Genomic DNA, 126,664 nt, shown 5'->3' on the forward strand with positions numbered 1-126,664 from the left:
CAGTGGAACAGACACTCACAAGAGGTGATGGACTCTCCTTCCTTGGAGATTTTTCAGCTGAGATTCCTGCATTGCAGGGGGTTAGACTACATGACCCGTGGGGTCCCTTCTAACACTAAGATTCTAGGATTCTATGAATTGAAACTTTGGAAAAATCATCTTTAAAATGATACAGAACGTTAACTACATATGAAAATGAAAAATCTGTCTGCATATTGACATTTTCATGGAACGAACCAGTCTACTTTTTCAGGGTTTCTGTAAGTGGCATTGAAATAGTGCACATGTAGTGTTCTGAAAATTGTGCATTCAGAAACCACAGCTCATACATATAAGCAAAGACACAGAGCAGACCCAAGCCTTGCATTTAAAGCCCATCCAAAGCACATTTAAAACAAATGACTCCCACCTCTGGGATAATATTTGGAACTGTAGTTTGTTAAGTGTGCTGAGCTTTGTATTTCTGTTCCCAGGATTGTTAGGGAAAAGACTTGCTTTTTTGTTGTTGTTTTTAAAAGTACTTTGGATGTGTTGCAAATGTATGGGGTGAAACTGGCTCCTTAGATTGTCACATAGAGGAGGGAGAAAGGCTGTTTTCTGCTGCTCTAGAGAAGCGGACACGGAGCAATGGATCCAAACTACAAGAAAGAAGATTCCACCTAAACATTAGGAAGAACTTCCTGACAGTAAGAGCTGTTCGACAGTGGAATTTGCTGCCAAGGAGTGTGGTGGAGTCTCCTTCTTTGGAGGTCTTTAAGCAGAGGCTTGACAACCATATGTCAGGAGTGCTCTGATGGTGTTTCCTGCTTGGCAGGGGGTTGGACTCGATGGCCCTTGTGGTCTCTTCCAACTCTATGATTCTATGATTCTATGATTCTATGATTCTATGATTTTAAGTAGTTAAGGGAGGGGGGGGGGGTCAGTCGGCCGTGATATCTCCTGTTCCTTCAGATGTAGCAGTTGGAGGGCATCCCTCTGTGATGTTCTGTGTTCCAGCGTTTTAAATATAGTCATTGCCCCTGCAGCCTAGCTCATCTAGTGATGACTCAGAAGTGTCTTTGAATGCAGAGATATCCTTGCTTGACAGGGGACCAGGCTGAAGAGAGGGATGATGGATGAATGGATAATCTGTTTTTCCCATTTAATCCATCACAAATAAGACTGAAATACTGTAAGAGGCTTGGCTATATTTGGACAACAAACACACAAAGATGTTCTCCTGCACACGCTCCCTTGAAACGAAACCCCATTTCATCACGACAGCACTTTGCAGGAGACCCTCCCAGTACACTGTGCCATATGTATACCATAAACAAAAACCCCGTTTTCAGGCAGGGGAGGGGAAACATGCCTGGAGTAATGGAATAAACCAAGAGGGGTAAATCCAAGGTGAATAATTATTTTTTCCATCTCATTAGCCTGCCAGCTGTAGCCCTTTCATACGGGCACAGAGCGATGCCCAAAGTTCTAATTTCTTCAGTCATGAAGCTCATAGCCTTAAAATGAAAGGAGGAGCAGACAGGAGGAAGCAAAAGTTCCTCTTTTTTGGCTGACCTCTTCTTGAAAAGTCAGCCACGATTCCATTTTATTAGCCTAGATTTTTAAATGCATAGCCCCCCGTCCTGCTGAAAGGCTTGCAATGACAATAGAGCATTTCATAAGCCGTAGAATTTGACATCTAATGTATTTGGCATAACCCTTGCTACAAGTGGCCAAACCTCAGTGTCCATATTTGGAAAAGCAGTTAATGGCTACAGATGAGCAGGGTTATGCTACTGGGCCAAGTTCAAGGTGCTTGTGCTGATATATAAAGCCATGAAGGACCACCTGAGTTCTTATATAACCAAGAAGAGGAAAACCAAGATGCTCAAGGGTCTGGAAACCAAACCTTATGAGGAACAGTTGAAAGAGCTGGGCATGTTTAGCCTGGAAAAACGGAGATATGATAGCCATCTTCAAATATCTAAAGGACTGCCATATGGAAGATGAAGCAAGTTTGTTTTTTCCTGCTCTGGAGAGTAGGACTTGAACCAATGGCACCTAATTTCCAGAATTAGAACTCTATAATATACTGATTAGGGTTGTTCTTGTTCTTGTTTTTATTATACATTTTGTGTTATTATTTTGTGAGTTTATGTTGTATTAGGTATAGGGCAGTATGCAAATTTAATAATTGTTATAATAATAATAAAGTCACAAGAAAGGAGATTCTGATTCAGCATCAGTAAGAATCTTCTGACAGTAAGACGTGTCAGACAGTGGAATGGGCTCCCTCAGGAAGTTGTGGGCTCTCCTTCACTGGAGGTTTTTAAGCAGAGGTTGGATGGCCATCTGTCATGGATGCTTGAGATTCCTGCATTGCAGGGGGTTGGACTAGATGACCCACAGGGTCCCTCCCAACTCTACAATTCTATGATTCTATTATTCTATCCCAGCTTGATCACTTAGATCACCTGGAAGTGTGCTGCTAGTTGTCCCCCATGTCACAGATGCTCAACTGACCAGCACTAAAAACCATGCAATTAGTGTTGCTGTTCCCTTGCTGTGGAGCCCTCTTCCAGCAAAGATTCAGCAGGCATCTCCACTTTTGACTTTCAGGTGTCCAGTCCAGTGGAGACTGGTCCATTAGGACCACTTGGGCACTGCCCCACCAACTTCAGCGTGCCCTCCACCTACCTTCTTACTTGCATCCAGTCCAGGGGTAGCACTGTATGCTAGTTTCTTCTTCCTTAGTCTGCCCCATGGGTGAACGAAGGCGTTGTGACACCTGGGGCGGGGTGGTAGCAATGCCGCACATGCGCTGTACATAGCAGTTAGCTGCCGCCGGCGCTCCAGCACCATACAGATGGTGCCTGGATCCTCTGTTCACGGCTGCAGCCGTGATCCTCTACATGTGGCGCCGTGATCCTCTACATGCAGCTGTAGCGGCGTCAGAGGGATCCCACCACCATCAGTACAGCGCTCGAGCGGCGCTGGTGGCAAACCGCTATGTGCACCACTGCACATGTGCAGTGTCGTTATGTACAGCGCATGTGTGTGATGCCACACATGCGCTGTACATAGCGGTTTGCCACTGGCATTGGGATCCTCTGCTGGCGGCTGCAGCTGCAAACAGAGGATCCTCCACATGTGGCGACGGCAGTGCGATGGCTGCTCACACCACTGTGGCAGGGCGAGCCCCCACAGGGTGCCTTCTTGTCACCCCCCCCCCCGACATGGCGCCTGGGGCACACTGCCCCCCCCATTGCGACGCCACTGGTCTGCCCTTGTAGAACTCAGCAAGGAAGAGGATCGGAGGAAAACTTGAATGAACTGTCTCTGCCTGTCATTTCCTCTGACTCCACCTACAGTTGGCCTCTCTGTTCCCAATGGGCACCAGCCACCGCTTCAAGCATCTCTTGAAAACCCTTTTATGCTGACAGGCCCATACAGCCTTGGTCAAAGGCAATTATGTTTCTGAATACCAGTTGTGGGACATTGTGGGAGGAGAGGGTGCTTTTGCGCTCAGCTCCTGCTTGTGGGCTTCCCAGAGGTGGCTGCTGTGAAAACCAGATGTTGGACTAGATGAGCAATTGTTCTTATCTAGCAGGCTCTTCTTATGTTCAGCTCTTTAAAAACACTGATTGGAAAGTCATTTTAATAATTATTTTGTAGTGCCTCAAATGGTGTTTGATTATTATTGTGTACATATTGTTCTACACCACCATGATGTTTTCTGAGATTGAAGTATATAACACTTTTAAAAATAAATAAATAAATAAATTCTTATTTTAATAAATAAATAAATAATACTATGAAGTTGGGGGGGCAACATTCCAGTTGTCAGTTTTTCGGCGGGGAGCCATTTCAAATCAGCAACCCGTCATAATATTTCTGTTTCATTTGTCTGTGAGGGTTTAAAGGCTAGAAGTTATTGACTGCAAACAGCACTGCTTTATTTATTTATTTTTTAAAAAATAAAGTACTAGGAAATATTTCCATTCACAAAATGAAAACCTTACCCCCAATTTAGCTTGATTACACACTTGCTTTCCCAGTCAGTTCTTTTAACAAACTGGCATTGTGTTGAGAATCAGATTGGCTTCTTCCCTTAAAACCCAATATTGTCTAAAAAATCTGCCATCCAAGAAATTTATGTATTCTTGACCCGTCAGAGTTTGGAAATGCAGCTCAAAATAAATGAGTCTCTATGCCATTGACTCTGGAGTTAATATTAAACTGTTTGGCATTGAGGAAATTGCTTTTCATAAACATCCTGGGTTCTCTCTCTTTCTCTTTTTAAATGTCTGATACACAGAGAATTGTCATTAATCTGTATGAATCCACAAACTGCATCACTAATGAGACAGGAGGAAAATCTATCATTTCTGGATATTGAAATATTGGGAGTAGAGACTGAGACTAAAGAAGGAACTCCCATTTAGCAGATTGCAGTTTTCAGAGGTGTCGAATCCTGATACAATTACTTACTTTATTTAAAACATTTGCATGCGATCCTACATTCACATTTTATGGTGAATAACAAGTATAAATAATGAATTATACATATCATAAAACACTAAAATATACAATAAAACCAAATATATGAGGTGGCAGCAGAAAACCTGCAGTCTTCCGAATGTTGATGGATTCCAACTCCCACCAGTCCAGCAAAGATAGTCGGTGGCAACATTTGGAGAGTCAAAGGATCCCAACTTAAAATGCCTGGCAAAATAGAAATAGCTTAACCTCTTTTAAGGTAGGATTCCACCAATATGAGAAACTCAAGAAAGATACGGTTTCTCTCTGTGTGTGGGTTTAAAGTGGGGGGAAACAGCATAATGACCTTGTCTGGTTAGCTTAACCCTAGCAATCATGCTCATGCAGAAAGATTTTACACGGTTTTCATGAATCGCCTTTGGAAATACAACAATTGCTATGTTTGGGGATGATCAGACTAACATGAGACTGTCTTGTGCAGAGGTGGCACATGCCGTTTTGCTTCCTGAGACAAAAAGGGGTGGTGATGCTGTGTTGCCACACCACCACAGCCTCCCTTACCTGGGTTGAGTGGTGGTGGCACTGGCTGAGTAGTGACAGCTGCTTCTAGCGAGATCTCGCCCAAGGCAGTTGTCTCACCTAGCCTCATGGGTTGGGTGGGCCAGCCCTGGTGCTAAACACGGTCAGTAAATCCACTTGCACAATCAAGGTGAAGTAAGTTTCATAGACAGCATCTTAAAAAGTAGAGACATCGCCTTGCCAACAAAGGTCCGTATAGTAAAAGCTATGGTTTTCCCAGTAGTGATGTATGGAAGTGAAAGCTGGACCATAAAGAAGGCTGATCACCAAAGAATTGATGCTTTTGAATTATGGTGCTGGAGGAGACTCTTGAGAGTCCCATGGACTGCAAGAAGATCAAACCTATCCATTCTGAAGGAAATCAGCCCTGAATGCTCAGTGGAAAGACAGATCCTGAAGCTAAGACTCCAATACTTTGGCCACCTCATGGCCAAAGACTCCCTGGGAAAGACCCTGATGCTGGGAAAGATGGAGGGCACAAGGAAAAGGGGACGACAGAGGATGAGATGGTTGGATAGTGTTCTCGAAGCTACCAGCATGAGTTTGACCAAACTGCGGGAGGCAGTGGAAGACAGAAGTGCCTGGCGTGCTCTGGTCCATGGGGTCATGAAGAGTCGGACACGACTAAATGACTAAACAACAACAACAACCAAGTTCCAGAAATACCATCTTCTTTCTGTAGAAAGCGGGGAGCAGGAAGATTTGGCTCCAGCCTAGCTTAGATCTGGGTGGAAGGGCATAGCCTACCATTGCAGGGGTGCCAACTTGAATAAAATGTGGGGGGTGGAATGGTTAAGCCCCACCCTGCATAATCGATCACAAGATGTGGCACACACACAAACAATTTGAATGGCAATGCCCATCAACTTTGGAAGGGGGGATGAGCCCCTCAAATATTTTATGGGGGGGTCAAAGGGACGTTGGCTCCTATGTGTCCCTGCCTCCCCTTGGACATGTGGGGTGAGGGAACAGGGGTTTACTATGATTCTGCTCCTGCCAAATGCAGAGCCAAATCAAACCCCAAGCTTCAGCCAAATTTTTGGACTGAGAAGAAATGGGGTTCACCCTCTCTCCTATAGAGCTCCAGAGTTTGGAATAAGCTTATCTCACTTGCCAGAACCTTGCTTCCTCCTTCACTATAGTAAGGGGAGTGAATGAGATTGTCAGGCCCTGGCTATAGGTGTAAATGCCGCCTGAGCAAGAAAAATAAAATCCACTGGCCAGCTGCTGCCTCAGGAGCACAACAAACCAATTTTGACAATGACTCATGCAAGCCTGAAGGGCAGTTATGAAAGGAGACAGAAATGACAGGCGTGAAACATTGGGAAAATGTTGCAAAGGGCTAGAAAAGCATTTCATCCATGTCCATTAAGGAGCCCCAGGTATCTTATTTTATTTATTATTATTTATTGAATTTATATACCACCCTATACCCATAGGTCCCAGGGCAGTTCACAGAAGTGGCCTTTTAGAACTCTATGGTTGCGTTGTGTTTGCTGCATTTTCCTTTAAGTCTGTCTTTTTTTTCTATCTTGGAAACCACCCAGAAAGCTTCTGTAAATAGTATAAACACCAAGGGCTGCGTGTTTGAATACCAGTTGCTGGAAACTACAGGAAGGGGAGATTGCCCATACACTCGGGTCTTGCATGTGCGCTTCCCATAGACATCTGATTGGCCACCATGAGAACAGGATGTTAGGTTAGATGGACCATTGGCTGGATCTGATGATCAAGAAAGCTAAGGAGGGGGAAAAGAAGAGATCAATAGTTAGATTTTGGACAGCAGACTGAACCGGCACACAGGTCACCTGCTGACAATCTTCTCCATTATAGTGAGATATACTGCATCCATCCATATACAGTGGTACCTCTGGTTAAGAACTTAATTCATTCTGGAAGTCCGTTCTTAACCTGAAACTGTTCTTAACCTGAAGCACCACTTTAACTAATGGGGCCTCCTGCTGCCGCCGCGCCAGTGGCGTAGTGTGGGTGGTGCGGGGGGGGGGCCCGGCCGCACCGGGCACAACATCTGGGGGGGCACGCTCGCACTCGCAGCTCTCTGGATAAAGAGGTTGCCTCAGTTTCTCCTCCCAACCTCAAAACGCCCCTTCAGTCGTCGGAGACGGAGATTTGGCTGAAGATGGGCAGCCGTCGGCCCAGCGGGCCCAGCCCCGGGGATTCTGACCCGCTGCTGCCCCCCGAAGTCCCGGAGTCTTCCTGGTCGGAGAGGGAGTTGGCAGAAAGGCTCTTCTGCAGCGTCAGTAGAGCCGGGAAGGCGAAGGGGCAGGGGAAGGACCCCCGAGCGGCTCTGGCGGCACGGAGGGGGCAGGCGAGAGTAGGCTGGCTCAGGGCGCTGCAAGGGAAGGAGGTCTCCGGAAGGCGGGGGCCCGCAGGCAGGGGGTCGGTGGTGGGGCAGTGGCGGGCCAGCAAGGGTGCCCGCGGGGGCGGCACGCGGCGCTCCTCTGCGTTGTGGATGAAGTGGCAGCGTGCGCCGTAAGGGCAGATGCCCGAGGTGTGGAAGGTGCGGCACAGCTCCGTCTTGTAGCGGGACAAGGGCAGCTTGGCGTCACCATGGCAGCAGCCCTCGATCAGGCTGGTCGAGCGGTCCGCCCGGAAGGGGATGTGCTGGAGGGATGTGGGCGGGCCGCTAATTAAAAGCAGGCGAATTTAAATTAATCTGTATATACAGATTGATATCTTGCACTTCTATTAAAGAATTACAATTAGAGGTACAGGATTGAGGAAGTTGGCTCCATCTAGCCCAGTCTTGGATCATCTCCAGGGTATGGTTCCATTTTGATGTTTAGTTTTTGTTCTTGATATTTTTTTTCGGTTACGATGGTTGTGAGACGACATATAATAGCATGGCCCATGCTAGGTTACTACATTTGTAGATTTGTATTCATAGACCTGCTGAAAATGTGGAGAATGTGTAATGCATGTTCGCACTAAATAAAGTGTTTGAAAATAAACTTGTATTTAGATGCATTTTACTTTAATTACATCAGTATTTTCATAACAAACAATACATGTGCTTAGGGGGTTTCTTTAACTAATCTAATGGAAGAGACTCGAGTGCTAAAATCCACAGGTTAGGGGGCGCAAATTACTTGCCTTGCCCCGGGTGCTGACAACCCATGCTACGCCACTGCGCCGCGCCACTGCTGTGCGATTTCTGTTCTCATCCTGAAGCAAAGTTCTTAACCCGAGGTACTATTTCTGGGTTAGCGGAGTCTGTAACCTGAAGCGTCTGTAACCTGAAGAGTCTGTAACCCAAGGTACCACTGTACATATAAAATAGCACATGCCCTTTATCCATCCTCTTTCATTGGCAAAGTAGCTAGTATATTGCAAGTTCCAAGGAGCCAAATTCCATGTTTTGCCAGGGTGAGAAACTGAGTCAAGTTGGTAGTGTGGTAAGTGATAAGTTTATTATCACAAATAAATGGCTATGGGATATTGCATATGCCATGGACCTGGTTTCTGAAAGCAGCTTAAAGGTTCTGCACCGACGCTGGAAACACAAATATTTAGAAACAAGCAGTCTATTTGTGGCAGTTTTGTGATTTAAAAATAGTAATTCAATCAGATTGCACAACAGGAATCCCCTAGCCCTACCTTCCCAACGTGTCTGAAGGGAATGACACAGATTCTAGCAGGAAGAGAGCCAGTCAGTAAGCACGTCAAGTCATAAGATTAAAAATAGCATCAAAGAGTCCAAAACAGACCTGGGGGTAGGCTGGTGTGCATTGAAGACTTGAACTGTTGTAAGAAAAAACCAAGGGTTCTTGGCATAAACTGGTTTTTGGTTTTCTATAAAAACCTATCAATATGTAGCTAGGAATAAATTCTCATTTGCATTGCAGCTAAATTGAAGAAAATTATGAGTATTTCCCCCCTCACCCGTTCCTCCCAGAAAACTGGAGATGTAGACCAATCTGGGTTGCTAGGCAACTGAGGCCTGCACATGGCTGATAACACTCAAGGCATTATTTGCCCGCCTGACTGCACTGAGTCAGAACAAAGGCCAGCTAATGAAGCTTTCAAATGCTGTTGGCTCTTGCCTTTGACGGTTCAACACAGGTTCTCCCCACATGTATGCGACAGTTACAGCAGCCATGCGACATCCCCTCCAAAACACAAATGCCTCCTGAGCTTGGACAGGAAAAGCCCAATGGAAAGTGACAGACGGACAAGATAGAGTATGAGCAGCAAAATGTCTGACAGATATGCAGCCGCTAGTTTCCAAAATGGAGGACAGCCGGGAAGAGAAAGAGAAGTTAATAACAAACAGAAACCAACAAACAAGCAAACATATACACACCAATTGCAGACCCGATGAATGCTTTAAATCCAAAACTGTGTACATTTAATTTTCAACAGAGAATAGAATTCTGTTCTCCAAGACTGAAGTCAATGATTCGCCTGATGCCAGAGCACAGAAGAAATGTGGTCCAACAATAGTACCAACTTATAAAAGATGAATATTTTATTTTCCTGGATTAGTTCATTTATATATCCCTTGATAAAGAGCCTGGATATTTTTATTTGCAACTCTGTTCTGTAAGATGCAACCTATAATCTGGTAGTGCTCTAAAAATTAGGCCTTCAGCAGACTTCATTCAATCTACTTGGTAATGTACCGTTTGTCAGCTGTTCAGAGGGAAGCAGCTGAAAGGAAAGAGGGCCTTGATGTTGCACAAAGCATGCAATTGCAGCTCCTTCCTCTGCCTGAAGATCTGCTGCAAGAGCAAAACATAAGAGAAAACGTCTCAGAGAGGTAGCCTTGCATTCCTGGCAAATATGCAATTTTGCAATTGCATGCATGCATACAATTTTCAGGATGCAATTGCATTGAAATATTATGCTTTAGATAGTTCTAAGGCCCTTGGCATGCTATCCAACATTTTCTATATTCTGTATAATTTTTCCAAGAATGTTGTTTCTTACATATGCAAATCAAGATTTTTGTTATTGTATTTTCTCTTTTAAAAAAATAATTAAAAAGTTATTTACACAACAAAAATAGCTGCAAGGCAGGCCTTGCAATCCAGCTGTGCCCAGTGATGCTGTTTGTGTTCTGCTTTGAGCAAATGCCTCAGCAGTATCTGGGCAAGGCTTCCAGGGTACCATGGACAGCTCTGCTCAAAGCCTAAGGCTTAAATACTGTAGTGTAGATGTTTCAGCACTACCTCAGATGCTAGCTCTGCCTCCAGTGATAGAACCGCTTTATTTAAAAAAGGCCCAGCCTGCTTTGGCAGTTGTTGACTCTGACAGAGTGAAAGCTGTAATTCCACTAGGGCTTGTGAGCTGAAGTCCTTTGAGCCAGAGAAGGGGAACTTTACACAGTAAAAGGATTATAGAAAGTTTTGCTGCTTTTTCTTTAGATAGGAGTGCAGAGCATTCTGATCCTCCATGGAGACAAAGCATTAATACAGAATGCATTTAACCTTAATTTATATTATTGCTGTATGAAGTAAGAAGGGCCTGTCAGCAACTGTTACTCATGACATCTAAATGGAAATGCAATCTTCAGAGAGATTGGTGGGTGTTAGATAACAGGGGCCAACAATAAGAGATGACTATCATTACCTTCATGCTGTGAGATCTTCCAGATAAAAGGGGGCTACATTTTATGAAGACACACTTCTCTACAGGATGTTTCAAACAACACATGATTATTACTCAGAAATACTCCCCTCTCATTGATGATTATGAACTATAATAAATATTTCAAAAAAAGTAAAAGAATTTGCTATTTAAACTTGAATATATCCAGGACCTTGTCTCCCCACCCCACCCCCACAAAAAAGCCCCAGGGTATTTTGAGTTATTTTGGCAACAAAATGTCTTGGGCTGCATACACACCATGCATTTAAACAACATCTCCCAGACCCCAAAAAAGTATCCCAAGAACTATTATTTACCCCTAAAGTTCCCAGGATTTGAGAAAGGGAAAATGTGTTTTAAATATACAGTGGGAACACAGTCTTGGCCTGATCTGGCTTGTAAAACAGTTCACTAACCCATGGAAACATTACAAAATGTGCTTTCGGACATCTTCAGTGAATTTGTTCTTTTCCCTGATTATCCCTTTCTGTACCAGTTTCTGAGAGTGAATGCAATGCGCTCTGGCTGCAGACAGAATGGCCCAAGAAGAAAGAGTTGCAGAGATTTCCATTCTGGGTTGTTACTGGGAAGCTTAAGATGCAATCCACTTTTGCTACTCCTATAATTTGCAGCCCTCCTTCCCTGCCTTGATGCCGCTAAAGCTGCTCTCGTTTTTGTCGCCCCTTTATTCTGTCCCGAGCAAGTCAAACAGCTACCGGGATTGATCAGTTCGTTAATTGCAGTAATTTTACCTTAAATGCAGGCAGCTGAGTGATCATCAAGTCACAAATTTCGCTGTTGAGTAAGACCTCCCCCAAGCAAAATAATTAGGGGATAATAACAAGTGGATCATAATAAATGCAACACACAACAAATGTGCTCTAAGGACATGAAGCAGAGTCAGAAGGGCTATTAGAGAACCCCTGCGACTTTGCTCCCTTTTTTTGAAGAGGGGGGAGAAAAGAAAAACAATGCAATATCCTTAATTGTCTCTTGTAAAGGGGAATCCAGCTCATCAACCAGCTCTGTTGGTTTGTTATAAATAAGACCCAATTATTCCCCTTTTGGCAGCCTCTTGTGTCCAGAGAACAGCTTCCCAGTGTCATCAGCACAGATGAGAACTGCCACCTCAATTTACACCCATGCATAAAAAGCTGTAATGGAAGGCAGTAGGAGATACGCACTTAAGTTAATTACAGTATTCTCAGACCTGCACCTGACAGAAACCAATTTGCCACAGCTCCCCTAAGTCTTGCACAGCTATTTCAGCCTCTGTTCCCTACCGGCTCACCAACAGCTCCAAAGGTGTGGGTTCAGGTGCTCTGGGACCCACATGCAAAGCCTGCCCACCACGCCATCAAATTATGTTGGGGCTTCTACTCTCATCCACTTGAATGTCCAGTCAGCGTCCCACTCTATAAGCACAATTAGGAAAGGGCTGGAAATGACCTGAAGATGGCTTCGGCTGCAAGTGTCTTAAAGACCATCTCCTCCCTGACATGATCATCCTCTGCTGCCCTTCTTAGAGTCTTCCCACCTTCTGGATGGTCAGGCAGTAATTAGAGAGCTTTGTTGGCTGTGGCATCCAGTGGGTCAATGGTGGAGGACCATTTCCAGCCCGAAGGCAACCTTCTGGGGCCCATGTGTCAATAGCAAATGGGGAATTGGATGGGATTATTTCCTTTATGCAACCATGCAGTGCTCATATACTGTACACACGCACACACATACATCTAGGCAAGCAGGAAGCATTATCACAGTTCAAGGATGTGCCCCTGGGCAAGGGGGCATAGTCTGGGCAAAGTGCCAAGGTCCAGAGGAGGAGAGCTTGACGATTGCTTTCAGCCCCAAGTCAGATGTTCCCCATCCCTGACACGTGAATGTCACTACCCAGGAAGGCTTGCCTGGTACAAAATTTCTCAGCAGCAAGGGGAGATATTTTTCTTTGGGGTCTGGGGGATATTATTTATTACAGAATGTCATCTGTTTGAAATCACAGTATTTTATTGTCACTGCTAATCTGATTCATTTTTTTAAATTGCTCTGGAGTCATTGTTTTGTTTATTCTTATTGACAATGGCACAATGGCTCTCTGTGTGTGGTGGAACAGAATCTCCCTCCCAACTCCAGCATTGTTGTTTCTTACCTGGACCAGGCTGGGCAAGAGGTTAAGAGACTGGCCAATCCAGCAATTCCTCTGGTGCAACTGCTTGGCCTCAACTACTTGCAACCAGGTAAACAGCAGTGACACTAGATGATGGTTCTGCACCACCACTGCTTATTGGTGATTTGTCAATCTGGAAGTTGAATTGAGAGCCAAAACCCCTTTTCATGTTAGAACAAAACTGAATGTTTTCTGGACCGTACTTCTAAGGCCACTGGTTGAGAGACCAACAAAGGGTTTGAAAACCATGTCTCAATCCCACATTGTATCTCTTTAGGGTCTTTGCTTACTCGCCTTCTTAGCTATTGAAGTGTGTTTTCATATTGTTTACATAGCCTAATACAAAACCATTTCTTTCCCCGTTTTTTTTTTTAGTTCACAGAACCTCTCTCATCAACAAAAACAAATCCAACAACTGATTACAAAATTAAATTACAAAACAGAAAAGAAGACATTTTGGAAACGTATCTAGTTCTTTATTGATTAAATACAGCATTAAAAATAATATAAACCATCGTTTTTTTAAAAAAATACACACACGCACACACACAAGTGAGCTTTACCATTTTACGCCTTGCCACTTTAACTGCCATCAATAAAATTTCTAGAGACACAAAAAGACAGTGAAAGTGATGACAGACCATCAATATTATGGACAGATTTGGGCCTACACCATCTATCCCCCTCAAATGTTAGTTTCTCTCGGGTTTTGCTCCTGCACACATAGCTTTTCGCAATACTCATTTCACATTACTCTTGTTAGCATTTGAGGAATCCAAGTCATTTTCTTTCATCCCCCAAGCTATTCATTCAAATTGGCCCCAAGTACAAAACTTAATTTTCATATCTTGGAAGCAGAGATTGGCCTCTCTTCTACCTTGACCTTTTCGGAGTTACCAAAATTGCCACCTTGCACCCTTTATCATACAGGATCAAAGCATACTCTCTGCTTGGCAAGCCTGCTACGCTCTTAAAGTTCTACACAGCCTTCCCCAAGCTTTCGACTACAACTCTCAACACTCCTGGAAAATTCCCCATGCTAGCTGGGTGGGAGTATGCAGAGGACACCAGGTTGGGGAAGACTGTTCTGTACTGACTAGTTCCATGCATTGGCATGAAACAATTTTGCACAGTGGATGTAGAGTGCACAATACCTATTAAAAAAACACTCAAGGGATTTTGTAGGCAATTCTGTATTCTTTTAAGGCTGTGCTGTGCCATGTAGATACTTTCCTAAACACATCTGAGTCATCCAGCCTGTGTTGCTCAGTACATCTGTTAGTACTTTTCCAGAAAATTCTAATGGATTTCTGCACCTATCCTTTCTCTGGTAAAAGTCTACAAAGGATGAGAAATGTAAAGTTGGAAATGTTTATGCTGAGCAAGACATGACTCCTGCAGTCTGGTCAGAATGAAACGACACAGCTTTAGAAGAAAACAGCTTCCACATGAACTATTCCCTGCCCCCATCTGTATGGTTAAATAAAACTTGCTTTGTGTTGTGATGTCACCATGATTCCCTACTTCCTTGCCCCCAGCACTGACTGTCAGTGAGGTTGGGGAAAGAAAACACTGGCAGTAATGATACCAAGACATGGGGCTAGGTTCGACTCAACCTTACACAGGGGGAAGGAAGGGGAGATTTACATGCTGTTGCCATTTTTAGCAGGAGACACCTCTTCATGCAATTTCTCATTCTGACCTCCAATAAAGCTCCAAGGGATTCGTGAACTACCCATGCATCACCTCTCAACGTCGCCCATTTACACTGGAGGGTAAGCAGTCAGATGATACTATAAATGGGGCTAAGGAAGGAAAGTACAGGGCAAGTGGAAAGTAACTTCCCAGGTTAATTTGCTTTCTTCCTATCCAAATGGCAACTCATTCACCAGATGTTACATGCAACAGCCCTTGATCCTCTCTTCAAAAAAATGACAGCCTTAGGAGGGCATAATTGACAGCTGAGCAGCAGGGAGGGGCATTAACCATTTCCCTACTAGTGTAGGCAGCTTCTCCCCTCCCTGCTGCAAAAGAAGAAATGGGGTTTCAGATACATGCTTCCTTCCTTCCTTCCTTCGCTGCTTTTCTAGAGATCAGATGTGTAATGCATGTTTGTATTAAAGGTGGACTCCCTGCCCTACTCATCCACCCTCAAGCACAAATTCCTTTCTTATGCTGACAAAATGCCTCCTTCTAAACCCTTTTATGTCCAAATGAGGCAATCTTCTGGCATATTTGTTCATATTTTGCTCTTCTGACAACATCAGCTGTGGTGTTTGGACTAAGAAAGGGTTTAGCTTTCTCACGTCCACTAGTTTGGAAGTGGATAACATGAAATAACCATTTAAATGTCTCTGTTAGTTGACATTTTCAAAATAAATAGGCCCTCTTTAAGTCACAAGTGCAAAATACAGATATTCAAAACTACCAATTTTGAGAAACCCTCTACACATTTAGGTGGATATTTTGGCCTTTTAAAAAATGTGAGCAAACAAGGAAAGGAGGATCTTTAAATACAGATCATCGCTTTCTCCAGAACAACCTAGATCATTTCAACAGGCTTTTGGTAAATATACCTACAAACACAACATTTTAAAAATGCAACACCAAAGAAACAATGAAGACATGAAGACTAAGAACATTATATGGCTCAGGTGTTTCTGGATTGTCTTGGTCATAACAAAAGGACTTGTTAGGACCCAGTATAGGAAGACAAGTCTCTGCTGGGGAGTTTCTCTAAAGAAAAAATTATTACAACCAGACAGGGATGTGAAATCCAATCTGAATATTAAAAAGGTTGAATTAAACAGTAATACTGAGATGGTTTACTCTAATCAAATAGCAACATGTATGTGGAACTGTGTGTGCACACACAAATACATGTTTGTGCACTGAACTGCAATGTCAAGGCTGCATCCCAGAAGACATTGCACACCTACACTTGTGCATAGTTAATATGTCACCAACACTGTGCTTGGGACATTAGCATTTTGAGGGCAGAACTTCTCCTCTACCTTCCGGGCAATTTGGTTGCCTATTAAGCCCTTCAGAAACAAAATGAAGCAAAATGTAGATAACCCCAGCTTCTATCCGAGGAGCCTTACTTCTTTAGAAAGTGTGCAGGCTTTACATGACAGCACATTTGTTCACTGGGGTGTCTTTCCCCTAACGTGAGAACCTGAAGCTTGCGCATTAAAAGAATCAAATCCAGACGATCTCCATCAATTTCTTCAAGGACAAGACTGTCTCTTTTTAAAACTTTCTTTCCAGTAGTCCTTTACTACAGGCATTCACATCCTATAGAAGCTCTGCTACCCCAATGTAACCCTTCAATTAGCCACAAGTTCATGTGAACAGTTAAAGGGAATTGCTTCTTTTTTCACAGCCTCCCATTAAAATAAAAATAAAAATCCAGGAATAAAAAAATCATCCCCACCCCGGCCCCATTTGACTATTTGTTTAACATAATTTCCAGCTAGGTCATTTCCCTCTCGCCAGTCTTCCTAGAGTGTCCTTGGAAAAGATGGGTTTTGTCTTATAACCCATTCTGCATGAGGATTCACATGGTACAGGTCTAAGAGGTATGTGTCTGGGTCCAAGCAATGTTCACCTGTTGGGATAGAGAGAAAAAAATTATTTTAAAGAAACCATTCCAAAAAAATATAGATCTCACTATTCCTCCTGTGCCTGGTAACTTTGGGTAACTTAGTTGCAGATTATTTAATAAACTCCCTAACAGTGTCAGGACTTTGGAGAATATTATCTCCTATCACTTTCTGGATTACAAGTATTGTGAGTTGTGGGGTAGGTGGGTTGCCTATAAGCATGAGTCCCTTCTTGTTCCTGAATCCACCAAGGATTCAATTGCTGGAATAGCCAGGCCAGCTTCTTGGTGAGCTAAAGGCCACTCTAAATATAGGTTATTAGGGTAACAAAGAAAGTGGCTTCGTGCCAGAGGTCAAATGGGTGTGCCACCGCCCTCTACACCTGGGTGTTGATGAGAAGGACAAGGGCCAGAGGTGTGTAAGAGCTGGGCTGGAAGAAGACTGCCAGCAGAAGCCATGCTTGATTTCTGCTTGAATCCAAGGCTGTGGCTATGGGAGAAGCAAGACAGTATAGAGCTACAGGAACTCATGAGCCAACTTGTTATAAGGCAGTTTCCTATGTTCCTAATCAAGGCTAAAAAAGAGATAGAGGCATAATCATTAACCACATCATGGGAGAAGTGTTTTCAGGAGGACTAAGTGAAACTGTGAAGCTCTCTTCTTATTTTTGCTTTTGGATACTGCTTGTCATTTAGGTAATGTTGTTATATTTATAGCACTGAAATGTGGGTTTTGTACATTATTATATCTGCTATTGTTTTGTTATTATAATTATTAGGAAATTGCTATTATGAAATTGTTTCTGTACTCTTTGTTTGAAATGCATTTCTGTTTTCTTTGTTCAAAGCCACTTCGAGCATTTTTTTAAAACCAGCTTACTTGGTTATTTGCTTGATTATTAAGGAAATGCCTTTAAGCAACCCTATGTGGCCCAGCAAGGCTTAAGCCTGCTAATTCCTAGTGGTTCCCCATTTTGATTCATTCCTAGGACAACTGTTTGCTTCAGCTGCCCACCTCTTAACCCACTAACTCACATTCCCCACCATGAAAAATAAAATGACAACAGTTCAAATTTACATACTTATGTTGCCGCCGACTTCATAGAAGAGCAGGTTCATCGTATCTACCGAACCATTACTGCAAAATTTAAAAAAACCACACTAATTATAACCATTTCCAAGACAAAGAGACTAATATATATATATATTGGAATTGCTCTAAATGAGAGTTCTCCAACATGGTGTGCCTTCCAGCTATAGCTCAGAACTATATTTCCCATCATCCCTGACTATCAGCCATGGAAGGCATTAGGTTGGGGAAAGCTGTTCTAGACCTGAGGATGGCCAGCTCATGTTAAAACGGTATAAAAGGTAAAGGTACCCCTGCCCATACGGGCCAGTCTTGACAGACTCTGGGGTTGTGCGCCCATCTCACTCAAGAGGCCGGGGGCCAGCGCTGTCCGAAGACACTTCCGGTTCATGTGGCCAGCGTGACAAGCTGCATCTGGCGAGCCAGCGCAGCACACGGAACGTCGTTTACCTTCCCGCTGGTAAGCGGTCCCTATTTATCTACTTGCACCCGGGGGTGCTTTCGAACTGCTAGGTTGGCAGGCGCTGGGACCGAGCAGCAGCAGCGCACCCCGCCGCGGGGATTCGAACCGCCGACCTTTCAATCGGCAAGCCCTAGGCGCTGAGGCTTTTACCCACAGCGCCACCCGCCTTAAAAGGGTATAGTGGATTTGAAATATCCCGACAAGCACCCTTTAAAGTTGCCTTTAAAAAAATATGAACATTAATTGTAATGGATCATTTTAAGTAATTTGGACGCGGGTGGCGCAGTGATCTAAACCACTGAGCCTAGGGCCGGAGGTTCGAATCCCTGCGACGGGGTGAGCTCCCGTTGCTCGGTCCCAGCTCCTGCCAACCTAGCAGTTTGAAAGCACGTCAAAGTGCAAGTAGATAAATAGGTACCACTCCGGCAGGAAGGTAAACAGCGTTTCCGTGTGCTGCTCTGGTTTCGCCAGAAGCGACTTAGTCATGCTGGCCACATGACCCAGAAAAACTGTTTGCAGACAAACGTCGGCTCCCTTGGCCAGTAAAGCGAGATGAGCACCGCAACCCCAGAGTCGTCCGCGACTGGACTTAACTGTCAGGGGTCCATTACCTTTACCTATTAAGTCATATATATGTATTCTGGTCTTTTTATTTTGTACACCGCCTCGAAAAGTTTTATGTAACAGGTTGTATCTGGGTATTTTTGAAATAAGTAAAGCAAATAAAAAAACTCAATAAGGTTTTCCCAAATGCTTCATTGCTCTCTTCTCTCCCCACTCCCCCACCGCTGGCATTTTTAAACAGCGAAACTTGTTCCAGAGTATCAACTGTTTGAGTCACAGGTGTCAGCGGGTTCACTCTAGTCTCTTTCTTCTTCCTCAAGGCGGGATCAGTCCTTTGGTTGCCATAGATACCACATATCTGAACGGATCTATGCACAAAATCAGCATTCACATTCCACTTGTAGAAGAAGACTATGATTTTATTACATGCCCAATCAAGCCTTTAAAACTACCAGTCAATGTGTTCAGGAAGGTTACCGTGGTTTCTATAACCCCTTAATTTCATAAAGTTGTTGAACAATTTCCTCTGCATAATGCGCTCTCTCACAGAAAGTTTTAGTTTTGCATTTCACTCCCTTCCTCTTACCACTTCCCCAAAGAACACTGGGAACTGTAGTTCAGAAGCCGAAAAGCTTGTTAGCAATCCCAAGCCTTCCCCCTTTTCACAGAATTACAGTCCTGGAGTTCGCTGGGGGAAAGGAATGGCTATCGAAGGAAATGCTCTTAGGGCATACGAAGACTTGAGTGGGTTTGAGGTTCTGATATGTATACATGGACCTTGGAAGTCGAACAGAATCCATTGTGGAAGTCAGCTCGACTTTCAAAACGTTCGAAAACCAAAGTGTGGCTTCTGATTAGCTGCAGGAAGCTCCTGTAGCCAATCGGAAGCCCCGTCGGACGTTCAGCTTCCAAAACAAAGTTCGAAAAGCAGAACAGTCACTTCTGGGTTTCAATTGTTCGGGAGTTCGTTTGGGAGCCAAAACGTTCGAGAACTAGGCTGTTCAACTTCCTAGTTACAACTGTATTCTCTTACCCATTACATTCAAGTTACAGGGAACCAGGCAAAGGGCCTTCTCGGTAGTGGCACCCAGCCTATGGAACGCCCTCCCACCAGATGTCAAAGAGAACAACTACCAGACTTTTGGAAGACATCTGAAGGCAGCCCTGTTAGGGAAGCTTTTAATGTTTGATGGATTACTGTATTTTAATATTTTGTTAGAAGCTGCCCAGAGTGACTGAGGAAGCCCAGCCAGATGGGTGGGGTATAAATAAATTATTATTATTATTATTATTATTATTATTATTATTATTATTATTAATACCTGGGCTGTGGACTGGTGTTTCATACTCACATAAACCCTTTTAGCTTCTCCTCCCAATAGCAGTTTCACCCCCAACCCGAAAAAAGCTTTCCTTTTAAGTTAGGGGCTCTCAAGAGCAGCACCCAAACCTGACCTAAGGAGTTGCCAGCAGTGGTTTAAAAAGACCACAACCACTGGATGGTCTCCCCCTGTATCCAGAAACATTTGCATACTGTGCATGGAACACACAGTTCCCAGCTATCAACTACTGTGCCCCATCAGTGCACAATGGGGCTTTCTGCCCCTCCGCATGCACGCATCCTATGCACTCCCCAGATCTGCTCCAGACCATTGGGAGAGGGGGAACCCTAAAAGACATTTAGCGGGTGTGTGGGGATAATTATATTAATAATTTGTTATTACTTATATGCCGCCCATCCAGGGCCGGATTTAGGTTTGATGAGGTCCTAAGATACTGAAGGTAATGGGGCCCTTTATATGTCCAGCTGTCCTTTGTCAACAACAAATTGTCACTGTTTTTTGTGTTGAATATATGCTATATGGTAATTTATGGACGTAACAGGTATCTAAAGCCATTTGCACATAACAAATTTTATCAAATTTGTTTGTTTTTTATCTTATTTTGGAAATGTACATCCAGGTTTTTTTTCCTTTAATTTTTTTTTTGGGGGGGGGGGGCAAGAGAGAGGGTCCCTAAGCTATAGCTTGTTTAGCTTATAATGTAAATCCGGAACTGCGCCCATCTGACTGGGTTACCCCAGCCACTCTGGGAGGCTTCCAACAAATTAGAACACAATACGACATCAAACATTAAAAACTTCCCTAAACAGGGCTGCCTTCAGATGTCTTCTAAAAGTCAGATAGTTGTTTATTTCCTTGACATCTGGTGGGAGGGCGTTCCACAGGGCGGGCGCCACTACCAAGAAGGCCCTCTGCCTGGTTCCCTGAAACCTCTCAGTGAGGGAACTGCCAGAAGGCCCTCGGAGCTGGACCTCAGTGTAAAATCTGAGAGGGAGAGAACGTTCCCTTTGACACAGAGAAATTCTTGCACTGACAGACCGCTGGCCGTAGCTCTACTCATGCTCATCTCAACAGACATTTAAAAAAAGCCTCCTGCCTAATCACGAAGGAATGGAGCATGTGTAGACAAGCTACATTTCCTTCTAAGCTAAAGAGGGATGGGAGGAGGTGCTTTTACCATTTGATAAGTTTAACTGTGTTGACAATATTCCAGCCGTTTTGGCAGAGGTTCTTCTGGAACTGCCTCAGGACATCTGCAGCTTTGGTTCCACTGGTTAAGCGAACTTCCAGGGAATCCTTTAGGAACGGGGAAGCCTGGACTTTCACTATTTTGGATGGCTGGAAGATGAAGGAGGGAGCATTAGGTGGGCGGGGAGAGGGAGGAGGAAACTGAAGAGGTAAGAAAATCCAAAGCATGTGCACAAAAGATGAAGCCATAATCAAACACTCTGTTTGAAAATGCTTGTTGTCCTCCAAGTAAAATGGTTATGTATGCACTTCTCCAAAAGCAGGCAAAAGGCAGGATGGATGCAAAGCAATAAAGATTAAATTTGATTCTGTCACACCGCGTGAGAAGCAGTAGTATTGGACTAGCGTTAATAAAGTAAGCATGAGTGCCCCCTGGTGTTTACACAAGGCAAAGTGTTTGTTTCAAGCAGAAAATTTCACCATCAGCCAGTTGACCATGCAAATAATTTCTCTCTCTCCATTGAGCAAATCTCATATACAGCAATTAAAAAAACCAAAAACCTGCATGCCAGGCATCTCAGAGTTTGGTTGCCTCCAAGAACCAAAAGGTCCACACAAAACAGATTTCTGGGGAATCATTTGATTTAAAAAAGCAAACAAGAAATATCAGATGGGCCCAGGTCACTTCCAGATAACCTGTTTACTGGACTGTCATCCTGGTTTTTTTGCACAAGGTTTGCAAGGTGGTTATAAACATATGTTGGCTGTTCACTGAACATTCATTTCAATTTAGTCTGCAGGGAGGTTATACAATGTTGTCTCAAGCAATTCTGGGTTTCTTAAGGCGCTATGCCATACCAGAATGCCAGTCCCTTTTTAATTGCACAACGTGAATCTGTAAGAACATGGTTGGCTCCCACCTACAAAGCCTAGAAGTGCCCTCAGACTAGAAGAGTTTCTTTTTTTTTTAAAGTACAGATCTAAGAGGCATCAAACCACAGGATCCCCTGCTCTGATGCTCAACCTATCCTACAACTGCTGCTGTTGCCTCTCTGAGAACCACCACTCACTTGGGGCCTATCGACTCAGCCAACGGCCAAACATGGTAGTGGCCCACTAATTCCTTGAAAGTTCTATCTGTAGCTCTCCCAACTTATTCTGCTAAATCACTCACACTTGCAAATCCAATCTAATTCTGAGTCAACATGGGAAAACTTATCCTATAGTCTGCATGTGCCAAAAGACAATTGCAAGTGGGCCTGGCTGGCCACAGTTCCATCTTCTAATGCAGCCTTCAGCAACCTGGAATCCTCCAGATATTTTGGACTACAACTCCCAGCTCCCATCAGCTCCAGCCAGCATGGCTGTGGAGGCAGCAATACTTCTGGATATGTGTTTCTGGAAACCGCAGGGGAGAGTGCTCTTTTGACTGGGTCTTGTTTGAGCCCCTACAGGGATCAAAGCGGCCTCTGAGAGAACAGGATGCTAGACTTCACGGGCCAGATTCAGCAGGCTCTTCTTAAGTTCTTATGGAATTGTAGGCCTAGATACCTAGAGGACACCAGCCTGGTGAAGGATGCTCTTAACACATCAACAATGCATTAACAATGCAGTGGGCAATGAGGATTTCACTCACTTCGCCATGGTTTTTCTCTGTCTTCTCCTTGTCCAGATTAATCTTCCTTAACAGGTTTTTGATCCTCCTGTCACAGAACTGGTACCTCCTGCTGCTGCTCTCATTCAGTTTTCTCACTTGAGAAACCAAGAAAGATGCAACCTAGGAGGGAATGCAAAAAAAGAAAGAGGTGTGAGGCTGTTGTCATTCTGAAAGTATCTCCTGAAGAGAGGAGAAACAGAAGGTATGTAGAGAGGGGTAGATGGGAGGGAAACCTTTCTGGCACAGCAGGCCAAACCTTCTTTTTAGGATCTTTTATTCCCAAACTCTGTACCTACAGGAAGACAGGCAGACAGGAAGACGGAGGCCAAGAGGGAAGAAATTATTTTCGTTGTCAAAAATAAGCTGCATTCAGAATGGAGGGGGAGGGAAGTCAATTTGTCTGCAGGCAATTTGAGCTGGGAATACATCATGGCTCTCGGGCCACCGCGATGTACTGCCAGCTCAAAAACCAGTATCATGATCTGATACTGTTTCAGACAATTTTCCCAGCTCTAGTTACAATCAGGTCCTGCTTCTGGGCTTCCCATAGGCATCTGGTTGGCTACTGTAAGATCAGGATAGCTGGACGAGCGGAAAACAATAATAAATTGACAATGCTGGACATTGCGGCCAAAAAGATTGAAAATATTACCCATCTAACAGAGCTCCAAGAATTTTGGATGAATGATAACCTCATTGAGTGTTGGAACGACTTGGATGAGCTGAAAGGAGCCAAGAACTTGGAAACAGTCTACCTGGAGCGAAACCCACTGCAAAAAGATCCCCAGTACTGACGCAAAATCATGCTGGCCCTTCCATCTGTCTGGCAGATTGATGCCACCTTTGTCCGGTTCTGAACCCTCTCCAGTCCCTTACCTTCTTCCTTCCTCCTTCCTTCCTTCCTTCCTTCCTTCCTTCCTTCCTTCCTTCCTTCCTCCCTCCCTCCCTCCCTCCCTCCCTCCCTCCCTCCCTCCCTCCCTCCCTCTCAGAGTGTCACAGATGGGATTTTCATCCATACTGCATCCTCTGTCTTCAGCCCTCTGACACTTAAAGAGCAAACGGCTAACCAAGAGCACTGATAACAGACCTTGCGTATAATGCACACACTTTTTGTTTTTTGATTATTATTATTATAGCTGGACGAGATGGGCCACTAGCCCCACCCAAGAGGCTCTTATGTTCTATGTAGCTGCCATTTTAAATACCAAAAAGTTATTTAAAAAATCAATATAGAGTTTTATCAATGGAAATTCAAGGATGACTCGGAAAATATGGCCCCAACTTACAGTCCAGAGTAAATCCTGATAATGGATCATCATCCGCACCACGTCCGCCGCACCCTCGGCCAGCTGTTTCTCCTTCCCTTCCGGGATCTTGTTCGGCAGCCCCTTGTGCATGAAGAGATTTGGAGCAATGACTGTGGAAACGTTCCAAAGATTCATCTTGTTTTTCCGCTCCCTGGTAACCACCAGCCTCAGAAACTCCAGCAAAGCCTGAAAGAGGGGAGGAAAATTATTTTCTGTTATCAAACATCAGCTGTAGGCAGCAGGGAGAGAAGTCAAATTGTCTCTGGGTTCTGAGATGATGAATATGAGAGAGTGCTTGCAGACAACATATTTGCAACATTGTGATGTAAGAATGTTGTCCGTACAGGAATACCACAGTTCTAAAAGGATGAGTTTGTATATCATTTTGCACTCTGCAGTCAGGGCACTACGATGCCCAGGAGGTGGCGATATTACCTTCAGGGTGTTTCGGTTGGGTTCTGGCAAAATCAGTATAAGCAGATTGAGAGCCTGCAGCCTCTGCTTCAGATCTGGGATATCTATAATGGAAGGAACAATTGACATCCAAAATTACTGGGAAGAAGAAAATACTGGCCTAGAAGCTCTGCCTCTTTAAAATTGCATTTTATAGACAGTCAAACCACGGTTGTAGAACGTAATCCGTTCCGGAAGACCATTCGACTTCCGAAACATTCGACAACAAAGGAGCAGCCGCGTCAGATGTTCTGGTTCCGAAAAACGTTCTGAAACCAAAACACTTACTTCCAGGTTTTTGGCGTTTGGGAGCCGAAACGTTTCAAAATGGAGGCATTCGGGAACTGAGGTTTGACTATACCAGTAGAAGACTGTTTTACATATCAGGGCCACACTATTTCATACTCACTCTTTGCCTCTCGTACGCAGTAACTAGCATGTAATACCTAGGCAGTTTCTTAAGTAGCATGCATGGCTTAGCATGAGATGAAGACAATTCCCATAGCCTTAGAAATGTGGATTACTCCAACAGTTAATGCACACAGACAACACTATGCACCTTTAAGAGGATGGCATACCTGCCGTTGTTCCTATTCAATCACCTGACAATACCCACCCCTTACTGTGTGGAAGGACAACCTGTTGCTGTTGGGCTACAACTACAGTCATCCTTGGGGTGATGGGAGTTGACCATCTGGCAACATCTTGAGGGCAACAGGTTCCCATTCCTGGCTCACAGCCATCCGTCACTTGTATCACACTCTCCCCCCCAAGAAGCTCTGGAAAATTTAGGCTTAGCTTTACAGAGCATGACTTTGCCCAAGGTTTCTTGAGCGAGAGCTTTACGGCTGAGTAAGAAATTGACCTTGGTTATCTGACGTCCAACAACGTATCTGCTATACAACGGCCACCTAATACACTCAACAAGGAAGAAGACAGAAATCAGTGCTTAAGGTGGCAGGGCCTGATCTCTTTGGCCAAGGCCTAACTCACTTTGCACAGCTGCAAAGGCAGGTAAGTATTCTGCCGTCAGCAGAGGGGTGGGCAGTTCCCGGATGAACCTCTTCAGCAAGCCAGAGACATCATTCTGATGGACCTCATCCCACTGGAAAAAACCAGTATAGAACTCACTTTCTAGCTTTTGTTCCAGGCTCTGTGGGGGGAAAGGGAAAGAGGGGAAAGTCACATACTGAAGGTAGAAAGATTTGGAAAAAGTAAACATGAGAAGGGGTGGGGAGAAATGACTGCAATGTTTCAATAGAATAGCAATAAAAAGCAGATATGAATATTAATAATAAACCAGAGTTTGGGGTGCAGGATAAGGGAATAAGTGGGATTTCTTTCCCTGGTGACAAAGTACTGCATTTTTAAGAACTGGGAAGACTGAGATGTCTCAGCAGGGGAAACATTTCCATGAGGAAAGTCACCTAGGATTCCAGTGTAACATGCAAGTAAAACCTATGATTTATTGCACCTTTGGGGGCGGAGAATCCACCACTGTAATTAAGACAGACCATGATATCTTTCATGCCAGCCTTCCCCAAACTGCTGCCCTTCAAATGCAATGAACTTCATATCCCATCATCCCTGACTATTGACCATGCTGGTGGGGGCTGATGGGAGCTGTAGTTCAAAAAATGCAGCAGGCTTGTAGGAAGGTTACGCTATGGGCTTGGAGTTCAGCAAAAGAGGACTATTTCTGTTTGCAGACCTTCTGGTCTGACCAGAAATACAGGCTATCACATTTTTAAAGAAGTTATTCACAGTGAAACTTCCACAAGCAACGGCAAGCACAGGAAGACATACTAAACCTTTCGCTTCCATCAACGCACGACACCATTTGGGTAGTTTTCAAATATCTACCCCCAGGGAACACTTTCCACACCAACCTGTCGGATGACGAATCTCTTAAGACTCCTGCATACTACAGAAGGTTCCAGAGCATGACTTTCAACACCACACTTTGCTCAGGCACTGTGGGGTTTTCTCCGTTGACTAACCTCACATGAACTGAGTGTCTGCTTGAAAGCAGCGGTGGGTTGACCTATGTGACCTACTTCTTCTTCGGTCTGCCAGTCCACTTTACAATTACAAAGGGATAAAGGGCACCCTCGGGATCTCGGAACTCATATGTGTCAAGTGATTCCCATTATGCACACTTGGACATGAAAAGAAGGGCAGCCACCGCAATGCTTGTTTTGGGGCATGAAGACCTAACTGCATCAGACCTCTATCCACCATCAACCTTTGCCCACGATTACCCAGGTGGTTGAGTTGCCTTCCAGCTGTGAGGATGAGCAGGTTAAGCTGTAGGTCTCTGCCCTTTAAGTGCAGGCACAATCACCTTGCTAGTCCAAGGTTGTTTTTTTACAGGAATCTCAGCAACCAGAAGGTGTTAGGTTGTCCACAATAAATTAGTAATCCAGAGGTAGGCCATGGTATCCTTTTTTTATCCACCTTAGTCTGGATCATACCCAGCACTCTCCTCTGTCTGTATATCACAGGGGAATGTAGATACTGTAGCTGTAGATCATGGGTAGGCAAACTAAGGCCCGGGGGCTGGATCCGGCCCAATCGCCTTCTAAATCCAGCTCACTGATGGTCTGGGAATCAGCGTGTTTTTACATAAGTAGAATGTATCCTTTTATTTAAAATGCATCTCTGGGTTATTTGTGGGGCATAGGAATTCGTTCATTTTCCCCCCTCCAAAATATAGTCCAGCCCCCCACAAGGTCTGAGGGACAGTGGACTGGCTCCCTGCTGAAAAAGTTTGCTGACCCCTGATGTAGATCAAAATCTATGTGGGAAGTGTGACCTTCTCATGAGGAACACCTAAGTTTCCAAGTAACTGCAGGACATTTCATAGGATATCAATTTGACCATTGAATTCTACCTTAATGCGGCTCTGTGATCCTGAAACTCTTAGGATTCCTTCCGTGTCCAGACCTTTCTTTTCTAAACACGACAGCAACTATAAAAGAAGACAGCAAAACATCATCACCAAAAGGCAACAAGGAACTTGGAATGAAGCTCAAAGCAAAGAATAGACAATGATTTTTTTGTGGGGGGGGGGGGGAAACCAGGAGAAAAACAAATGAAGTTGTGAAATAAACTTACTGCTTGCAGAATCAATGGAACCCTGGTATTTGGGAAGAGCTTTTCGTCATTTTCTAACAAAGTGCCAAGTGAAACCCCAAAAAGCTTGCGCTCTGCAATGGAAGACACTGTGTTATAAGCGTTTAAAAAAATACTTCATCTATAAATAAATAAATATTTCTGTTTCCTCAAATAATAAGTAAGGGCACACAGCCATCCACAGAAATCCAGGAAGTGACATCACAAAGGGCCAATTATCACGATACCTGCTACATTCACACAATACTGTTATAATCAAAATACTAGCGTATATCCCCAACCCCATCAGGTTTGCCCTTATCAAGGAAAATTCAGCAAGATTTTGGTAGGGTTTTTTGTTTTTTACAAGAAAACAAAATGCTGTTGCCAATGACCCATCTGCAATACCCCAAAATACTAAGCACCCGTGTAGAACTGCCCAAAGTGCAGTTAGCCAATGCTAGTCCACACTAGTCTCTCTCCCTTTTTCTTACAGGGATAGCAGGGGAACCCGTGCCGATTCAGTTCAAGGCACACATGTCTCAGATCAGGCATGGAGAAGCCATGGTGGTGCTCCAGGCATTATTGGACTTCACCTGTCCAGCTAGCATGGCCAATGGTCAGGGATGCGGCGAACGGGAGTTCGACAATACCTGCAAGACCCACATCCTTGCCGTACACCAAATCTGCTGAATAAAACATCTGCAAGCTCTCCCAAAAGGAGACCGCTTGCAGATAAGCCCTTTTACTCAGATAGCTGAGAACTACCAATGGTTTTCCTTCCCTAATTTTAGTCAGTGACAAGAACCACAAGATGTCAAATTCATGCTAAGAAGCAGTAGGAAAACAGGTACCTGCAGCCTTCCGCTTTACTGCTTTGTTTCTCTTCAGCTCCAAGCCAACGACGTCGCAGAGAGCAGTTAGCTCAATGAGTGCCAGCGTGGGAATCTTTTTCATATCCTGCAGAGATAAGTCTCCGATCCTGGTCACTCCCAGTCTTCCCTTGGGAATCTTAAATTTCTAAAGCAAAAAGAGCAGGGGGATAGAAATTAGAGTGACATATCAGAATCAGTGCAAATTATTATGTCGCTATTATTAGTTATGACCTGTTCATCTTGTGTGCCCTGCTCGGCGTAGTTCATAGCTTCTCTGAGTTCTTCAAGCCCCTTCGCCACGGCAAGGCAGTGATCCATGAAGGGCACACAAGATGAACAGGTCATAGTGGAGAGTTTTGCCCAAATGTGATCCACCTGGAGGAGGAACCGGCAAGCCACTCCAGTATCCCTGCCAAGAAAACTCCATGGACAAAGACAACAGGCATATAAAAGTTATGACGCTGGAAGATGAGCCCCTCAGGTCGGAAGGCGTCCAACATGCTACTGGGGAAGAGCGGAGGGCAAGTACATGTAGATCCAGAGCTGATGAAGCGGCTGGGCCAAAGCCGAAAGGACGCTCAGTTGCGGATATGCCTGGAAGCGAAAGGAAAGTCCAATGCTGTAAAGAAAAATATTGCATAGGAACCTGGAATGTAAGAACCATGAACCTGGGTAAGTTGGAGGTGGTCAAAAATGAGATGGCAAGAATAAATATTGACATCCTGGGCATCAGTGAACTAAAATGGATGGGAATGGGCGAATTCAGTTCAGATGACCATCACATCTACTACTGTGGGCAAGAAACCCGTAAAAGAAATGGAGTGGCCCTCATAGTCAACAAAAGAGTGGCGAAAGCTGTACTGGGATGCAATCTCAAAAATGATAGAATGATCTCGATACGAATCCAAGGCAGACCTTTTAACATCACAGTAATCCAAGTTTATGCACCAACTACTGGTGCTGAAGAAACTGAAATTGACCAATTCTATGAAGACTTACAACACCTTATAGAAGTGACACCAAAGAAGGATGTTCTTCTCATTATAGGGGACTGGAATGCTAAAGTAGGGAGGCAAGAGATAAAAGGAACAACTGGCAAGTTTGGCCTTGGAGATCAAAACGAAGCAGGGCAAAGGCTAATAGAGTTCTGTCAAGAGAACAAGCTGGTCATCACAAACACGCTTTTCCAACAACACAAGAGACGACTCTACACATGGACATCACCAGATGGGCAGCATCGAAATCAGATTGATTATATTCTCTGCAGCCAAAGATGGAGAAGCTCTATACAGTCAGCAAAAACAAGACCTGGAGCTGACTGTGGCTCAGATCATCAGCTTCTTATAGCAAAATTCAAGCTTAAACTGAAGAAAGTAGGAAAAATCACTGGGCCGGTAAGATACAATCTAAGTCAAATCCCTTATGAATACACAGTGGAAGTGAGGAACAGGTTTAAGGATTTAGATTTGGTGGACAGAGTGCCTGAAGAACTATGGATGGAGGCTCGTAACATTGTACAGGAGGCAGCAACGAAAATCATCCCAATGAAAAGGAAATGCAAGAAAGCAAAGTGGCTGTCCAATGAGGCCTTACAAATAGCGGGGGAGAGAAGGCAAGCAAAATGTGAGGGAGATAGTGAAAGATACAGGAAATTGAATGCAGATTTCCAAAGAATAGCAAGGAGAGACAAGAAGGCCTTCTTAAATGAGCAATGCAAAGAAATAGAGGAAAACAACAGATTGGGAAGAACCAGAGATCTGTTCAAGAAAATTGGAGATATGAAAGGAACATTTCGTACAAAGATTACCATAATAAAGGACAAAAGTGGTAAGGACCTAACAGAAGCAGAAGACATCAAGAAGAGGTGGCAAGAATACACAGAGGAATTATACCAGAAAGATATGGATGTCTCGTACACCCCAGGTAGTGTGGTTGCTGACCTTGAGCCAGACATCCTGGAAAGTGAAGTCAAATGGGCCTTAGAAAGCACTGCAAATAACAAGGCCAGTGGAAGTGATGGTATTCCAGCTGAACTATTTAAAATTTTAAAAGATGATGCTGTTAAGGTGCTACACTCAATATGCCAGCAAATTTGGAAAACTCAGCAGTGGCCAGAAGATTGGAGAAGATCAGTCTACATCCCAATCCCAAAGAAGGGCAGTGCCAAAGAATGTTCCAACTACCGCACAATTGCACTCATTTCACACGCTAGCAAGGTTATGCTTAAAATTCTACAAGGAAGGCTCAAGCAGTATGTGGATCGAGAACTCCCAGAAGTGCAAGCTGGATTTAGAAGAGGCAGAGGAACCAGAGACCAAATTGCAAACATGCGCTGGATTATGGAGAAAGCTAGAGAGTTCCAGAAAGACATCTACTTCTGCTTCATTGACTATGCAAAAGCCTTTGACTGTGTCGACCACAGCAAACTATGGCAAGTTCTTAAAGAAATGGGAGTGCCTGATCACCTCATCTGTCTCCTGAGAAATCTCTATGTGGGACAAGAAGCTACAGTTAGAACTGGATATGGAACAACTGATTGGTTCAAAATTGGGAAAGGAGTACGACAAGGCTATATTTTGTCTCCCTGCTTATTTAATTTATATGCAGAATACATCATGCGAAAGGCTGGGCTGGATGAATCCCAAGCTGGAATTAAGATTGCTGGAAGAAATATCAACAACCTCAGATATGCAGATGACACAACCTTGATGGCAGAAAGTGAGGAGGAATTAAAGAACCTTTTAATGAGGGTGAAAGAGGAGAGCGCAAAATATGGTCTGAAGCTCAACATCAAAAAAACGAAGATCATGGCCACTGGTCCCATCACCTCCTGGCAAATAGAAGGGGAAGAAATGGAGGCAGTGAGAGATTTTACTTTCTTGGGCTCCATGATCACTGCAGATGGTAACAGCAGCCACGAAATTAAAAGACGCCTGCTTCTTGGGAGAAGGGCAATGACAGGCCTAGACAGCATCTTGAGAAGTAGAGACGTCACCTTGCCAACAAAGGTCCGTATAGTTAAAGCCATGGTTTTCCCAGTAGTCATGTATGGAAGTGAGAGCTGGACCATAAAGAAGGCTGATCGCCGAAGAATTGATGCTTTTGAATTATGGTGCTGGAGAAGACTCTTGAGAGTCCCATGGACTGCAAGAAGATCAAATGCATCCATTCTTAAGGAAAACAGCCCTGAGTGCTCACTGGAAGGACAGATCGTGAAGCTGAGGCTCCAGTACTTTGGCCACCTCATAAGAAGAGAAGACTCCCTGGAGAAGACACTGATGCTGGGAAAGATGGAGGGCACAAGGAGAAGGGGGCGACAGAGGACGAGATGGTTGGATAGTGTTTTCGAGGTTACCAGCATGAGTTTGACCAAACTGTGGGAGGTAGTGGAGGACAGAGGTGCCTGGCGTGCTCTGGTCCATGGGGTCACGAAGAGTCGGACACGACTAAATGACTAAACAACAACAACAACAACAACAATTATTAGTTATTATTATCATAATTGTCGAATCACAACCACAGGAATCTGCTAGGATATAGCAAAGTCTTGCACTTACAGGTAAACAACTCTCATCCTTTATCCTCCTGGATTCCCTTGGGAAAGATCCTTTGAGCAGGATGGCTGCCTGCTCAGAATAAGCAATTTCTGTGCTGAATAGCTCCTCTCTTGAAGAGCCTCTCAGTGGCGATGGGAAGTCCTGGGTTTCCGTTGGATCTGCTGGGGGGGGGGAAGGGGGATGCAAAGCTACATTCAAGATTTGCAACACAAGATAGACCTGAACTTAAATGCATAATTATAACAGACACCTGAAGTGCATGGCCGCCTTCATATTTAGACTGAGCACTGACCACATTCTGGTCCATTTGAAGAGCTTATACCAGCCTACTCTAACCTGGAGAATTTCAGATGTTTTGGACTACAACTCCCATCAGCACAGCCATGCTTGATGGGACTGACAGGAGTTGTAGTTCAAAAACATCTGGAATGTGTCATATTGCGGAAGGCAGGCTTATGCTAAGATATAAAGCTGAGCACGCAAGGCAACTGAGAAGTTAAAAATCACCTGAGTTTATATCCTGAAATACAACTAATCCATTGCTAGTAAAAATCAAGTCTTTTTACCCAAATAGGCAATTTTTTGTAAGCGAAAAAGCTACAACTAGGTCTTTTGATTTGCAAATCTAGCTGCTTTTGAAATGATGTTACAATGCAGGCTATTCCCATGTTTTAGGTCTGGTCTGATCAATCAAGGCAGCTTGGTGAGTTTCACTTTTTAACCTGCTTTAGGTCACTTTTACTTGCAAACTGACACCACAATTCCCACAAAATTTCCATTAAATTCCATTAAAATTCCATATCCCACACTCCTATTTCTATAATATATCAAAGGTTCACATGGAGCTTCACCTATCCTAAGCACGTTGAATGAATGAATGATTGCCCTCTGTGACAATGGGAAAGCAAGAATTAACTAAACTTGCATTGCAAAATGCTGTATAACATTAAGCCTACCTACTCCTGTTCCTGTATATGCCTACTCAAAATTAAGCCCCATTCAGTTCAATGGGACATTCAGTTCAATGGGACATTATTCCCTGCATGTACGGGACTGCAGTTTTGTTTTTTTAAAATCATTACAAGTTCCTTTGCATACTCACTCTACGGTTAAGGAAGGAAGACTTATGCAGCTTTTAGTCTCACGTTGGAATTCTAGACTTAAGATTTTTAAATGATCTATTCCCTTCTCTCTACCCATGACAATACAACTACTGTCTTACTTTTCTGGATGTTGTTTGACGATGCAGACTTGTGGTGTGATCTGTCCATTTCCAAATTTGTCTCTGGCTCAGTCTCCTACATGCAGAACAAAGAACATAAATGAAGCCACATTCCATGAAATCTATGAACAGAATACCAGGCGTACTATACCCTAGACACGGGGAACATACAGCAAAACAGAAAGGTGGGAAGTTGCCTTATGACAAGTCTGACAAAACCAGTCCACCCAGATCAGTGCTGTCTAAACTGAATTGGTAGCTTGTCTGATTCGGAGACCCCAGAGACTGAACCTGGGAGCTTCTACACTCAAAACACTTCCTCTACCAACACAGCTACAGCCCTTCCTCCCAAAATAAAGAAGGATGCCTCACTGGTTAAGGAGAAGAGGAAGCTGGGAATAAAAGGAACTTGTTGTCCAGAATAAGTATTAGAATCTTGACATGCTCCAAACTCTCACTGCTGGTCAGTGGCATAATCCCATGAAGAATATGCTATCGTTGGTAGGTATATGCACGTAAGTACAGCTTTTTAATGCAGAACTTCTACCAGCTTTTTGAGTAAAACTCAAAATGAATAGGCAACTGCAACACATGAAGAATGAATCCCCTTTCTTGAGCACATCCACGTACGGGATATATATATTTCCAATGCCTAATGCTTATGAACAACTAGATCCAACCTCCATGTTTAGGCAGGATTCCTGTCAATATGGAATAATTTCAGCCAGTTCTTTTTCCCAAATTCAAAACTGCTTCCAACTATTCATTATTATAATTGCCACGCAGTGGTTCATATTTTCTAAGGGAGGTACACTAGATCTTATAGTACAGCAGCATCAAGGTATAGTTTCAAAGAGAGGGACCGAGAACCCATCCCACCTGAAAGCCTTGTCTTCCCACCTGGAAATTATGAGCTCTAATTTCTATGCTTAAAAGGAAAGGGCATTCTTCACGTAGCTGGGTGGTGTCATGATTCCTGCATTTGCTTCAGTGCTTCACCTGGGAATTAAGGTTCTTTGCTAAGCTCTATTTCAAATTGAACACTGATGTCATACAGCCATAGATCAAAGCGCAAAAAGCGGATCAGTGCTAATGCAAATCAAGTGAGACAACCTGAGTCAGAGAAGTTTCACTGTTCTCTTTTTCCTTCAACAAGACCTGCAGACGTCCCAGGAACACAGTAGCTATGGGTCAGTGCACAGAAGGCACGCTACGTGATGCTGAAATGCTCCAAATTTTTAGAGAGTCACTGAACAATCTGGGTGTGTGGCACTCAGCCACCAGGTTGTTTTGTCAACCAAAAATAGATTACTCAAGGTGGGGTGCAAAAGTTCTAAAATTAAATCAAAGCTGCTAGGGGCAAAGGGAACAATTCTTGGTATTTAACCAACAGAGAGAAATTCAGACAAGTCTTGATGTCCTGTAACTGGCAGCTCATGGTTACAGTTTAGAGCCCAGGAGTTGTTTTATCAGCAAATTTTTCACACACACAAAACAAATCTACTGTGGAATTTAAGTCCATTTCTCCCCCAGGGCACTGTTAAATTTGCTTAATATTAGGACTGTAAGCTCTACAGTTGTTTTAAAACTGGGTTGCTCCATCAGATGATCACCCACTGAGTGGGGCTGCAACTTAAGGGCACACTTGTCTGTTGTTGTTTTTTTTAAAGCACTTTCACTTCAGGTGTGATAGTATAACAGAAAAGCAGGTTGAATCAGGATACCTCTGTGACTGTACAGTAGTTCCATGATTGTATTTCAACTCCATTCTATTAATGGAGGAACAAGAGCTGGAAAAGTGGGGTCGGGGGCCTATCGCAGAGCAAAGCATGTGAAGTAAACACACCGCAGAGCCAACCACTCCAAAGATGTCTCGGACATCACGGACAGGCTGCTTGTTCTTCTTTCTCCGAGAGCGGGTGTAAGTGTCAAGCCGTCGCTGCACAGCTGCAGCCTGAGTCTTGGTCAGCGTGGAAAGCAGGACACTGTTGCCATTCTCTGCGGCGTGGTCCCCAATTAGATCTGAAAGCCCTGCGTCTTGGAGCCATTCGGCTTCTGCTTCCCCTTCTGAAAGACAAGGAAGAAGGAGGAAGGCAAGGTCAAAAAATGAGAAGAGCCACAGAGTTGGTAGATCCTGGTAGGCTAGACCAGTGTTTCCCAACCTTGGGCCTCCAGCTGTTTTGGGACTACAACTCCCATCATCCCTAGCTAGCAAGACCAGTGGTCAGGGATGATGGGAATTGTAGTTCAAAAACAGCTGGAGGCCCAAGGTTGGGAAACACTGGGCTAGACTGCCCAGCTCCCAGCCTTCTGGCAGGTTACTATGTTTATCCTAGCTAGGTTCAGTTGTCACCTCCCCAAAACCTGGCCAAGATGATGTTTTTAACAGATGCATGACAGGCATAATTTCAGCATGTTGAGCTTTTCCAAACACAGAGCTAGGGAGTTATGGAAGTGTGTTGAATTTCTTCCTGTCATTCAGCTCTTAAAGGTGCATAGCAGATAAAGTCTTGGGCTAGACTAGTGGTCCATCTGGTGCAAACAGACTATGCCAGGGGGTGGGGTGGTTCTTCACTGTTTCAGGCAGAGGGGTATTTGCCAGTCCTCTCTTACTGCAAAGGGGACTGAACCTCCCATAAGCAAGATAAATGTTATGTGGTCCCTCCTTCTCATGAAGAAAAGGAGGCAAGCCAAGGCATTTCCATCAAACTACCTGAAACCACATACCTAGGTGGCCTTCCTTTGAGGTTTCCAAAAGCAGTTACACAGCATCTATCATGGGCAGTTCAACAGCTGGAATACAAAAAACGCCCAAAGAATACCCACAAAATAATGATGAGTCTATGAACTATCACTGATGTAGAGTTCTGTAGCTGGACTAAGGAGGCCTCAATCAAGACGGGACAGTTGTGCTCCTAAATCAGGCGACAGAAGAGGGATTTAGCCTGATTTGGATGGGGGCGACTCCCCTTGAAGAATCAGGTTTGCAGTTTAGGACTGCTCCTGGGTGCAGCTTTACGTCTGAAGAGCCAGGTGGCAGCAGTGGCTAAATGTGCCTCTGCTCAGTTTAGTCTAGTGCACCAGCTGTGATTCTTCCTGGGGAAATATTATCTAGCTAAGGAAGCATATGCTTTAGTTGCAATAGATTACTGCAATAGCTCCACATCTGAGGTTGCCAGCCTGGGCCCCACAGTCACCAGACTCTGAGCTTTCATTGTTTTTTAAAACAAAATCTTAAGCTCTCCTCTAAAGCAAGCTATGCAGTAAAATATACAGGTACCATTCTAAGCAATTTCTGTAAAATGAGCAAGACTGGCTGATCCCACCTGCCAGTTCTTTTAGCCAATGAGTGAAGTCAGTCAGAACTCTGGCTGGTGAGTTGTCTGAACACCAGGGTAATAGGAACCCTCAGGGTCCTAAAGACCTGCTGTTTCCCCTTCCCTTTTAATGCACTTTTCCTGCGTCTGTTTTATTTTCTGGGCAAACACTTCAACAGGTAAAGCCTTTTCTCATCTGGAAATACAATTGTGCAAAAAAAACAAACCTTCACCATGACTGTAATTTCTCCAATTTTGTGTTGAATATATGTTATGGATATATTTGGTTCTGTCTGTCTGTATGCTCTAGCATTTTATCCATGGATAAACAATGGTTTTCTGCTGAGAATAAAATTCAATTTCTCTTAAAATGAGGATAATATCCCCAACTATTTTCTTTGTGCGGCTGTTCATCTATGCAGGACGTGACACTTCCTCCCATGCTCAAATTTATGATTGCTCTGGAAAACCTCTAATACATTTAAAAAGGCTACTGGATAATGGACTACCTGCAGCACTCCCCAGTGGTCCCAAACAATTAGGCCCTGTGTAGGACCAACTAAGATGCTTACACACAGAGAAACAGGCTATTGGAAAATAGATTATTTGTAGCACCACCTAGTGGGTCCAAACTATTAGGTTTGTGTAGCATCAGCATTTACTGTGAAACTAAGGTGCGTACATACACACACAGACATAGAGTCATACCTTGGTTCTTGAACACCTTGTGACTCAAACGTTTTGGCTCCTGAACGCCACAAACCCAGAAGTAAGTGTTCCGGTTTACTAACGTTTTTTGGAAGCCAAATGTCCGACGCGGCTTCTGCTGCTTCCAATTGAGTGCAGGAAGCTCCTGCAGCCAGTCGGAAGCAGCGCTTTGGTTTTCAAACGTTTTCGGAAGTTGAATGGACTTCCAGAACAGATTCCGTTCAAGAACCAAGGTACGACTGTATTAACACGAAAAGCAGCATACCACCTTCTGTTGTATAGTTGTTTTCTTCTGACAAGCTTTGGTCACAAGCAAGAAATTCCAAGCAAGCAATGATTATTACTCAGTTCCTCTTAAAGGCAGAGGTAGTTGTTTCCCCATGGGAGTTTTCATTTCCTCTCCCCTTAAGTCTAGCCAGACATGCAACATGCCCCTTGGGGGATGGAACCACAAAACTCAGCATCCATTTATAGCCCAATTCTTCTTGGTGAAGGAGAAAGGTGTGCGCACAACCGATTATTAATATGTCTGGGTTTGTTTGTTTTTAAGAATCTTATTTTAAAAAATGGGGAGTGCCGAATTAAGGGTACTTTCAAGCATTATTTTCAAAACAAATTCCATGCCCCAAGTTTCACAACAATGAACCCAAACGCCATACCCCTAAAAACACAGAACACAAAAGAGCCCGCAAGATCAGTGCAATGGCTCATCTGTCCAGCATCCTGTTCTCACAGTTGCTGACCAGACAGATGCCTCTAAGAAACCTGCAAGCAGGATACGAGCACAAGAGCACTCTCCCCTCCTGCGGTTTCCAGAAACTGGTTTTCAGAATTTCAGTTCATCATCTGGGAAGCAGTCACATGTCTACAGGGACTTCTTCTGCCCCTCAAACAGAAGGATTTCAGACTCACAGAGTTGGAAGGGACCCTGTTCCAAACCCCTGCAATGAAGGAATATGCAGCTGTCCTTTAAGGGGATTGAACCTGCAACTTTGGCCCAACCTACCTCACAGGGGAATTAAATGAGGGAGGGGGGGAACCATATATGAAACCTTAAGACTCAAGAAGGATGTGAAGTTATTTAGGTATGCAGTGACAGCAGCTAGAATTTTGATGGCCCAGAAATGGAAACAGGAAGAAATGCCAGCGAGGGAAGAATGGAGAATGAAACTGATGGAATATGCAGAAATGGACAAATTAACGGGGAAAATTCGGAACCAACACGATCAGAGATTCACCAAGGACTGGAATAAATTTACAGAGTATATAAAAAATGTATGTGAGGAGCAATTAACACTTGTTGGCTTTCAAGAAGCTCTGTGAAAATGATTGATAGAAATGTTGCTTAAAAGATATGATAAGATTAAGATTGTTAAAGCGCAATATAAATTTAAGAAATGTGAGTAATTGTGATAATATGGAAAATTGTCAGATAGGCTGAGGGAAGTCTAAAAGATGTATATGTTAGAAGTGGATGTTAAATATGGATGGAATGTATATTGGAAATTGAATAAAAATTAATTGTTTTTTTAAAAAAAGAAACCTTAAGACTCCTTGGAGGAAAGGGGGGGGTCTAAATGCAGCACAAAAATAAATAATAAAATATGCCTCCCCCCCCCCCTTTAAGCATCTTACTCAACTGATGACTCCAGTAAACAGGCACTTTTGCAAATTACAGTGGTACCTCTAGATACGAACGGGATCCGTTCTGGAGCCCCGTTCGCATCTAGAAGTAAACGTAAGTAGCGATGGCACATCTGCGCACACACGCGTCGCTTTTCACCGCTTCTGCGCATGCAAGTGACGTCATTTTGAGCGTCTGTGCATGGGCAAGCGGCGAAACCTGGAAGTAATGCGCTCCATTACTTCCGGGTTGCCAAGGAGCGCAATTCGAACGTGCTCTACTCGAAGTATATTCAACCCAAGGTATGACTGTATTCTTCGTTCCCACAACTCAAGTGGAGCTACAGAAGCTTTTTACCTTCTGGGGGCTTGGCATCCGTAAGGTTGCATTCGTCCGGCTCACATTCGGTACTCTCTTTGATGCTCTCCACCTCTAGCCAAAAAGTATCCATTGCTAAGTTGCTCGAGGAATCTGCCCTGGAATGCCTGCATTCTGACTGCAGCAGCTCCGAGGAACTTTTCCGAGGAAAGCGGCTCATTCTGCAAGCGCAATTTCTAATGAGGAGGGAAAAGGAAAGCAAATGTTTCAGAGACTGAACGATATCTGCTTGGCATTCATGCTTACTGCGTGCACACACACACACAAAAACCCCCATCATTCTCCCAACAAAGATGACATCCAGAAAAAAGATAAAATTCCAAAGTGTCTTATTTTTCTGTTTTTGTTTAGCGATAATGTGGGCTGAAGGAGAAAACCGAGCCCAGCCTTTTGACGTGAGTGGAGCTGCAACAATGCAAACTTCCTTGAACTGTCCTGTACATGACCTAGAAGGGAACACTCTGCGGAGATTGCAAAGGAAGCACCAGAGCTTCTGGTTCTTGAAAAAGATTCAGGGCTGATTTAAGCCTGTGAGAGTCAAAGCTTCCAAAACTTGAAGAGGAAAATCATTGCAATCCCAGGAACATGAGAGTCTGACCTGGAAGCCTTTTAAGTATGGCATGAGCACAGAGGGGCTTCATTTCATTGCTCTCTGTGTGTGCCTACAGTGGTACCTCAGGTTACATACACTTCAGGTTACATACACTTCAGGTTACAGACTCCACTAACCCAGAAATATTGCTTCAGGTTAAGATCTTTGCTTCAGAACAGAAATCGTGCTCCGGCGGCGCGGCAGCAGCAGGATGCCCCATTAGCTAAAGTGGTGCTTCAGATTAAGAACAGTTTCAGGTTAAGTACAGACCTCCAGAATGAATTAAGTACTTAACCCGAGGTACCACTGTATTTGGGTGCAGGGTGATGGGAGAGAACTAAGAATTGGTAACACGTGGAGCCCACATAAAACTGAGGTGGGAGCTGAATATATGCTGTAGGCCTTTGACCTTGAAAAAGGCTATTGTTTTCATCTCCTTTCACTTTAAGCCACATACAACCCACTAAAAGCACCCTGCCAAACTCAACTATTGGCTAGCACAGGGGTTGGGTAAACTTTTTCAGCCCAAGGATCACATTGCCCCTTTTGCAAAACCCCCAGGGCTGCAGGCATGCAGTGGGCATTGTTACTTCTTAACTTCACACATGCACACACATACAGTAATACCTCCGCGAACGTCCGCCCCGTCGACTGTCCATTTCAGCGAACGTCAGCGGCAAACCTGGAAGTACCAGAACAGGTTACTTCTGGTTTGCCGCTCAATCATGTGCAGAAGCGCAAACCACTCCGCGTGCGTGCGCAGAGCGGCAATTTGTCGAGCGTCCCTTTCATCGAGCATCCGGGGCTCCGGAACAGATCCCAGACTCAGGTTACAAATACCTCAGGTTACAAACACCTCAGGTTACAAACACTTCGGGTTACAGACTCCACAGAAGTAGTATCTTGGGTTAAGAACTTTACCTCAGGATGAGAACAGAAATCGTGCGGCAGCAGCACGGCAACAGCGGGAGGCCCCATTAGCTAAAGTGGTACCTCAGGTTAAGAACAGTTTCAGGTTAAGAATGGACCTCTGGAACGAATTAAGTTCGTAACCAGAGGTACCACTGTACAGTGGTACCTCTAGTTGCGGACACGATCCATACACACTTTCGGGTTTGCCGCCTTCGCAAGCTGAAAAGACACAACATGAACCTAACGCAACACAAGGCATGACTGTATACCACACACATAAAGGCTATTAGCAGTATGCCTCTGAATACCAGTTGATCAGAAATGGAGATGGGCAGAGCACTGTTGCACTCCTATCTTGCTTCCGACACACATCTGGTTGGCTATTATGAGAACAGGAGGCTGAACTAGATGGGTCATTGGCCTGATCCAGCAAGCTCTTATATTCTTAGCACAGTGCAGTCCCAGAGTCCCAGAGCTCAGATGACCAATCTTAAATTCCCCTCGTATTGCAGAAAGGCAAAGAGGAACCCCTCCATGCAGCCCATGCTGCAATGGGGAGGGAAATCACAGTCACGTCAGGAGGAAAACCTGCCGCAGCCACCTTTCCTTTGGAGGCCAAAAAATTGCTACAAGATAATGATATATAGTCAAACTCACTCAAGAACAATTAAATCATCCAGAATGATTGTATACTATTTGCCTCCTTAATTCATTTGAAACAATACGTCTTGAGGTCACTTAGTTCAAAGCATTTGTAATACATTTCCCACTGCATTCAGCTTTCATAAAACCTGCTTAAACTCACCCACAAATCCAAACTTTTTGTTATTTAATGATTTATACCAAATCAATAATTTCCCACGCAACTTGCCTACACAGATAAGACAATGCAGTAATAAAACACAAAATGAAGCCGTCCAAATCAGGCAGGAAAAGCTTCAGCATTAACAGGAAAAGTCATCTACAAATGCCATCATTCCATCCTGCCAAAAATTTTGGAAAGCAGGGCAGGTTTCACCTGGTGCATTGGGAATCGTAGGGTGAGCACCAGGCAGAAGCGTTTGCAAGAGTTACCAACACGGACAAGCCACACTTCCTGAAGCTGGTGGATCTCAAAAGCAGGACCTCATCTGACTACGTCTACACTTTGATAGGTTCATCTGCGAGTAGGTGGTGCTTCAGATAATCTGGGTCCTAGGCTATTTATGGTTTGACAGGCAAACAAAACACAACAAAACGGCACTGTGCATTGTGCCTGGAAACCACTCAGGAGCCAAGAAGGTCTTTCAATACTGACAATATCTGATCAATTCCAACTTCATAACCTTCCTCTCCCATTTTGTTTCTGAACTTTCTTCACAAGCAGCCCGTGTATAATGCATTACAACAGGCATTTCAAGGTTCTGTTTGATTTCACAATAATTGTTTATTGTCTTATTGTCCCCTTTTCTGATGGTTTTTCTTTTAATGTCTGCTGCTTAGAAAAGGGAATAATTAAGCAGTGTAGAAATATCTTAAATAAATAAATAACATTAAAATCATCATAATCCAATGTAGGCATCGCCAGGCATTGGTAACTGTGACAAGATTGGTATTTCAGGAGAGGGCACCGTGAGGCAAAGATACCACATAAGCAAGTCAAATCCAAGTTGAGCATATGTGGAGACAAAGCTTTACTTCTACAAAGAGTGAAGTCTCTTGTGCCCGTATCAGCTCTCCTGTGAGACAGCCCTAAAAGGTGTTCTCCAGAGCTCAAAGCTAGTTCTCTGACTTAGTCTCACACCAGCACTCCAGCTTCCCTTCCCTTGGTCCTTTTCACAGACCCAGACCCAGATGACATTGTCCTTAGCTGAGGTAGGGAGGGCAAGAAAGGTATGCCTCCACTAAGAAGGATGTCATAAACCAGGGGCCTAATCCCACCTCCTCAGCGGAAGAGGCCCAAGGCAGTGCCTTGCTCTCACACCTGAAATAAGATGTGCTGCACAGATCTTGTGCTGTGCCAAAACTGTCTTCCAATTTCTCTTCACCTGCAAAAGGCGTTTTTGTGTTCCTGCCTCTTTTGCAGTACACATAAGAATTTGCAAATGTTTGATTTATCCGGCGCTCTGCAGTTTCTCTGGCTGCACACCATTCCTGAACAAACAAAAGACCCATGGGAAGAGTTACCACATCACATCATCCACTTTTAATTGAAGTGAGAGAAGCCACAAAGGTAGCTCCTGAGTGGGAAGGGACAACAAAACAGCCCCCCCCCCACACACACACACATTGTGCTGATGAGGTAGCACCCATCATTGAAATCCAGTACCATAGCTACCAGCAGGCTGCCGTCACCTCCACGCTCAAAGGTTCCTAATGTAAGCAGTTCCCCATTCACAGTGAAATCCTCATTCATTGTGGGGATGGAGCCAGTCACTTGAATCTGCTAGTTGTCAGAACAACGTCCAAATTCAATTTGCCCAGCTTTCAGTACCGCTCAAAGCTCTCCATGCTGCTCCTTCCGCTTTTCAAAGACCTAAACTTGACTTTGGGCACATTTCTGGAACCTCACTCATAGCAGCCATCTTAGAACCCAACCCTTTGCAGCCAACTGACTTTCATATTGGAACCAGACTCGCGTTCTCTGGCCTTTCTGGAATTCAACTCTGGCCTGGCCCAGCTCTGCTCACTGGAGCCAGGACATGACTTTGAACCTAGAACCAGTGCTGCCCCACCTGTGCTAGACTATCTCCCCAGCAGCGATCGCTGCCTGGACGACAGGCTGAGCCTTCCAGCTATTTGCTAGCTATTGGGAGAGCATCTTACCAGCCAGCCAACAGATAGCTTTAAAAGTCAATGAGACATATCCTTGGAGGATAGGGAAATCAATGGCTACAACTATATGCAAAATCCAGCATGCTCCTGGGGAACAGCAGCAAGAACAGGGTTAGTGCCTTCATTTCCTGCTTGTGTGCTTTCTTTAGGTATTCGATAGGCCGCTACAGGATAAAGGACAATGGACCAGATTTTTAAGGATGCTAACCAGGCAGGACAAAACTTCTGCTAAGTACTGTGCCTCAGTTATCCACTTCCAATTTTATGTAGACTAAAGCACTCCTGGTAGGAAGATGTAGGTCATTATCACTCATTTAAAAGATACCCAAATTTAAACCGCCACATCCTATGGCAGGGGTCAGCAAACTTTTTCAGCAGCGGGCCGGTCCACTGTCCCTCAGACCTTGTGGGGGGCCGGACTATATTTTTTTTTGGGGGGGGGATGAACGAATTCCTATTCCCCACAAATAACCCAGAGATGCATTTTAAATAAAAGCACACATTCTACCCATGTAAAATCATGCTGATTCCCGGACCATCCGTGGGCCAGATTTAGAAGGCGATTGGGCCGGATCCGGCCCCCGGGCCTTTGTTTGCCTACCCATGTCCTGTGGCAATGAGTTACAAGGACTAACCATGCATAAAGAAGGAGTGCAACTTTAAACTTGTTGCATTTCAATGCCTTTGGTCACTAATAGTAGCAGTCACAGAAGAATCTGCTTTGCACTACATTTTCAGAGAATTATGCTTTCCAAAAAAAATTGAACACACACATATGCACACTTCAAAGTTGCTGTTTCTGATGTAGATTAGAATCTGCTATGTTTTATGGAAACACAATGTATGGGATTCAAGAAATACTTTGAAAAATAAGCAACATCTGGAAACATGGAGGTCGTTGAATCAACGTGTGCGTCAGTGAAGTTAAGTCGATTCCCTTTGAAGGCAGTAAGGAAGGAACACTGAGTGATCTCTGGCGAGTAGCAATTTAGATAAAGTGTAGATTATTTTGGCAATGAATCATTGGGGGCAGCTGCTACAATAGCACAGTGGGGAGGAGGGTTAAAAGAAGATGACTAAATCAAGTTCACTTGAACTCTCATATTTTAATTTTCAATATTTTTTTTAAAAAAAATCACCTTACTGCGTAATCCAAACCCCTGTCAAGCAGAGGAAGGTCACGATCTCACCAGTGGTTCCCAGGCTGGCTCAGCCCTTGCCCTCTCCCCAGATGCTCCATTTTCCAGGCTTTATACAGAGTACACCAGCAGTACTTCTGCCTGTGGCAGAGCAGGGAGTATCATTCCATAGGCAGGGAGCTGTTCTGAGCTGGGTGAAGGGAGAACTTCACCCTACCCAACACACATGAAGTCGACTGTGGGTTTGGATTGCACCCTTAAGTGCTGGCGTTGCGTTGCACCCAATCCACCAACCAAGTCGCATATAGCACTGCCCTCATTTCTATGCACTGTTGCTTTAGGAATAGCATGTATTACACAGCAGCATTTTGCCTGAAGCAAATGCATACATTTTGGAAGTCAAAACCTGGGCCTGTCAACGCTATGATAACAGCCTTTACCAAAGACACTCAAACTCAGGACACAAGGGAGAAATGTGCTAGGAGGAAGGCACGCTTGGCAAATCCACACCGTGATCAGCTCCCGCTCAGAAACCAATGTCCCCACTGTGAAAGGACGTGTGGATCCAGAATTGGCCTCCACAGTCACTTACGGACTCATTGTTAAAACCGTGTTTATGGAAGACAATCTTACTCGGCTACGAGTGATCGCCAAAGAAAGAGAAGAAAGAAGACATAGCTCTGCCCTGAATCTCATTATATGTGCTTAAGGACCCAGAAAACAAGTGGTTAGCTGTTAATTTCCTATCCAAACTGCTTTCTTCTTCTTCTCAACCTGGTTTGTGATGTGCCTGTAAGAAATTAAGTCATCCAAGCAGATGAATCCCATACATGTTATGTCAGATGTGGTGTTCAAAGAAGATTACTCCCAGCTAAGGGTGCACAGAATTGCAATCTAGGGCTGTGTGTGCATTACTACTTACTCTGCATCCAATGTACTCCCTCTGCTAGTTTTTGAAGTCATATACACATGATGGTAGCCACAAACCATATCATTCCTTCACTTACTGGAGATCTACTGCTTCTGATGTGATTCCCCCCCCTAACCCGCTTCAATCCAACTAGAAAACTTAAGCCACATTCACATTGAACGTAAGACATATGTGCACATTTGAGACAGCAATCGCACGTGGGCTCATAAGTGCACACGTGCAAATGACAGCTTCATGAACAGGAGTTCGGGGCATGTGTGTCTGAATAGGCCGTGCACATTGGGTGATGATGATATCCCCACTTCCTCTTACGATGTGTACAGCACCATGCAAATATGACTTGAAAGGCAGAAGGCAAAAACAGATTTGCTGCATTTTGAGACACTAACCCTAGTGGACATTCCCAACATTAGAGCCCATCAAGTAACTTTCAATATTCATAACCATAAAAACAGACCCAAAAAAGGGGGGAAAGATGCACACGAGGCCAAAATATACCCTTTGCACTGGTTACTGACCAGTAAACATAAGCCAAGGTTGCTATGCAGTCGGTTGTTCCAAGGTTGAATCATTCCACCCAAATAGATGCTCCCCGCCCCCGCAAGCTATTGGATTCCTGCCATGCGTTTCTCAACGCCCTTTCCACATGGAGAATGGAATTAGACAGCCTTCCAGTTCAGCAGCTGCGTTAATAAAGAGCATTTCCTCTTATTGTTCTCAACTGCTTTACAGGGTAGACTTGCTTGCCACAAGCAGAAGCCAACAATAATGTGATCCACTTCACAATGGTTCCAACTTAGCTTGCAATAAAAACGGAAATGGTGATGGTGGCATTTCAAAGACATCCATGCCAACGACACTGGAAGAAGAAAATTCCGAATACTAGAGTAATTTCTAGGGGCAAAGTACCTCCACTGTCAGAGGCAGTCTACCTTTGAATGGCAGTTGCTGGGAATCACAATTGGGGGAGAGTGCTGTTGCATCTGACTGGTCACTGTGGGAACAGGATGCTGAACTAAATGGTCCTTTAGCCTGATGCTATCAGAGCTTAGCTAGAAAGGATTTTTTCAGACACAGCTGAGCAAGGAGCCCAGTGAAAGCTTGACCACTCAAGTGGATCAGGCCACAAAGTTGTGTATACATAGTACACACACCACACATATAACCAGGTAAGGATTTGGTAAAGAGGGGCGCCGAGAGTTGGAGGAAGTCAGAGGAAATGACAGACAGCTTCAAGAAATTCAGCTCTTCCGACAACCTTCAACTAGTCTCTCAAGGTCAAATAATCAGTTGGCAGAGAGAGGATGGATGAAAGGGATAAAAAAAAGAGCACGGGGGAGGGGGTTAATGAAGTGGGAAACTAAGTCCCTCTTTAATTTGCTTCCAAGTTTATGCCTGGAGCACTCTCGTTGCAATAACGGATTGTACTAAGCAATTACTTAAGCCTACATTGGCCTGATCAACAGATACAAGGACTCCCTTGCAGTGCAGAAACTTTGCAGCAATAACAGCAATAATCATAAAAGAGGTGGGGAAAGCAGCCAAGTGAGAAAGCAGGCAGATATGTGCCTTGGAGAGTTAAAAATTGGAGACAGTGGAGAGGGAGGGAGGGAAGGAAGGTTGGGGTGTGCAGATGAACAGAGGCACAGGCAAGGGGAGATATGGTGATAGGGCAGGAGTGAGTAACATTCCCTTGTGGGGATCTGGGCAGGACCCAGTAGCCGAAATGAGAAGCAGCGGTGGATCCAACGCCTATCTTTGTACAGTAGGCTACTTTCTGCCCATTCAAAACACAAGAGGGTTCTACACACACACACACACCTCTATCAATGGCGTAGTGTGGGTTGTCAGCACCCGGGGCAAGGCAAGTAATTTGCGCCCCCTAACCCGTGGATTTGCACCCCCTAACCCATGGATTTGCCCTAACCCCAGATGTTGCGCCCGGCCCCCCCTGCCCCCCCCACGCTACGCCACTGCCTCTATTCAGCAAGGAGGAGATGTCCAGAGCACATTCCAGCCAGGCAAAAAGCAGTGCTTACTTCAGATGATGCCACAATAACTTGGCTGTTGTATAGAGATCTCCACATGAAAGATTCAAAGCACATGGCATCTCCCAAAGAATCCTGGGAGCTGTAGTTTGCTCTTTACAAGAGCTACAATTGCTATAGCCCCCTTCACAAACTACAGTTCCCAGGATCCTTTGGGAGATTGCCATGTGCTTTGAATCTTTGGTGCGGAGATCTCCATGCAACAGGTAGGTCACTGGCCTGATCCAGCAGGCTCTTCTTATGATTTTACAGGCTTTTTTTTTTACATGGAAACCATCTATTTCTGACACAGAAAAAAATGGTATTCCATTCAGTTGTATGCAACAGAATTTAAATCAAGAATGCAAAAGGCTAGCAACTGCTAAGGACCTGTTCGGTATAGGTGCTGTATTAGAACAGAGTGTGGAGATGACAGCCCATTATCTGCAACCAGGACTGTTGCCTCTCCACAAACATCTGCAGTTCCCAGAGGCTACTGGTGCAGCCTCTGGCACTGTTATCGCACAACATGCCAAATCTTGGCTTAGTAGGACTATGCATACACAGAATCATAGAGCTGGAAGTGACTCTATGGCTCATCTAGTCCAACTTCCTGAAATGCAGGCATATGCAACTGTCCCATACGGGGTTCAAACTTCTGGGCTCTTAATGTTTGTTCGCTGTACCAGTGGCCTGGTTCACACAGCATGCTAAGCTAAACCTTGGTTTTGTGAGATTGCACAAACAGGTGGGCTCCTGTTTGGGCTCCAGAGCCGATCTGCTCCTCCCAGATCCCTTTTGCTGCCAGTTTGGCTTAGCATGCCACTGGAACGGAGACTCAAGGTTGTGTGAAGGCAAACCTTGGCTTTGCTTAGTGTGGAGCACTAGGGATTAGAAAAGCGGATGCGACTTCCCCTCCAGGAGTCTGCACATTTGCATGGTCCTGCTAAGCTAAAGTGTGGCTTAGTATGTTGTGTGAATCAGCTCAGGCAAAGCTTAAGAATCAAGTTGAGACACAAGGAAGCTTGTGGACTTGACTGTTGTCCCCACACATTGCTTGTTTTCTGATTTCACATTTAGATGCATCTCTTCCTTCAGGTCTTGGGAGGTAACTGATTCAAAGAATTGGTTCCCTTTGCTGCTGGAATGCTGTTTTATGATGCTTATCTGCTTTATGGTTTCACATTACAAGAGGCCAGTGGAGGTTAGTTCCTTTTTAAATTGCATTTTATCCTACCCTTCTGAAGACCTCAGAGGAGCATGCTCAGAGGACCTGTTGATGGGATTTTACCATTGTACTGTGGAGAGTGTATGAACTTATGGTCTGTGTGTGTGGTTTGGGAGCTGAACGGTCAGGGGAAACACAATGCTGTCCAGGGTTGTAAAGACTGCGGAGAGAATAATTTGGTGCACTCTTCCCACCTTGGATCAAATCTATGCTTCCAGGTGCCATAAGAAAGCTGCAGAGATAGCGCAGGATAGTGTGCACCCCGGAAATGATCTCTTTCAGCTTCTGCCTTCTGGAAGAAGGTACAGGGTTATAAAGACTAGGACTAGCCTCCTGAGAAACAGTTTCTACCCAAATGCGATTTTGGTTTTAAACACAGTATAAGGAGTCTCTATGGGAGTATATTGTATTTAAAAATGGGGTATCAGAGTTTTTAGGGGGCTAACCAGGTTGGGATAGCTGGGATAGCAGGCTTGTTGGGTTTTGAATGTTTTATGTAGAGTTGTCAATTTCGTTGTTCTGTATGGGACAATGACAATAAAGATTATCTTTTATTCCACTCTCCCACCTCCCTTCATGTTATTCTCACAAACCCTGCAAAGGAGGTCAGTCAGAATACGGGCAAATGGCCATCCAATAGTTTTAACAGATCTGAATGCAGATCTGAATTCAGGTCTAATTCTACTATATGTGGCTCTTGTATGCAGCCACTAGTTCAACAAAGCAACACAAGAGGTTAAGAATTTCATAGATCAAAATTCCAATACTGTAGATACCTATTTCCAAATGGATGTCAAGGAACATTCCATCTATCACAGAGTGCTTTAATAGATGTTGAGATTATACCCTGATGACCAAGCTAAGGTATCTCATTAGAGCAAGAGAACATAATTTCTTTCTCACACACATTTCCTGACTGAATGTATTTATTCAACATTGTAGAACACAAGGCTGATCCTTGTATAATAGTTATGGCTTCATAATTTTTTGAGAATGAAAATGAATTTGTTTAATCAACATATGTGTGACCACTGATTTTGAGCTAAGGAATATAGCCATATATGACCTGTGGCTTAATAGAAGCTCTTTCTTCCCTTTCTCCCTGTTTGGTTTTATTACTTATGCCTGGATTTTTCTTTTTATCTTGGTGAATTTCCTTGTAAAATAAATAAAACTCCAATAAGTAGACATGCTCAAAGCAGGGCTCTGCAGTGTTCCACAAATGCCAATTCAGTGTTAACGTGGATGGAAACTGTTAGCGTAAAAGGATAAAAAGATTAGGCAACGAATGGGGAGGTGAAGTAATTGTGTAACAGCCACAGGGCAGTTCTCACCACTCCCAGTTCTGTTTTTCCCTATATGCACTAGGGTGGCTGTTGCCTCTACAGGCACAAATGGCATTCAGTTTCTCAACATTTGTGGCAACTAGGTCAACCAAAAGGAGAGCACCTGCTTATCAAATTCATGAGCCAAGTCAAAATCAAAGGGTAGTGAGACAGGGCTACCTTCACTTCCAAATCACTGTATCAAGCGAAGAAACCAAGTCCAATGGCACTGGCATCTGCTAAATGTAACCCTGACAGGCTACTTAGCCAATTACAAAATGCACGGGCTTTCTCACAGTTCAGAGAAGAACTTCTCTCAAAGGAGGCCCATGCAGCTGAGAGCCCCTCTGCAATGCGCCAAGGAACTGGATGCTGAATGAGCTGTTACACATTTCCTGTTACACTGATTTATCAATAATGAAGGAGTAAAAATGCAACAGCTTTTACTACGTATATGATGATCTCCTGCTTTCTCTGCTGCTAAGCCAAAAGCACAATGTGGGGCAATTTTTATTTCCTCCAAGATCCGTGTTTGTTTGTTTGTTTTTGCCTAACCTAACCTAACCTAACCTCTTCCTTGATTCACCTGACAACAAACGGCAGCTTTTCTTTCTCAATGTAAAGAAGTTTTTGCAGTTTTCATCTACAGTCATACCTCGGGGAAAATACGCTTCAGGTTGAGTGCTTTCAGGTTGCGCTGCGTGGCGGCCCGGAAGTAACAGAGCGCGTTACTTCTGGGTTTTGCCGCTCGCGCATGCGCAGACGGTCAAAATGATGTCACGCACATGTGTGGAAGCGGCAAAACGCGACCCGCGCAGATGCACTGTCGCGTCTTACGTTCTGTTTGGGATGCGAACGGTCTCCGGAACGGATCCCGTTCGCATCCCGAGGTACCACTGAACTTCAAAACTGTTTTGGAAACAGTGTGGCTCAAGTTGTAAGATGGTTGGATGGGATGTGGAAGGCAAACATCTAGGTTCCCTCTTAAGCTCAGCTGCCAGTTCCTTGACTCAAGGTCAAGGTCAAGGTACCCCTGCCCGTACGGGCCAGTCTTGACAGACTCTAGGGTTGTGCGCCCATCTCACTTAAGAGGCCAGGGGCCAGCGCTGTCCGGAGACACTTCCGGGTCACGTGGCCAGCGTGACAAAGCTGCATCTGGCGAGGCAGCGCAGCACACGGAAACGCTGTTTACCTTCCCGCTAGTAAGCGGTCCCTATTTATCTACTTGCACCCGGGGGTGCTTTCGAACTGCTAGGTTGGCAGGCGCTGGGACCGAACAACGGGAGCGCACCTCGCTGCGGGGATTCGAACCGCCAACCTTTTGATCGGCAAGCCCTAGGCGCTGAGGCTTTTACCCACAGTGCCACCCGCGTCCCTAGTTCCTTGACTAGACTTCGGTAAATCAATAGATGTACAATAAAGGCCTTTGTCCCACTCATCTGGAGGAGGTGGGGGAGAGAAGACGACTTCTAATGCTCTATCTGGGGCTTCTCATGCACGTGATCTTGAATCACAGCATCATGGAACTGCAGAGTTGATCATCTTCTAGTCCAACCCTGTGCAATGCAAGAATCTGCAGCTGTCCCATTTGTGGATCGAACTTGAAACCCTGGCATTATCAGCACCATGCTCCCACCAACTGAGCTATCCAGGCTGAAGAAGCTACAGTTTGTGTGCAAAATGGTGCAGCACGATTGCTGGCAGGAGTGAGACCCTGTCGCAGCTTGGGACTGGTTTACCTACAGGACCACCTTACCCCTTACATGACCACTTGACCACTTCAATCTGTGATAATGGCAGTGTTACATAGCTGCCACAAAATACTCCTTCTGCATTAGTAAGAAATTGATCTTTTAGTATGGAACTCCCTGCCTATTGCCATCAGGCAGGCACTTTCACTTTTTGGCACCTTGTAAAAACATTTTTGTTTAGGCAAGCCTACTCAGATATCTAGAATTCTGCCATGTGTTTTAATCTCTGCTTCGCTTATCTTTAATTTTATTTATTTTATTTTTGTTTTATATAGCTATTCTTGACTGATCACTTTATTGTTTTATTCTTTTTGCTTATTCTTTTGTGTGTTTTTTACAATCAAACGGAAGTCTTTTATTTGGTTGTTTGTATTGTTGTATGTTATGCTCACTGTATGTTATGTTCACGTTTAATGAGGGTGGATTTGTGTATTGGGGGGTGGGAGGTTTATGTAATGTTGTAAATAAAATTCCAATAAAATTAAAACTACAATCAAACGGCATACTGTATAAATATTATGAAACAAACAAACAAAGGGTTCAAAAGCAGCTGAGCACGCTGTTTCAATACTTGTAATCTCCTGTCTGACCCTGCAGGGTGCTATAACTCATGCTGATCAGCCAGTGCATAACTAATACATACACTGAGATGTGTGGCAGACTTTCCCTGGCAAGTGTAGGAGTGATCCAGTGAGAGAGGAAGTTGCATACCTTTCCTCAGTCGGTAGAGAATGAGACTCTTAATCTCAAGGTTGTGAGTTCAAGCCACACGCTGGGCAAAAGATTCCTGAACTGCAGGGGGTTGGACTAGATGACCCTCGTGACCCCTTCCAACTCCACAATTCTATGGTTCTAAGATGCACTGAGAGGCCTGATGGGACACTACTGGTGCCACTGAAATGAAAAGAAAGTCAGAATCTGAAAGGTTTTCAAAGAGGAACCTTTATGATTCCTTCCTCTCCCCTCCACCAAATCCCTCTGGAATTTCTTTCCAAAGGAGGCCTTCCTCACTTCCCACACCTCACAAGTTTGGAAGGGTAACCACCGTTTTCCTGTTCGGTTTTAAACAGCATGTGCTTTGAATATCAGGCCTTGTAGTCAATTTGATACATGTCTGACATGCTCTTCCACCAGGCAGCATGATACGTATAATGTACAAATAATGCTATTCTCCTTTTTCATTCTTAGACAGAAAACATTTCCCACCATATTTAGACCAGGCCCACTGCCCTCCAGCTGTTTTGGACTACAGTTCCCATCAGCCCCTGCTGGTGCATGTGTGCAGGGCTGATGGGACTTGTAGTCCAAAACAGCTGGAGGGTGCCTGGCTGGCAAAAGCCGGTTTTGACTGTTATGCAACTAACTTGATCAGTACAAAACCTATCATATAATTTAATATGGTTTTGCAACCCCATCCTTCAGAGGAGACCAAATTTCTACCATATAACAATGGAGGCATTCTCTCTCCCCCCCCCCCCCCCCCCCGGTTTTGGGAAGCATTTGAGGCTCAAGAACATTAGCAAGGAATGATGTAAACAGCAGAGGAATAAACTATTTCCAATGCCACCAAAACAGAACCCAAGAAGGATCCACTTAAGCTGCATGCTTAAAGAGATTTGCAGGCCATGCAAATTAAAAGCACAGATCCATAAGCTCCTTGCAGTCACCATTTCCCCCCCACCCCACCCCCAGATGGAGAGGGGTCAGTTTGGCTCACAAAACCAAATCCAGACTTCAGCGCTGCACCTGCCACTTAGAAGTACAGCTTCTTTGAAGCGAGATGTACAGATGGGGCTAAATTCAGGGTCACAGACAAAAGAGAAAAAGGGATAGGTGTTTATTTTAAGGCTTATCTCGAAGACAAGTTAACCCCGCCACAAAAATGCACCAAATAGTTTCTGCATGAAGTTTGGTCACCTTGTGGAATGTGACCGAGTCAGGTTTTTTTGAATTGCAAGAAAATGCAGCACAGCTGGCACTCAGTCGGCGTGCTGACACTAGAAATACAGGCTTCATCAACCTGAATTTGGAAGGGTGAGGAGGAGTGGGAGATGATGCAAGGGAATCTGGATCAATAACCACAGCCTTAGTAACAGTTCTTGGAAAGGACAGCACTGAAGACTGCGGGGTTCAACAAGGCTAGGCATCTTAATGGCAATCCAGTACGGATGCTATGGTTACTCGGACACTAATTGAACATGTGGCCATTCGGAAGAGCAATTAAACTATTGGGATTTTTGGCATATCATTTTGCAAGCATCACGTAGTCACAGGCACCATCAATCATGCCTGCAAATATGTAACAGAGTATTTATTATGCAAGCACTGGGTGACTTACATGCATGGATGCATGATTTCAATTTAAGCAGTATATTTGAATTTCCATCATCTGGCTTTGGTTAATACAGTGGTACCTCGGGTTACATACCCGCTTCAGGTTACATACGCTTCAGGTTACACACTTTGCTAACCCAGAAATAGTACTTCAGGTTAATAACTTTGCTTCAGGATGAGAACAGAAATCGTGCTCTGGCGGTGCGGTGGCATCAGGAGGCCCCATTAGCTAAGGTGGTGCTTCAGGTTAAGAACAGTTTCAGGTTAAGAACGGACCTCTGGAACGAATTAAGTACTTAACCCGAGGTACCACTGTACTAAAATCCCATACATGACGTAGTTTGAGGCAAAAACAACAACAGATATATTGAGATCCTTATAAACACTTTCAATATTTTTTAAATAAAAAAACCCCACAGTCATCTTAAACTGTGCCATCTAAAGTTTTCAAAATGAAGTAGACCCTCCTCTTATTTTATTTGCCATTGCTTCTTGACAATTTCCCAGAAGCCCATCCTTCAGTCACGACTTCCCCACCAAAAAACCCGAAACTAGCCTGTTAGAATGAGAAGTATATAAAGCAAAGAAAAAACTCCTGGTAACAAATGCCTGTCAAAACAAAAACAAAACTACCAAACTTGTATTGATGTATCAATCTGCCTTATATTAATATGGGAAATGGAAAGTACTTCCCAAGTCAGAGTGCATGATAGTTGACTAAATATCCACAATGCCACAATAAATATACTGACACTGTGATCCTAAGTATATCTCCTTGGAAGCTTGTCCAGCTGCTTTCACTGGAACCAACAAGCAAACAAAGGCGCTGAGAAATGTAGCCTATGTATATCTTATATAAAAACTCTGGGCGTACTCCCACATTTGGCTCTAAACTATGATTGAGAAAATTTCAGTCCATTAGAAGTTATGCTATCGCTTTTACTTCCCTTTACTCAGAAACAGTTTCCAAGGCAAGTTATCATTTCTTTAATAAGGGTTTATGCAGCAGCTTCTAACACTGAAACAACTTTTTGCATTTCCTGAAACAGACTACTGAGAAGCTCTTTTAAAATGCACCAATTTAGACTGCTATTGCAAACAAACAAATAAGCGATATCAATTACCGGTATTTGCTACAATCTTTGCGTACTGAGTTTTATTAGTCCCTTAAGTTTGGGATTTCCCATTTGATTACACTACCAGCAGAGCACAATACTGTCTTCCTAACTCCATGCCACCTTCTAGGCTAGTGTAAATCACCAAAAAGGAGGCATCCCAAAACAAAGGTGTGAGAATTACCTGCAAACACCTGGATGACCAGAAGGCTGGATTGGCTGCAGTAGGACCTGAGGTCTAGGAATGCGAGTCCTAACAAATCCGGACCTGCCATGCTTTCCAAATTTATCCATATTCCTTTATACAGAGTACAAATTGCTCTTCTCGGCGGAGAGAAACACCAACCACCAGTCCATCTGTGTCTCTCTTCAAATAGTCCCAGAACAGAGTAAGTTCCTGGAACACTTTTGGATTGTTGAGCAGCTGACTGCAGCAAACGCAACAGGGCTGCAGCACCACCCAGTCACGTCTCAGGAATGCTGCTAATTAGACAGCAAATCCTCCTCCTTCTTCTCTCCTCATATACGGCAGGGTGAGAACGGAGAGATAAAAATCTAGCCAGCATACCCATGACTTCGGTCCAAGAACAGTCATCAGCCACCTCGTGCTTGGAAGGCTCATAAGGAAGGCACAAGCTGGAAATGCAAGGCTTTACCAGTGACAGGCGAAGCCAGCAGAATCCAAACTTTGACTGCTTTGGGGCAATCTCTTGTTGGCTGCGAGGCGGGAACAAAACGGGAAATACCTGTCTATACCAGGTCAATCTACAACCAAGTTTAGCCCCGACAAATGCGATCAGGATACAGACAGTTACTTTTGGTAATCAGACGGAGGGAGTGAAAAGCTTAAATATTACACTTTAAAGGCTCTGGTATGGCTCCAGAAGTCATGCCCACAACTAGAAGATCCAGAAAGACAAGGTTGTATAAACACACACACATTACTCAAAAAGACGGCACAGTGCCTTTGTCTGAAGTCTGCTTCTTCACAATTTGGCCGTGTACACACCATACATTTAAAACAGATTTCTCTTCTCTCCCTCTACCCCACAAAAGTAAAAACTGGACACTGTAGTTTGGCTGGGAATTGTAGCTCTCGGAGGGGTAAAGTTCCCAGGGGTTTTGGTAGGGGTGTACTTTAAATATATGATGTGTAGGAACCCCAGATCTCCTTATGATAAACATATCCCACATGTTTCCAACAAGTCTTTTAAGTGGAGATCATTATCCCACTCTGCATCTGTCTCAGAACTATTTTTAACTGACTTTATAGATTTATTTTTTAAATGTTTGCATTTTTTAAAATAAATGTAATTGTTTTACAAATGAAGCTGCTGCTGCTGTTGTTAATTAAATGTGTATACCACCCTTCATTTGATGATCTCAGTGCAGTTCACAGCATAAAATACAGAATAAAACCACAAAGAACATAACCAAAAACAAAACAAAACAAAACCACACACCCTCTTGCAAACACATTTAAAAGGACTGTTAATCAGCCGAAGGCCTGGTTGAACAAGAACGTTTTCGCATGGCGCTTACAGATGTATAATGAACTTGCCATTTGTACATTTCTTTTAATTTATGGTTGTGACCATTTTGTTTCAGAATCGTTTTGTTGTAACCTTCCCTGGGACCTTATGGTGAAGGCTGGGTATGAAATCTAATAAATAATAGTATGCGCGCTCTCTCTCTCTCTCACACACACACACACACCTCTATGTACAGTGGTACCTCGGGTTACATACGCTTCAGGTTACATACACTTCAGGTTACAGACTCCGCTAACCCAGAAATAGTACCTCGGGTTAAGAGCTTTGCTTCAGGATGAGAACAGAAATCGTGCTCCGGCGGCACGGCAGCAGCGGGAGGCCCCATTAGCTAAAGTGATGCTTCAGGTTAAGAACAGTTTCAGGTTAAGAACGGACCTCCGGAACAAATTAAGTACTTAACCCAAGGTACCACTGTATTTCACAAGAGAAGCAACCTTAAAATATGTAAGATGGCACCTTTCCCTTATATCAATGCCTGCTGGTATAACATGACATCTTGTAAATATTTATTTTACCTCTTAATCAGGTGCAATGGAAGGAGAGCCAACTCTCTCACGCATTATATATATATGAGAGAAAGACGGCTCAAGCAAAATCTTTTCCCAACACACCGGTATTTGTTACTTTGAGGAAAGAGGCCTAGTCTGGGTCTACACTGCTAATATCATAGGCTCTTAGGGTGCAGCTGAGAAAGTGGACGGGGAGAAATCTAATGTACTGGAATGCTGCAATTCCTTTTTTCAGGTGTAGCAATCTCAGGTAATACTAGAACTTCGGGCTATCCACTGAAGTCTTTCTTGCAGTATTCAGAATGTAAATTTAAGACTTTATATTAAATATTTAGTCCTCTAGGTAAAGAAAGCCCAGTAAGATCCACAGCCTTAAAACATGCAAGAACAAGAGTTGTAAGACAGTGCGGATGTTATCCTTGCTGCAATTTTCGCAATAGAAAAACGAAAACACAAGTGGGAAAACAAATGCAGCAGGCAATTAAACAGTGAAAAGTCTGCCACTATTTTCTGTGAATCCAAGCACACCTGTAACTTTGAAATACTGTGCATACTGTACCTAAGGAAACACAGGATGTTGTATAGAAAAGATAGGCACTTTGCATGCATGGGTGATCATTTTAAAATCTTTGTAAAGCAGGTTCCCAAATATTTCAAATTACTCATGAAACACCTAATAATAGTGCAAATTATGTTAAAACTTTGCATTTTCATAGGGGGGAAAAACTGGGTAGGTTTAACAATGAGAGGCACCTAAAATGCATTGAGTGATCCAAAAGAGGAACCAGTCTCGTTCATTTCCCTAACAATTCATTACAGTAGATCAGGCCACCTGCTGCTACACCTGCAAAATGTATTGCAGTATGTTAGATTCCTGTGACTTCTGGTTGCGAATGGGATCCATTCCGGAGGCCCATTTTCAACATGAAAAGAGCGCAACCCACAGTGGCGCGTATGCGCATGCACGGGTTGCAATTTGCCGCTTCTTCGCATGACGTCATTTTGCACTTTTGCGCATGCACGAGTGGTGAAACCCGGAAGTAACCCTTTCCAGTACTTCCGGGTCACTGCGGGACGTAACCTGAAAGAACTTAACATGAAGCGGACGTAACCTGAGGTATGACTGTATTCACAACTTCACCACTCTTCCAATTATACAACAGTGCAATGGGCATTAATTCATTTCTAGATCCAACACTTTCTGGAAAGGCAATTCAAAACTTCCAAGACTACTTACAAATTAAACATCTCTTTCAAATTGTGCTATACGGTTACCATCTTGCCTGGGTCATTCAAATTCCCAAACAAAGCACCCTTGCGTAAATTCTAGTCTAAAAATTGGTGGCTACTCCAAACTGCCACCACTGAATTATTACAAGTGTCTGATTGTGGGAGGTCTGCTGCAGCATCAATACCTTCTACTCGGCCCTGCCTTTTAAATTCTTCCAATTCCTCTTATTTCTCTACATCTGCTCCTTCCCATCTTAATGTTTTGTTTTGTTTTTCTAATAAAAAATTTCAATTTGCAAGCCACTCGCAGCATGCAAAGTGTCCTGGAAATAATCATGTCAATGAAACTACACAGTGACTTTAGCAAAGGAACAACAACAACCACAACAACAGGAAGAATTTGGAGTCATTTCACACAACTATTTTGAGATGGAAGAATATTTTCCACAATGCAACATTAACGTCTTGTACATGCTCCCTATTCATTTAATTCTTCTCTGGTTGACTACAGTGGTTTGTGAAACCTTTTCATCATTATTTCTGACACAAACTAACAAGCAAAGCAAGAAGTGTTCAAACGCGAGCAACAGATTATGGGGCTGATTCGCGCAATTATTTTGAGGTGGGCGGTCTGCCCTGAGCAAACTATTATTTAGAGGACAAAGTGCTCTTGTGAAAATCCAGTCACAGGACCACTTCCTCACAAATGTCCATATACTAATAGCAAACTCACTTTCTGAGGATACATTCTTACAGTACGTAATCAAAATAGCAGGCTTAAGGGAATAAAACGCTTTAAGTTTTTTTAAAAAAACTTTTTGGGGGGAGGAGGACATCCTAAAGGGAAAGATGCCACCGAAACCCCAGATGGGGCATGCTCAGTGGGCAAAGAATACAGTGGTACCTTAGTTCTCAAACTTAATCTGTTCTGGAAGTCCATTCCAAAACCAAAGCGTTCCAAAACCAAGGCATGCTTTCCCATAGAAAGTAATACAAAATGGATTAATCTGTTCCAGACTTTTAAACACAACCCCTAAAACAGCAATTTAACATGAATTTTACTATTCAATGAGACCACTGATCTATAAAATGAAAGCAATAATCAATGTACTGTACTATAAAATAAATAAGACAGTATTGTAGATTATAAAAATAAAAATGGTTATTTTTTCGTACCTGCACTGATGATAGTCATTGTTTGGATGGGGGGCTTTTATCCATTTCTGCAGTCACACAATCAAACAATCAATCAATCAATCAATCAGTAGCTGAACTAGGTTCCACACAGTCACAAAAAACAAATTAACCGGAAAAGCCTCAAAAACAAAAACAGAAAATAAATAGCTAAAACAAAAGCGCCAAATACAGTTGCACCTTAGTTCTCAAACTTAATCCATTCCAGAACTCTGTTTGACTTCAGAAATGTTTGAAAAACCAAAGGTGCAGCTTCTGATTGGTGCAGGCGCCCCAGAAACAATAGCTGACAGCCGCATCAAACGTTCAGCTTCCAAAAAACGTTCACAAACCAGACCACTTCTGGGTTTTTGGAGTTTGGGAGCCAAGGCATTTGAGAACCAAGGTACCACTGTACTGAGTGGTGAGAGAGAACAGAATGGAGTACCATCATGGTATCTGGTGACCGCAGTGGTTTGTGTTTTTTAATGATATGGCTTAACTTGCAAGATATTACAATATGAATAGTGGGGGTGGGGTGAGGTGGTGGAAGGGGGAGGGAATCCTCAGAAAACACCTTGTGCAAACGGGTATCTTAAAACTGAGTTTGTAGGGGGGGAAATTAAAAAAAATATTTTGTCAGCCAGGGATGGTAGAAGAGTAAAATAAAGTGGCAAGCCTTTGATAGTTGGGTAAAAACTTTCCAGCTTCAATCCCATCATGCCACGCATCTCCCTCCACTTACCAGTGTCAAATGCCACAACATGGATGAGTGTGATCCATACCACCACAGATTCGGTGCCTGTAAGCCCTATTGTCACTTTAGCCCTGGGTGCTGTTTGAAGAAGTCCAGCGGTGATGTTCCTTCAAAACCGCTTAAGCAAAACATGCAGCAAGCGAAAAGCATCACAGTCATTGAGGCCTTCGCCTCCTCAATCCAATTGCTAAAAGAGGTTTGGCTCTCCTAAGTGCAGAAAACCTAATCAGATCACACAGCCCAGAGCAGCATGACGGAGCGCATAATGTGCCTCCATATGGAGACTCCTAAGCTGCTTTAAAAGCACCAGCGTGTTATGTGACAAACAGAAGATTAGGCCTTTAGGTGGGGAATAAGCGCACTGCTCTTTAGAAGCAAAGAACTTGTATTTATAATATAAGCAAGTTACTAGCAGATGGAGATGAAGGTGGGACAGGAAAGGCCAGATATATATGCTGCCCACTGGTACACATCTGGCAGATATACGGCTCTCAACTAAAAGCCAATTCCCAACTGGGGAATGACGAAACTCAGCCCACAAACCGAATTTGAATTTATCAAGTTCCCCAGTGGCTCTATCCAATTTAATCAAGGTGTGACAGTTTCACACTTAAGGAAGGGAAAAGTGCTTGGAGAGATAAGAGATTTTCCACTTTCATATCTCTGTCTCCTTTTGGGTTCTATACCATCTCTCCTGTACAAAGATCCTATGCCTTTTTCAAATAAACAGGTGACTGATGCCAGACTTCTTCTTGAGGGAATCCTTTAAAAAGCTCATTCGTCCCTCAGGCTTGAAGGGGAAAGTAGTCATTCCCATGGATCCTTATCAGCGAACTCACTTCACACAAGGTCATGTACTCTGTAAGTGCGAGCCCCTCACTGAAAAATGGCGTCCAGATTATTATATAGCTGAACTATCTTCACTCATGAGAGAACAGGGTTGTAGGGCAGCACACCAATGTGGCCTTTGAACCACAGTCTGAAGAACCACCCAGAGTCGCGCCTTTAAAAAGGGAAGGTGGGTTTGCCTGATAGATAGCCAGGCTTAGAGAGCGGAGTTGTGAAAAAAAACTATCCAAAAATTCATGCACCCCAAAGAGTACAAATACCATGGCAGCAGCCCCACAAGCTCATCTAAAAACTAGGACTTTGGAACACATGGAGGAAAGTTATGATCTTTATTTCCTGTTTAATTGATTTCAACCTTACAGCATGCCTCTCCAAACATGAACCCGTGCCTTTTAACTTTGATCAATATTGAAACTTAAACCACATAAGACATTTTTAATGCCTAAGGAAGAACTTAGTAAGAGGAAGCTATGAGGCAGAAAAACCTTTTCCTTGTTGCTTTTATGGTTTAAGGTATGCACGCTTTTTTCTTCACACTTCTTTTATCTTAAATTGATTTCATAATTACAAAATATTTCAATCATGCAGCAAGCACATATTGTATGACAAATACTGTCATATCAGAGTGAGAATGCCCGCATGTATCACTTCATTCCTTCTTTAGTTGTTGTTCCAATACAAAATAAAAACAACAACCAGTTTTGTTGAAAAATCTGGATTTTTTCATTCTTCCCTCTGAAAGGCAGATATGACATGCAATTATTCATCACCATAATATCCCCTACTTTCCTTAGCCATTGATCAAGGTTTTGAAGAACCAATCCCAGCAAGACTTGCATTCAGCGCCAAGTTTAAATAATGTTGGGTGTAAGCCCTATGGCAAAAGAACAATCCATTTCACACAGCTTAGAGAAGACTCCTGATTTTTCATGTGCAATAGTGCTTGCATTTGGGCAGGCACAAATCCCCCAACAGCATATAATGTCAAGCAATTTTACAGGTAGGGGAACCTGCCCATCTGTCAAAAGGAACACTTTTGGATCTGCCTAACCCTGCACTGGCAGTTCCTACCACATATACATAGCAACAAGCAACAGACCAGTCAACTGCGCTGCAAAAGGTTGCTATTTTTTAAAAAAATCCTGGTCAGGTTTTGGAACCTACCGGCAAGATCATGGAAAAACTCCAGAAACTTGACTCCATTTTGAGTTCCTGAAACTCAGAAGTATCAAATAAGGCCTGTGATCTAAAGAAGCAACGGCCTGGTTCACACGCAACACCAAGCCATAGTTAAAACTAAGGTTCGTAAGCCAATAACAAACCATGACTTCAGATCATAGTTGGTTGCAGCACACACATCACAGTTGAGCTGCTAAACAAGATTCAGATGATCGAACAAACCATGCTGTAATAAATCACAGTTTAATAAACTATGGCATAGCAGTACAGTGGTACCTCGCAAGACGAATGCCTCGCAAGACGAAAAACTCGCAAGACGAAAGGGTTTTTGGTTTTTTGAGTTGCTTCACAAGACGATTTTCCCTATGGGCTTGCTTCGCAAGACAGAAACGTCTTGCAAGTTTGTTTCCTTTTTCTTAACACCGTTAATAAAGTTGCGACTTGACTTCAAGGAGCAACTCATAGCACGCGGTGTGGTAGCCTTTTTTGAGGTTTTTGAAGACTTTGGTGATTTTTGGAGCTTTTCCAAAACTTTTCCGAAACCGTGCTTCGCAAGACGAAAAAACTCACAGAACGAATTAATTTTGTCTTGCGAGGCACCACTGTATGTGCAAACTAGGTCACTATGTACACACATGGGCACTGCTGCAGTCCTGCTGCTGCAGTTCTTGCTCTTAAAAGGGCAAGCTGGTTTTTAACTGGAGCGGCAGCTTTGGAAGTAGGAACTGCAATGAAGGAAACAGCAAAATAAAGCGCAGGCTCGGTATGTTTTTTTCTCCCCTGTGCATGCATATGGCTGCTTTGACTTTTGGCCATGCAATTTGATTTTCCAGTGCAGGATCTGGTATCAGACATGGAGTTTAGAGGATCTCACTTTTGATAGTGGCACACAGTTCTAACAACCATAGGGAATCACTGTAAGCAGATTACACAAAACCCTCAACAATTGGAGTTCGTCTTCCATTTGTTGGGAAACGGAATACTCTGAAGCAGCATGAAGCACCCATTTAGATGGTCTAGTCATTGAGCCTTCCTTTTTCCACCTCTTCTCCTCTTAATATTCTGAGCCCAACCCGACTCTCCCTCTAGCTGTCAAAAAACAATCTATACAACCAATGTGGTGTTTAGGCAAGTATTGCACATTTCTGTAAATGTACCAAACCTCAATAACTAGCTCTTTTCACAGACCCAGTCTTCTGGGGTTGTAGGATTTTATGGCACAGAATTCAGATACCTTTCTCATAGATCCCAACAACATACCAGTGAACCTTAGCCAATCATTTGGGATTGCTTAGTCTCCACCCAAGTTTCATTTTTCAGAAATAAAAAAGTTATAGAAGGAAGCCACTCTTACCCATTAAAACTGAACACTTATTAAACTGCTGAGGAGCACTGCGCAAATAGTCTTCAAGTCTACAAACTGGTAGCTTTTGATCAGCATAGCACTGAAGATCATTTCATATATTATGTTCTTCCTGCATCATAATTAAAGCTTTCATGTTGACATACAACAATGAAAAGTATGCACATGACAAAATACATGCATTATAGCCTGGCACGCTCTAGTGAATGACAGTTATGCTGCTTTTCATTCCACTTCCTGGCTTGCTATGTGCTCTGCCCCATATTTGTGAAATGCCACAGCTTCTGCCCCATATTTGAGAGTTTTAGCGTTGTAGAGACTGCAAGATCTACCGTATTTTTTGCCCTATAGGACGCACCGGCCCATAGGACGCACCTAGATTTGGGGGGGGGGGATAAAGGAAAACAATTTTATTCCCCCCCCCCCCGAACAGGCAGCTCTCCGCAAGCCATGGGAGCCCAGCTGCGCCTCCCCGCTGTCCCCCGAGCTTGCGGGGCTGGCGGTGGGGCTCTCCGGAAGCCTGGAGAGCGAGAGGGGTCGCTGCACACCGACCCCTCTCGCTCTCCAGGCTTCAGCGAAAGCCTGCATTCTCCCCATAGGACGCACACACATTTCCCCTTCCTTTTTGGAGGGGAAAAAGTGTGTCCTGTAGGGCGAAAAATACGGTATATGCCGAGACACCCAATGCAGCTTAGACAGCTACTTTGTGACATGCTGTTTGCTTTACATATTTTTACCTCACCCTCCATCCACATTCCAAGGGTGGCTTACGCTAACAAAGAATAAATAGAAGAACTCTTACAGAACAACAACAACCAACCATTTATGACCATCACAGATCCAATTGCCAGGACTAACAGTTTAACTTAAAAGGCCTGGGAAAATAAGGACTACATTTGCCTGTCACTGAAGTGTCATCAGAGTCAATGCCAGTTGGGAGAGAGATGGTTTCACAAGCAGGGTAAAAAGGTAAAGGGACCCCTGACCATTAGGTCCAGTCGCGGACAACTCTGGGGTTGCGACGCTCATCTCGCTTTATTGGCCGAGGGACCCGGCATACAGCTTCCGGGTCATGTGGCCAGCATGACTAAGTTGCTTCTGGCAAACCAGAGCAGCACACAGAAATGCCATTTACCTTCCTGCCAGAGTGGTACCTATTTATCTACTTGCACTTTGACGTGCTTTCAGACTGCTAGGTTGGCAGGAGAAGGGACCAAGCAACGGGAGTTCACCCCATAGCGGGGATTCGAACCGCCGACCTTCTGATCGGCAAGCCCTAGGCTCTGTGGTTTAGACCACAGCGCCACTACCCAAAATGCCCCCTCACTGTACCTCCAATGGTGGAGGCATTCAGGTGAGGGTCTCCGAAGAGGACCTCAGTGTCTCAACAAGTTCACATGGAGATAGGACTTCAGATTTGTCTCAAGCCCTGAGAGGCTTTGAAAGGTAAGCACCAGAACTAAACTGAGCCCAGAAACAAACTGAAAGCCAGCACTCGAGACATGTTATCCACTAACTGGTCCCAGTTACCAGCTTCAAGGTTATGTTTTGAACAACTAGCTGCATTTACAGAACCGTTTCCTAAGGCAGCCCCACATATAACACATTGCCATAGTCAAATGGAGGTGACGAGAGCAAGGATGACTGAGGCTCTAGGCTATCTGTCTAGAACAGATAGTAGCTGATGAATCAGTCTAAACTGCTCTAAGGCACACTGTGCCACAGACAATGTAGAACTCAGCCGTGCATTCAATCCAGCTACATCTCTACATGCCCCATTATGATGCCACATGGTGTGTGATATCAGGTACAGGGGCAGGTGGGTGTGGTTTGGAGGGAAATGGCATTGCAGACCAAACTGGGACCCATGCTGGGTCAAAATCTGGCCCATAGGCAATGGGTTACTCTCTAGGACAGGGGGACCTAATTTGGAAATTATGAAATGGAAAATTTTCCACAGAAAAAGAAGGCAATGGAAAAAGGGAGGCCACTGACAGGAAAACCCGACTGCCAACCTGCTCCTTTAGGAGGTGTGCAAGTCCCATCCAGAACAGATTGAACAACACAATCCTAGGCAGACAAACTACACCCTCCTTGACTATTCTACGCCCAAATAAGCCTTGGCATGCCTAGAAAATGCTATTGATGGGTGCCATGTAAATCTAAATAATAAAACCAACATTAACATAGGCATAAGTTGCCTTCTACTAAAGCACACTATTTGTCCATCTAGTCCAGTATTGTTTACTCTGAATGACAGCAGCTCTTCAGGCAGAAGTCCTTCCCAGCTGCATCTACTAGACATGCAGAGGATGGAACCTGGGACCTTCTGCATGCAAAGCACCTCCTCTGCAGTCACACAGAACCTTCCAGCACAATGGAAGCAGGTACTTCCACTGCCGGGGAAGCGGCTGGCGCTGTGGTCTAAACCACTGAGCCTTGGGCTTGCCGATCAAAAGGTCGGCAGTTCAAATCCCCACAACGGGGTGAGCTCCCCTTGCTCTGTCCCAGCTCCTGCCAACCTAGCAGTTCGAAAGCACACCAAAAAGTGCAAGTAGATCAATAGGTACCGCTCCAGTGGAAGGTAAATGGTGTTTCCGTGTGCTGCTCTGGTGTCGGTGTTCCATTGCACCAGAAGCGGCTTAGTTATACTGGCCACATGACCTGGAAATACTGTCTGCGGAGTGGACAAATGCCTGCTCTCTTGGCCTGTAAAGCAAGATGAGCACCACAACCCCAGAGTCATTCGCGACTGGACTTAACTGTCAGGGGTCCCTTTACCTTTACTTCCACCACCACTGCTCCCCTGCACCCCGTAACACGTGGAACTTGAAGGTAATTTTGCAGACTGCACACCACAGCAACCATTCCAATTAGGGCTGCACACATATCATAAATTTAAAAGCACATCATCCCCTTCTCCCCCAGCAAGGAATCCTGGCAAGTGTAGTTTACATCTTGCAGAGCTACAACCTCCAGCATCCTTAAACTGTAATTCCTAGGATTCTTGGCGCCTTAGAAGCATAGCGCCTGTGAAGTCCCAAGACTGCTGATGAGCAGCAGACCATTGCGGCCAGAAGGGATCCCTGTTGCTGGGAGGGTGAGGGATTCCATTTATGCCCACCCTGAAATAGAGTGCAGTAAAGAATAATAATAAAATAATTAATTGAGCCTACTGTAGGCAGCCATTTTGTTTCAGAGAAGTGAGGAAGGCAACCACAACATGCAAATGTTATCAAAGAGCAATCTCACCTCCAGCTCCCTGTGGGTTAAAGAGAGAGAGAAAGAGAGTGAGTATTGGTTTCTCTGGGAATTAAATGCCACCCTACAGGTTTGTTCTTTGGACAACAGCCAGTTTCTTTGGTGTGGGAAGGGTGAACCTTTTCGAAAGCTGACAAACTGGTACGAGGAGAAGGCTAGCTGGCACACCAAAGCCGCAACTTCCCACACAGTGAGGCAATTTTACTGAAATACATAGACAGAATTTCTATACTACAAAATGGAATCGAGGGCTTTGCCTTACATTTTAGTTAGAGGGAGGGGGGAAGTATTCCTCTTACTTATCTAAAGCACACCTATGCATGTGATTTAGATAATTTAAGGGTAAGGTGATTTACCTTACCCTTTATGCATGTACAATGTGATAAAGAAGGGCCTTTGAAACAAAACAATGAAAAGGGAAATCTGGTTTGTAGAAGGACTGCTGTGAAATGAACAGTGCCTTTGCTTAATACAGTGGTACCCCGGGTTAAGAACTTAATTCATTCTGGAGGTCCGTGCTTAACCTGAAACTGTTCTTAACCCGAGGTACCACTTTAGCTAATGGGGCCTCCCGCTGCCACCAGCACGCAATTTCTGTTCTCATCCTGAAGCAAAGTTCTTAACCTTAGGTACTATTTCTGGGTTAGCGGAGTCTGTAACCTGAAGCATCTGTAACCGGAGCATCTGTAACCCAAGGTACCACTGTAATAAAATACATTCTCATCATAGGGGATGTCTATTTATCTGATTTATTCTCTTTGCTTCAAGGCACTTAAAACAGTTAACAAATCCAATCAGTAATCCCAAAATGAAACAAAATGATTCATACTAATCAATAAAAGAAAATCACGTAACCTGTATTACAAGATCAGGGAGGGTTGTCCCACTTTCCAGACAACAGGAATTTCCTCTGGTACTTCTCTCTAAAAGTAAAAGGTAAAGGACCCCTGGATGGTTAAGTCCAGTCAAAGGCGACTATGGGGTTGCGCCGCTCGTCTCGCTTTCAGGCCAAGGGAGCCGGCATTTGTCCACAGACAGCTTTCCGGATCATGTGGCCAGCATGACTAAACTGCTTCTGGCACAATGGAACACCGTGCCAGAAACTAGAGCACACGGAAACACCGTTTACCTTCCTGCCATGGTGGTACCTATTTATCTACTTGCACTGGCATGCTTTCGAATGGCTAGGTTGGCAGGAGCTGGGACAGAGCAACAGGAGCTCACCTCGTCGCGGGGATTCGAACTGCTGACCTTCTGATTGGCAAGACCAAGAGCACAGCAGCACATGAATTATTGTTTTCATTTATCACTAGCTTTTTACAGTAAAATGTCTCAACAACAACTCCCATCATCCCTGGCCACTAGCCATTTCCTTGGAGCAAATTTTTGGGGCTGCACAAGGGGGCTGCAGTGGAGGAGAAAAAAGAGAACTGCCATTGCACAAGAAGAAATCTGCTCACACGTTTGATGCTGCCCATTGGGTTTTAATATTTTATTGTAAGCCAATGTGTTGATTTTAATCAAAGGTGCTAAGCTTTTTTAGAATTATTTGACCAAGTCCAGCATTACAAGCATATAGTTAGATCAGTTTTGCCAAGGCTGCCTCCAAGAAGGCATGAGGAAAACATCCTGTTAGCCAGGGGACTACAGCATCCCATTTCCTGGCTCATGTGTTAGCCCAGTCTGGCCATTGTGATTGTTGGAACACATACACAGCAACAGTTCTTCGCATGCACCATCATACACACAAGCTGCACCAGGCAAAACAATTGCACAGATCTCACAGTAGGCGGGATTCTACTTTGGGATGGGAGGAGAGGGCGAAGTTTAACATGAATAATCTCTGGATTCAGGCCAGCCATTGTCTCCACCTTTTCACATCTTAACAAACAGACCAACCACAAACAAAATGCAAAGAACCAATATTCTTTCTGCACCTGTACAGCACGAGTGCTGCTGTTAGATTAAGCTTCAAGAGATTTGTTTATCTAAGTTCACAGCTGTCTTGCCCAGCAGCCAAACTTTGTTTCCTGGTTCCCCAAACGCTTCCTTTTCCCCCTCTTCATAGACTTTCCGCTTGTTAGGAGTAACTTGCTCTCTGTGAAAACAAATGGGCAGAACTGGGAAAGGCATTTTTATTTATGTTTTGTCCTGGTGAACATTTCTGGTATTTTATACAGTTTCGTTTCTAATAGGGTTGTTCTGGTAATGAAGCAGCCTGCATTTTAATTATCAAGGTGCATGCGTGGTCAGAAGTAAAGCTTAAAATCATGGACACAGTCCCAAGATAACAATGTGCAGAAGGAAGCTGCAACCAAGTGGTACAGGTAAGGGTAAGTTCCATGAAGACCTGTGGGGCCTTTGGCTGTAGTGTAGCTACCTACTGCCCTATCAATACTGGCACCATCAATACTGGAATGGTGGCGCTGTGGTCTAAACCACTGAGCCTCTTGGGCTTGCAGATCAGAAGGCTGGTGGTTTGAATCCCCGTGACAGGGTGAGCTCCTGTTGCTTGGTCCCAGCTCCTGCCAACCTAGCAGTTCAAAAGCACACCAGTGCAAGTAAATAAATAGGTACCACTGCGGCGAGAAGGTAAATGGTGTTTCCATGCGCTCTGGTTTCCGTCACAGTGTTCTGTTGCGCCAGAAGCGGTCTAGTCATGCTGCCCACATGACCCTTAAAGCTGTCTGTGGACAAATGCCAGCTCCTTCGACCTGAAAGCGAGATGAGAGCCGCAACCCCATAGTTGCCTTTGATTGAACTTAACCATCTGGGAGTCCTTTTCCTTTACCTTACTGTCACCCAAGCAATACCCCATTTGGCATATGATGCTACATTTGGCATTGATTTATGTGCACCAATGGCTAATGTGGATCATCTTTAAATTGTGCCTGCACACACTCACAGTTGGATCTAACTGTTCAGCGCTCTCACAGACCCTACCTGCACACATGCATATCCTATGCAATTTCTTGGGTTCTTTGAGAGACCTCACTGTTCCAAAAGAAGCATATCCCTTTGTTCTTTGAAAAGCAGCATATACATATAATTGCAAGCAACAGCAATGCCTTCTGCAGTTCTCTGGTTATACAAAAGTGTATTTCTTTTCAAAACAAATGCCTCTTTACTAGACTTGAGTTCAGAAATCTGCTCAAGTTTATTTGGTTGTCGGCATGGTCCACAGATAAGGTGTTCAAGGATATTTCAAGTTCAGATGCACATCACATTAAGCAGAGTCAGATATTATTTGTGAACTGGGGACAGGAAGGGATAGGAAGAGCAAATAGGGAGACGATAGGGGACATGTATATGCAAGCCTAAAACTTGCACCCTCTCATACTGACGGATCATGCCCCAGGAGACTGCTTCCATGCAGTCCCTGACCTTATTCAGCTAGGTGGAGAAATTGTAAAGGGATATAATATCTTGTTGCACTCTAATGTGAAGGTGTAATTAAAAAAACACGCTACTCTCAAATCCAAGCAGCTGCTTTTCAGACCAGCCACTACGGATGTGTCTACACACCAACCCCGTTCCCTGGCTCCAACACAAAAGGACAGGATTTCCTTCGACTGGGCTAAGGGTGTTATTTGCAAGTGCCAGCTCTCTACAAGATTTCAGCTTGGCTAGGAAAACACAGCTTAAGTCAAGCTATGGTGTTTTGTTTATCCATCATCCACTGCAAAAGGATATCCTTCCTGTTCCATGATACATGAAGGCCACCTGCTATTGGGCTAGCAGGACTTAACAATACAATAATCCTGGCTCACTCTAGAGCTTTTATACTAAGCAAGACCAACTCTTTGCCCATTTTTGCAGCAGCTCCAAGGCCAACTTCATTGTTCAAGTCATATATGGCTTTGGAGAACAATTCCTGCATATACTGTGCAATAGGCACATACAACACCCAAATCCAATATGTATTCCTACACTTAGAAAGTGTTTGTGGGGACTTAATGGCTCCTGAACTGTTGCTTGCTTTCTTGGATCTAGTTTGGATGCACTGCAAGTGTTTCTGTTTTGACCTTGCCCTTCTCTTGTGGTCATACTTTTTACATCTCCCCCATGGCACAAAACTAAGGTATTTATACCGTTGTGAGTTTAGGGGGTCAGTTGGCCTGCATGATGCCGAGTCTCTTAGACTTCAGTCTAGCAAGGGTTGTAATCTAATAGAGGATTCCATTATTGAACAAGCCAGATAAGCTTCTTAGACAAGCTTACCCACATGTACCTTTTGCCCCACTCTTTCCAGGCAGAGGTCCACCCTTTAATGCTCTGTTTCCAAGAACATTTTTTTGGGGGGGAGGTGTGTTGCCTTGTACTTTCCCAGGAAAGAAACCCGCTCTTTAAAGCTGAATCGGAGCAAACATCAACGTGGGTTTTCTGCGCATTGATGTTTGCTCCAATACAGCTTTAAAGAGCAGGCCTTCATGTGGAAAACTCCTTAGCCAAAAAAAAGGAAAGGGGGTGTGGGTGGGTGCTCAGACAGAGAGCTTTAAATCGCAGACCGTGCCTGGAAAGAGTGGAGGAAAGGTATAGATAAGCTCCCCAGCAAGTTAATGGTCATAATATAATAAAATTAGGGGCAAATGAGTGTGCCCCCCTCCCCTCACCTGACTGGTAGTGAGAAGTACAATAGCCAGAAGTGTGTGAGAGCTGCACTAAAAGCATGCAGAAGCCAGAGGGTGAGAGCCATGCCCACTTTCTGCTGGAATCCAAGGCTGTAGCTATGGGAGAAGCAAGACTTTCTAGGGCAGGCATGGCCAAACTTGGTCCTCCAGCTGTTTTGGGACTACAACTCCCATCATCCTTAGCTAACAGGAGCAGTGATGGGAATCGTAGCCCCCAAACAGCTTGAGGGTCAAGTTTGGCCATGTCTGTGACTAGGGTGTTAATGCTGTGAGCCCCTCCATCTTAGGCTCAGGTTGTGTAAATAAACCATATGTCATAAAGAAGCCACAGGCTCTGCTGCACCTCATTTCAAGGAAACTGAACCCTAGATAAACACCTGGAACTCCTGAAATCTCGCCCCGTTCAGAGATTGGGGTGGCATGCAACAATACTTTTGAGGCTGAATTTTTCTGTGTGCTTACCTGGGATCAAGGTCCACTGAACAGACTGAGTCTAATATCTAAAGCAAGCATGCATGGGATTGTTCTGCCATATGTCAAATAGCACACTTTCATATGTTAACTAGGATTTAAATAAAACATTGCAAAATCAGTAACGTACGTTTAGGTTGGAGTCATAAGCATTGCGTATATTCCCATTCCACCCCCCTCCAAATATCCATTATTGTTTACAGGGAGGGGAATCAAAGACAGGGGGAATATCTTCCCACCCAACCCCAGTTCACAATTCCCAGAATTTTTTCATCTCCAGTTGAGCACCGATTCACACTTTTCACGAGCGCCATTTGAGAAATCTCAGCTGAAGGTGTGAACGCTCTCTGCTGAAAAGCTTTGTGTGAGCTGAAAATCAGGCAGTGTGAAAGTTTTCTCCCATCTATAATTAAAACGCTACAGCTCACATACTCGAAGTGTCACATTATGGCTAAGTGGCATGAATGCATATGTGAAGCAGCCCTTTGTCTGACACACAGCTAGAGTTGTATGACAGAAATCACATAGCGAGAGCACTAAAATGACTAATAGCTTTGGTATGGCCTTTCCTGGCTGGCTACTCTTTCTTCATCTTGCTGCCACCTCGGTCTAGATTAGAAGCAGGAAGGCTAGAGGCCCATTATGGGAACAAAGGATGGTTCGCTTTGAGCAGGGTGATAAAAATCAATGATTTTTTTAAAAAAACTGTTGTTTTTTAACTCAGATTTTTTTTAATTTAAATTGGATTTTTAAAATGAAATGCTTTTGGAGGAAAATGCTTTCTAAAGATGGTTTTCTATTTAAGTTCTATTATAGTCCAAAGGCTATTCATCAGGAAATAAGGATTTGTTTTCATGTGTGCTAAAACTCAGTCTAAGGTTGTTGGTTTTTTAAAAAATTGTTTAACCACATCAGTTAACAAACATGGATACATATGCTATAATGTTGTTGCTTTAGTTTAATAAATTGTTTAAATTGTTATCGAGGAAATGATTATTTTTCTCCTTCCAATAAAGTACAGCAGAAAAGTTGCCCAAGTATAAACAGTTTAAAGTTAAAATGAAAAGAAAGATGTTAAGTGATTAAGTTAATCTTATGAGAAAATTGGTTTTGGAAAACTGTTACAATGAAATACACTGAAATTCAGCTGGGGGGATTTGAGGAAGCCACTTAACAATGTTACTAAGATTGGATCAAGTACAGTTAAGATGTGTGTTTGTTTGTCTGTCTAAAATTTTGGAAAATCGATAAAAAAAATATTATCTGTTAATGTATTTAATCAGTAATTTTTGAAAAAACTGTAAGAACTACTCTGAAAATGCATTATTCCAAAAATGAAACCTTTATCTGGTTGTAAATATTAAGATTATACCAGCAAGAATTGAGTCTTTCCATAAAAAAATGATGTAAATCAAGTCTTACTGACTAGTGATTTAAATCAATTTGATTTAAATCAAATCCACCCTGGCTTTGTCACACAAAATTCAGGACTTCGAACATAGGTGTAGCTAGGGATTTATGTTTGGGGGGGGGCTTCATGTTGCGGGGGCAGAACCTCAGTTAGTTAAGTATTTTTATTGTTTTACTTGATGGGGGGGGGAGATGCCCCCTACTCCCCCCCCCCCAGGCTATGCCCATGACTTAGAAATATAATGAAGATCAGTTCCAGTGAGTAATTGCAGTAAATCCTGGTTGGAGGAAAGAGAGGAATATGAAAGTGTGAAGAAACTAGCCTACTGTACAAAGGTAAAATTCACATTTATTCCCAGTTCACTTTTCCCTCTGCCCCCTCCCACAGCATTCATGCGAACCCTGGAGGTTTGCCAAGAATGTAAGGCTGGAAATGCCACTTCTGAAAATCTAGCAGAAGTATAGGTTTCATTTCTGCATTAATTGTTGCCAGAAGGGGGGAAAATGTTTTCATGGGAAGTTCTAGGGAGTTTTGTGTTGTAAACATCTGTGGGTCTCATGGATCACACCCCCACAGCTACATTTTGTAATTTTGGGCAGTATTTTGGAACACTCTACAGTGAATTATGTGGGACAGAAGTGTGCATGCGTGGAAAGCGTGGGGGTGGCGGCAACATGTCATGTGACGTTTGCTGTTTGCTGAAATTTAGCACAACATGGCAGTACTGTATATCAAAACAAACCGGGTCCTCCCTTAAACAAGGCACAGATTGCAGTGAGACCAGGAACCAAACCCTGTGTTGTGGGTGGGTTGATTGATTAGCCACAACACCCAATTGGTAGGCCCCTTGATGCTTGGTTTAATCAGACCAATGGGACACAGGCTAAATGGTTCAAGGGACCTATTTAAGCCCATGCACGTGACCCAGAGCTTCCTCTTTTGGTGCGTGCATCAGAACACCCGCCCACCTCTCCCTATATTTAGGACTATGCGCTTGACCTTGCTATGCCATCGTGTGTCGTCTGCCGTTGGGACAGGGGCATGGCAGGAATTTTCCCCACTTAGCTGGTGCCATTTGGGTTTTGCCTGCCGCATAGCAAATCGTCACAACTTGTAAGGTTGTGGATAGGCTCTGGTTCAGATGATAGGGATGGGAGAACGCTCTCGCCATCCCTATGTGAAGGGTATTCTGTTAAAGGAATCCAGGGACTCGATGGTTTGGTCAACCCCTGAGAGGGGGTTGTGCCTGTGCCTGGGTACAGGGGGACAGTTGGGTGGCGGAGATAGCCTGTTCCCGGCTTTCCGCTTATCCAGGTGTTCACCCTAGGCTGACCTATGCTGGAACCCTGGGACAGCGCTACCTGCAATGGTGCAGGGAGCCAGTCGAACCAGAGCCTATGCAACCATTCACTTGCTGTAATCAATAAAGTTGTGGCCTAAATTCTGCCCAAAAACCAAACCAAAATTTGAGTCTTGCCTGAATTTATTCAAGGGGGAGGTTTAAAGGTCTGAACACGCAAAAAGCCACAAGTCCATAACACAACAGGCACCAGAGTATAAAATGAACATTAGAAATCTGGGCAGCAAGGCTACCATTATTGTGAGGAAAACTAACACAATAAACCCCACATCTCGCAGACTCTTATCTTAGCAGTCTAAATTCTTTATTATGGAGAATCGCAAGAGACTCTTTGCACCAGTGGGGGGGGGGGGGCAATTCTTGAAATGCAAATAACAGCCTTCTGAGATATATTTAAACTCCTCTCCCCTTCCCAGATGGTCCCCAAACTGCTCAGCTTCACGGGTTCAGGTGAAAAAAATAAATCCAGAGTTTAATGCAGTTAATGTCAGATTTAGTTTGACCCTTAGAAGGGGATTTTTAAGAGGCAAAGATTGGTGGGAGGGAAATACACAGGGCTTCTTCCTCATAACATAACTTCCTCACAGGTTTACCATCAGGCTGCTTCAATTATAAAATGCTGTTTGGTTGGTTGGTTGTTTTTTTAAAAAGCATCATACACCTGACTGGGGGGGGGGGGGACACAGACTACTTCCCTATGACAGACATCATAAATCATGAAATGACTACCGCTTAGATATAACCTAAGATAAAGTGCTGGCTTTATAGTGGTTTTAGATGTCCTTGTTTCTCCAGAAATCTAAAGCAAGAGCGAGGAACCTGTGGTTATTCAATGCAGCTAACAACCTTTGGGAAAGGTGATGGGAATTCTGAATTAGGTGCCTAAATAGCCATGGCTTCCCCCAAGGATAATGGGAATTATAGCTTGTTAAATGTGCTAAGAGTTGTTAGGAGACCCCTCATTCCTCTCAACTAGCTAAGAGTTCCCTGGGAAAAGGGATTGCTTGTAAAAACCGCTCTGAGAACTGTAGCTCTGTGAGGGGTATAGGAGCCTCCTAACAGCACCCTTAATAAACTACAGTTCCCAAGATTCTTTGAAGGAAGCCTTTACTGTTGAACGTGGTGCGATAGCGCTTTTAAGTGTATAGTGCAGATGGGGCCTTAGACGTACACAGGCCACTCCGTGACCTTGTTTGGGGGAAGAGAAAGAGAGTTAACTACAGTATTGTTAAATCAATTCAGCTCTCAAAATGTGAGTGTTTTACACCACTTCATGATGCATGTGTGTATATGTGCCTTGTATAGTATAGTATAGTATAGTATAGTATAGTATAGTATAGTATAGTATAGTATAGTATAGTATGCCTCTCAAATCAAGTTAGCAGATCATAGCTCAACTTGCCAACTTCCTACAATAAGCATTTGGTCAACAACTGGGCCACAGGAAGCTGCAGTAAATGCAGGACAGCATTTCTGCACCTAGACACCCCAACCCACTGCGTCCCCAATCCTGCAAGTACTCCTGCAGAAAGCTCCAAGAGCACAGACGTCCCTCCAGAGAGATGCTCTCTCTGCCAATGACAAGGGTCAAAATGGGGTGTTCATACTTATCCAAAGATATACGAAAGAAAAAGGAGAAAGAAAAGAAAATGGAAAAAGATTTTTAAAAAGACTTCTGGTTCTCTGTCAGCTAAATATAGTATTCACTCATCAACATCCAACTATTCCGTTTTCTATAAGCTAGTATCTTTTTAATCTTCAAATCCAGATATTACAAGTTCATTTTCTCTTTCACACAAAAAGTCCACAAGAAGTTTCCAATCCTTAATAAATGTCAGTGATGTTTCCCCCCCTCTAATTAAGCACATTAACTTTGCCATCTCAGCTAAATCCAGCTCCACCACAGATTCTGCCCGCTGCCACACACACACCCCCCCACAGCTCCATAGATCTGTTCTACTCATTTCCTCCCTGCTTCACTCAGTCAGTTTTCCAGTAGGAAGAGGGGGTGTTGGGGGGGAATGATATGTTGACCTCAGGTGTTGCAGAAGCACACACACGCAGGGAGCGAGTTCATGCAATCAGGTGGCATCTATTGTGTGATAAGCCTGTCATGCATGAAATGACACAGCGTCTAGATAACTGGCTACCCAAAACAGGTGTCCCTCTATAGGGTGACTCCACTGAATGGCTGCCATGGGATAGTTACAAGGGTCATGTGAAAACTACAGCTGGGAGCATGTGTACTTATTAGCCACTTAACAGAAATATCTGGCCTGGTGCATCACAGCAAATACACTTTTCTGAATCACTAACTTCAAACAGAGATTCAGGCAGCCACACGGGAGTGCGAAAATACACTGAGCATGTTTCAGCTGCATAGCACTTCAAAGGAGGAGCTGAGTCAGCCCTTGTAATATTCAAACATGCAATCTGTGTTATTCATTCAAAGTATTTAAATCATCCTGTCTATGAGACATCGTTTTACAAAGGTAGGAACGGAGGCCAGTCAAAACCTGCCGTGACTGTTCTCTTCCCACTCCCATTTCTCCCTCAGCTCTTCCCAAAACTCATGGTAATTCACAACAGTGTAGGAATTAAAATAGCATAAGTAATGAAAGTTCCAATATAAAATATGGAAATGAAAACGATTGCTTCACAGCCTTACAATCCCTGATCTTAAATGGGCCATGCAGAGCTTTGCAAAGAGCCTTTAAAGTGCCTGAGGCTTCAGCTTCACTGTCCATCTGGTGGCAGGCAGTAAAAAATAAAATCCCATCTTCCCTTGCCAAGTGTAGTTTTTGGCTCCTTGACAGTCACATCTCTACTGGTCTCTACTGAGACCCAGGTGGTGCTGTGATCTAAACCACTGAGCCTCTTGGGCTTGCTGAGCAGAAGGTCAGCGGTTCAAATCCCATTGCTCTGTCCCAGCTCCTGCCAACCTAGCAGTTCGAAAGCATGCCAGTGCAAGTAGATAAATAGGTACCACTGCGGCGGGAAGGTAAACAGCATTTCCGTGCGCTCTGGTTTCCGTCACGGTGTTCCATTGCGCCAGAAGCTGTTTAGTCATGCTGGCCACAAGACTTGGAAAGCTGTCTGTGGACAAATGATGGCCTGAAAGCAAGGTGAGCGCCACAACCCCATAGTTGCCTTTGACTGGACTTAACCGTCCAGGGGTCCTTTTCCTTTACCTACTGGTCTCACACCAGATGTCACACATGATACCCAGTGTGGGATAGATAAACAGAGTTTGGAGAAAATCTTATAGGCTGAATCTGAACCCCTAGCAGGCCATGTTTGGCCCACAGCCTGAATGTTCCCTAGAATAATGGAGTTATTAACTTCTATTATTTCATACACATGATGGAAGCCTACACAAGTTGTGACCCACCAAGGTAAACATCACCCACCACAAGGTGTTGTATTGTGGCTCACAAGGTATTTGAAATCCATCCATACGGCTCCATTACATAGATCCATAGAGGTAGCAGGTCAATTGAGCCTCTGGCTGGTTATCATAAATAGCTAGCAGGTTGCGTTTTGATTGATGGGTCATATAGTTAAGCACTTGCCTGAGAAAAGAGGAATATATGGATGAGCTATGCCTCCAGCATCCGTCTCACTACACTTAACAGTAGGCCTTGGCTGGCAGGCTTCAAAAAACCACCACAAGGTATAGTGTACTTGCAGCTGGAAGAAAAGTGTCATCACAAAACAGATTGTTTCTGTAACTATTCTGAGAACCTTAAATTTCTTTTCAGAAAAGGTTTCTAGACTTCATGGTGTGGAAGATGTTTATATTTGCACTTCCTCCACATTTACCAAACACAAACAAAAGAGCAGAAACCAGCCACCAGAGGGAGCAGTTATCTTGGATTAGTAGAATCAGACAATTTCTACAGAGGTAGCATGTCACAACAAGAACAGTCGAACTTTCAGGTACCGTAATACTTTTAATTGTCGTTTTATGAGCACACAGAGGCAAAGGAGCAAGATGGACTCAAAACAGCAAACGGCCCGACAGCCAAAATAGTGGAACAAATGCGCTCAAGGCAGAATATCCAAATTGCACCCTATGCTAATAAAACAGTAATAGCAATAATTGTCCATATGCTGCTTTTAATGGCTTCACATAATTGGCTGTCTGAGACACTATGTGTCACCTTACCTAATGGTAAGCCTGTGAGTTGTATCCAGCTACATCATTTCTGTTTGTGCAACCCAACTTCCGCTCCTCTCTCACCCCTAGCACTGCCCCCAACTTTCCAAAGCAGATTTAGGGATGGGGCAGGGAGGCAGCAAGAGAGAGGGGAAGTTCCCTGGCAGGAGGGGAGCTCACCCAGTAACTAAGCTGAATGCAACCCTTAATTCACGGTAGGCAGGATATTATTTCTCTATAAGTGGAACATTTACAAGTCATCAGGTCCACCAAGCCTCTGTCTCCCATTCTCTCCATTCTGTTTTCAATGCCCTCGCTGATTTTTTTCTAATGGTGTTGCACACATGGACTGTGCGAAAGGATGTGCGTTAAGGACAAAACTGGGGGTGAATGCAAATTTGTCACCAGGACAGGAGATCTGAGGGGAAGGAAAGGGGCTTTATTCACAATTTAACAGGAACAATGCTGGACTGGGATCTTGAGATCAAGCAGTGCTCACCAAGGACAAAAGTAGGGCAGTTTTGTCCATGGGCTATCACATAGCATAAACACCTTGCAAACTGGGCCTCTAAGGGCTTGCTCACACTTTTGTTTGTCCAATGCCTATAAAGCATGGGTTGATGTGGTTTTCCTCTTGCCCCACTGCTTTCCCACGGAAAACCTACTCTTTAGCTCTAAATCAGAGAAACCACCAGAAGTGCCAACTCTCGCTGCCAGCCTTGCAGTCTCCAATGCCTGCAGCATCAGGCCCTCCAGTGTTTCCAGCTCAGATGGTAATTAAAAGGAAGGGATTTCTCCAGAGTCAAAATTTTTCATCAGGAATGAGGCAGTATGATTAGAATGTTGGACTACAACCTGGGAGACTAGGGTTCAAATTCCGCCCGCCCACACAGCTCACCAGTCGCCATCTCTTATCCTAACCTACCTCATAGGGTTGTTGTGAGGATGAGACAAGGAAGATAACCATGTACGCCACCTTGAGCTCCTTGGAAAAGGTGGTATATAAATGTAATCAATGAAATAATAATAATAATAAATAAATTCAAAATGGCACAATGGATTCTGGTTCACACAGAAAATATTACAGTTAATATGAGGTGCCTTGCACCCACTCAGCAAACTTCTGATTTCCATAGAAAACCTGACTGGCTGTAAACAGTATGACTAGCTGTGCATCAAGCGTTTCAAAGAGTAAGCAAACACAGGTTAATTATTCAGTTGGTTAAAGGAAGAAGTTTGTCTGAGCACTTGCCTCAGGCATCATCACCTCAAGTCATTTTTAGAAAGCCTGGAGGAGAGGAGCAGCCCTACTGGATCAGGCCAAAGGCCTGTCTAGCCCAAAACCAAGATGTGGTATCCCACAGTTGCCAGCCAGATGCTTATGGGAAATCCACAATGAGGACACTTCCCCCCCCCCCCCGAAACTCTGGATCCCTAGAAACTGGTATTCAGAGCCATGCTACCCTTGAACCTGGAGGTATCATACAGCCATCAAAACTGGTTGGTTGGCATCTGTCTGTCTAAGGAGACAATGGAGGAGTGCGCCTTTGGGGGTGAGGTCAAGCTATTCGAAGATTGCAGTGCCTGCTGTGGCTGTAGGCACCGATGCGGGAGAGACATGTTTTGTTGCAGCTGGGGCAGATGAAGGCATCTGGTTGCGCTGCTGCAGATGCGCCATGGCATTTCTTCTCTCTGTGCTCCTCACAGCGGTCATCACTCCTCTGCTATGGATCCATGACTTGACTGCCTGTCTCCAGGCACCGCAGTCGTAGCCATAAAACTATAGAGCTTTATCCCCTACAAAACTGTCTAGTTACCTTTTAAAGCAGGGGTCAGCAACCTTTTCAGCTATGGGACAGTCCACCGTCCATCAGACCATGTGGTGGGCCGGACTATATTTTTTTTTGTGGGGGTGAATAGATTCCTATGCCCCACAAATAACTCAGAGATGCATTTTAAATAAAAAGACACATTCTACTCATGTGAAAACACCAGGCAGTCCCCACAAATAACCCAGAGATGCATTTTAAATAAAAGGACACATTCTACTCATGTAAAAACACGCTGATTCCTGGACCATCCAAGGGCCAGATTGAGAAGGCGATTGGGCCGCATCTGGCCCATGGGCCTTAGGTTGCCTACCCCTGTTTTAAAGGCATCTAAGTTGTTGGCGATCACCACCACTTGGGGCAGCAACATCACCGCATGTATGAATCCTTCATTTGATCTGCCCTGGAATCCCCCAGCAATCATCATCATTGAATAACCCTGGGAGTCTAGTACTGTGGGAGGAGGAAAACTTCCCTCCATCCTCTTAATGCCATTTCCCCTCTTGCCTTTTCCCCTTAACTACCAAGCCCCAAACATTATGAGTTGCAAGATGCTCCGATTATTCTGCTTGCCCTTTTCTGGCAATTTACACACACACACACACACACTGACCCAAGCACCTTCTTATTTTTAAAAGGGGAGGGGGGATTGATGCAATTGGATGTCGCAACCATTGCCAAACAAGCAATCAAGTGTGCTGTTTACACAATGAAAGAACCCAAATTCTTGGAGGAAGGACACTGAACATCCTGTGCTCGTACAGCTAACAGCAGAAGTACCAAACACTAGGAGCGTATCTCCTGTTTAAATTTTAGATACCATCTTCTTCAAGGAACTTAAAACCCAGGGTACGAAGCTAGTGCAAAACAAAAAGCTGCTGTAGATAAGCAGTCAAGTCCCTTGCTTAAAGGGCACTTCGGACTCAAGCTCTCCTACATATTCAGTTTATTACTAAGGGAGAAATCCCCCCTCCACTTTGCAGAAGAAATATGCAGTGAAGGAAGATGTCTTGTTGACATTGCACCTTGGCTAATGAACCAGGAAAGCCTTTGTAATGAGTCCACAGACTTGCCATATGGATAGAACACCTCTAGACCACAGGGAACGGAGTGGTTGAACGAGTAGTAGTAAGTGTCCTCCCTAAATTATGCTCCAAAGAACAGTGATCTAATGAACCTATACTCAACACAAGGGATAATCACATGTACAGACAATATACTGGTTGTAAAGCTCCTCTTGTGGCCACTTGCACTGCCCTAGAGGCAAGTTGCCTTTCGTTTTAGATCACAGATGGGTCATCTATGGTCCCAGGCCTCGTTTTGGAAGCTCATTTGTCACTCCTACAGCAGCCTACTGAGCAAGGATGAAAAGTGAGAGAGAAGAAGAAGAAGAAGAGTTTGGATTTGATATCCCGCCTTTCACTCCCCTTCAGGAGTCTCAAAGCGGCTAACATTCTCCTTTCCCTTCCTCCCCCACAACAAACACTCTGTGAGGTGAGTGGGGCTGAGAGACTTCAGAGAAGTGTGACTAGCCCAAGGTCACCCAGCAGCTGCATGTGGAGGAGCGGAGATGCAAACCTGGTTCCCCAGATTACGAGTCTACCGCTCTTAACCACTACACCACACTGGCTCTCCATTACCTCCAGAAATGCAGGCACCAGAGGGCGGGGGGGGAGAGAGAAGCTGTAGCCCCACCCACTTTTTAACTGGCCCCACCCACCGCTGACTCATCCACATGTGGCCCCTGAGAGTTTATCCTAAATAGAAAGCGTGGACACCCACAGAAAAAGTGTGCCCATCCTTACTTAGATTTTACAACTTAAGCAGAAAAGTAGGCTGCTGCTTCCACATTTTTTCCTCTATTAGCAAAATGCCTGCCAAGCAGTGAAAATCTGTATTGGGAAGAAAAAGCTCTATGGCAGGCATAGGCAAACTCCAGCCCTCCAGATGTTTGGGACTACAATTCCCATCATCCCTGACCACTGGTCCTGTTAGCTAGGGTTGATGGGAATTATAGTCCCAAACATCTGGAGGGCCAGAGTTTGCCTATGCCTACTCTATGCTATGGAATAATCTACAAAAATGCAAACGCAATACGCTGGCTAATAACTGTTAGTAAATATATAATCAGTATGATGTCATTCAAAATAAACGAATAAGCCACTTCAAAACAATATATATATCATACAACACATCTCACAAAATATACAAGTAACTGCAAGTTGTTATATGTATCAGAGTCAAAGATTCAAACACCCAATGAATAGGCAGTCCCAGCAGACATGCCCTCCTTCTGCAAGGAGAGTCCTGCTTGATAATGCAGAGGTCCAGCATTCTCATTGCGGCCAACCAGATGTCTATAGAAAGCTCTTTACCACCCCACCCCACCCCTTCACAGTTAGCTTGATACTTAACCACTTGATACTTAACCACTGATTCCCATTTACTGATGAAGCAAATGCTAGTTCAACCATCAGTCAGGTTCTCACAAGACACACCCAGTATGAATCCCTATCAATACAGGCTAGAACACATGATCAATCCCTTTAATTTTCCCTGCAGACACCAATGGGAATCAGTTACATTTAGGATTAAATAAAGTGGGTGCAGGTCAGGGAAAGCAGATGTTGCTCTTCCACAGGAGGCAGTAGGAACCACTGAAAATACTATTTGATTTTTTTTGGGATGACCAATGGTTTATTTAAAAATCAATCTGATTGATCGACTGACATTAAGAACCATACATGCCTATCTACATAGCTTCATTGCCACAACCTATCCAGAGTTTTGTTCTTTGGTCACACTAGTTTGTGCTGAGCGTTGCTCAGTACAAGGTCACTTCCTATGTTCCAAGAAGTCAAAGTCCTGCATGACATCCGGTCTTCATCCTGCGACCCCCAATTTATAACAACTCAAGTTGCAATAAAACACTTCTGAAGGAAATATTCCTGCACGAGCAGACTTTGGAAACAAACTCTCCTTCCCAAAATTAGAAGAGTCCTTGTTATGGCTATTGCAGATAAAAGCCATTGTCCAAACTAACCAGCGGCGGCCTTCCTGAGTTTCAGAAAGTGGACAATTACCAGCCAGGAACCGAACCTGCAACCTCCTGTACACAAAGCATTGTGTTCTGCCTCAAATCTACAGCCTTTCCCCATTGCCAAAGACTAGAAGACACAAACTAGACCAGAGCTTGGTTGATGGGAAAGAGAAGCAGAAGTGTGGCCTTATTAAAAGGCACTTGTAACAAACTGATATGTTAAAGTGTAGTACAGAAACAGCACTCAAATGCTTCCTGCAAACCCTTTTCAATCCCGTAGTATGAAGACCACCAGCTTGTATTTTATAGCCTAGCTTCAACATAGCTCCAAAATGTGGTACATGCAGATGACATGTTCGAAGAAAATTGACACGTTGCATTAATATTGGTAATTGCAGGATCAGGCCCTGCTTCTTATTTATTGGTTTTGGAATACCAAAATCACTTTCGCTTTTTTTCCTTTAAAAAAAGCAGTTCTTCCAAGCATCCTTTTTTCTAGGAGGAGTCGCCCTATGGGAAAACACTAGGAAAGCTTCAATTCAAACAACAACAGCATGTGTTTCTTGTAAGGAGAGAGGCGGCAATCACAACTAACGGTTCATTTCTTTCCTCGCAAAGAGAGAGAGAGAGAGAGAGAGAGCAACCCGCAACACCACCCACTGATAATAAAGTTGTCAGCCTGACAGACACCACCAAAGTGCTGGCACAGAATAGGGTAAAAATGCTACACAGACCTTTATCGATCATACTGGATCCGTTCTAAAAGTCATCTAGTTTCTTCCACTACAACAGTCACCCTCTGCTTTGCATATCAGATTTAAATCTTGACTTGGACATTTGTCTCGAACGTCTATATCCCGCTTTTCAATGAATCGTGCTCAAGATCAGATGAAAGTACGAAAAATTTAAAGCGGCAGAAACGTGTATCAAACAATGGGATACAAGTGTCCCCTCCTCACGGTGCCATGCCGTGCATGCTTACTCACAAGCAAGCCCAGAACTTTGAGCTGCAATCCTAACTAGAGAGAGCAAGCCCCGCTCAACACCATTGGTGCTTGCCTACCTCCGAGTAGACACGGGTCTGCAGTGGCGAATCCCACCCAGAGGCTGCCAGAGCAAAACGGCAAAAGTTGAGGAGGCGACTGGGCTGTGGCGGACGACAGGCAAGCCCTCCTTCTAAATTTTATTAAGGGGAATTTTAGCAAGTCTAAATGAGCCTCCTTCATTCCTAGACGTCTTACTGATGCCTCCCCATTCAGTTCATAACCTCCCAATCCTTTCCACGAAATATGGGGGTGGGGAAAACACCCTCCGGTTGCGCCTGATCTACATTTTAAATCAGTTCTTTAAAAACCGACCTCCCTATCCCCAGCCACGCGAAGGGGAAGTCGCCTCCCGTTTTGCAGAAGCAACAAGGTCACATTTAAAGCACCGTTTCTTGTTTCTTTTTTATTTCCGCAGACAGTGTAATGGAATATATATATATTTGTAACGTTTCTCCAGGATGTCTCAGGAGAATCCGCTGAAAGTCCTTGCCCGATATTCCCGCAAGCCAAGAATCGCCAGCCTTGTATCCGCTCCAAGATCCGAGGATTTGGAGACCCTCTCCAAGCGCTCGCTGCATCCCTCTCTCTTTTTTGCTGCCGCAGCCGCCCTCGAAAACGCCTCTCCTGCAAGAACAAAGGGACACCCGCCTCTTTCCCTACCTGCTGGATCCCAGTGGGCGCGGACCGGGAAGAGACGAGCGAAAGCGCCTCGTCCTCCTTCTCGCCTCCTCGTATGGATGAGATGCGCTCCGCGTGCGCGAGCGCCGCCGAGTGGGAGCGTTTGAATGGAGGGAGGGCGGAGCCCGCAGGCGACGAAGGGGAGGAATAATAGCCCCTGTCCGGTCAAGGAGGAGCAAAAGCAACGGACCTTGCGCGGGTTTTGCACGTGATGGGAGCTTGTGCGCCTCTGCAAAGTAGCTGCAAACTAGTTGCTACCCAGGGCGCAGCCGCTGCAGGAGGACGCAATTGCAGACGGCGCTCAGCCGTTTCCCTGTCCTTTTTCAAAGCGGGTCTTTCACAAATGGGAGATAAAAGCAGACTGGGGGAAGGGTAAGAGGGGAATTGAGTTAGAAATGCTCGAGAGGAAAGGGATAGGCGTCTTGACTCACTTCCCTGGAAAGCCTCAGCTCCCCCCAGGGCTGGGTAGTCGAGCGAATGGGAACGCGATGCAGCGCGTTGGAGAAAAACCTCGGTCAGTCTCTCTTTGCTATTGCCATAACCCTGTCCTGGTTGCTATAGAAATGGGTTTTTTAAAGAGACCGTTGGAAACATCAGGGAGTCGTTAGAGGATTGGCTTGTTCTAAGCTGGGATTGGCCTGTTGCTCAGGCTTTCCAAAGAAAGGAGGATCAGAGGTTTGTCTTGGCCCAGGACATTTCGGTGAAGAAGCGCTGCAAATATGTGAGTGGCGCAGAGCAATGCGGTTATCTGTATAGGGAAGGCTCCCTTGAAGAACTGGGAAAGGTTGCCGTAGGAGCTGCGCCGGTAACCCCGCTGGGGCAAGACGTTGGTCGATGCAGAAAAGTATCGGTGAAATGCTTGCAAACAAATCTCATAATTAGAAAAGCTTATAAACCACGTAATAAAAATAATTTCTAGGTGGTGTAAGTTATGCATTACACATGACTTATGCATGTTTGCACAGATGGCTAGTTCTCAAAAATGGCCATAATAGTTGAAACTTTGGCTGGCATTTTCCACTCTAGATAGCAGATGCATAAGAAAATACTCCAGTCCTCCATGCAAAGCAATTCCCCTAATACAGAAAACAGGGTGGGGAAGACATCAAGCATGAAGAATTACTTTATGTCAGAACCTCAAGATCCACCATCTTGCAGTAGGTACAAAAGACAGGATGGGTTCACATTACCAGCTTAAAATGTAGTGAAGTTTCTTGCCCTACAACTCCACTCAGCAAATTAGGAACTGCTTAAAGACTCCAGCTGGTATGAAGCTGGTTTGAGAAACAACCCATCAAACAATAGCATTTATTAATATAGTACAGGATACACATGCATTTTGGATAACATTGTGCGGACACTGATTAAAACCCAGTGCAGGAAATGCAGTGAGGACACCGTAAATTGCTCTGTGAACACAACCGAACACTTAGAATTAAATAATTCTGTGCTCTGGAATTTGTTAGGAGTTCCAGAGCTGAAGGGAGCCTCCAGCTCTTCAGTGCAAAAATCCATTCCTGGAAGAAAAAAAAATCTGCTAGTGGTGGTCATACTTTGCGCTCCAGCTGTTCTGGGACTACAACTCCCATCATCCCTAGCTAACCGGACCAGTGGCCAGGGATGGTGGGAATTGTAGTCCCAAAACAGCTGGAGGGCCAAGTTTGGCCACCACTGTATCAGAGCTATCTTCTTCCTACTCTTTAACTATCATGTCTGTTGCAAGCTAACCCTGTTAGTTTTTGAATAAGTGGTAGTTTTCAGTTACATTTTGTCCTCTGCTCATGCAAGCTCTACACTGCACTGCAACGTGTTGAATGGCTGCATACAGCAGACTCAAGTGCAATAGACACAAGTGTTACAATACGAATTTAGACAAAATGATGGCCTCAAGTCAAACAATGTTTATTTTAAATTAGTAAGCCTATGGCATCACATTTTGGAATAATAAAAGATTGCTGTGTGTGGTTGCAAGGCATGTATTTTTCAGGTTTCCAAATCCCACAAGCATGGTATGTTTGTATAAAAGCTAGAGTAAAAACAAAGTCAGTGTGTTAATTTCTAACAGTTTTAAAGCTGCTGTACTTGCAGCAATTTTAGCTGGATCGGTTTGAAATTTGTCTCAGCTATAGACTTCATCAGGTAGAGGATTTCAAGTGTTTTACTTGACAGGTATCATTTTACAAGCTTATAATGGCAGAACATTTTGTTGCTGTTGTTGTCGTCAATCTACTTAATGAAAGGGGCACTCCCATGCTTCTTTAAGAGTATAGCTTTAATCAGAGTTGGGAGATGTACTTTGCACAGTGTTGTTCGGTTTCATGCTCTGGTTTGAAACTAGCAACCATACAGACACAACACTACCTTCTGACAAACTAAAAATAAAATAAAATGGAAAGGTGATACGTTTTATGTACGAGGAGCAAGGATGAGGGTATACACAGATTTTGTTCCTCTAGCAATATTTTTTTTTAAAAAGCAACGATCTGGAATGTTACATCTGCACCTTATTTAAAGATTATCACACATTCCAGAGTTCCTACACTCAAAGTGCTTGTGAAAGATTTAACTTTAAAAACTGCAGTGGGATGTCTACTAGATTACTGAATTATTTGCAGAAAACTGTTTTTTCTCTCTAGAAAACAACCTTATTTTGGCCCAAGGAATTGTCACTGTTAGTCAACCACATGACAGCTGAGGGTGTGGCCAAAGCAAAAATGGGAATGTCTACCAGAATCTTGTGCACAATTCCACCCATACCTCCTAGCTGCCTTGTGGGATATCTTCAGGAGAAGAAAAGGCTAAGGAGTAAATCCTACGCAAATCTGGAGGGGAGTCCCTAAGACTTAAGAGTCCCTAAAGTGGACGGCACCTTGTATGCCCCTTCTAGCATCTCCTGTAGCCAAGCAAGTGTATTGCTCTGCTTTCCTTTGGATCACATCAGCAAGGCTGGGGGGAGGTCTTGTTGTCTGGGCAGGACCTCCATACATACTGCTTAGGGTTTGAGGCACGGGAGGTAACTTTGGTGCTACTAACACATCCATCTGACTTCACCTCTCGCAGTGCTGTCCAAACTTTTTTCAAAGAGGGCCAGATTTGATGAAGTGAAGGGCCGTGAGGGCAGACCAAGGTTGTTAAAGGATTGAAGTTGTTGAGCTTTTTATGATTTTACCCCAGGAAATTAACTGCTACAGGGGCTGGATTAAACCGACTGGCAGGCCAGATTAGGCCCCCGAAATGGACTTTGGACATGCCTGTGTGTAGAGACGCTCCATTGTCTCTCAAGACAGATGGATGCGAACCACCACCCCATGGTGGAGCTGTGGCCAGGCTGGAGGGGAAGAGGACAGCTTGCAACTGGAGTAGAAGTCAAGGAACAGAAAACCCTTTGACCTAGAAGGAGAGATGTTCCACTGCATTATCCCATACTAACACTTCTTTGAGAAAGTTATAAAAGTTGCAGTAATTTATTGCTCTTAAGTATGTTTAATATGTGCATATCAGAGCCTCATTGTTCTTCTCTAGAAGAAGGGTTGTTATTTCAAGATAAGCAAATAATGGTTTATGTTTTGGTTCTCATTGTGGAATGGAAAAACTGAAAAGGCATACCACTCTTTCCCCCACCCTCCATCTACTCCTTGCTGAAAAAATAATCTAATAATCTGAGCGATGAAGCACATTCTAGTGTTTCCTTGCCAGAAAAGTGATTCCTACAAATAAACACTACACAAAGTTTGTTGAGTGGAGTCACTTTAATCCTGCCCTGTACAAAGCATTACGCTTTAGCCCCAAAAGTTCTTTTCTCTCTCTTCCCCAAGAAAAAGGCTGATCAAGCAGAAATTTCTTGTTTCAAGGAAATCATAATTTTTGCAGGCTTTTGGGTCACCCAGGCAAAGAGCTGATATACCCGGACAGCCAGAGATGAAGGCAGCAGCTGGATTCGTAGAACATTTGAGACCTCGAGCAACTGGCAGAGAAGGTTGAAGAGGAGAGAGACCAGCAGAGTGCAGATCAGCTAAGAAAGAACAGAGGAAGAAGTCATCTTTCGCATCTGCTCACAGCAGTTAACAAGATCACCATTGCACAAAACCATGAAGACTGCAACAGTAATGGCCATTTCCCTCGTGCAATTATGCTGAGAATGCATTCAGACATAATGAATTAACTTGGTACGGTCTTGGTAAATAAAATCAGCATCTGGACCCACCTCTCTTTAAATCCCTGCTGGGTTTAATGCCTTGCCAGAGAACTAGATAGAAACCTATTTAATACACCTGTTAAACTGTCAACAACCACCCAAGGCCTAAACAAGGCTCAAGAGGCAACACAAGGAAAAATTTAAAGCACTGATTGTGGCAGTTTCCTTTGCTGCTGCTATTGTTGCAGGCCTGCTATAGCGCGCGCACGCTCTCTCTCTATATATATATATACACATACATATATGTGAGTGTGTGTGTTAATTATACACACACACACACACACACATATATATATGTATGTATGTATATCTATCTGTCTATCTATATACACACACATACAGTCATACCTCGTGTTGCATCCACTTCATGTGTCTTTTTGCGTTATGTCCCGCAGCAACCCGGAAGTACTGGAACAGGTTACTTCCGGGTTTCACTGCATGCGCAGAAGCACCAAATTGTTCCAAAAACCTGCGCAGACGCAGCAGTTCGAGTTGCGGGCATTTCACGTTATGGATGGGCCTCCGGAATGGATCTCGTCCGTAACATGAGGTACTACTGAATGCACTGAATAAAGGTATCAAAACCAGGCCCTGTGTAACCTACAAGGCCACAATTACCCTCCTTTAAAAGGTTTTCTCAAATGTGTGAATTTTGACCTGCCTTGAATCTTCAGCGCCTGGTCATATAGAGCACCTTCTGCCCACCCACCCTGACTCACAATTCTCTACACCTGCATCTGATCTTCTCTGCTATACTTTTCACTTTGCAGAATGTTAGGTGGTGGCCTTTTTTGATCTTGGGGCTCTGACAAAGTCTGGTGACAAGAGCACCAAGAATACAAGAAATCAAGCCTTTAGTGTCACTGGCCCAGTCCTGCAGAACACCCTGCCGACAGATATTCAGCAGGCGCCTTCTGTACCAACTTTTAAATGTTTGCTGAAAACTTTTCTATTCTGCCAGGTTTATGCAGGAAATTAAGAGCACATTCCCTACAATGGTCTATTGATGTTTGTTTTTAATTCCTTTTTGCTTTTAACTTGTTTTTAACTTTGTATGATGTTTTTGATTGGTTTTATGTTTTCATATTGTTGTAAACTGCTGTGATATATTTTTATGATACAGCAGTATATAATTATTTTAAATAAATAAAGGAGATAGAAGAGTTCAGCTTCCTTTACACGTGTGCACCTTGGACCATATTTACAGACACACACTTTGTCATTCTTATGGCTGCCTTGGCTGGTCCCATGATGGCTAGTTTTTGGCTCTCTTCCTAAGGCTAACCAACCTGCTGCGAAAATATGACTGGAGAATCAACTACGCCCCCTTTGACTTGAGATCTTTAGAAGAACAAATCAGTAGCATAGTCCGCAGGAGCTGGGACAGAGCAACTGGAGCTCACCCCGTCATGGGGATTCGAACTGCCAACCTTCCGATCAGCAAGCCCAAGAGTCTCAGTGGTTTAGACCACAGCACCACCTGCGTCCATGCCAACCTTGCAGTTTGAAAGCATGCCAGTGCAAGTAGATAAATAGGTACCGCTGCAGCGAGAAGGTAAAGGACACTTCAGTGCACTCTGGCACTCGTCACAGTCCTCTGTGTGCCAGTAGTGGTTTAGTCATGCTGGCCACATGACCCGGAAAACTCTGTGGACAAATGCCGGCTCCCTCGTCCTGAAAGCAAGATGAGTGTCGCAACCCCATAGTCGCCTTTGACTGGACTTAACCGTCCAGGGGTCCTTTACCTTTTACCTTACTCAGAAGTAAATCCCTTTAGCGGGATAGGGCTCACTTACAGTGCAATGGATATAGGATTGCAGCCTAGAAATGCATTAATAGTATCTAAAGCAATTATTCTGTAATGCTGAAGCAAACAGATAAGGGACTCACATCTTTTAGGCAGCAGACCCAACAAATAGTCTTTCCGTGTGTCTCCCACCCCCACTGCACCAGTGTTCACTGCTCAACCAACTGGCTTCTATTACTGTGACTTGTGGATTTATGTAACTCTTATTGATCTCAAAAGGGGTTTATAATTCCTTTTAGCTAGCTAGCTTTGAGCACCCACCCCACCCCAAAAAAGCAAACACTCAAAACAGGAAAGCAAAAAGCATTTCACAAGACTGATCCAGATCTTAACACAGCTATCAGAACACCAAAATGTGCACACTTCATATGCTCTGTTTCACCTAAAGGTGTGTTCATCATTGTGAGCTGCTAGCACTTGTACAAAAGCTTATTCTATTGAAGGAAATTTTAGGAAGCAGTTGTGGTTTTGTGAAATAGCACAGAAAAAAATGTGAAAACCTGTGGTCGTGTGCTACCCATTGCCTCTTCAGGATTGTAGGTAGGATTCAAACCACACAAGGATTTAGAATTCTAATCCCAAACCTATTATTCCACGACCTGGGAATGATTAATTTGGTACAAACTTGGTCCTTTCCATCTTGCCTACAGAAATATGCTTTGAGAAGTAGACAGAGAGGGGGGAAACCTTTTTGTGCTCATCTGAAAAAAAAGGAGTACAACTTACCATTACTGTGTTATACAATGAACTTTTGTCCAAGCAATACTGTTTTACATTATGGTCCAATCTGTCTGAAATAAAGGCAGAAAGCCCTTTTATCTGGACAGCCTCTTTTGAACTCAAGTAGGCAGGCTTGGGTTTCATTTTTTTCACAGGTAGAGTTGTCCTAATGTCACTTGTTGAGGCTCTTCTGTGCATCTTGCCCTGACTGTTATTTCCTCTAGACTCATTTTCTGATTCGAGGTCAGCACTCCCATCAGAATTATCAGAGGGTGGCATCTTTATCTCTTTAGTGATGGAAACTTGGGCTGGAAACAAAAGTTTAGCTTCAGTAACGTGGTAGGTAATCTTTGTCGGATTACAAAAACTGCATCAGCTGTGCTATGAAAGTACATTGAACAAAACTGTTTTCGTTTAAGTGCTCAGAAATGCACCAGCTTTGTATAACAGGAATATGCTCTCCTTTAGATAGCCATTCAGGAAAGTCAAGGGCTAAATTGCCTCTGCAGTATCAATATTACACCTTTACCCAGGCACAAATGAAGACTTGGTCCCACTCCACACTGCTTTCAAAACTGATAATACTCTCAGGACGAGAACAGCTGCAAAATCCATAGAATAGTTTATAGAAAGTAGCATACTCACATTCCCAACTCTTAAAAAAAATGAATTTTCTCATTATCAAATGTGGTGCTTTAGAGAAGGCAAGTGACAGTTTAACATCATTTTTCACCATTAAGCACAAGCCTTGCTGCAAACAAAATGGATCTTCACCCAATAATAAACCCAGTGATGTAAGTGAACCTGCCTATTACACAGGCAAAAACAGAAGTGTTCACCATTATTCAAGTGGAAATGCTGCTGACTTACTGTACTTCAGCAATGTCACTCTGATTCCTATAATTAGAAGAACGCTTTGTGCATAGCCACACGCATGGATACAAACAAAATTAAGTCCTAGCGTCTGAGAGTTTATTCCCAAATAGGATTGTATCTTTTAATCACTTATGCATAAATAAATTCTATATACAGTGGTACCTCGCAAGACGAATGCCTCGCAAGACAAAAAACTCGCTAGACGAAAGGGTTTTTTGAGCTGCTTCGCAAGACGATTTTCCCTATGGGCTTGCTTCGCAAGACGGAAATGTCTTGCAAGTTTATTTCCTTTTTCTTAACACCGTTAATACAGTTGCGACTTGACTTCGAGGAGCAACTCATAGAACGCGGTGTAGTAGCCTTTTTTGAGGTTTTTTAAGACTTTGGTGGTTTTTGAAGCTTTTCCAAAACTTTCCCGACACCGTGCTTCGCAAGACAAAAAAAATCGCAAGACGACAAAACTCGCAGAACGAATTAATTTCGTCTTGCGAGGCACCACTGTATGTTTGATGGCATGTGCCAATATTTTTTTTGGGGGGGTAGCTGTGGCATGTTTGAGAGGACATCTTTTAACATAGTATGCTGCAAAAAGCAGTTTTGTTGTAACAGCAGCAGTTCCACTCTAAAGCGATAATTGTGCTACAGTGACTCCTGGCCCCCAACACACCACTGTATCAGAGCAAACATAACGGGATTTACTTACAGACTTAGTAACTAGTAGGCATTTAAGTGTGCTTTCACTGGGCATGGTTTGACTAGAAAAGTACCATTTTAGTAGCCTTTGCCCCAGAACATCTAACCATGGGATCCCAAGAGTCTTTGGTTTCTGCCTCAAGAAATCTGTATTAACAGGACAATAAAGTGGTGAATCCCTCACCATATTAGAAAGGAAACATCTAGGATGGATTTAAAGGCAACAGACTGTGAAACCCTCTCCTTTCATATTAAAATTTTACAAGCTGCAAAACACTAAAGAGATACCTACTCAGGGCCAACCCACCCATGAGGCAGAGTGAAGCAGCCTGCCTCGAGCGGTGGGATCCTGCAGGATCCTGCCCCTGCTTCAGTTGCCAGAGTCACACAGTGACAGTTTCCAGCAAGCTCTTGGAAGAGTTTTGTGGGATTGCGCCAGCAGGTGCCACCACACGACCCCAGTAAGCAAGGCTTCAGCGCAGGGGTGGCACCTTTCTGATTCGCCTCAGATGGTGAAACGAGCTAGGCTGCCCCCTGTACCTACTGTACTTGCGCTATAGGTGTTGCAATCTCAAGAATGCCAACACACAAGTTATTAAAAATACATCAAACAGAAAGCAAAACTGAAGTTGAAACATGAGATAATAAAGCATTCTTATCCAAATGAGCTCTAGATATTTCTATTAAAATAACAGTTCAACAATGAACAGTTATGGAGAAAGAAAGAAATATTCTAAAGCTTTTCTAGTGCCTCTGTTTCCAAATTACAAAGCAAAGTAGCTTCCGTTCCCATTAGGATTGTCAAGCCTGTTAATTTTTTATCTGTCACAGGCTAGTTAAGAGGTGCACTATGCCTTCAAACTTGGCCAAAAGACAAATGACTAGGCTAAGCACCCATTCCTTCTTCAGTACTAGTGAGTCTGCCATTGACAAACAGTACACACTAGAGGTAAAAATAGTTTGAAGCTAGCCCTTTCACAGCAGAGTATCTCAAGAATGATTATGACTTGCAGTGCCTGCAGTCAACTCCTATTCTCTCCAGTTTGAGATTTTTGAACTTGCAAGTTGCAGTAGCAATGTTATTTGAAAACATAAGCAAGCATAGTATTGTGTATGTGAAGTGAAATAATAAAATATAAAAATAGACAAGGCAGAACAAGCCAAAGGAATTCAAACAAGAAATTTCTCCTCAGTTGCATCAACTCTCCCTTTTCAGCCACTATATATGTTCTCTTTCATACCAAAAATCGTGAGGTGTGCAAGTACTGTACAGTATAGGTTTCAACCAAATTACAAGGCTTATTTGGGTATACCACAACCGTTAACAAACCTTCCTGATACAAAGTTTCTTTTTAGACTTGAATAAAAAAAAACACAGTTATTTAAAACAATGTTGTCAAAAACTTTAAATTCTCCATGTCTTATTTTCTTTTGAAACTGCCTAATTGCCTGACACACAAGATCAGCATTAAGCTAAAAATAGTTTTGTAACACAATGCTTTAAAAGGAAAGCTAATACCTAAAGCCTTAATACACAAGCACATCTTAGCTGTCTCACAGCAAGACTTACCATCATTAAGTAGATGTTGAAGCCAGAAAATGAAAAGAATCAATAATATTCCAAAAGGCAAACAAAACCAAAAGAAAAGGACAGGAAATGTTAGGTCATTAATTAAAGGGACCAGAGGGTACTTCATTTCTGCTCCAAAATCCACCTCAGCTGACTGTGCACATGTTTTACTAAATACTTGCTGTGCTGCACTAAGCACCTTAAGATAACTACACTCTGTTATTACGTCACAACATGACTCACAAAGCAACTATGCTGTCATTCCAACACCACTGATTTTAAAAGAAGGCTGCAATCCCATTAAGGGAGGAACACAAAGATTATATTGAGGTTAATTGGAGAACCTGCAGCACACCTGGTGTAATGACACCTCCTGCACTTGTAATTAGAAACAACAAACTAATTGGAAAATAACAGAGCTCCTCAAATTCCTTTACCAATGGCCCAAAAAATAATGATATTGTGTTCTCTTTTCACAGTTTTTACCAAATATTCCTACTTTTTTCTAAGTTATATCTCATCTCACATGTAATGTTTTCCAATACTGTGGGCCACTGCAAAGTAGTATTAGGCCTGTTTTGCAGGTGGAGGGGATAAAAGTGTATAGCCCAAAAATGTAGCTTGGTGTATTTCACTGGTTGATGGGGGGTTGGGGGCAGCTGCATACTGGGTCTCAAAAACAGCTCTCGGTGAGGAACCTGCAAGCTTTCCTTGTCATTACAATATCTCTGTGCAGAGGCAAAAACGGCCAGCACATGGCAAATTATCTTCATTCTGAGAATCATAGTCCTCTGAGGGGGACAGAGTTGCTTCCTAACAACCCTAAGCACCCTTAATAAATCACAGCTGCCAGGATTCCTGTTTAAATTGGTATGATACTACTCCTTTAAATGCATGGTGCAGAAGCGACATAAATCAGGAGCAGGGCAAGGCGTCAGATAAACGATTTTCAACAACATGCCAGGCGTGCCAACCTTTGGTCTACAATTCCCGCCATCCCTAGCCAGTGTGACCAATGGACAGGACTGATGGGGGTTGCAGTCCCAAAGATAGATGGACATGGCATTCATACAAAAGAAAAATAATTTAAAAAGAAAGGAACGTGAAGGGTGGGAGGGAAGCCGTGAGGGTCTTCCATGCTTCAAATTTATATGGGGTTTATGTGGCCATACAAGAACACAGGGTTGGAGCTCATCCTAATTCCATGACGCCTCCGCGGGGAAAACCTTCCAGGAAAACTCCCAACCAGTCCAAGAAACCGGAGAAGCGTGTAAACTGCAAGTGCTGCGGCACCTTGAATGCTAAGAAACGTGTTGCACGGTATAAATACTCCAAATGCGTGTGTATATTTGAGCGACGGAGCGAGGAAACCCCGCTTTTCGTTATGGGGGCCCGTCTGAAGAGCGGAACCTCGAAAACGCCGCTCTGGTTTCCAGCCGGCGGAAGGAACGGAAGCAGCCGAGGCAGGTCCCACGGAGCGGCGTCCCCCCATCTACCCCCTCCGTACGCGTGCCGGACGGGCGATGGAGGAGGCCGGAGGGGTGTTCCCCTTCCGCGACGTCCGCTGGGACCCGGACCCGGCGCTGGAGCCGAGCCCGGCCGTGCGCGTGCCTTCTCCGGCTCCCTTGGTGCTGGACAACGGCTCCTTCCAGCTGCGCCTGGGCTGGGCCTGCCGGGCCTCCGAGGTGCCCAGCGAGCCTCTGCTCCGATTCCGGTCGCTGGTGGCGCGCAGCCGCGGGGCGCGCGGAGGGGCCGGCCCCGAGACTCAGGTGGGCAACGACCTGGGCAGCCCCGAGCCCCTCCGCTGGCTGCTGCGCTCGCCCTTCGACCGCAACGTGCCGGTGCAGATGGAGCTGCAGGAGCTGCTCTTCGACCACGGCTTCCAGCGCCTCGGGGTCGCCTCGCAGGTAGGCGGCCTGAGGACCATCTAGTCCTGTGGTTCCCAGCGTGGGATACACGCCCCACGGGGGAAAATTTGATTTTTAAGGGCAATTCGAGAATGATGTAAAGCTAAAGAGACCCCTGACCATTAGGTCCAGTTGTGCCCGGCTCTGGGGTTGCGGCGCTCATCTCGCTTTATTGGCCAAAGGAGCCGGTGTACTTATTAACACTAATTTTTTTTAAAAAAAAAATTATTTATTTTTTGCATTTCTTATGGTTCTAGGGGCCTCATATCACCATCACCACTTTTAATTTGCATACCGTCTTTCTATCTTACCATACCCAAGGCGATTTACAAGCTGAAGAAACAAAGAACGTACACCTTGTAACAGTCTAACGCAGCGGCGTAGCGTGGGTTGTCAGCACCCGGGGCAAGGCAAGTAATTTGCGCCCCCTAACCCATGGATTTGCCCTAACCCCAGATGTTGCGCCCGGTGCGGCCGGCCCCCCCTGCACCCCCCACGCTACGCCACTGGTCTAACGCAATACAAAAATGTGATAATAAAACATAACTTTAAAATAAGCAACCTACATCAAACAAAGTAACATTCAGCAATCATTAGAATAGTATAGAATCATATTAAATATAAGCATATAAAAATTAAACAGAAATCTACACTTAACAATTACAATAAATAATTTCTGAACTACAATCAATAAAACAGCGGCAAGTATATAAATATATATAGTGGCATATACATTGTTAAAATTAAAATCAGAATGTACGCAGCAGTCAGCTGGTGACAATGGAGAGGTTATCTAAACAAAAGTTTTTCTAAACAGAAAATACTATTTTTTCATATCACTTCATATAATTGTATTATTATTTTTTAACAATTTTTTAGTGATTTCTTCCTCAGTACTTCAACTGTCCTTTCTTTCTTTTATCTTTCTCTTTCACGGATGCCATGTTCTTTGGAAGCTTGTTTAGACCAAGTTAATGGCCTTTTAGGCTTCCCCCAAATAAATAGGAGTTCATTTTTTGAATAATAAGAATTATATGTCATGGAGGGGCGGGGATCAGGATTTTTAGAGATGCTTAGGTGGGGCATGGTCAAAAAAAGTTTGGGAACCACTGATCTAGTCCAAACCTCCTGGAATGCAGGAATATGCAACTGTCCCATTCCTGGGATCGAACCTGCAACTGTGGCGTGATCAGCACCAGACTCTGACCAACGGACCTGCCCAGGAGTTTGTGCATGTGCTACTCAACGTATATAGTTCCGTTTCATCAGGACAGTGGTACCCAGCCTGCTTCCCGCCAGGTGCTGATGACTGGCCTGCCAGTCACTGCCTCTCAGGATTCATAGATCATCGAGCTGTAGAGTTGGAAGGGGCTCCTGAGAGTCATCTAGTCCAACCCACAGCTTCCCGACTATGTTTTCTTGTGTAGCTCTTTAAATAACTTTCAAACCTAGGTAAACTGTTTTAACCAGGTCTTCATTTCTTGCCATTTCATTACAGGGCTGTGTTGACCACCCAGTTGTGGTCACTGAAGCGGTCTGCAACCCTCTGTATTCAAGACAAATGATGTCGGAGCTCCTGTTTGAATGTTACCAAGTTCCCAAGGTTTCTTACGGCGTGGACAGTTTGTACAGTTTATATCACAACAAGAGGCAGGGCTGGCCTTGCAGTGGTCTCATAGTTTCCTCTGGATATCAATGTACACATATTTTACCAGTCTTGGATGGCCGGTGAGTTGGCTGCAATAAAGTATCCAAGCATTAGTGGACATTACTAACTTATCAGTGGGTCAACTCTGAGTAAAATTTAGTTGAATGCAATTCAGTTTTTTGCTTGATACTTTAAAATACTGTGAAGTTCTTCTAAAGATGACCATCAATTTATATAACAAAGGCAGCTGCACAGTTTGGTGTTGCCAACATGTTCTGAAAGAGCATCTTTATCAAATTAATGTTTATGCTCCCTTGATAAAAATGTTTTTGAAAGGCGTTGGGAAAATGAATCTGTGCAGCTGTCTTTCATTTTGTTTGTCATCTTTACCACTGCAATTGATCCATTGGTTTTGTGTCTAACTTTTACTAATCCTGTATGCAAGAAGTTGCTAGAATATGTAGATGCTAGTCCCTTAGTTCTGCTCAGTAAGGTTTATAGTTTACAGTGGTACCTCGGGTTACATACGCTTCAGGTTACAGACTCCGCTAACCCAGAAATAGGAGGCCCCATTAACTAAAGTGGTGCTTCAGGTTAAGAAGAGTTTCAGGTTAAGTACAGACCTCCGGAACAAATTAAGTACTTAACCCGAGGTACCACTGTATAGTCATGGGGTAGTTGTTGTCCCCTCAGTTTCCCTCGATTGAGTGAACTCTCTTATGCAGTAACTAGTGGGCCATCCCTGGTTCTGAGAAAATAGTTTTTACTTGTGCTGCATGAATATTTCCTGAAGGCAACAGAAGAGAGTTGCTATATGAATCGGTATGGGTTTTCTCTGCTTCTTTGGGAGGAAGGGTGACATATAAATTTAATAATAATAAAGTGTGGAAATGTATATCTAAAACGTGGACACTGAATTATGTTAGAGCATTTGTTTTAAGCTGCTCAGAATTCTGGCTTCTTTTTTTAACTTAGATGATAACCTGCTATTGAGAACTCTAGTAGAAAGAACTTAATGAACCATTCCTATATTGTGTACCAACTCACATTGACTTTGTTTCTATGGATTGGTAGGTTGGATGCTAGAAACTGTAAGCGTATAAATATTGGAGGGTGCCAGGCTGCTCTGTACCTTCAGCGTCTCCTGCAGCTAAAATATCCTGGGCATTTTGCTGCCATTACTCTCAGCCGTGTAGAGGAAATACTGCATGAGCACAGCTATGTTGCAGAAGATTATAAGGATGGTAAGCATTGCTATTAATGGCATGCAGCTTTAAAGTTACATACTATTCCCTCATGGTTTGGTAAAAATATTTTTTCTCTTGGGGTTCTGGCAATCCCAGGAGAAAAAAAATCTTAAGAAGTGATTTTATATTGCTAAAGGGGTTTGAAAATATCTTAAATGTTAAAATGCTAGTCATGGTTAGTTTTAAACCTGAGTTCAGATTTGATTTGCAAACCTGCTTTAAAAACATGGTTAACATTAAGTATATTGCAGATGTAAAACTTCATTTATAAGATTGATTAGACACCCTTCAACATAAGGGCCAACAATAAAATAATGCAGTTATAATAACAATGACAACCATTGCAATTGTAGGAACCGTATGCATTCAAGAAAAGAGGTAGGCCCCACCAAACAAAATACATTAATTGTCAAAGGGTAAAGTCATGCATCTTTAGCATACAGCAAAATCGGAACAGTGAACAGGCTAGCTGCACCCCTCACGCGGCCACCATCCTCTTTACTTATGAGAGTGGTGAGACTACCATGGGCGTCCTCTCTGCAGATCTGAACATCTAAGAAGGTTGGTGGGATGGAGGCAATCTTTCAGATATTTGGGACTGAAATCATTCATATCTTAAAATACTAATGTGAGCTATGGTCAGTGCTGGAAAGTTAACCTGATTTTACTTTATTACACTTTTGTATGGTGAATAATCCCTCAGATGCGGCAGCTTGTCCCAAGCAGTATCTAGTGATGCAGATTGCTTTGAGCAAACTTATTTATTATGTGCACTTTATTATTTATAAGTGCACATAATAAATAAGTTTGCTCAAAGCATTAAAGGGTCTGAATTACCTTGTTGAATCTGGTCGGCAACTGGTTTTAGGAGGTCCATTTGGCAGACACAATAAAAGACTGGATGGCTATTCTCCATCCTACTCCAGACTGTCACATTGCATCATATCATTTGCACACTTTCTCCCTCTAGGTTTGCGTTAGGGAGAGTTGGCTCTTGGGATTCTACTTGCTCATTCTTCTGAAGCATAGCTACTCCTTGGAACAAGGGTCTGGGACCTGAGTACCTTTTGCTCCTTTCCTTTTCATTCATGTCTCCTCCTACTTGGTGCAAAACTGTTGGGGGAAAAGATGTGCATCTAATAGACAATAGCCATTTCAATTTGAAAAGTAAGCAAGAACAGTAATAGTGCAGGCTGTTTCATTGTTTATAAGCTACCTTTGAGAGTTAACCTCCCAAGGTGGCTCACAACATTTTTTTTTAAGATAACATTTTGTTATAGATTATCAGATGGCTTTTCCTGTAATTTCCAAATATCCAAACTTGCCAAAGGCGTTTGTTTAGCAGCGCAGAGACCCTGTAGAGTTGTGTCTGCAAAACTCATTATTGTGCTTCTGAAACTTCTGAGCAGAAATGCAGAAGTGGAGGTCACCTGAATATTATGAGAACCATGTGCATAAGATGCAGCTGCCCTTTTCAAATAAGCTGCTTGGGAACACCCTCACATCTGAAGAGAAGCAGGAGAGGCGGCAGCAACAACTTCGACGGCTCCAGGAGCTCAATGCTCGCCGAAGAGAGGAAAAGCTGCAGCTTGATCAAGAGAGGTTGGACAGGCTGCTTTATGTTCAGGTAACCCTGCACAATGTTTGAAATGCAGCTTTGGGGAAGTTGAAAAGGAGAAGCTGATGGCAGGAGAACATGATATGAAAATACCAGATTTCATTCTTGGGGAAAATGCTTCATGTCATGGGATCACTTTGATATCATCTCAGTGAGAGAATTGCAGATACCACATAGTCGCCAGAAAATAAGGGCAAGTTTTTTGCTCATTTGGAAATGTTCTCCCGCCCTGGGCTTTTCTGCGATATTCCCCTTAGTTATATTGCAGCCAATAGAAATCACATGGTATTGTGTTTTGTGTGCAGGAACTGCTGGAGGAAGGTCATATGGATCAGTTTCACAAAGGCTTGATGGAACTCAACATGGACTCTGCTGAGGAACTTCAGTCTTACATTCATAAGCTGAGTATGGCCATTGAGCAAACCAAGCAGAAAATCCTACAGGCAGAAGTGAGCGTTGAAGTGGACGTTGTTGATAGCAAGCCAGAGGTACTGCAGCGAGGTTGCATTAATTTTGTCAGCACATAACCATAAGTATATGCAAAACAGTTCTAAGACTGTATTTTATTGACTGTGTTACAACTTCCTGCAAGTTGTCTATTGCTATATTCTGCAGCTGTCTCCTTTTTGTCTTGCCATCCATCACCATCCGTCTGCGTCATAGTGATCTCAGTTGGTGAGTGCCAACAGGACTGCAGCAAAAATAGGGCCACTGAGAAACAAAAGGGAAGTATTGCATTGCTTGAGAGAGTCCAAAGGGTTGCAGAAGTAGAAAAAGATAGTCGGCGGGTTGGGGGGGGAGCTTAAAGAGTCCCCTCCACCTATGAAAAGAAAATGAGGACTGAGCATGGTCTGGGGTCACAGAATGCTTAGTGTCTAGGGAAGAAAATGGGAAATGGATGGGTGCAGAGGAACAAAGTGTATTGAAGAAGGACATGGCTGGCATGAAAGAAGGACATCAAAGACTGAACAGGAGCCACTCCACTCTCCAGTGGAGCTGCTGAGAAGTAGGAGTGGGCCCTGGTTTATCTCAAGGTATGCAGAAATGCAAAATATAAAAACATGGAGGAAAATCTTCCCCCAAGAGCTCTGTGAGGCTATGCTAAAATATTTACTGTTCGCAGAGCTTAGTAGCCTCATCTCCTTGCAGAAAACTGAGCTGCCATTTGTTTTGAGCACTCTTGAGACAGACCATAGCCTGTTTAAAAAAAATTAAAATATGGCCTATTGGAGGTTGAGGATAGGAAAGCGGTGGATATTCAAGTTGGAATTATGCAAAGATTCCTCCTTGGCATTTGGCATCTTTCTTGAGCATTCCTTGTGCCCTGTTAGAAAAAAAGTCGAAAAACGGAATATGAAATTAGGGTCAGCTTCACATAACAGAATTGGGTAGATGCCAAGAATATACAGTGGTACCTCGGGTTAAGTACTTAATTCATTCTGGAGGTCCATACTTAACCTGAAACTGTTCTTAACCTGAAGCACCACTTTAGCTAATGGAGCCTCCTGCTGCTGCTGCGCCGCCGGAGCCCGATTTCTATTCTTATCCTGAAGCAAAGTTCTTAACCTGAAGCACTATTTCTAGGTTAGCGGAGTGTGTAACCTGAAGCGTATGTAACCTGAAGCGTATGTAACCCGAGGTACCACTGTACTGTACTTTTCAGTGTATAAGACTAGGGTTTGTTTTTTTACTAAAATGTATCCTCTTTTGGATACATTTGAAGCAACTATGTATTGCTCCAAACTACTCATCTCAAAAGTGAAGATGCCTATTGACTGAGCTACTTACCAATATCATGGGCAGGGCTTTTTTCAGCCAGAACTCACCGGAACTGAGTTCCGGCACCAAAAAAAGCCCTGATAATGGGTCATAAACCAGTAGTAATGAAACTGGTGAAACGTTAATGTCATGTATGAGGGGAATGATAGAAAAGGGTGTGTGAAACTTAATTGATAACTGTTGGCATTGCATACCACATTCTGAGCCTATGATTTCCATAAACTATGAAAATGAATACTGGTTATGTGATGGCTTTGTTTTCATGAGCATTTGTCTAACGTGTAGGGCAAAGGAGAACCATGAACTGAAATCAGTGACATCTTCTAAGCAAGAGTTATTTGAGGATACGTTTTTACTTCCATGCAGAAAAATGTTTAATCTTTGTCGTTATGTAAGCCTTTATTAATAAGTTCTGTAAACTTTCTCATATTTGCTAAATTCAAAAATAGCCTTTTTTGGTTTACAGCTGGCAAAACCAAATTCTTGGCATGAAATTCCCAAACCCCAATTGCTTAGCATTACAGCTCTACGTAAAGTAGCCTACCTCAGGTTTGAAACCTCACTCAGTAAATAGTTGTTGTTTTTTAATATCTTCAGCCAGCACTGGCAAGAGCTATGGAGGCATCCTGATTCAGACATTTTAGCAGCCTGGTCTTTGTTGCCCCTTCTGGCATAATACTTACTTTCACTGAACTTTGCTGCCTGAAAGTAGCAATTTTCTACTATTTACAATCCACTTATTTAGACTGCAAATATTGGTTTACCAGATTCACATGAACAGGCAAAAATACTTCATAAACCTGTTGATGAGTCTTAAATGTACCAAGTTTGTGCCATCCTGAACATCTAAACTTACTCTAGTCTTTTGGTATCAATTATTTATTTATTTATTTATTTATGTATGTATGTATGTTTGTATGTAAATGTGGATTAGTCATGCTTCTGAATAGAGGATTTTTTAAAAGTGGATAACTGTGTTAAAGTAATTGGATGTATATAAATATATTGATTGGTTTTATTATCTCATAAAATTTATACACATAACACCGGTCCTGAGAGATCTGCATTGGCTCCCAGCATGTTTCTGAGCACAATTCTAAGTGTTGGTGCTGACCTTTAAAACCCTAAAAGGCCTCGGTCCTGTATACCTGAAGGAGCATCTCCAGCCCCATCGTTCAGCCCGGACTCTGAGATCCGGCACTGAGGGCCTTCTGGTGGTTCCCTCATTGCGGGAGTGAGGTTACACGGAACCAGACAGAGGGCCTTCTCAGTAGTGGCGCCCACCCTGTGGATTCCCTCCCATCAGATGTCAAGGAAATAAGCAGCTATCCTACTTTTAAAAGACATCTGAAGGCAGCCCTGTTTAGGGAAGTTTTTAATATTTAATGCTGTATTGTTTTTAACACTCGATTGGGAGCCGCCCAGAATGGCTGGGGAAACTCAGCCAGATGAGCTGAGTATAAATATATTATTATTATTATTATTATTATTATTATTATTATTATTATTGAAAACTCCTCAAAGCAGTTTACAAAAAGATAAAACAATAACATTGAGGGGGAGAAATATTTACTAAGGCTGTAGTCCCAAGCACATTTAGTAGCCCCCTTGAATTTGGTGGGACTTTATGATTAATTGCATCGTCTTAGAACTGCATAGCTGGCATTCAGCCAGCAGGAAAGGCTTGTTCATTCTAGTCATAAGTGGTTTTAGACCTTTGCATTGGCAAGCCAGCTTCTGTGGCTTCCCTGTTTTAATATAAGAACCTGTGGTCTCTTTCATTTTCAAGATGCCTGATCTGGATCCAATGGGCAGCGAACAATCAATGGAAGACGTAGAAAGCATGAATGAATTTGAGCCCTTATTTGCTGAGGAGCAACCCGAAGTTGAAAAGCCAGTTACTACAGTACAGGTTTGTCTTTATACACATCCTATCTCTTAGTCTACTTTACGATATATATTTTTTAGGGTTTTGCACAACCTTGATGGCAGAAAGTGAGGAGGAATTAAAGAACATTTTAATGAGGGTGAAAGAGGAGAGCGCAAAATATGGTCTGAAGCTCAACATCAAAAAAATCAAGATCATGGCCACTGGTCCCATCACCTCCTGGCAAATAGAAGGGGAAGAAATGGAGGCAGTGAGAGATTTTACTTTCTTGTGCTCCATGATCACTGCCGATGGTGACAGCAGACACAAAATTAAAAGATGCTTGCTTCATGGGAGAAAAGCAGTGACAAACCTAGACAGCATCTTAAAAAGCAGAGACATCACCTTGCCGACCAAGGTCCGTATAGTTTCAAGCTATGGTTTTCCCAGTAGTGATGTATGGAAGTGAGAGTTGGACCATAAAGAAGGTAGATCGCCGGAGAATTGATGCTTTTGAATTATGGTGCTGGAGGAGACTCTTGAGAGTCCCATGGACTGCAAGAAGATCAAACCTATCCATTCTTAAGGAAATCAGCCCTGAGTCCTCACTGGAAGGACAGATCATGAAGCTGAGGCTCCAATACTTTGGCCACCTCATGAGAAGTGAAGACTCCCTGGAAAAGACCCTGATGTTGGGAAAGATTGAGGGCACTAGGAGAAGGGGACGACAGAGGATGAGATGGTTGGACAGTGTTCTCGAAGCTACCAGCATGAGTTTGACCAAACTGCGGGAGGCAGTGGAAGACAGGAGTGCCTTGCGTGCTCTGGTTCATGGGGTCACAAAGAGTTGGACATGACTAAACGACTAAACAACAACAATTTTTGCATTTAGTCAGCTACACTGGGCATGGATTTTGAGCTCTGGCCTTACTGAGTAAGTCCGTGGAAGAGAATCTATCCCTTGGCTGAAGTTTTATTATCTGTCAATAATAATAGTGACTTAAACCCATGGCATTGAAAAATGAAGATTGCAATTTAGTAAATGCAGTACAAAAGGAACAAGGCTAGGAAAAGAACTGGGGAAGTAAATTCAGGAACTAATGTTACCCAAATTTTTATGACCAGGTAGCGTGGTTGTGGGAAATGGTTCTGGGAGGGGAGAAGCCAAAAGGCTTTCAGACCCAGCTGATAGAGTATCTTATGCTATCTCATCTTTCCTGCTACTGCAACTACCTATAATATCTCATAACAGAATGTGTTGAAAAGTTGAAGTCTCTCTCTGGATGAGGGCAGACAATACAGATTCTGGTGGTGATAGAGCTTAATCCATATTTACAACATATTTTCAATAAAACGATAAAACGTTGAGCGTTACATAAAAGGTTATGACAAGCAGCAGTACGTTTCTGACTCTGATATTTTTACAGCCCGTGTTTAACCTGGCAGAGTATCACCAGCTCTTTATTGGCACAGAAAGAATCCGGGTTCCTGAAATTATCTTCCAGCCATCCTTAATAGGAGAAGAGCAGGCTGGGATGGCAGAAACCATACAGTTTGTCCTGGACAGGTTAGTTTTCAAAAGTGAACTCCTATTTAAATGACAGTGCAATCCTGTACATGTGTATCTGGAAATAAGCCTAGTTGAATTAAATGGTACTCTTAGGTAAATGTGGGTAGCATTGCAGCCTCTGTGTATTTAAGAACAAGCTGTCACTGTTCAGAGAGTACTTGTTTTTTCTGCTGTAGAACCCAAATAATTAGCCTCCTCACTTTTTTTATATAAAAACCCCTCAGTTTTGCAAGATTCTGGGGGATGCCACCACATTAAATAAGGCATTGTGTGATTATACATTTTGTTAGCTGCCTTAAACATAGTGCATGATGCAGGGCACAAATTATATAAAAGAAGATGGTTGAGAGACACATTTGAAAGCCATGTACACACACAGTCCCCCTGTGTCTCACTGTTAAAATGTAAATTAACAGGCAGTCTGAAGAGAGGAGCTTTTTACTGGAAGGATCTTTTGAATTGGAACAAACTAAAATCAAATTTGTGCTTTAATCCTTGAAAAAGTTTAAACATTAAATCGGCCTCTACCACTACAGGGATTTACCCATCCCATCCACCCTTAGCACAGGGGTGGGGAATGTTTTTCAGTCCAGGGGCCACATTCTTTTCTGGGCCACCTTCTGAGGGCCATATGGCAGTGGTGGGTGGGGCCAGAGGCAAAAGAGGGCAGAACAACAAACAAATTTTACCTTTCATTCTCTGTCCTCAATCCCAGTCAGCTAGAAGCATTATGAATCTGTTAAAGGAGTTTTATTTCTTCAGGTATCCTAAAGAGCAGCAGGAAAAACTTGTCCAGAATGTCTTCCTTACTGGTGGGAACATGATGTATCCTGGAATGAAAACCAGAATCTACAAGGAGCTGCTTGAAATGAGGCCGTTCCAGTCGTCTTTTCAGGTGTAGTATTGGCTTTAGCAATGCAATGGCTACATGCAACATCCAAATACTGTACATGGCAATGATGACCAAACTTTATTGCACATGGGAAGTTAGGGGGGCATTTGAACTGATTTGAAAAATCTCCTGAATTGGGCAGCAAGCTTACAGAGGGATGTAAATTTATAGAATACATTGGTAACCATGCTGGGCAGCATAAAGTACTGTCAAGGTAAAGGGACCCCTGACCATTAGGTCCAGTCGTGGCCAACTCTGGGGTTGCAGCGCTCATCTTGCTTTATTGGCCGAGGAAACCAGTGTACAGCTTCCAGGTCATGTGACCAGCATGACTAAGTCGCTTCTGGCGAACCAGAGCAGCGCACGGAAACACCGTTTACCTTCCCGCTGGAGCGGTACCTATTTATCTACTTGCACTTTGACGTGCTTTCAAACTGCTAGGTTGGCAGGAGCAGGGACCAAGCAACGTTAGCTCACCCCGTCGTGGGGATTTGAACCGCCGACCTTCTGATCAGCAAGTCCTAGGCTCTGTAGTTTAACCCACAGCGCCACCCAGGCAATGATATTGTCCAGCACTTGAACCTTCATGTTCAGGGACAGTAAGACCTCGAATTTGCTTGTTGGGAAGCAACAGTGTGGGAGAGCTACTGATAGCCCTGCTTTGTTTGAGTACTTTCTTGGTTCATCACTGAGGAACAGGATGCTGGCCAAGAGGAAGCTTTTGGCTTTCATATTCTGGCAATAGAACAACAAACGGGGGACATGGTTGCTGCATTCTGCTTTGTGTCTTTATAAAGGTAACCCTCCTTCCCGTTTTTCAGCATACGAGGCAGTTTACAAATGATCAAAGGAACAAGTTCTGAGAATACACTGCAAGGGGCAGACCATAGAATATGAAAATGTTAAATCCAAAAAGCAAAAAGACTTGAGGAAAAGAAAAGCATTTTAGATTGGTGTCTAAGAAAGAAGAACTGACACCCAGCAAACCTTTCTGGGGAATGCGTTCTATACAAGAGCTAGCAGAATAGAAAAGACCTTCGCTCTGGTTGTTACATTGCCAGCGTCAGAGATCAGGGCCATCCAGAGCACAGCCTCAGAAGGTAACCTTAAGGAACAGGTTGTTTCATACCAAATAGGATTGTCAGGTGTTTGCACCATGTAGCTTTGCGTGTTGCCATTCTTGTTCTGTGGCCCTTGACTTCCACTAAACAGATCCCTTTATTGTCTTGCTGCCCTCCAGGTGCATCTTGCTTCCAATCCTGTTTTAGATGCATGGTATGGAGCTCGAGCGTGGGCCCTGGAGTACATGAACCGCGATGAAGGCTGGATTACAAGGAAAGATTATGAAGAAAAGGGTGGAGAATACCTTAAGGAGCACTGTACTTCCAACGTCTATGTGCCCATCCGTCTCCCAAAGCAGGCTCCGCGGGCAGCTGAAACTCCAGCATCCAGCAAAGCGCCGGGAACCGCCGCAAACAATGTCTCTGAGCAAGCATAGTATGCAGGCTGCAATGGTATGTAACTGCAAAATAGACACAACCTGTGTAAAGCTTTTCAGGACTGCAAGGCAGCTGCCATCCTGCAAAACCGGGTGCAAGCTTAAGTTCAACATTTCCGGGCACCTCAGCTTGTGCAGTGATCAATTGTGTGTTTTATCCATGGTTGCCATGGGAGAATTGCAGGCTCTTCACCAGTTTTTGGTGTAAAAAATGCAAAAGAAATATTGGCCTCATTGAGGCTAACATATCATGTGTTTTATATTAATAGACCATGCTGTAAAAAGCTGTTGGCAATGTAAATAAAGTCTTTTGGGTTTTCCCCTCCCCATGTTTATCTGTGTCAAATGTTCCTAACATACCACAGGACTGATTTCCAGAGACGTAGCCATATTCGTCTGCTGCAACAAAAACTATGAAAACTACATTATGCCAATATGGACCAAAGTGTTTATTTCAAGCTTTGGTGAATGTGAGCTCGCTTCATCAGATACATCAGTAGCAATGTTAATCCAGGAGGGGGAGCCTTTACCCAAAGGAAGAAGGTAGTTTGAAGAAACAAATCTTTGCTGAAATTGAGATTTGGGGTTTTGTTTCTTATTCTAGTCATCTGTTCAGGTGGTTGTGGACTTTTCCTTTCTTTTGTTCACTAGCTAAAGGGGGAAAAACCCACAGTATAGTTTCAGAAGTTTATTCTGGCACACGTTTGTAAAACGAGAAGGTTCAGCAATGCATAAGTTTATGAAACATTTATTACATAAGGGAGGCAAACACTGGTGTTGGTAGAGAGAGAAAACACCATATTTGGTTCAGTTAGGGCATCCTACATTAGTGATGAATTACTAATTGAACATGGCTACATTGGTTAGTGACCCCCTGCATGCCAAGGAGAACAAAACCCTTGTTCATTACTCTTGCTTATATTAAGCAGCCATTGTTTTAGCCTGTCATAGTGCCACACAGATTCTCTTCTAAATGAATGTATCCCTGTATGCTTGAACATCGGCTCTATTAATCAGGCACACAACTGTGAATTAAGGAAAAACTGTAACTCTTTAACAAGGGGAGAAAATAGGGAAAGCAATTAGCCCAAATTATGGCCCAATTTTCAACTGTCAGTTATTGTAGTACTGTCCAGGTAAAACAGAACTTTAGTCTGCAAGGAACTGATCCGAGATTGCTCTTATCACAGAAACTGGAGATAATTTGTAATTAATTGGTGCCTAAATTCTTGTATAAGGTCTAGTTCAGGGTTTGCTTGGGCAGGCTACATCCAGCTGCAGGTGCTATTTTATTTATTAGATCTAAATGTGTTTGGCTGCTGATGTGCCCTAAAACACTCATTAAGGTATAGCAAAATGTTAATGCCATAGTTTTCTCAAGGTGGGAAACTTTCAAGCTCTCAGAACGAGGTGAAAAAGCATAAGCTGGGATGTATAGTTCTCAATGTAGAACACTGGGAAGTTCACAAACTTAAGTAGGTTTTCTAACAATAAAAAAGAAAAGCAGCCTAATGGCCACAAAGAACCTCTCTGAACAAATGTACGTTGATCACTTCATATACAACAACCAAATGTGTGTTGTATATGTAATATCCTCAATAAAGTCTTAATGATCAGGATTCTTACAACATAGACAACACCCTGCCTTTCAGTCCAATTTGCCAATTGCAAATACATCAACACTAGCTTCTCTGCATCATGTACATTTGTCTTAGAATAGCCATTAGGCTGTCCTCTTAAAATTTTTCTAACTAACTTAGGAAATGAATCTATAAACTTTGTAGTTTACTGCTTTTTTATTAATATGCATCCCAACTTACGTATTTCCTTGCTGCTGAATGAGATTTCCATTTGTGTTTCCTAAGAAAAAGATTCCACACTCCTTCAGCTCAGATGTAAGACATAATACTTTTATGTAATGTTGTGCCTCAGCACAGGTGATCCATAATAGGGAGTCCATTTATAGGCAGTTGGCAAGCATTAGCTGTCTTACAGAGTCTGCCTGGTTTGTGCAGGTCTGCCACTTTTGGCCCCAGGCCACAGTCAGGGCAATTGAGGCTCCCAAGGCTGCAGAAGTAGATTATCAAGGCAACTCTTAAGTGGTTAGGTTTCAAACATCCTGTATCTTTCTTGCTTTGCCTATGTCATTCTTGGAATGCGATTTAACTTTTCAACATGGCAGTATCTAGAACTGAAGTCAGTACTGCAGATAAGACTGTGACCATTGCTGGAGAGACAGACACGCACATTTCCAGTTCTTAGGTACACAGTGCTTCTGTGTTAATGTAAGACAGTGATTGTCTTTGAACCACACACGTCTCTGAAAGGTAATGAAACCAGATTATTGTAAACTTCATTATTCCTCATTGAATGCTTAAAATCTACAGAATTATGTGACCTGTACCATGTTCAGAATTGTGGAATATACAAAATCCTGAGGTTAAACACACAAGATGCAACAATTCTGCACTCTGAAGGCACAAGCATTTTGTACATGTTGCCTGAAACTTGCTTAGAAAAGTCCAACCCTTATTTTAATACTCTACTTAGGCATATTGGAAAAAGATAGAAAGCAGCAACTTTGTGCAACTGACTGCTTGCAAGTTGTTTGTGCCCCAAATTTGGCCACGGTTTATCTTCAAAATGATTGGGGGTTTTTTGTTTTTGTCTTTCCTTGACAAAAAATTAAGAATCTAATCTCCCACTAAATCAGTGGCAAATGTCCTGCTGATTTTAACGGGCAGGATTGTACCTTGACTTTAAATTGCAAAGATAAAGCAGGAATAATCAGGTAGTACTATTTTTGTTTTGCCCTGCTCCTTTGGCAAGCTTTCTAACAGCACTTTAGCTTCAAAACGTCATTCCCAGAACTCTACCATTAACCACAATAATGGGTCAATTAAGTGTACCAGGAAGTAATGACAAGGAAATAACAAGAGACGTGTTGATTTCAGCTGCCCCCAGACAAAAGAAAATTAATGTTTGCCAAGTGGAAAATGTTAAAATCAACAGCAGGGGACTGGAATAAATATCTTCAAGTTTGTAAAGTCTTATGAAGGACACAACACAGTAGAAACTAGGGCTGCAGTCCTGAGCACTCTTCCCAAGAAAAAGGTCCCATTTAACCGAGTGGGACTCCTGTGTGAGTAAACATACTTAGAAGCAGCTGTAAGTCCCATCACCAGTGTTAACTGGAGTTTGAAATTTAGTTAAACCAATTTACAACCTAGTATTTTGTTATGTTTTGATTTTTTAAAAGTTGATGTTAACCAGAATAGCAGGTCAACGTCACGTATCATTTGCTGGTTTTCCTGCTGCAACAAGCTGATCTTGGCAGGAGACAAGTGTACCTATTTTCTTCTGACAAAGGATGGAGATTGGGATTAAAGAAGGGATATTACTACTACTACTACAACTACTACTAAGCCCATTGTTGAAATGGGAAGTAGAAGTCTCTCTCCATTTGCTTACATTTGGCACTTTGCATGGCCAAGCACATATTGAAGAAAATCAGCAATCATTTTTACCTTTTTTATTATTGTATTTTGCTGGGTGGGTGGTGGTAGTAATTCTAGTCTAGAGGTCGATGCTGTGCCTGCAATATGTGACTAGTTTTGAACAAGTTGTTGATGGTGATGATAATGAACCACCCTCTTGATGAAGGGTGGTATGTAAATCTAATAAGCAAAGTTTAATTGATGAAACAGTTTAATTGATGAAAATAAAATAAAAGGTATCCTATTGCATTATAAAAGTTAACACTTACAATTCCATATATACTTGTCTAATGTATAAGTATTATTGTTTATCTATCCCCTACCATATTTTGTATAAATGCTTTTCATGTATCATTATTCTTGTTCATGCAACGTCTCTGTCTATAAGCAATCCTTTCATAAGTTGCAAGTGCAGTCATATCTTTGCAGTATATCAGTATCAGTCTTTTGGCACAAAGAATCCATTTATGTTAATAGGTCTTGACTTTTTGGCAGGTACTCCTTGGGAGTGCGTGTTAGAGTTAAACATACAGTAGTGATCAAAAGATTCAAATATACTTTCTCTCAGATAAGTGTGTGAGCATATATTCTCTTTTGCACACACAATCTAGTGACCAAATGAGATTTGTATATGTGGTTACTATTACGAAAATAGCCTGGTCCCAGTTTATGTCCTTGCATGGGGTGATTTCTACCCATCTGGCCTAGTAATTTAATTAGTCTGTGTTTATAGGGATGCGGGTGGCGCTGTGGGTTAAACCACAGAGCCTAGGGCTTGCTGATCAGAAGGTTGGCGGTTCAAATCCCTGCAACAGGGTGAGCTCCCGTTGCTCGGTCCCTGCTCCTGCCAACCTAGCAGTTCGAAAGCACGCCAAAAAGTGCAAGTAGATAAATAGGTACTGCTTCGGCGTGAAGGTGAACGGCGTTTCTGTGCGCTGCTCTGGTTTGCCAGAAGCAGCTTAATCATTCTGGCCACATGACCCGGAAGCTGTACGCCGGCTCCCTTGGCCAATAAAGCGAGATGAGCACCGCAACCCCAGAGTCGTCTGCGACTGGACCTAATGGTCAGGAGTCCCTTTACGTTTAATCTGTGTTTATCTCCTTTATGAAACATGCAGTCCAACTACCAGAGACAGCCACAGAGGTTAGTTTTTGCCTATGATGTAGAAGCAAAACCTAGACTTTCCCTAAAGCTCAGGTCCCGTGGAAAACAGAACCTATTATCTCTTAAATCATTTCGGGTTGCTGCAGTTCCTTACATACCTTTTCACTGGCTTGGCTGTTTTAATTAATATGCCGCATCTGTGTTTTTAGGCAACCGCATACTTTTGATCCATGAATAATTGAACTTGTGGCCAAGCTACATGTTATGCAACTATATATATAGCAGGAGTCTGGTGGTCATTTTAAAGTGTTAAAAACAGCAGCTTCTAATGAGTGCAACTAGGAATTGAGGTGCAGGGGAAAGGAGGATCTAACCCCCCCCCCTTCATTTTATCAACACAAAAAACAGCGACAATTTGTTGTTGACAAAGGACATATAAAAGGCCCCATTACCTTCAGTAGCTTAGGGCCTCATCAAACCTAAATCTGGCCCTGATTGTCCTCTACTCTGACTAATCTTCGCCAAACACAGTTTTTTCTTCCACCGATGTATGCTGTTGTGTACAAGTGTACCATTTGAGCTTCCCTAAGCACCACACTAGTTCACCTATGTTAGACATTCACTGGTTTGGCAGGGTTAATGGCACACTCTCTCTCGAGCGATTGCCTGGCAAAAGGAGATCGACGTTTCTGCACTCCTTTCCAAGTCATTTATTACCTTGGGAATTGACACACATTCCTGTTTCTAGGTCACTCAAGCGTCTGCTAGTGGCTCGGAGACGGATTTTGCTAGAGAACAGTGCCGTATATCATAAGAGGTCTGGAGAAGAGGTCAAGGGCCCCTGGGACATTTTGTTCTGCATCCAAATGGAAGGAGGCAGGCCATTTCCCCTTTTAGTTATGAAGAGAAGTGCACACACCCCTCATGTTCTCAGGCCGCGTGTAGATTAATCTTTGGAAATGGCTCTCACAGGCAACTATTGTACCCTGTGAGCTAGTGTTAGTGTTTACACAATAAAAAATAAAGTGCACATAAATGAGGTGCAAATACATATGGTGCACATTTTATTGCTGCCATAAAAGCAGTAACTGCCTTGTATTAACATGTTAATTTTTTGCGGGGGGGGGGGGAATTAGCAACACACGTTTAAAAATGTTTTAAAAATTAATTTTTATGTCGTGTGTACTTTGGAACAAGTCTTTCAACTTCCTCTTGAACTCTGAAAGAGCTGCCTCTACCCAAATGTTTGAGAGAAGATCCTGATATTCTGTGAAGCTGTCTCTGTGTATGTGTTCTTTAAAAATGGATAGATGAATGTTGTAAGAAAATAGCTCTTGGCAGAAGACTCTGGCGTGAGTACGAGTAAGGGCTTTCTCAAAAATTGACTTCTTGAGTTTGGTTTTTCTTATGGTACAAAGAAGCAAGTTTTCATACATCTTCCAGATGGTTCCTAACAATGATTTTAAAATACAAGTCGAGGAATGCCTAGGAGTAGCATTCAGAAAACATCTGGAAACAGCTGCATTGATTGATGGTGCCATTTGCAGGTCTTGTTTTGGAATGAATTATACTGTTGATCTTACAAGCCATACGCCAATTCCATCTTTTTTACACAAGGGGGTTCCTGCGTCTGTCTAATATTAGGCAGAATTAGTCTGTGTAATATGTGACTTAGGAGTCAGAGGGAACAACTCATAAATCTGAGATACAAACGAGATACTCATAAGTTGCTGGCAGTGGTGTTTGGTGGGTTCAGTCCTACTCATGCACGCTGGAGGTTGTCTTATTCAACTCACTGGGTAGCATTCACTGAGTGTCACTCCGATGATGGAAAGCAACTGGCAGCAAAACAGGGATGGAGGAAATTTTCAGCAATTCCTCCCCCTGCACCCCCTCCCAAAATCTACTCCAAAGGATTGCATTTGGAGTAGTTTTTGAGAGAGGTTGCAGGGAACGGGGGGGGGGGGGGGGGGAATTGCTGAAAGCTTGCAGCCCTCCCTTTTTTGCTAACAGATGCCTTCCATCGGCGAAGTGACACCCATTAGATTCTACATACAGTGGTACTTCGGCTTACAGATGCTTCAGGTTACATACGCTTCAGGTTACAGACTCCGCTAATAATAGTACCTTGGGTTAAGAACTTTGCTTCAGGATGAGAACAGAAATCGTGCGGCGGCAGCGGGAGGCCCCATTAGCTAAAGTGGTGCTTCAGGTTAAGAACAGTTTCAGGCTAAGAACAGACCTCCAGAACGAATTAAGTACGTAACCAGAGGTACCACTGTAGTGGGGAAATGTGGCGTAAACAGGCATAGGATCGGACTGTTAGAAGCGGCGAGTACATCTGATAATGTGTGTGTCAAGTCCCATTAGCAACCTAGATAGGATAAGTTGTCATTCTTGGGGCTTTGCAGGTTTTCTTCCAGGTAACGGCTGTGGGCAGCATTTGTCAGATCCAAGCTGGAGTTAGTTACTCCTAACTTCCATGAAGCCAATGTCACACCAGCATTCTAATTCTACCATGCCCCTCTTTTTCTCCAGCACGGCACCGCAATCCACCTTCTGTTTTCTACAGTGCTCAAAAAGATACGGAAGTAGTGCAAGTTTCTTTGCTTCTGAGTCAGCTTCCCCAGTGGCTTCTGAGTGGCAATAAATGTAAGGTTTGTGAGCAGGGTTTGACGTTTCGGCCTTTGCTAAGAGAAGGAAGGGACGCGGGTGGCGCTGTGGGTAAAAGCCTCAGCGCCTAGGGCTTGCCGATCGAAAGGTCGGCGGTTTGAATCCCCGCGGTGGGGTGCGCTCCCGTTGCTCGGTCCCAGCGCCTGCCAACCTAGCAGTTCGAAAGCACCTTCGGGTGCAAGTAGATAAATAGGGATCGCTTACCAGCGGGAAGGTAAACGGCGTTTCCGTGTGCAGCTCTGGCTCGCCAGATGCAGCTTGTCACGCTGGCCACGTGACCCAGAAGTGTCTCCGGACAGCACTGGCCCCCGGCCTCTTAAGTGAGATGGGCGCACAACCCCAGAGTCTGTCAAGACTGGCCTGTACGGGCAGGGGTACCTTTACCTTTAAGAGAAAGAAGTCGGGTTGTTGTTGTTGTTGTTTAGTCGTTTAGTCGTGTCCGACTCTTCGTGACCCCATGGACCAGAGCACGCCAGGCACCTCTGTCCTCCACTACCTCCCGCAGTTTGGTCAAACTCATGCTGGTAACCTCGAAAACACTATCCAACCATCTCGTCCTCTGTCGCCCCCTTCTCCTTGTGCCCTCCATCTTTCCCAGCAGCAGTGTCTTCTCCAGGGAGTCTTCTCTTCTCATGAGGTGGCCAAAGTACTGGAGCCTCAGCTTCACGATCTGTCCTTCCAGTGAGCACTCAGGGCTGTTTTCCTTAAGAATGGATAGGTTTGATCTTCTTGCAGTCTATGGGACTCTCAAGAGTCTTCTCCAGCACCATAATTCAAAAGCATCAATTCTTCGGCGATCAGCCTTCTTTATGGTCCAGCTCTCACTTCCATACATCACTACTGGGAAAACCATGGCTTTAACTATACGGACCTTTGTTGGCAAGGTGACGTCTCTACTTCTCAAGATGCTGTCTAGGCCTGTCATTGCCCTTCTCCCAAGAAGCAGGAGTCTTTTAATTTCGTGGCTGCTGTCACCATCTGCAGTGATCATAGAGCCCAAGAAAGTAAAATCTCTCACTGCCTCCATTTCTTCCCCTTCTATTTGCCAGGAGGTGATGGGACCAGTGGCCATGATCTTCGTTTTTTTGATGTTGAGCTTCAGACCATATTTTGCGCTCTCCTCTTTCACCCTCATTAAAAGGTTCTTTAATTCCTCCTCACTTTCTGCCATCAAGGTTGTGTCATCTGCATATCTGAGGTTGTTGATATTTCTTCCGGCAATCTTAATTCCAGCTTGGGATTCATCCAGCCCAGCCTTTCGCATGATGTATTCTGCATATAAATTAAATAAGCAGGGAGACAAAATACAGCCTTGTCGTACTCCTTTCCCAATTTTGAACCAATCAGTTGTTCCATATCCAGTTGTAGATTTAGTAGTCGGGTTGTAGATTTAAATAAAACATTACCTTGAATGCCCCCACCACACCTTGTAGTCTAAACCAGTGATTCCCAGTTAGCTAACTACATATATTTTTCAAAATCCAAGCCACAGACCCCATACTTTTGAAAATTTTGATAACTATGGTAGTTGCCTCTGCAAAGCAATTCTTTGAACAAAATGTGGGGTGAGCCTCGAATAAGCAAAGGATTTTTGGTATACTAAAAAACAGACCATAAAATTTGTAATATTACCATGCAAAAATGACAAAAAACTAGTTGAAGGGGGGAGGCAAGGGATGGGGCCGTAGACCCCCTGGGTGTGTTCTGCGGACCCCCAGGGATCTCTGGACCCCTAATTGGGAACCACTGGTCTACACCCTTAATGAGCAGATTGCATACATGCAATGATTCTGGAAGTATGCAGAAAAAACATAGAACATAGTGCTAGCTGTGACAGTCATATTCTTGATAGTGTGCATGCATGTATACAGACACATCAAAAAGCAATTTTTTTGTCTTTATGCCAAAAATAAATGCTTGAAAGTATACGGAGAGGTATAATACTCATTGCAGTCTTGGGATCAAGAGGTTGGGAATGCGGCTTCAGGGCCCTGCCTGATGATCACATGAAGCATCTGTAAACATATATATGTTTATGTGGAAGTAAGCCCAACTGTGTTTTTAGCTAAGCGTGTGTAGCATAGGAGCTGGATTCACTATCCCTACTGCAAAGTAAATGGAGGTGGGAGAAGTGGGTCACACTATAGGCTCATACTTCACCTGCGGTGAGCCATATAATAATGTGATGCTATAGAATCTCAAGTTGAAGAGTTGGGGTTCCAGATACTGCCCAGTTGCAAGTGTGTGCCCTGCCAGTGCTGCAATTTGCCATTGCTTTTATTTTGATAGATTCCTGTTAGAAGATATTGTGGCAGGATGTGTTCAGGGGAGAAATTATCTCTGTGGTAGCCAGACAACTGCATGATTAATACCTATTACCGCTAAACAAACAGCTCATTAAGTTCTCTCCAGGAACCATGCTACAACGCACCACTTGAGGTTAAAATGAAGATGTTCCGAGGCTTCTGAAATTAGATGGAGAGGGGAAGCATCGTTTTGGGTTCAAAATAACTTGCTTTTGATTAACAATAAACAGAGATCCAAGTGCTTGCAATGTAGTGGATTGTTACAGAGGGTAGGGGTAAGTGGACTTCAGTTTTCTAAGATCTACTTGCCTTTTGTTGAGAACTCTGGGGAACCCTGTTGGGCCAGATCTCTATCTCCCCATCCTGGCTTGCCAACTTCAATAGGAGATACTGCCGAAGCAGGATTGAACTCTCCACATATCAGCTGTTGCGCAGGGAGTTCAATCCTGATTTCTGCAGGGTTCAGGCACATCAGCTAGTTTCTCGTGGAAATCAGCTGGTGCACCCAAGCCAATCAGGAATGAACTCCCTGCTTTCTACAGCCTCACCTCCATCTCCTCATCACATGTGATATCCTTGCCATTCAAAGATCACTGTCTCTCTAGAGAGGCCAGTGCTATGTACTGCCCCAGCACCACCGCCCCAAACTCTGCTCCAACCTCCACTTGCCCTGGGACTGCAGAAAGGAAGGTCCTTGGATTGGTGGCAAAAAAGACCTCTGGGAAGTTCTACCATTTTCATCCAAGCAAGAAAACAGCAAAAGCATATTGCCTGGCCCAAACTGTTAATAATTCAGCATGGGTTGTCAAATGTACTCCATCATGTGTGCCTTTTTCTTCCACTCTTCTTCCCTTGAGTGTCCTTTTCTTTTTAGGATACACATTCTTCAGAGGGGAAAAACCCCCACTTAAGATAAATATCTCAGTACTGTACATTATTTCAGAGCAGAAGTAGCAGTCTCACCTTCCCTTATTGCAAAAGGACCATGCAAGTCCTTATGCAGTTTTTTTGGAGCTGAGCTAACCTTTCTCAGAATCTAATAATAAAAAAGCAATATTTTAGCAACTGTGAAGGCATGAGGGAAACATCTCATATTACATTGATGGTTGTGGGCACTATGTCCAGGACAGTTAAAACAGCAACAACCAGGCATATAAGTAGAAATACACAACTTTTTTTATTAAAGTGTACAGTTCCACCAGCAACTGCAATTTGTGTAACCTCTTTTCCCTACAACAGAGGCAAAATGCTTGTATGAGTCATGCAAATGCTTGCAAGTGTGCCTTGATCACCACCAAAACTAGTTGTCTGTATAAGCCTTTTGCATTTGCAGCTCTCTTCATTGCCCTCTGCTGTTTTCCAAGAAAAAAACATGAAATTTAAAAATACAGGGGCTAATAAAAGGTGGGTAGTGTAGAGCCAGAGGCAAAGCTAAGTGGAATCTTAATATTGTTAAATCGATAAATCTAGCTGATCGATTAAAATATTTCAACTCAAACCATAACCTGTTCCAAGCATAGTGTTGGATTAGAAGTCTGAACAAAGAAAAACAGCTGCCTGATTATGTGCTTGAAAGACAAAGAATACATTTTAAAAATAGAAAACATGCCCTTAAGCACTTGATTTTAATGCAGTTTTGACGCCTTTTGCTATGAAAGCAGGAAGTATGCTCATCTGAGGTAAAAGCCATTAAAAATGAACAATGAGTTCATTTCTCTGTCTCCAAAGTGGTCTGTAAAGTGTTATCTAGCTTCACTGAACGCAGCTCTAGCAATACAATCCTATAAACGTCTATTTAGAAGTAAGCCCCATTGAGTTCAATGAGATTTACTCAAGCGAAAGTATGTGCAGGAGTGCCGCCTAAAATGCTGTCTCTGGGTGCACACACACGTCTTGATGTCATATGCTGACCAGTTTATTCAGAAGGGTAATTGAATTAGGTAGGTTCAAATGGAAGCCAAGTAGATCTGACAATTCTGCATATATATTCAGTGCTAACAACTAAATTGCTAAGTAACATTTCTTTGGAGCAAGCTGGGATCAACTCCAAAGTAAACCACTGCATTCCTCAGTAACTGCATAGTCTGAGGCCTGCTACCTGACATCTCTTTCAAGAAGATAGGCAAAACATAAACCATAGCTTTGATACTGGGTGATATCAGATGTTAGTTTTCCACTATTGAACCCAAAGCAGTGTATATGTGCTTCCCAGTCCAGGCACTGACCAGATGCAGATCTGCTTATCTTCAGCAAGATGGGGGTTTTATATGCTTTCTGCCATAACCTGATAACTTTCCCCCATTAGGCATTTTGCCCACTTGGTCATTCCATCACACATCCCAAAATCCTGTGGCAGAGGTTGCTCACCTGCCAAACTGTTGTGGAAGGGTTTCCCTCAAGCTAGAGGCTGAAAATGACTGCTCTGAAAGAAAGCGCTCTACAACGCAATGTCTACATCTTCAGAACAATTGTGCACGCATCTAGATGACAGACTGAGGCTGAGCCAACTTTGGAATACTGAAAATTTCAGGTGACAGACACAGCTTGTAGAAAGGAAGATTAAGGGGAGCAGTCTTCAAATATCTGAAGGACTGTCATGCAGAAGATGGAGTGGGTTTTGTTCTCTGCTACTGCAGAGGGCCTGACAAAAACCAATGAGTAGAAATGGCAAGGAAACTGATTTCAACTACATTGTTGTTGTTCTTGTTTAGTCGTTTAGTCGTGTCCGACTCTTCATGACCCCACGGACCAGAGCATGCCAGGCACTCCTGTCTTCCACTGCCTCCCGCGGTTTGGCCAAACTCATGCTGGTAGCTTCGAGAACACTATCCAACCATCTCGTCCTCTGTCATCCCCTTCTCCTTGTGCCCTCCATCTTTCCCAACATTAGGGTCTTTTCCAGGGAGTCTTCTCTTCTCATGAGGTGGCCAAAGTATTGGAGCCTCAGCTTCACGATCTGTTCTTCCAGTGAGCACTCAGGGCTGATTTCCTTCAGAATGGATAGGTTTGATCTTCTTGCAGTCCATGGGACTCTCAAGAGTCTCCTCCAGCACCATAATTCAAAAGCATCAATTCTTCGGCGATCAGCCTTCTTTATGGTCCGGCTCTCACTTCCATACATCACTACTGGGAAAACCATAGCTTTTACTATACAGACCTTTGTCGGCAAGGTGATGTCTCTGCTTTTTAAGATGCTGTCTAGGTTTGTCATTGCTTTTCTCCCAAGAAGCAGGGGTCTTTTAATTTCGTGGCTGCTGTCACCATCTGCAGTGATAATGGAGCCTAAGAAAGTAAAATCTCTCACTGCCTCCATTTCTTCCCCTTCTATTTGCCAGGAGGTGATGGGCCCAGTGGCCATGACCTTCTTCTTTTTTTGATGTTGAGCTTCAGACCATATTTTGCGCTCTCCTCTTTCACCCTCATTAAAAGGTTCTTTAATTCCTCCTCACTTTCTGCCATCAAGGTTGTGTCATCTGTAAATGTATCTTACCATAGGGATAGACTTCCTAATGCTGAGAGCTATTCAACAGCAGACGAGATTGTGTGCTCTCTTTTGTTGGATGTATTTAAGCAGAGACTGGACAACCATCTGTCAGGAATGCTGCAGTTGCAAGATTCCTGTATTGACCAGTGGGTTTAACTAGATGCGCTCAAAGTTCTTAGCATTATATGGGTGGCATCCAGCTGAAATTTACTCAGAGGAAATTAATGAACATGACTAAGTTTGGGCCATTAATTCCAATGGGCCTACTATGAGTAAAAATTTGTTAAATACAACCCTATATCTTTCATATCATCTCTTCTAAACCTCTTATGTCATTGTGCGGTTTCATGCTTGAAGAGGTAACTGAAACAGACAGCATGGCGAGCTGAGAAGTAAAACCAAACAGTTTATACACATTTTTCCTCCCATCTTAACAGGACTGGGCAGCCATGCAAGTTTGTACAGAAAACAAACTCTGCTGCTGTTAGAGGAAATCATTTGTAGGTCTTAAGTGAAAAATGGAGGTTATCCAGCCAGAAGTTAATCACTTTAAAGTCTATTGATTTTCAAAAAGAGATTGCTTAAATCTCTTCTATTGAAATCGATGGGATTTAAAAGTGATTAACTTTTATTGGATCAGGCCCAATAGATCTCTTTTAAAAATGTTTTCGGTGCCTTTCTACCAGGATTCTATATCTCCCTGGCTCAACTCTGGAATTTAATTTTGCATTGTAATGTCTGAACAATGTGCTTGAACAAGTTCTCAGGCAGTTTATATTGTTCAGGGCGGCAAACTAGCCTTTGCTGCCTCATTTTACTTAAACTCCCTCTACCACTTTCCCTAAGCAGCAATTTCTGGCTTTTAAAGGGTTGTGTCGCCTAGTCTGTACCTCTGGCTCAGTTGCTGATTGCTTCCTTTCTCTCATCTTCTCTGACAAGTCCTAATTTTCCAGCAAAGGAATGTAAATTCTGCAACTCATAAAGCTGAAATTGGGGGCCTTCTTCAGCCTCATGGGTTTATTCCCATTTGTTTGTTTAATTTATGGACCACCTACCTTTTTATTTGTTTATACCCTGCCCCTTTCCCTGAAAACAGTTAAACATTGATAGAATTAAAACTATATATGTATCTAAAATATATTACAACCATACACATAATCACAATAAAAACAGCAGGGCACCAGCCCTTTCCTTAAAAGTAGTCAGTTCCCCAAAGCCTGTTTAAACAATAAAGTCTTCAGCTGCCAGTGGAAGGACAACAAGGAGGGAGCCAGTCTTGCATCTTTACGGAGGGAGTTTCAAAGTCTGGGAGCAGCCACCGACAAGGCCCGTGTTTGTCAAGGTAATGTATGAAGATACACAAAACAGAAACAAAACACCTCATGTGACATGGCACTACAGAACAACATCCTTTTGTGTCGCAGTCTCCCATTTCATACCTACAAATATATATGTAATATCTCCTTTATGTTGCCATACTACCATGCTCCTCGTCATCTGTGTTCCTTTGCACCAGGAAAGTGGTCAGTGGCTGCAAAATGTGGGGTGCGCAGGGCTAAATCATGCTCACCAACCCCACAAAAACATATTATTTTATTATTATTTATTGAATTTATATACCGCTGTATACCCGCAGGTCTCAGGGCAGTACACAGGATAAAATCAGGATGTAAAACCACAAAGTACATGAGCAAAATAAAAACAGCAACAACCCAATAACCCCCAGTTCACTCTGCTGTGAACTGGAAAAGGGGGCTTCCTTTCTCCAGGCACAGAAACACAGCAAATTGCCTATGGTGGAAAACAGTGGTCTCTTCCAGGTGACTACTTTGCTTCGTGTCCTGTTGATAAAACCAGTTAAGTTACAAACGTGTCGTGCCTGAACCCAGTAATCAAGGTTCAACAAACAGGACACTAGGGACCTGAGGAGATAGACCTTGAAGTTTATAGGCCTTATCTAATGCTAGTCTTGCTCAGAGTAGACCCATTGCGAGTACTGAGACCATATAACACCGGTCCTGAAAGACCTACATTGGCTCCCAGTACGTTTCCGAGCACAATTCAAAGTGTTGGTGTTGATCTTTAAAGCCCTAAACGGCCTCCGCCCAGTATACCTGAAGAAGCGTCTCCAACCCCATTGTTCTGCCCGGACACTGAGGTCCAGCACCGAGGGCCTTCTGGTGGTTCCCTCACTGCGAGAAGCTAAGCTACAGGGAACCAGGCAGAGGGCCTTCTCAGTAGTGGTGCCCACCCTGTGGAACGCCCTCCCATCAGATGTCAAAGAGATAAACAACTACCTGACAGAAGACATCTGAAGGCAGCCCTGTTCAGGGAAGGCAGCCCTGTTCAGGGAAGTTTTTAATGTGTGACATTTTAATGTATTTTTAATCTTTGTTGGAAGCCACCCAGAGTGGCTGGGAAAACCCAGCCAGATGGGCGGGGTACAAATAATAAATTACTATTACTGAATATGACTAACTTAGGTTCCATTTAATTTCAATGGTACGCAGCCTCGAGGAAAAGGGGAGGAAAAGGAGTGTGGGAGGAGCACACTGCCCCCAGCAGTGCAATCCCGGTGGGGTGCCATCGCGCCCCCCCCCCCGGCACTGGGCACCATGCCCCCAGGACGTGCACCAGCCCTGCCCCCTCCTGCTCTCCACCCCCCGGTGCCGGAGCATGAAGCTCTGCCACTGTTGACAGTGTACTCCAAGGAAGCCCTACAGAAACTCATCAACTGTTTTGTCCAAGCCTGAATGGAGTTCAGCCATGGAATCCCTTGCAGTTGACCACAGTGCCTGGAGGCAGACAGGTCATGTATCCACAGCAGTGACCAGTGGAGAAATGACCATTGGGAGGAGCGCAGAGAGAAGGAACACCATGGTACATCTGTAACAGCAAAACCAGACGCCTTCATCTGCCCCAGCTGCAATAAAACATGTCTCTCCTGTATCAGTCTCTATAGCCGCAGTAGGCGCTGTAACTCTCCCATGGTTTGACTTGACCCCTGAAGGCGCACTCTCCCAAGAGAGATGGATGCCAACATTGTTGCTCTAGGTAGGACCAGCATTGGGTACATCCTTAAATTCACAATCCTTTTTTTAAAAAAATATTTAATTGTTTTTATTAATAATCTTACTGTTTTATTCTTTTTTGTAAGACACATTGAGGTTTTTTTACATAAAATGTAGTATATAGATTTTATGAAATAAACAAATCTTAAGGTCTAGAAATGCGAGTTTAATGTTTAAAAACAAAGACAGGTGGGATTATCAAAATGTTTAATTGTGCACCCCATAAGCATTCTGTATTTCTAAACATGCTGCACTGAAGGTCAAAGTGGTGGAAAGGCAGAGCATCAATCTTTTTAGCAAACAGTAGAGGGGCCCGTCACAAAAAAATGTAAGGTGGTCAGATGCCCTCTCTCCTCAACTCCAATAATTTGAGCACTGTTTTTCCCTTACCTGGTGACAGTGATGGACATGTTAAGCAAGCGTTTTAAGCTCTGCGTAAGTGGGAAGCTGCTCAAGTGTCCTTTCAATCACCCATCTCTCCTGCTCTGTTCTTGGAAGGTCACAGCTTAGCCTCTTATTTACTAAAGTGTGACTTCTTTATCCAGTATCTCGGGATTTCTTGCAAGCACGCTTAGCTCCCCTTTGCTAGAATGGCTCTGTCCTTACACCCAAGTGCAGGTATATAAGCCCATTAAGGCTGCAATCCTACACACGCTTACTCAGGAGTAAAAATCCAAT

The 126,664-nt window shown here is 43.6% G+C and overlaps 3 protein-coding genes across 5 annotated transcripts; 1 reads left to right on the plus strand and 2 right to left on the minus strand.

The window, feature by feature from the left end:
- Nucleotides 1-13,286: 13,286 nt before the first annotated feature.
- ARHGAP40 (Rho GTPase activating protein 40) lies at nucleotides 13,287-86,048 on the minus strand. Of its 3 annotated transcripts, none has more exons than XM_077929247.1 (15): nucleotides 85,946-86,048; nucleotides 39,276-39,472; nucleotides 35,116-35,336; nucleotides 33,270-33,345; nucleotides 32,048-32,208; nucleotides 28,470-28,635; nucleotides 27,619-27,710; nucleotides 27,395-27,472; nucleotides 25,495-25,654; nucleotides 24,484-24,566; nucleotides 24,028-24,234; nucleotides 22,721-22,861; nucleotides 21,074-21,234; nucleotides 17,519-17,574; nucleotides 13,287-16,442 (listed from the first exon to the last, which is right to left on the minus strand). In XM_077929247.1, exons 2-15 carry the CDS (start codon nucleotides 39,454-39,456, stop codon nucleotides 16,336-16,338), a joined length of 1,890 nt encoding a protein of 629 aa, XP_077785373.1. In that variant the 5' UTR covers nucleotides 39,457-39,472; nucleotides 85,946-86,048; the 3' UTR covers nucleotides 13,287-16,335. The 3 variants fall into 3 exon arrangements, with proteins under 3 accessions (XP_077785373.1, XP_077785372.1, XP_077785371.1); XM_077929246.1 differs by lacking the exon at nucleotides 85,946-86,048 and adding an exon at nucleotides 55,649-56,106 and having other exon boundaries at nucleotides 32,048-32,205; XM_077929245.1 differs by lacking the exon at nucleotides 85,946-86,048 and adding an exon at nucleotides 55,649-55,975.
- A 2,854-nt stretch (nucleotides 86,049-88,902) lies between these two features.
- On the minus strand, nucleotides 88,903-97,186 carry ADIG (adipogenin). Its single transcript, XM_028734990.2, has 3 exons — nucleotides 95,825-97,186; nucleotides 92,692-92,993; nucleotides 88,903-89,975 (listed from the first exon to the last, which is right to left on the minus strand). Exons 1-3 carry the CDS (start codon nucleotides 95,949-95,951, stop codon nucleotides 89,790-89,792), a joined length of 615 nt encoding a protein of 204 aa, XP_028590823.2. The 5' UTR covers nucleotides 95,952-97,186; the 3' UTR covers nucleotides 88,903-89,789.
- Nucleotides 97,187-97,347: 161 nt separating this feature from the next.
- Nucleotides 97,348-110,175, plus strand: ACTR5 (actin related protein 5). The gene is made up of 9 exons (XM_028734985.2): nucleotides 97,348-97,731; nucleotides 99,230-99,459; nucleotides 100,454-100,623; nucleotides 102,036-102,253; nucleotides 102,550-102,732; nucleotides 105,813-105,935; nucleotides 107,318-107,457; nucleotides 108,223-108,355; nucleotides 109,593-110,175. The coding sequence occupies exons 1-9, from the start codon at nucleotides 97,348-97,350 to the stop codon at nucleotides 109,848-109,850; spliced, it is 1,839 nt and encodes a 612-aa protein (XP_028590818.2). The 3' UTR covers nucleotides 109,851-110,175.
- The last annotated feature ends 16,489 nt before the right edge of the window (nucleotides 110,176-126,664 follow it).

This window comes from Podarcis muralis, chromosome 5, assembly GCF_964188315.1.
Source record: "Podarcis muralis chromosome 5, rPodMur119.hap1.1, whole genome shotgun sequence".
Classification (NCBI taxonomy): domain Eukaryota; kingdom Metazoa; phylum Chordata; class Lepidosauria; order Squamata; family Lacertidae; genus Podarcis; species Podarcis muralis.

Excerpts from the sequence above, each read along its gene's own strand:
- ARHGAP40 (XM_077929245.1), bottom strand. The coding sequence starts at position 55,758 with ATGGATAAATTTGGAAAGCATGGCAGGTCCGGATTTGTTAGGACTCGC. Across the intron at positions 39,473-55,648 it reads GGTCATCCAGGTGTTTGCAG|AAATTGCGCTTGCAGAATGA; the intron begins GTAATTCTCACA and ends CCTCCTCATTAG. Across the intron at positions 33,346-35,115 it reads TTGGAGTGGTTGGCTCTGCG|GAGACTGAGCCAGAGACAAA; the intron begins GTGTGTTTACTT and ends TTCTGCATGTAG.
- ADIG (XM_028734990.2), bottom strand. The coding sequence starts at position 95,951 with ATGAAGTACCCTCTGGTCCCTTTAATTAATGACCTAACATTTCCTGTC. Across the intron at positions 92,994-95,824 it reads TCAACATCTACTTAATGATG|CCCAAGTTTCCATCACTAAA; the intron begins GTAAGTCTTGCT and ends TTTTGTTTCCAG. Across the intron at positions 89,976-92,691 it reads CATTGTATAACACAGTAATG|CTGATCTGCACTCTGCTGGT; the intron begins GTAAGTTGTACT and ends GTTCTTTCTTAG.
- ACTR5 (XM_028734985.2), top strand. The coding sequence starts at position 97,348 with ATGGAGGAGGCCGGAGGGGTGTTCCCCTTCCGCGACGTCCGCTGGGAC. Across the intron at positions 105,936-107,317 it reads AGCCAGTTACTACAGTACAG|CCCGTGTTTAACCTGGCAGA; the intron begins GTTTGTCTTTAT and ends ATATTTTTACAG. Across the intron at positions 108,356-109,592 it reads CGTTCCAGTCGTCTTTTCAG|GTGCATCTTGCTTCCAATCC; the intron begins GTGTAGTATTGG and ends GCTGCCCTCCAG.